At 28.6% G+C, this 144,179-nt stretch overlaps 1 protein-coding gene across 4 annotated transcripts; it reads right to left on the reverse strand.

Annotated features, from left to right (window-relative positions):
* Positions 1–1,280: 1,280 nt before the first annotated feature.
* LOC132931711 (motor neuron and pancreas homeobox protein 1-like) lies at positions 1,281–88,891 on the reverse strand. Of its 4 annotated transcripts, none has more exons than XM_060997661.1 (7): positions 87,836–88,891; positions 66,512–66,565; positions 52,323–52,364; positions 42,611–42,707; positions 42,273–42,396; positions 6,402–6,576; positions 1,281–5,243 (listed from the first exon to the last, which is right to left on the reverse strand). In XM_060997661.1, exons 1-7 carry the CDS (start codon positions 88,305–88,307, stop codon positions 4,483–4,485), a joined length of 1,725 nt encoding a protein of 574 aa, XP_060853644.1. In that variant the 5' UTR covers positions 88,308–88,891; the 3' UTR covers positions 1,281–4,482. The 4 variants fall into 4 exon arrangements, with proteins under 4 accessions (XP_060853644.1, XP_060853643.1, XP_060853646.1 ...); XM_060997660.1 differs by having other exon boundaries at positions 42,605–42,707; positions 87,836–88,889; XM_060997663.1 differs by lacking the exon at positions 52,323–52,364 and having other exon boundaries at positions 87,836–88,889.
* Between the last annotated feature and the right edge of the window lie 55,288 nt (positions 88,892–144,179).

The raw sequence follows: 144,179 nt of genomic DNA on the forward strand, positions 1-144,179 counted from the left end.
AAGAGCACATCATGTCACATGCTCGTTGTAGAGAAGATGTGTATATTCGTGTACGCTTTTATGATTCTTTGCATTTTTAGCATACATGATAAACAGTATCTATTTTAAGCAATGCTTAATAATATAGGTAATTCTTGATACAGACATTGTTATTATTTATAAGATAAAATTGATAATACAATATATATATTAGCCATTTGAATAATACCTATAGCTGTTCCGTTCATATCTCGTTTTTACGTGTTTCGTGAAATGGACAATGTTTGCGTTCATCTAACACAACAGAACAGCAATTACTTATTACGTCACTACACACAATATGGAATACGATGGATGGCATTTCGCGAAATGTATGTATCTTTAAACTATATAGGTATTTACATAACAGGAACTAACTTGACTTGAAATTTATAACCAGCTTATGCACAGCACTGTTAATTGATATTAAAATAAATTATCATACCAAGCAAATAGTGAATATTATACTCTCCAGACTATTCAGTCTTTCAGCGATTTAAGGCTAATATAAAATGTTATTATCGAGGAAATAATTTATAAAATTGTTTAAATAAATAATAATAATATTAATAATATACAATAATTAGAACGAGTTATTTTAATTTAAAATAGTAAAAATTTATAAAATATAATATGTTTTTACGTTTATTTTTTATTTGGCAATTATAATAAAATTATCAAATTAATAATAATGAATCGTCGAATAAATTAAATTGTGAAAAACAAAATTCGTTTTTATTTTCTAGATTGCAACGTTTATGTTTAATGTTGCGAAATATAATATATAAAAAATAAATGACACCAAATGAAGTATAATGTTTAAGTATACATTTCGCGAAATATTATCCATATTATCGTATAATTACGCGATGAGTAGAAACCGCGGTTCTATTTCGTTTTCGTGAAATTAATGTAAACGTTGTCCATTTTACAAAACTATTTATAATGTGACATAATATTATGGGTGTGATGTATAATAGGTATTGTAACAGCAGTGCTTAAATATAATATTATATTACAGCAGCTCCCCCGAAATATTAAGAAAATTTACAAAATCATTTTAATTTTTAATGGTCTATGAAAATCACAACAAACATTGATCGGATCCCATCATCCCGGAGAAAAATTCTGGCTACACCACTGTTATATTATATTATAGAAGTGTAGGATTTACAACGCACTCGCGCACGTCGTGTATAAGTTGTAGGTATGAGTGTACAATAGTTTATTTATGTAAATAATATGTATAATTAGTATACTCGTTTTCACCAAACAAATTATATTTCAAATTAATGATTATGAATGATAAAAACATTAGTATCCGTAATTTTTATGTCAGTAGCATCAATATAATATAAATCTAAAATGTAGTATTATAGCTTTAAACATAAAATGTCCTATTCAGAATATATTAAACATATTACAATTTTTTTTCACCGTAAAACATTCTCCTATAATAGACGGCACTAAAAATGAATATGAAAGTACACATGAGATCAAAAAAAAAAAAAAGGACAAAAATCAAAACGAAATAGAAAATTACAATAATATTATGCTATTGCAGTTAGTATTCACTATGGGTATATGAGAAAAAGGATGAACGGGGTTGGGTGTTTTATTAACAAGCATAATTAAGATAATATTCTTACTGTCTAAAATGCGCAATAAAATGTAGTTTTTCGAGCTAAGAAAAATTGATTTATACAAGAAATTGTAAAAAAAAAAAAACAAAAATTACGAATTATTGCACGTACGTATGGGTATAATAAATATAAATTTTAAATAACAACACACGATAAATTATCTTTACAAATGTATACAAATATTATAGACTGCGCGTATGTACATGAGTTATCGCTACACAATTTAGATCAATATTATAATTAAATATTATACCTAGTAATATAATAGATATAAACAAAAAATAATCGTATTATTCAATATTTTTAAATAATAATGACAATATTAGCGAACAAACACGTCGATGAATACTATTTTATTATTATATATTTACATGGTTTTAACTAATATAAACCGATAGTCATCGGGTAATCGTAAAAAATTAATAATTTTCAAAACCTGAAATAAATTTGACGACCATTTTAACTAATAATATTGTTATAATATGTAAGAATCCATAGTTCGACCAGGCAAAGGCGTATTTTGGGATCCTTTCTTTGGAAAAGACGAGATAGCCATCATATTATGATATAAACCATTCCTTACAACACATTCGTGCACACGTCATCGGTATAGTAGTTTGTAAGTATAGTAAAACGTTTCAACTCTCGTTTATTAAATTTACTTTTTAAATCTGAATTATTGATTCAAAATAAATAATTATATTTACATATTTGTTGTCTTACTGTTTATTGCCCACAATCGACCTATCAATTTTCTCACGTCATCGTAAAATATTAAATGACGATAGTGTATTGCAATTGATTTGGGAGAGAGTATTCGTTTTTATAATATATTGTATCATCCGTGAATAAATATTTTGTTGCGATGATCGTACCCAGAATTTCCAAAAGCTCAAAACAGGTAGTGTAATATAGAAAAAAGTCATTATTTATTACTTTTGTTGCTATATAAGCCCATCGTTCCCGAACCCCACCACCAATCGCATCTCACTAAATGTATATAAACACGCCGCCTCTGGACGACGAGAGTGTAGGTAACTGAAATGTCAACGGATAGAAAAGAATAATAAATAACAAAAATAATCATCGGATCACACAATTTATACGTGCACGACGTGCATAAGGTTACTAAACGTATTATAACAACTACAGTGGCGTACACATCGCGACACAACAATCGTTATCGGAGCACAATGCGATGAGCACGCGGCACTGCGGCAGAGGATAATAACGGTATTGACGTGTGTGTGTGTGTGTGTGTCGATTCTGTAAGGGACACTCGGGGACGACGACAGCGATGTATACACGATTTCGCAACAATATATTTATTTAGAGAACCGATACTGTGAAGGCATTTGATTTTTTTTTTTACCTCGAAACAAAACAGCAGATTAATTAATGTAAAATAATGGACGATTTCGCATTTTATTCTTGTTTTGTTGTTTTGAGATAAAAATTAAAATTAAACTAAATGTTTTAAAAAATATTACTACGCTATAATGTGGACGAGTATGCCGAAAAACGAAGTGAACAAGTTCCTGAAGATATGATACGGCAAGACTTCATTGACTGCGTTGGCGCCGACAATATTATGTGGGAGCTTTCGGTAACTGTTGGTCTGTAAGTGTTTGGGGAAGGTTGTGTGTGTGTGTGTGGGGGGTATTTAAGCTGAAAACGTCGCGTGTGGTTACGGTAAGCGTTTAATATGCAACGGCTACCCTCAGTTCATATTATTTTCGAGTGTGTGTGCCACCAATTCGAAACGAATTCGCTGCAATTACTACGTCGCCGATGGTCAATCGAAATATATTATTGGATAGTTGGCCAGAGGATCGAATTAGGAATTATTTAAAAATATAAACAAAAATGGTGGCCAACGTCCTGATCATGCGATCGTGACGATGATCACACTGATCATAAATATCGTTATTGTATACGAGAGGTAGTATGGCCGATACCCAAATTTATTGTAAAATATTTTTCTAGCTTATAACCTATACGGCATTCGTTTAGCAGTTGACCTATCAATATTCTTTAAGGTTTAATAGTAGTTACCCGAACCGATTTTTTTTTTTTATTATTAATATTACGCGATCCACCGGGTTTTGTTCAATTTTAGGTATGAATAACTGATAAAAGTATCGATGAGTCGTTATACAGTATAAATATTATTATGCATAAACTTATCATCATCGGCCGCAACGCAACGCTGTCATAATAATATTATTAAATGTCTGTTGCGATTAGTGGTATGCTAAAAATGAAAATATCGCGAAAAATGCATAAACACGGTACAACTCCAGACCATTAGGTCACTAACAAAACAACGGTTTTTTATCATTTCTATCAGACATCGAAATAGTTTAACCTACCTATATAATGTATACGTGATGAAGTACTCCCAAGAATACGATGATATGATCAATCGTAAATTATTAACCTCGTAAACCATAAACCAAGGACGAAAGGATGACACGTTTTATAAATATTTTTGATCGTATAAAATCATGAATATATTTTTTTTACGCGCGATTACTTGTACGCGTTTTGAAAATTCTGTGTATAGGTATCATCGTTATAAGGTATCCGGTATGCACCAGACGTCCGGTATACAGAGGTAGGCCACCCGATAAACGAATGCCCTGCAACCTACAAATCGTTATGCAGCGCTTTGACGTATCTGCGCGGAACGCGACTACTCTAAATTATAATATTTATTTGATAATAATATTATATAATGATATTTACACAATAATAATAATAATAATATGATACATTTATAATACGTTTTGCAGTAAACACGCGATGAGACGATTGGCGATTAGAACAGCGACGACGACGTGTCGGAAGACGTGACCATTATGTCGGAGCCGACCGCCTGTTGCTGATGGTGGTTCACGCCTCGCACGTTGTTGGCGTTCGCGTCGCAGTCGGCCAGCACTTGGCCACCGCCTGACACCATGGCCACGTCGGCGGCCGCCGCAGCTGCCGCGGCCACGGCCACCGCGGTGGCGGCGTTCCGGCTCCGGAACCCACCGCCGTTGTTGTTGACCAACATGAGCGCGTCCGCCGACAGGCTGAGTATCTTGGCGCTGTGCTCCTGCGCCTTGGCCCTGAGGCACGCGATACTGTTGTTCCGGAACTCTTCCGAGTCTTGCGCCCGGTTGGCGGCCAGCTGCATGACGGCCGCGTGGTGTTGCTCCATCTGCGACTGTATCTCCTGCTGGATCCGCCGGTGAGCTTCAGCGTTGGCCGCGCACTGTTGTTGCTGCTGTTGTTGCTGCTGCTGCTGCTGCTGTTGTTGCTGTTGCTGCCGGTCCTGCGCCACTGCAGCGTCTTGTTGTTGCTGCTGCTGCTGCTGCTGCTGTTGCTGCTGTTGGTGCCGCTGCGGTGACATGTCCGTCGCCGTTTCCGGGCTGGTCCTGGCCGGCCTCTTGCAGGGGTGATTCTCTTCGTCGTCGTCTTCGTCGTCCTCGTCGTCCTCGTCGTCTTCCTCTTTGTCACTCTTCTGACTGGCACCGCTACACACGGTGTTGTCGTCTTTCAGCTGGTCCGCCGCCTCGATCGATTTGCGGTGCATGCCTACGACATTCGAGATAATATACATTAATTTAGTTTATAACCAGTAATAATTAAGTTATAAATTAGGGGATGGGGGTGGCGTAAACTATTAATTTTACTACGACGATAAATGTAAATATTATCCTATTGAAATTTGAACTTTAAAATAATGTATAGCGTTCTCCTTGACTCGTGCAGATTCGTCACGTGCTTATATTGTACATTTTTTACAGTACCTCAATTTAGGACGAATCACTTTTTATTGATATGTTACTAGCGGCTGGTGTGCCTCGATCCCGCGGGCGTTGTAGAACTACAATACTACTATTGTCGACTAAACTGATAGACTCAGTGATAGTGCACGGGTTAGTGGAATTAGGTAAAAAACGTTTTCCGCCTTGTTAAAAAATTATTTCCTAATAATTTTAAATAGGTACATACATAGGATACTTATTAAAACCGTAACCAAAATTCATTGTTTATTTTATAATAAGACGTATTAATTATATAGGTACCTATATGAGACATATTATTGAAATCTAAAGATTGAAATAATTGTATTCAATTCAATTTAATTGTTAAATATTTTATTTTTTTTCAATACTATAGAAATCAAAAGTATCAAAAAAACATTAAATATTCCTAATATCTATAATTGTAAAATAATAAGCTATCAGAGAATAAGCAATTAATTATTTCCTACATATTTCAATGTAACATTCAAATGCATCGTCGAGTTTTACGCCGTAACGAGACAACCATTTTTAAAGGGGGAAAAGATATCAATGCATAATGAATTCGTATTCTATATATATATATTATATTTTGGTATTTAGAGGTTTTTTTTTAAATTTGAACATTGGTAGAGATATAATAGAATTTGCATGTTTAATGGAGTGGTGAGATGTTGAGGAATTAATACAATAATATAATCGCACTTGTACTAAAAGGCGTGAATGTAAAGTACATGCTATGGAGTAGAATCCATCGGCCATTACGGTGGTAAAACAATGGCACTGTGATGGGAAACGAATCCTTAACAATGGACATTGTGCTAATTCACGAAGCTCATTTCAGTGTTTCCGTAGCAACCAATTTCCCGAACATTATAATGAGAATAATATAAAAGAGTGGGAGAAAAAGAGTGACGGAGACGTTATTACGGTAATAGGTACTTACCGAGCAACCAGGGCGCGACACATTCATTCTCCTTTGCACTTTTCAGGATAGTCTCCGGCAGCGGTAATGAATGTCTGACCATAGCACCATAAAGTCCATATTCAGCCATAATTGTGCTTCTTCCCCAACACTTTTCGGTCTTTCGCCACTTGGCTCGTCGGTTCTGGAACCAGACCTGCGCGAAACAAAAACATTGTGGTTTATTATATGTGTATATATAGGTTGAGTGTTGTCGTCCCACGAGTTAACAATAGGGCACTTGATAAAAATAAAGAAAATACAATGTAATAGGTATACTGTGAATATCTTGTCTCTGCACAATACGAATAACGTATATATTGTATTCCTGCAGGGAACCAGAGAAACTCGAACTTTCTTGTTATTATTATTAAAATAAAACGTACTTATTACTTATTACTGACAAATATTTTAGTCAATAAAAATGTGTATGTACATATCGTATTCGTATAAACGTACTGCGATTTTATCATATTAAAATTTAAAATATCCACGTTACAGTACATAAGCATAAGATATAGAATTAGGTAGGTATAGGTATCTCTAAAATTATTGGAAACTATTTTATCTATTTATATAAAAATAAATATTATAATATTTATATTTAAATTTATATATACGTCTTATTGTGATAAATAGAAATAGGTACAAAAAATATTTATTATTTGTAATTGATTAATTATAATGCCATGTGTAACATACCGTATTAGTTAATATATTTTAGATACCAATTTGATATATTGACGTTTAATAGCGTATTAATATTATATCGTTTGACTATTATCTAAATCACCTGTGAGTGATGAGTGACTATATAGTTTATAATTTATTACTAGTCATATATACGCTATACTATTACAGTATAATATTGTTCAAAATTCTAAGCACCCTGCATATAGTATAACATATACTCGAGGTGTATTGAAGGGTTTTTATTTTACTTTCAACAAACAATAACGTATCGACGAACATGCATCGTTTAATCGAAAAAAAAAACATTTTCAATTCTTTCTCCTATCGTTTTAATAAAAAAAAATAATTTTTACTTGATTATCACAATATTGCCATTTATCATTTAGTACAAAGTATATCGATTGATTAAAAATGATTTGACTCGGAATAACTATTTAGCATCATAGACAAATATAGACAGTGTAAGCATTATTATTATCGCTTGCAAGTTTCAACGATAAAAAATCGCTTTTAATTTATTTTTTATTTTTTTTATAGACAGCAAATGATGTGATCTACAGCATGGCTGTCGTATGCCAATATAGATACGGCAAAACCATGACAGTACTGGATTCTTTATTTAATAATTTCACTGTAACCGGTTAAAAACTAAAAACTAGTGTTATATTATTACCGCGAATTACGACGAATGTAAAAAGTTGCCACACTCGCCTACAGGGCTAATGAATAAGACGATAACGGTAACTTTAACAATAAGACAACAATATAATTTCCTACAACCCGATCGATAAACTTACAACCATAATGGGTCTACAAAAATTGAACCTCTCCTAAAATAATTGGCGGAAACGAATTAGTAAATAGGAGTCGTGTACACGTACGTATTATATTATATTATATTATCGACTTGTCGTCGTAGCTATATACATGCCGCGGAAGTTATTACATAGAATTATTGTTCGTCCCGTTACACTCAAAAATCGGAGCGAGTCGCAGTATCATATAATAAATATTATAATAATATATTATGCGCTCGCTATTATTTTATTAATATTAATAATATACGACGACAGTCACTGCCACCGTTGACATCGCGTATAGCTCAGTTAGCCGTGTCGCGGATTAAATCGGCCGGTCGTTATATATAATAAACGTCACTGCGTGAAACAGCAATAATTTCCACGAGTATCTACCCTCCCACCGTTTCCCCACTACAACCACCAGTGGCAAGTTATTAGAAATTCATTGGCGGCGGCGGAGCGATGGTTTTGATGGTTGGGGTTGTGGAAAAGGGGTGGAGGGATGCCGGAGAACTGCTGCTAATCGAAGCACACCCTGCGGAATTCGACTTTATATTATTATCGTCGTGTGTTTTTCACCAAAACCTCCCCGTCATCCTAAGCTTATAACACACACGCACACATTTTTACATATTTAATATATATCTATTATGCATGTGTGTGTGTGTGTGTGTCTGGGAGGGTGGGTGTGCGCGCGAGAGGGTATATATACGATAATGCGCCGGGGGTAATCCGATTATGACGTTTCGTCGTCGAGTTAATTGAATCGGCGTGAAACGTACACGCAGGATCGGTGGGGGTGTATTCCGTGAATGAACGGACTTTAGCGATGTGTTGAGTGGTGAGTAGAAGGGAGTTAATAATAAAGTGCAAATGGAAATATTTCAGAAAACTAATTATAATTTTTCGTCGCCAACGCGCATTCTTTTCCTTCTCCCCGAAACTTCGCTGCACCGGCGAGCTGCGAAGCGGTGACGTGCCAAAAATATAATATATTATTGCTTGGACAGTGCTGAACTTATTATTATACGTATATATATGCATTACGCGGGGCGTCAATAATGTTATTCTTTGCAGAAAGTGGTACAATTATAGTGTTATCGATTATACGAGTGGTTTGACGGTCGATTAAAATGTATAGGTACACATATTATATGTTACTGTCAATCAATTATGTGATAAATCAAATGCTTTGTCAATACATTTACTCGGGAATTATACCTTAATGTTTAATTTAAATTTGGTTATAAACTTAAAATTATGTTGCACAGTGTGACTGATAGATGATATATCATATTATTATATGTTCATATTGACTGACTATTAGATACGTATAGCTACTATACTATGTTATGTTATGCAAAGTGTGCGAATGTGTAATACAAATTAATTATTCTCTATTGTCATGTTTTATATTGTGTACCTACAATACAGACGCTTCGTATATCTGATAGGCTGCAACATCGGAATATTATCCAGAAACGCTACATTTATAGACACAAAAACCATAATACATTTAGGCACTATTTTTTCTGACGCTGTAACACATCTCGGCAAAGACACTACAGTCAGTAATGCATTCATATTATGTAGGTTTTTATAAACTGTAAGTTTATCACTTTTTTTTATGTATATCATATTTATGTAAGTTTATAAGTTAAAAATCAAAAATATTATGAACATGAATTAATACAAAAAAAGCTGTAAATCACTTCACGCTGACACGTCGCCTACAAACTTTAACGATGCAAATTAAAATCGTATGGCTATGAAACGGCACTTACTACGATAATTATAGTGGACCTCTATAAAGTGCGATATTGTGGACAATTTTTAAAATACATTCGTAGTTTACAATAATTTTATTTTAATTACCATAATTTTATTGATTACTATACATATTTTTAACTTATTTTATCATAAATATTATTATAGAATATAGTATAATATATTTAAATATACTATATGTCCATAATATATATGGCTCAAATACTTTTTTATAAAAGGTATTATACTTCTTTCATTTTAAAACTCAAATACTTCTATATTTTAAGGATATCGAGTGCCCAAACGTTTTATTTTAGAATATTGAACAGGTAAAAATTCCAATTGTGCTGCAACTGAACTCGATGAACGGTTATTTAAGATCTTTTATTTATTACAGTGAGATCAACCAAATATTACAGAACCCGAAAGTATAATATTATATATTATTGTTAGTACCGATTAGATTACTCGATTTTACACGGGGGGCCCATTTCTAATTTAACAAGTAAATTAAATAAACATATCTTTATCAATTATGGCCGAAAAAGGCCTGGTTGTCATTGCTTAGGAAACATTGCTAAGTACAATATATCATTGCCTGAAAATAATGGATATTAACGTTATTTCATAGTCAATATCGTACAAGTCTGATGTGATCGAGAATATCGTTATTGATTAGTCATTAACAATAATTCCTTAATTTACGTCTTCGATAGTAACATATATATGTATGTATTCGTTAGGTGCCATCACGCCGCAGGTAAAATACATAATATACATTTGATTGATATCTGATGGTATGTAATATGGCTGCAAAGGATAAATGAAAAAATGCATAACAATATTGTTGTTTTGTCATAATAATAGGTGTGATATTATCGAAACCGAAATAAAGGATAGTGAATACCTACTATAATACAAATCATAAACCGTGCATTATAGAGGTGTACAGACTGTGCGCGTGACTATAGGAGGGGCGTCACGAGTGATGGTCAAGGAAACCATTGCATATAGAACTGTAGAGGTGAAAAAAAAATATAATGACGACGACGACGATGATGATGGTGGCCACTGCCCATTATGATGGTGTAACGATAGTGAAAACGATCAATAAATACATTAATATAAACACTATATTTTTTGTCATTAATAATTTCGGGGCCATCAATATGTTGTGAAAAGACGAAGGAGACGTAGAATGAAAAGGTTTAAACACCCCCGCGGGTAATACCTGTATGTCCCATATAATAAAATATCATATTATACAAAACCTCTGCGTTAAAATATAATAAAGGAGCGCGCGTTCGTAAAAAATCGTATTAAATTTAAAATTTGGAAGGCATCTGTATTATTGGATAACGTGTACCTAACTACTGACAATGTGTAATGTGCATAATATTATGATACCTATATCCATTTAGGTTTGTCTATAAATTAAAATGAATCATCATTTTGAGCGTTTTGGACATCAGAAAGATTATTCACAATAGTTTTTTGTATTTGTAAATTTATATATTATTTATAAAATCGTTGTTATTTATTATTTTTTTTTTTTAGTTCGATGTTGTTACTATAGTTTTCGGATTTTAATGTAGTTAACAAAGCACGCAAGGGGTAAAATAATATTTGGCCATAGTCTACTTTCGTATTGTGTTTACCAACACGAGTTGTATATAACTCGGCCCACTTGAAACGGACGATACGGCAAATATAACCCGACTGGTGGAACCGAACAATAATAAAATATATTATACGGTCAAAAAGTCCTACAATGACCAAAACTTTTTTGTTACAAACTCTCCAACAATATCATATTGTTTACCACATTGGCGTATAAACCAGTGTAGTTCAAAATACACTTGATGCACCATATTGCGTTATACGCATATACCTCTTCTATACGTCTTGACTTTTACTGCGCGTCTAGAAAAACGTTCATATTTTATGATAAAATGGACATATACCATTACACATAATAATATATTGTATACGTACCATATAGTAGTTAAATGATTAATATTATTTATTATATATTATCAAACTAAAAAACAAATATTTATCTGTTTAATTAGTATTCATTTTTGCTACCATTAGACAATAGTTATCTAGAAAGATTTCAAGGAAATTTAACTTTGATTTTCTATTATAATTGTATTATCATTTTAGTTTTTATTTTGTATCAGAATAAACTTTATAAAAAAAAAATATATATACAGTAAATCTTATACTCGTATTTTAAATTTAATAGCCGGAAAAATAATTTGTTTTAAGAATTGTAATTATTACAATATTTTAAATGTAATAAAGTAATAGGTAATCAACTATTTATAAGTATTTTAAACCTATATATAAGTGGTATGGATTGATTGGACTGCATCAGGATAGAGTGGGAAAGCAATGGATTATTCTACACATCTATATAGTTGCTTTCAATATTTATAAATAATCAAATATTTTCCTCGTCATTTGATATTTATAAACTGTAGTTTAAAAAAAAACTGTGTTACCAAATATTATGAAATAAAAAATATTAGCTACCGTTTAAATACACACATGCGGTGTTTAAAAAGTTTGGAAAAGGCCATTAGACTAATTATTGGGATTGATAAATGATAATGTGATATAACTAATACAATTCAATATTTTTGTTTTTATAGATATTAAAATATCTAGGTATACAGTAATTAAAGTGTTTCCAAAACTTTTTGAACACATTTAATAATATTAAATTTATTATTGGCTTGTAATATTATTATTTTATTATTAAAAAAAAAAAAAAAAAATAACCTTTTAAGAGATTATCATTTTTTTTATTTCGCCGCAAGTGAGCTTATCTTTGCCGTGATTAAACAAAAGGACCCTCAACCCTCGACGTAGACAATGACTATCGTCTGATGAAGTGATTTCTGTTTCAGGTAAAATGTGAGCGTGTGTTTCCACCCTCGAGGAATTTATTTGAAAGGTTTTTTTTTGTTCAAAAAAAGGTTAAGAAATGCCAACGAAAGGTTTTATTTTTGTCTCTATCTTTTGGTAAACGCATAGAAGAATATAAATGGACATGCCTGAGCAACAAAATAATGACTAATACGATGAATGACGTTAGTTGGTTTTTATTATAATATAATATATAGTAAATTATGCTACCTACATATGTATTAATGCGTGTCCTGGGATCCAGTCAGTGATGGAATAATATTTATACCCAAATAAGTATTACTCCATTATTTTTAAGTATTATTAAATATAATTATTATAAACAAGATTGTAAAATTAAGATCTTGTATTGAATCTATAATAGCAAATCAGTTTTAATTTCATCAAGATTTTAGCTATTTTTATAATCTTCATTGCTGTATTATCTCATAAAAATGATGTATGTTATTATTACCATTTATATTAAAAAGTAATTCAGTTTTAGATATATTTAAAACGAGTGGTTTCTACTGTTTTCATAACCCTAATGTTTAATTTTCGCGTACAATTGAATTACGTATTTATAAGAAAACTTGAATAAATTATTAAAAATACAGTACTTAATAATAAATTTAAAACTCGATTTAAAAAAAAAATAAAGTCGTACTAAAGGTATTGATTTTAAGTGTTGATACTTGGTTAGATATAGTTGTAGTTGAATCAAGTGTTATAATCCAAAATCATGTTTATAAATTGCAATATTAAGTTCTTTAATAAATAGCATCTGCCGTCCCCCTATTTAAGGGCTTTAAATATCTCGATTATCTCTTCTATTATTTCCCCCTATCAGATTGGCGATTCGAATGTTAATAGAATATCACGAGTATTGGCTTACGCGCGTGTGTTTCAAAATCCTATTTATCGTCATTTTTGTTTTAAAATAATTTTAGTTCGATGACCTTCGTAGACCTTCTGGCGCTAATGTTCGATTGGACTCGCAATCCTTGTAAATATATTTGGACTATAGTTGTAGGTATAGGTACTGAACATTAATGAAACGCACTTGTTCGAGAAGCGACGCGTGCACTGTTAATTGCGATATTTGCACTATTTCAAAAATATGTACACACGTCGTCAGACCGCGTGCGGTAATTAGTTTTTTGAAAACTCCGGCGGTGACTTACCTAGACATAATGTAGGTATAGACGTACATCTTGGCAGCGGTGGCCGAGTGTCAAGTTGACCGTAGGGGTTGGTGGAAGTGTGTGGTGGCGATGATGGGGGGGGGGGGGAAACGGGGTCTTACACACACTAGCGTTCATATGGCGCACATTATATATACACACAGCAGTATGTACATATTATACATACAGATATAGATATACGTAAACGTTGGTGTATATATAGAAGAGGAATGCCAATACCGCGGCTCGCACATACCGTCCGACAGACCGGCCGTCTCTATAAGGGTCATTAATTTTGTTTGAGAACTCGGTAAGTGGAGGATTAACGAATTAGCGGGTGGCATTATGTGCGCCGGCACGGAAAAGGGCGTCCGCGAACGTAATTTATGGGCATCCGGGAAAAGTCAATTATCCGCTCGCCGAACACCGCGCGCGCACATTCTTGGGACGCCCGCCACTGCCCACACCGCGTCGCCGCGCCCCGACGATATTATGTTCCGCCCGCGTACAGACGGCGGCGCTCGCCTATCCGTCCGCAAAAGTAAAAGAAGAAAAAGGAGAAGGAAAAGGAGAAGGAGGACGACGGCGGCGGCGGCGACGACGACGACGACGACGTGTAGTGCAGTAGGAGTGAGTGAACGAGAGAGGTAGAGAGAGAGAGAGAGTGCGATAGAGAAATAGACGGAGAGAAAAGAGAGAGGAAGAGAGGAAAAGGCGCGTGCGCAAGGAAAAAAGAGAGAAAAATAGTTCTTTTCGGCGGTGGTGACTACGACAAAGACCGATTTAATAAAACCGTTCACGGACCGACCAGCAGCTTCACGTATATGTATTGTGTGTATATATATATAAATGCTGTAAGCTTTTTTTCACTCCGTGCCCACAGATTCCTTTTGTCGTCGCTGGCAGCATATGTTTTTCTTTTTTTTTCACGTCCGTAAATGTCGCCTAGTTTTTTTCTTTTGTCCAATACGTGCCCTCTTACCTTATTCAAAACCAGACCAACAGAGATCGATTTTCCTACTTAAATAATTTATATGAGTTGTCGTGAAATACTACGCAATACACGTTATATATAGGTACGTGCTGTAGGTACAGTTACAGTTACATATCATCATGATATACATTTCAATTTTTTTTTCACGCGTGTCCAGTTAACTCATAAATATATATTTGACGAGAAAAATATATATAGTAAATAATGTGGGAGAGGTCTATTTAATCTTTTTTTCCCGGGGGAGCTCGATTACGTAAATTCAGCTGTACTTTATGAAATATTAGATTAATTTAAACTTCGATGATGTAATAAAAAGTCGATAAACCACAGTTTTCATATAATAATATATAATATCACACAAGACACGAAATACGCAGATCCAAAGGGGATAGCTTCCATTACCCGCGTACAAATAAAATACGTATGCTTAATAATCGTAAACGATTGCACAGTAAAATATATTTACGAAAACTGCAAGTGTTAACATTGGATGAAGCAAATTAATGTGTAAGTATACGTGTACAATTTTCAGATATCCTTCAATGCATTAACGTTCCGGTGGCGACGTCTTTATCTTAACACCCTTCATTTATTTACGGTATAGCTGTCGAGGTCTATTGACGAGTGAATAACAAATGCAATCCAAGAGATAAATACGAATGGAATTAATGGTTTTCATTTTTGCGTGACAATAGCAACAAACAATAGTCGAATGAGAATAGTATAGGTATATATATACATAAAATCTGGCCACTTAAACAAGTATTCTATAGGGTTCCTGCATCATTTTTAGGCACTGGGAGTTCTAATTAAAAAAAAAAAAAATAAATAAAATGATGGAATTTTATACAGAAACCTTTTTTTTTTTATACAACTGAATAATATATTAAAATAGTCTTATGAGTGTTTGTAATTTGTGGTATATAAACCTATATATTTAATAAACAAAATAAAAATTAAACTATATATAATCTGCATGTGTGGTAAAAATAGTGTGTACATTATTGGTACAATACTCTCGATATTATATTGTTTATATTATATAGTTTATTGTGATATTATAATACAATATTATTATTATTATTATGTTTATTAGGTATTTAATTTTAATCACGTTTGTATTTTATTATTATTAGCACGACGGAAATCAATCGGTTTATTAGCGAGGGACGCGGTGTGGTGGTAATCGGGTTACTATATTATGTTATAGCAGGGTAGTATATCCAAGTATCTGCAATGACGAGCCGTAGTTGACCCGATTAGTTAACAATGTGCTTTGAACGGGGACATCCACTCTGCAGGGGCTATGGGATATGTCTGCGGATCAATCTTCAGCAGCCATTTTAGAGGATTAGCCCTTAGTGTGATTAATTTGGAATCGATCAAGGCGCCGAATAGCTCATGTTGTACCTACAGGTTTCACTAACTGTGGTTGCGTGAGGTATATGGACCGTCGGCATAAAATGATGCCAATTAAATGCGAAAATTAGCTGACCCCATTTGTGTTAGTTTAGACGTCCAGAGAGAAAACTCTACACATTAAGTATTTATGTTTTATCGTTTTAGCTATTAAGTCATTAATGAAAAAATGTTACAAATTGATTAATAATCCTCGTAAAAACTTAGCATTATAACTAGAACGCGAATCGTTCGAATATTAATATAGATACTATAATAGTATAATGTAAAATATATATTATTAGTTATTTATTACATATGTTTTTAATATTATATACCTTACTATAATTATCTTTTTATCTAAAAATAATTTGCATTATACTAATGCATATTATAGCAATTATTATTAAAAAAATTTAAAATGATTTAATTTTAATAGTGATCCGTACATTTAGTTGAATAATGGTTTTTTTTTTTTTAATATTGCAATAATTGTTGATTGTATAAAAAATTATTGTGATGAAATTAATTAACTTGGTTAAGTTAAGTATTTAGGCCACAACACCAATATATTTGTTTTCTCTGTCTATCTCCCACATGATATAGGAATAAATATATTCCGTATTTCCACGGTTACGATTCTTTAGTTCTGTTTAGGACAATGGTGCTTATTAAATACTTATAAAGAAGAATATTTTTCTGTGCATTGACCGGATAGAAGTTATAAATATTTATATTTTTTTTATAAATATAAGCATATTTTAATTTAAAATAATTTTGATTATTTTTAACCATTAATAACTTATTCAAAATTGTAAATATTATCTGTACAGAAAATATTATTCTTTATAAAATATATAATTGGTAATTTTACCCTAAACTGAACCAGATTGAACATTTTTTTTAATATTACAATTTGTTATATTTTATCATGACTGGAATTTCATTAGTTTGAAACATTTGAGTGTTAAAGTTTGAATTTAATATTTTTTAAATAGTTCAATATTACGCTTACAAATTTTTACTAATAAATTAATAATTGTATTTATTTGATTTCTTTTTTTATATAAATGTGTCGAGTATAGCGTATTATCTTTTTTTCCCCTCACAATTAGTGATTTTTATCACTGTGTACTTTTATAGTTCTGTTATTTCAAAGTATTTAATGCATGGAGATAGAAACGAATATTAATTCTAACAGACAATTCAGAGTTTTTCTCTTTAAATTATTTATTTGTTTTAATTTAATTTTATATTTAAATTTAAATTTATATTTTATATCTAATTGAGTTGCTCTTTGATTTTCCAATAGTGTTTTCAGAATATTTATCATTTTAAACATGTTAAAATGTGTATCATGTTAATTACTGTTGGTGGTTAAAATGTTCCTACAACTTGCGGTTGTTCTTTCCTTTATGAAAGTTGTTTTCATACTTAAGTCTATAGTTTTTTTTTTATAAATCAATATAATTATTTACATAGTACAATTTCATACCAATCCTAATAGTCTAGTTATATATACCGGGTAAGAAGCTACTACACAATGGGTGTGGTTTTATGTTGTCACCTTAGACAGCTGTCCTAGCTATACTAATATAATAATTAAACATTATCATGGCCCATGAGGCGTTTATTCTTTTAAAAGTATGGCTAGATGATTTGATTTCTATTTAATGACTATAATAATAATAATAATAATTTTTTATTCATAATATTAACTAAGTAGTATTTATCACGATTAATAATATTGGTGTAGTCGTACAAATAATCGAAACCGAGTGAATTAAATTAATTAGTGTCTATATTAATAATTATATTTTAATAACACTGTCATAGACTTAAGTAATAAAATTCATAGTCAATTTTTAAAATAATAATTACATGATAATTATCGCAAATCTTATTACTGCATTTATATTTGGAACATATTAAAAGTTGAACTTTGTTAGGAAGTCGTTTTTAACCCACATGTTTATCACTCTACCAACATATATTATAATATGTTTATTATAAAATATTTTATTTAAAACATTTTCTTGTTGTAACCTAACTTAACTTAACCAATCTTCAAATGTAGAATTTAAAATGTCACATTAACGGTCCTTTATAAAAAAAATGTTTCAATGAATAAGTTTTTACTATTGGTCATTAATAGAACATTACGATTATGAATTATACATATTATATTAATAGTTATATGTGATTTTCTTAGGTATATCATTAACAAAACAACTACCTACATACGCATAAACAATATTATATGATTTTTTTCCAAAAATATATTTATTTATAGCTTGGACAGTTCTTTGTGATTATTAGTCATAATATTATTACTTAGATGCTTTTATACCAATAGATCCTGAACGTATATATTAAAAAAATCTAGCAGTGCATTGTTAAAGAAATAATATATAAAAATTATACAAATAATTAAATTTCTTTCTGAATTTTTAAAATGTGTTGTCTATTGTAAATGATTGATACCAATATATTAAATTATACGCGATATTATATTATGTATAGGTGGATTGCAGCGGTAACACAGTTTTAATTATTAATGTTGAACACTTTCGTGGAAATTGATAAATTTTAGGTACCTATACGCGGACGTTATCGGGTGAACGCTACCGTTCGCAGTGCGAAACGAATGAGATAGAGAAACAAAAAAAAGCACTAAAAACGAAAAAAAAACATCTACCAACGACGATGGACGTGGAACAATGGAGAAAAATGAGAGTATCGGTGTGGAGGTAGTGGATAGTGGTTGTTTTTGAGCAGGGGGTGTGAACCCGAGTCGAAAGAGAAAAGGACTGCGTAATATATATAGTACATAATATATAAAAAGAAGAAAAAATAATAATAAATAAATAGTGGTGAAGAGGAGAGGGGCAGGAAAAAACGGGAGGAGGTTTATGGTATTAAACGTATAAACATGATAAACGGGTAGTTTAGATGCTCAGCGGTCCGTGGTTTGGCGTCTGTAATCGAATTATCTGTTGTCGAGGCGCATGTCCCGTCCGCCGCTGCCGCCGCCGTCGTCGCCCGAAACTTTGTTAAGTCGATATGTGTGTGCCACACAGCCATTGGGGCCGACAAATTATTGATATTTATCGTCCGCGTTACACCCACAAGCACGTCGTTATAATAATATAACGTAGAATATATACCGAACCGTCGGTCGTGCAGACCGTTGGCGAGGGTGTGTGTGGAGGCGAAGGTTGAGTGTATATACATGCAGACAGAATTAGAGAGAGAGAGAGAGAGTGAGTGAGAGTGAGTGAGCAGAGGTATGGAAAGAACGATAAACAAACGCGAATTTATTGCCCGTGCGGGTTTTGATTTAGCAATATAATATACATAATATTATTATTATTAAATTATTATACGTGTACACTGTACCACTACTACAATGCTGCAGTGTACAATTTCCACTCGCCCCGACGGCGTGACTTTAATTAAATCTCGTTCAAAATAAACTCCTCTTCCCCTTCACCCCACTGCGCGCGAATATACATGTAAACTGCTACTTGCTACTACATAATATTATACAATACGTATATAAATTCTGCTGTGATATTTCCATGGGCAACCCAATATCTACTATAACGTCATAATGTGGTAGGTATTATATTATATTATTAAACAATGTTACGACGTGTTCAGTATGATTCGTGCAAATATGATATTATAATACCACATTATACTCAATAATTATAACGTAAAAGTCTTAACAGCTAGCGGGCGTATCCTTTATGACTTTACTTAAAGGTTTTGGTTCATCAAAATAAATAATTAAGCCACCAGTACTAACAGTTATTTCGAGCTTAAATTTTTTAATACATAATACGAATGGTTAAATTTTAACGTTTTGCTATTATATATTATTATTTATTACACGGCATTTTTTTTTTCATGACAAAACTTGATTCATATAATGTTTATTCATTTGTGAACGTAATAAAGTATAATAATTATACATACTTATTATAAAACTGTATATTTGTATGATTAGGGGTTTAGATTTAAATCGTGCATAGGTAAATTGTATTTAATATTAATTTCATAAGAATAATCAACCGAAGAAAGTTTCACTTTTGAATACAGCAGGTAATTGTTAAAACAAAAGAGGAGAATTCGTAAGAATCGAAAAAACTTATGCAACAAATTACAAAATATCGATTTTGATTTCAGATTTGTTTTTTTTTAAACAAACTAAATAAGGGATTCGGTGAAGTTTTGGTCTCAAGGTTTTCCAAAGGTCCATTTTTTTGTACACTAATCGTACAAACTAAAAACAAAAATGTTAACTCAATGATACACAAGTTTAGATGATCATTTTAAATTACTGCAGACTTCGATAAATATCTATTACCTAAATCTCCTGTCCTATGGTGTAATAGATCAAATTTTGATTAAATTAAGTTCAATTTAAACGATTTTTTTGTCATATATTTATTATTTATTACATTCTACAGATAATATTTATATAAAATATATTATTGAAATATTTATAATTTATACAATTTTTTGTATCCATAATCCATATAAAGACTGACCTGTTGCGCTAAGTGGAAAATGGTTAAAAATTCTAACTAAAATATCCTTTTAAGCGATCCAATTACGTAGCAATAAAAATTCAAAATAACATTGCATAAGTCATCAAGTCGATTGTTTTTATTATTCTATACTTTGTATTTTATGTATAAAGTAAAGATTGATGTTTTATTGATCTTATTATGTCTGTATATATTATGCCTAGTGTCTTATTTAGCTTTTAAATGACCGATTAATACAGAACTTAAAATTTAAATGAAAACAGATGGATTATGGGTAGAGGATTTATTTCTAACCTTTCAATTTTTAGATTAAAAACACACTGTTAAGTGTTAAAAATAGTTGAAGAAATTAGGACAACGTCCAAAATTCAGTTATTTATCGTATACACAACATAATAATTTCACGTTAATAAATGAATGGGTCATTTAAATATTATCTCAGTGTTAAGTTCGCTATTTCTATATTTTAATTTAAATAAATCGCATATGCCCATAGATATCACGGATTTCTAACGATGGTTTGTATAAATAGCTAGATTATTAAAAAATCAAAACGAGATATATATTGATGTAATGTTATTTGCATGTAATTGAATCACAATTACTACAATTTTTCGATACAAATTGAATGAGTAAAAAAATGAACCTAATTATACCTTTACTTTATTTTTAATAATTTATTATAATACAATATTTGATGGCATTTAAATACCAGACGCATCAAGATAATATAAAACAATAACTACAGCGGTATACATTTCTGGTTGACTAACTAAAGTAACTTTGATTTTAAATCCACATTCGTCGTTGTATTATTTGTAAAATTATAACAAAGACAATCGGTTCTTCTACACGTAATATACCCCATTGTACTCCATGCAAAAAAGTTTGGTAATGGAACTATACTATATCATTGTGTTCACCGCACGTACAAACATTCAAACACGCAAACGCACACATTAGAGCACATCACGATATAATGTAACAGTACGAGAGCCTCGTGTCTTTGCTGGTTCCGTTGTTGGGGTGAGTGTTAACCCTTTTTGGCGAGGGCAATAATTTCGTTTCACCAGCTGTTTAATGTGTGTAAATGTGTTTGGTACGAGGGTGTTTGCAATTTGTTACGACGTCCATGTGCGTGTGTGTTTGCTACTAGTGAGTACCATATGTATACATATATATATGGACAGAGACAGAGATAGGGTTTCCGGGCGAGAGTATATATATATATTATGTATGTATATGTCTAAACAAAAAGACATATATTTTAAGACGGCGCACTGCTCTGCTATATAAATACCTGAACGCATTCTCGGTCTTAGGTCGGTCCAACAGTCACCGTTTTATAAGCTTTGATGTGAATTTATATCGTCTAAACGACAACGGCTATAAAAGCGCCACGTCAGATGATAATAAAGCGTCAGTGAGCGGTAAAAACGTATTCTTATACTATTATATTGCAATTTTCAGGCGTATACATGGTATGATATAATTGCGCATTATAATACAACGTGAATTCGGCACTGTTAGTTGTAGCAATAGTTTTATTGTAGACATATATTTATAAAATTAAACACACGTCATAATACCTACTACTTACAGATTAATGATTATTAATTATTGTGATATAGATATGCACATTGTGAGGGATACAGATTTACAATAATATCGTAAAATTACTTCGGTAGTGAACAACTTGTGAAATGATCATAATCGCTTTAAAATAGTAATATCACACGCCAATAAATAGTTATTATCTAGTGGCAAAAATATATATTTTAACACTTATTATAATGGCAGCATCGATGGCCAACACGTGTAGTAATAATATTCGCATTATAGTCCATATTATTTGTTCAATGGTCCCCTGAGTCGTATTCACAATAATGGAAAACGATATTATTACGTTACTGCTGTAGAATTATATACACACACACCATCCCTTAGCCACCATCAACCGTATATGTAATAATATATTATATAACATGCTCTATATCTATACATTTATATATATATATATATATATATAAATTAACTGAATATAGTGTGTTATCCCGACGGGTCAACGCCGATGCCCCTATCAGCAGTAATACATTTTTTTAACGATCGCCAGAGGGTTGAATAATTGTTAATTTTATTAACTTTTCCTCTCCCGTGTACACCGTTTCCATTTGTTACGAACGATTTGTCTCAGTTGAATTAATTTTAGAACAAAAACACACATCGGAAACGCATCAGTGTAATGCTGCTGCAGTTGGGGTGCGCGCTCACTCGCGTTTAGAACAACAATTGCATTAGATCGCGGCTACATCATGTCGGTCGTGTAAAACTTAAAACAGAAAAATAAATTGTTTGTTTTAAGTGCTTCATAGTATAGTATCCGGAAATATATTTTGTTATTAATTTTATATTATGAATTATGTTACGAACAAAATAACTATATATTTGTGTAAATAACTATATAATATAGTCTTTCGGCGCCAGTCACTGAATAGTAATTTAATTGTTTTATTTAAATCTGATATAGATAATTATAACATTATGATGTTAATTATAACTTAAGTTTTGTCATAGTATTTGATAAATAAATATTAATTGATATTACACTATTTTTAATTTTGTTAAACCAAAACTTATAAAACTATTCAAGTTTCAAAAATATAAAAATATATTATTGTAATAAGTATAATAAATAAATATGTCGTGTTTTCAAGATAAAAAGATCAACATTATTATTTTTTTGATTAGTTATAATTTAAAATTTGATAATCAAATATGCATAATAATGATTTAACTTTAAATAATTTTTCGTTAATTTTATAATACTATCAATCGTAGAAACATGAAACACTTCTTTGGCCTTTCAAAACTATTTTTCTTAAATTTTAACCTATTTGAAAATTTTGTTTATTTTTTTTCTATATATTTAAATATAAATTGATATTCTCATTCAATATGTTTAAGAAATGAATACAAGATTCTTCTAAGTATAGAGATTTAATTTTTTTTAAATATGCCTCATACAATTATAAAATGTTCAATAACCATGAAGATTTATAAATTATTTTGTTATTAAAATTTCTCAAAATTTGAATAACTGAAGCTTAAAAATGACCTTAATATATTAGGAAACAGATTTTCATAGGTCGTTCTTAAAGTAATCAACAATTCTTAAAAATACTATAATGCACACATTTGTATAAACATTTTAAGTTCAATTTAAAATCAAATATATTTTAGATTAATTTCTAGTTATTTAAATTGCACAATTGTATTAAGTTATAGGTTAATAACAGCTAGTCTGCTATTAATATAATAAACTAAATCATAGTATAATAATTATTATATTATAATATAATATTATATACACGATTTGCTTTTAAATAATTATAATAATAATAAAAATAATATTCAACCTGCGTACAGAAAAAAAGTAAGAATATAAATGATAAATTATTTATAGCAATATAAAATAATACTATGTAATAAAATATCCCAAGTAATATAGGTTGATGTCTATCAGACTATATTGTCTATATTTCAGATTTCTATTTGAATTAATCCTATATTATACATAAAAAATGTACCGATCGAAAATAGACTAAAATATATTCGTTTACATTACCTTCCTATGCAGACAACGTAGTTAATACGTCATGTGGAAATGAAAAAAAAAATTATGAAAATTGAAAGAACGTTCCGAAAATATACATCAAAGCATACGTGGGTATACCGCTCGTTAATTTGTACTACCCTAATACTCCAAATAATTGCGCCTATAAGCGTGATAATAGCGTATAATATAATACTATACTATACAACTGGCAGTTGTCTATACCAAAGCATAGTGTCTTTAAATGCGATTATCGCCTGCTGTTTTTCCCGAGTCCCAACCATTGGATTTAATGACGTCGGGAGAAAAAAAATTATCGCTGCATTTTATGCTATTATAATTTTACACGAGTGAAACACAAAATATATAATTTTATTGAATAAATATAATATTATAATTAAATATTATGCATATAGGTACTTATAATATCACCTACTACAAACTACCACTGTGCAATCGCGTAAACAAAATTTGCTGGGAATATAATATAATATTTTATGTTCAACTGTACAATATACATATACTTCGAAGAAAAAGGGATAAGCCCTCCCAATTGGTGTAACACCTAATGCGCGAGTGTGTTTTGTTTTAATAATTATTTTTTGTTTTTATCGCGCGATCATCGCATAATCTTGTCGTCGAGTGGGTAAAGTACAAGAGTAGAGTTGAGTGAGGAGATGAGAAGATTCGACTGATTATATAGTTTGTACAGGATTTTGGCCGTTTCAGAAATGCGCCGTTATTCGTATAATCGTGACGGTGTTTAACTAGGACAAAAACACACTACACGCACTGCAACAGCGCCGCGGCAGTATAATTATTATAGATGCACAGGTATTAATATAATACCATATTATTACTTTATTAAATTTAAATTATTTAAATGACGGTAACATAACATGTTACATCGCGTTTGGTCGCTGCTCGGGGGTGGCTGTCGGGATTTTCGGGGCGTTGGCCGTGGGTTTCGCGAAACCCACGAAAAGTATAATATGTACTCACGACCTTCAACCACCGATTGCCGGCGGTGGAAAGCGAGATCGCACGCTCGCACCGCGGTCGCCTTATTACTCGTGTCTCGTATAATAACATACGACGTGATAATAATATCGTGTTTCACATGACAAATGCACAATAATATAATATATTGTATTGTATGCCCGTAAACCGGTGGCGTTTGGCCATCGTTAGTGGCGGTGAAAAGAGCACACGGCGCGTACGGATATATAGTTATATACATATATATTATATTATAATAGGTATACGTTATTATTGCGATTATAACAACAGTGTGTGTGTGTGTGTGTGTGTGTATATTATATACTACGGGAGAATCACTGCACTACGGCGTCGCGCAGCGTATATACAACACATTATGAAACGTTTCGTTATTATTATACTACGTATATCCGCGTACCGCGCACGCGACAAATTACGCAAAATATATTATTTTTTTTTTACAATTTTTTTGTCTATCGTGTCTATATTATACAACGACGACGTAAGTCCCGAGGCGGGGCCGGGCGACCTGCTATAACGATAGCGCGATGATGCCCGCCCGTCGAGAATATAATATTTCGAGCGTCGCGCGCGCGTGCTATCCGCGCATAAACCCGCGCGTCGACTGACCGACCGTCGGACGGACGGACCGACCGATCGAGTCGTGTCGTTACACGGTACGGTGATTCGCGCGCAATAATTCGTAACAAACCCGCGTGCGGTATTTTATTCGCAATTATATCGGACCCCCGGCGCGCCGCCGTCGTCGGGGCGCGTGCGCGTCGTCGGCGGCGCCGTGAGAAAACCGTCGTTTCGGCGCGTTGTTATTACACGACGTAACAACAATGACGATGACAGTAATAATAATAATCACATGTAATAACGATACTGTTTTTTTTTTCTCCGCTCGTGTTATATTATAATATAATATTATTATAACGTTCGGCGCGTTCCGAAATTAACGAGCTGAAAAAATAGAAAACCGACGACCAGATGCGCGAACATCGTGTCACAAACTGCAACACGTGCTCCGCAATAACATTATATTTTTTATAATAATATAATATATATTTTTTGCATTGCCGGCGGATAATAATCTCGTGTCGCGATATATATAGTTACGATTTCTTATTATACGATATGAACGAATAAGCGAATGATGATAATAATAATAATAATACGACGGTGTGTATACTGTATAGGTACCTACCTACTGTACTGTTGTATGGTATTATGATGGTGCGCTTGTGAGACGTCGCTGAAACGATGTGTTATTATTGTTGTTACACCGTTGTGTGCGAGCACCGATATTATGGGCATTCGTGTGTATTACGACCAAATGGTGCAAAAATAGTATTATTATGATATGAAATACCGACTAATATGCATATTGTATTAATTGGAGTACCTATGCATAATTTATATAATTTTGATAACCTACCGGCGTGTACTGATGGTTCGTCAAACATTTACCACCTATCTGCTACTGCAGTGTACGCGCGCATGTGCGGTGTGTACGACGGGGATTTTGATGGGGAAGAGGGTCCCTCAATCTCGGGACTGGGCTTGGTTTATTCCTTTGAATATGTAAATATCAAAAAGTTACAATACCTATCAATAGTGATTACCAACAATAAATATTATAAAAGTTTTTACGTGTACCACCTTTAATAAAAATAAATAATCACGCTTAGATAAAGTAAGTAATAGTACCGCTAGTTCGGTTATTTGGTAAGAGGAATATAACAATTTTTTTTTATAATAATTAGTTGTGGTATATATAACTAAATACCCTTGAAATTTTGTTTAAGCCACTTAAGCCCGTATAATATGTCGAGTTATATTACACCACCGCCGAGGTCGGTATTGTTACTGTGTAATAATATTATTATAATTTATAATTATAAGTTGATACATATTTTACTTAACACGCGTGCCACAATCTACAACTATCAGATATAATAAACATGTACAACAAGCATTTATACAGTATACAATATATATATATATATATATACAGTATACAATATATATATATATATATATATAATATATTATGTTTCGTAATGAATTTATACTATTTGTATATTTTAACGGTTAAAACGACAACCAATAATTACTAAGACATTATTGCTTTCATTTGTTTGAAACTTAATATTATAATAAAACCCATAAATTACCACTATACTTTGATAATTGTATAGCGTTAGAATGTTAGATGCAGAATCATTATACGAAAACTCGGTTTTAATATTTAATGAGATAATAAAAATATAGTTTTTGAGCTTATTGCTTTTTTTATTATTATTATTAACGAAACGCAAACTCATAAATATAATAAAATTAAATAGGGTTTTTTTTCAATGATTTTGTTTTTTTATAGTTTTATAGTTTTATCGTTATTTATTTAATATTTATTATAAGTGTTTTAACGACAATAAAGCTATTGCAGGAATACGGATTTATTCATAATCATACAATCTCCAAGCGGTTGAAATAAAACGAATATTAAGGTACGTATTTATAGCTGCTACCGAGTCTATATAGTTATATATTTATTTAGTTTGTATTCTTGGTTAGTTATTCTGCGGCTTCGATAGTACTTAAACTTAATGAAAGCTCGTACGTTCTTTATGATATAATATATATATTAAAGCGAATCGCTATAATTTGTGTTAAACACCTTACACAAGTAAAGGTACGCGCCTATAAATTATATTATAATTTGTATAATTTACAATATTAAAATAACATACGTAGTAGAAGGTACATACCTACTTGAAAAATTTAAATGATTATTATTATGTAGTTATTATTGAATATAGAAATACGAGAACCACAAGAAATTGACAGTTAAAATAATTATTGAAACTATTTATTATTTTAAAAATATACATTTTAAACTTTAATATATGAATTACTTATTAATTTTTTGTTATGATATTTTATTTATATAAGATTAGTTTAACCAAAATTAAATTAATCTATAAACTACGTGGTTATTAGGCGGAGGTATAAATTTTTTATTCCGAATTTACCAATGGAATGTAATAGTTAAAGTATACGGAATGATTTCCAAAGATAGTGTATTTTATATAAGTTATGAAGAAATAAATGGTATATTATAGAAAACTTTGAGGATATTTATGCAAACTATAAAAAAAAAGTCTATGCAATTTTATTAGAATATTGAATATATTATAATTACTATACATACCATAGTAATAGTTGTAAACGCATATTTCCTAACGACATTACGTATACTCAATACTCATTATTTTTCATATTTAAAAAACTGTAATGCCGATTGTCTGAATAACAAAACGATAATTTTGTACTAACTATACTTAACGGATATTAACTTTGGTTAGAATAAATTACAAAAATATTTTAGGAGATAAAGCAATTTGCATTTTGATTAATAAAATAATCTTTAAAATAAAGTTAAATTAATTAACTCTGAATGTAACAGCTTTTATTATAAATACAGGTAATTTCATACATTTTCATTTCACAAAGTTCGTAAGACTAAAGACTTGGAGAATGGAGATATTTAAAACTGTATACATAGATGATTTATTTTCTTATAATATATTAAGTATTTTAATGTACCTACTAATTTAATGATCTATAGCAGATTATTTGTTAATTAAAACGCACGTTAAACATAGCAATTTTTATAATTGCACTGGTAAATTGCCGTATTTCGAATAAACTGTAATATTAATTGTAATTATAAAGGTACGTTACGTATATCATTTATGTACATAAAAATATAAATAAAATGTATAATACGTATAAATGTATTATTATATTGTTATGGAAACGGTCGGCTCAGTAACGCCCCGAGGGCACCGCATCTTGAAGCAATAATAACATTTCAGTACATTACTCCCGTCTCTCGCGTAGTTACCCAACCGTTTGCCATTCGATTATCGTACTTAGATCGTTTATCCGGTGGCATCGGAGTAAAAAGAGATAATAAAGTAAAATATAAATAAAATTACATTAGCGCTTAAAAAACAATGAGAGTATGATGTATATAGTATATACATAAAAAAAAAAACAGTAATAAATAGATATAACGACGACGGAGAAGAATAAGAATAAGAAAGAGGAGACAAGCAGGACGAGGGAAAGAGAGCTGGGCCAGTATAAGAGTATAAAAGGGTCGTAAACAGCCAAGTGTATAAGAGTTGAGACGTTGTTCGGGTTTTATGGTGTGGAAGCATCCGGCGACGCCGAGATCATTAATAACAATTATAAAATGATTAATTGTGCGCCTTTCGGGTGACCGGCTGCGGATGGAAAAGGGGGGGGGGGAGGGGGTGGTTTGGTGTATATACTGTGTATAATGTATGTATATATTATATATATATATGTTTATCAAAACGCTTAATTTCGCGAATTCTACCACTCCTCCCGCACAACCTCCCCACCTCTTAGACCACTCAAGTCAACACCCTTTTGCCATCTCTAACAACGACGTATAATGGTTTCGGCCGAGCGGGCGCCTATTTTGAATAATAATTGGATTACTGTCGCCCGATGTTTCCCAAAAATGCCTTGTCCCGTGTACGTGGGAAACGAGCGCGCGCGCGGGATAGAGGAGAGTAAAAATTGAACACACCGTTTGTTATGGGACTGGAAATATATGCGAAACGACAAGGGGCCCCGCAGACTACAGTAGTCGTATATTCGTATAATAAATTACATATTATACACTTATGTATTTGTGTACAAAATTAATAGAAAACGCGAAACATAATATATATATAGTTTTGAAATTGAAATTATTGTGTTTATCAATTTTATTTTCATGTAATCGTGTATAATATTAATATACCTATAATAATATATAGTGTACAGTGTTTCATGTTGGGCGTGTTATATAGAATATAATTAGGGAAGTGATGATCTATGATAATATTATACGGGGACATAATTACATTCTTACAAAGTATTATGTTTTATTATCGTTATAACGTATAAACAATTATTGTTGTAAGCTCATCACAAATATACGGTAGGTAGTTTAAAAAGAAAAATGTAAAAAGAGAGTGATTAATGAACGGAATATTTTTTTAATTTTCAAGAAAGCTGTAAGTACTTAAAATTGAGTAATTAAAATTAAATATAATTTAAACGTATAAATGGCATTAATACACCTACTGGAAAAAAAACCGATGCTTACGAAATGTTTTTTTAAGTCAAATATTTTTTAAAAGGCATAAGTGTATTGCTATCGTGCTGGTATATTATATTTTAAATTAATAAACATAAGGATTATAAATTATTTTAATGATCTAGATGATATAATATTATGATAAGACAATTATATTTTCTCATTAAACCTCATAACCTCGTTGTATAGATACTTAAAAGTCTAATTTTAATACGTGATAGTTATGCTTATAATATACTTATATTTATTTAATTTTGAATACAAATTGCTATATGTGAAATATAATGGATATAATGATAAATGTAATATGATATGATATTAATTGCATATTTTACTAAGCATATATAGTTTTTATTATATATCTTTTATATATATATATTCAGTTAATAAAAACAATTAATACAAAATCCTAGTTATTTATGAACAATATAATAATGAACAATCACTAAATTGTACACTTTAATTTAAATCAAACGTTGGGAAGGGGCACAATTATGTATAGGTATAAGAAAATTTAATTTCTTCATCGGGGAACGTAAAGGTATACCTAAATATTTACTCGATATTTATTATTTATCCTTAAAACGCTTTTGCATAATATAAAGGTGAGTATTACTGTTTATCTGTTACATATTATACTATTATTATTATAATATTATATAACTATAATTTAAACATGATTAAATATTAACACTCGTGATATTATTATTTAACGTATACCTACGTAATGTCTGATGTTGTATATAACAGTTGTTTTAACGCTAGGATATAATACATTGTAGTTAAAAGATTCTCGTTTGTTTATCCCTACAAAAAATAATATGAATACCGTTTTACACATTTTCTCGACGACGCGGCCATTTCTTCCATATTCCGTCTGCTACTTTTTCTTTTCTAACACTCCATCTTCACCCTATTATCCGTCACTTTTTTTTTACCTTGCTATCGTTATATTACCCTCCTCCTCGCTCAGCACGTATATTATATTTGTTATTTGTACAGCACGTTTCTACGCCATCGGTTTAATGAAGGTATCTTGTCGCTCCTAAATTGTATTCGACATTCGTATAGAATATATTATGTACATATTATGTCCTCGTCGTTTCGCGTTTCCGACTTCCAATGGATGTATAGATGACGTTCAGTATTGGTATAATATTAACTGCAGTCGAAAACCGAATCGGCAGAAAATTCATTACGTTAAGAGTCAACGATGATTTCAAAAGGCTATCGTGAAAGGGCCATTTTCCATTGAAAACCCAAGCGCGCAGAAAACTGTTATAAATGCCAAAGGCCGAGCTTCCGGTGCGGCTATATATATATGTATATATATAATAATATATATACGCATACGTATATTACATATAGATATAACTACGTGTTGTTAAGTTTATTTACCAAACGCATTAATCCTTGTTAAAGCGCGAGAGCCACTCCCGTGCGAATATGTACGCGTATGTATATAACATGGACGGTTACGTCGAATTACATCGATTCGCGTATTATTCAATTTGTCCGGACCCACAAAAGGCCGACCACTACACTATACACTGCCTATATAGTCAACCACCGCCATCGCCGACCGATCGATAGATAATAATATATTATAAATGTGTGTCTACGCGTATCGATACGAAAATTATTTGTGCAACACTGCAGTAACTGTATATACATAATACTCGTCTATAGTATATACCTATTTCCTATAATGTATGCATATAACGCACTAATGTCTAATGCTGCTGTAAATTACATCGCTCACAAAGTCACAAGCATTATTATGTCGCTTCGTCCCGAAGTCGGATTTGAAGAGGTATTTTAATATTTTATCATGACTGGCGTTGATCACGATTTTTTTGAAGACACCTACAATATTTGCAAATGGATAATCGGCTTTTATAATTATTAAAAAAAAACATTGTACTAAACAAATTATAGAATTCTGCAATTAAAATATTTTAAAATCATTGCATTCCACTTAAATGATAAATAAAATTATACTCAATTATATAACGCGGTGTCGTAATTTAGTTTAATATAATTCTATAAGTTTTACGTAATTTATGATTAGGTATGACTAGTACAATATGAGTCGATAGGTTAAAAATAATTTTGATTTCTGATTTGAGGAATTCCCTTCATGATCGCTGCTAAATTTCAATACACAGATAAAAATACCACAATAATAATATGTTTTTGATCCAACTTCTCAATATTCTTGACCTAGACATGTGCCCCGTGTTTTTTATAGTTAAAATAATGATAGTATAAGTGTCCACCGCATCACTCGTTATTTATTCATATAAATGGATGTATGTGGGTCAAATTTACAAAGACAATATTAGCTTTACCAAATTTTTACCATACTTAATAATAATATAAGACATTTATCTATGGTTTTGCATTTTTATTTTTTTGTTAACTTAAAGACAAAAATTAAATTTGAATTAAATTCGTAAAGATTCATTTTTTTTTTATTTTTTTTTATTTGTCTATTAAAAAAATATTGAGTATTGATTAAAAAATAAATATAAACACCATACCACTGATAAATTTCTCTTCTGTGTAGTGCGATAATTTAGTAAATATACTTTAAATACTCTTTAAGTATCATACCATTCATACCTATTCATAAGTTTGTTCCACGCCTAGCCGTTTTTCTTTGTATTCTTATTATTACGCGACAATCATTGTTGGTGCTGATATAGGATCACTTTTAAAATACTTTGTCACTTTAAATTAGCATTTAAAATAAATATTTGATTAAAAAATGTAATTCTTTTCAAAATTTCATTAAAATTGCATATATCAAACCCCTTAAATAGCGATTGTGTGGCGGTTAATGTACCTGATATTATAATGTATTATCTAACTATTTTTGATACCAGCGAGCTATATATTGTTATATAGCATTAAGTTAAAAGTTTCTTAGATGTATTTATCTATTATTAACAGCTTTACCAATGAAAATAAATCGTCGTATATCATACTCAGTTATTACTTATTATTAATATTTGTATAGAAATGTAATAGAATACAATAATAAATAATATACCTACTCGTATTACCTATAAATAGCTGACAGCAGTTGACTAATAAATTATTTTTTTTTACATTATTTCGTTATTGTATGTAACTATGCAAACGATTGAACTCATTTTCATAACCACTACCAGACCATAATATAATAGTGATGAATTTCACCTCATTCGGTTAAAATAATGTTATGAATTATGATATTCTTACTGCCGTCGCATCATTAGTTATTGTTGTTATTGTTTAAAAATAAATAAAAAAAACATTTGTTTAATAATAATATCATAGCCATGTTGGATAAATAACTCTATATACGAGTTATTATACATTTATTGACGTTTCATTATTTATGGACTTGTGGTTCGTTATTATTTATTTCACTCAATATGACATATTGTAATAATATATTATTTTAAGGTATTAAGTAGAGGCACTTGAATTCATATAAGAGTATACCTAACTATAATAATAAAATTATATTTTATTGTTTTTTAGAAAAATATCTATTTTCAGTTTCTAAAAACATTTTTACTTGCTAACAAGCTCTTATTAATAATCCGTTACAGAACCTAAACAATATTTTCATACCATTATCCGTATACATTGTTTTTTATAATGCATAGTTTTTAAAATTTAAATTTCAAGTAATAATTGAAAACGGGGTGCCAACAATAGGCGACTTCCCCTTCTCGTAATTTAAATATTATCTTACATTAAGTATTTCTTATTGTATAACGCGTAGATAAAAATTGTAAATATAATACTTTGTTTTAATAAAAAATAAATAATAATAATAATAATAATAATAAAGTGATAATTTATGAAAAATAAAACATAAACGTATAATATGAGTGAAAATATAATGATTAATGACTATAATCTTGAAAATGAAACCGTATTTTTTGATATTATACTTTGAAAAAGGTTATTAGTAGTAATTGATCATCTATTTATTTAAAAATAATTTTCCGATGTAGTAAAATATATAGTTTTGAATTTAAATATATTTATATTCATACCATTTGTAGGAACTGAAGATATTCGTTAATAATGGTTAGGTTATTACAGAAAAGCCGTATATTTTTTATTAATTACACGGAAATGTATGTAATAGATAATGAAAGAAAGGTAAAAATTTAATATATTATACTTTTAAACGCGAACAATAATAAATGATGATTTCAACTTTTATATACGAGTATAAAAAATAAAAACAAGTTTCACATTATACCTATTATATTTTGTTTTTTGTATAGATGCGATGATGATGATTATAATAAAAGTATATATTATATATATATATATATATATAAATAAAACGTAAGAAAAACACTGCGATCGAGGGCGGGCATAACATTATCCGTCGGAATTTAAAGGCAAAAACCGCGGGAACAACTAGTGGAGAAAAAAAGAAGAAAAAAATAATAATGTGTTGTCGGATGCGTTGACAGGTTACGACGGTTATTATTCAAAGCACACAACATAATATTATTATACCACGCTCGCGTCGAGGGACATGATTCAACACGAAAAGTGTTTTTTACGACAAGGCATAATACTTGCATTATTTCGCGGCCACATATAATGCGATATTGTTATTTGTAACCACAACAATAATATTATGATGGCAATCCATATACGCGCGCGTGAACAAACTATTATAATATTAAATTCGTTATACATATTTTTTTTCTGATAATAACATTACGCGTCCACCGGGCATATTATTATTTTAATACAGGTGAGCTGTACAATGCAAATAAAACCGTGTTATTTTTAAATCGTATTTCACTGTAACCGAATGGAGTTTTATTCATTCGAAACGCCGTTAGAAAAACACACGCAGTCGGACGTTTCGCACAATAAACCTATACCTAAATATTATTATTTTTTCGCATCCGCGCACACACGCGGCTCGCGGAATCAACAATGATAATTATTGTAATAAACGCAACGGCAACGGTTTCCGCAGCAATAGTAGTGGACCGAAAACTGTGAAGATAGTAATTATATTTTAACTAATAAAAAACGGTAATAACATATTATCATACGAAATTATAAAAAACTAGCATTTATTTATATTATGTGTTTATTTTTTTCACGCAGTCATTATAACTATTTACCACGATAATAATAATAATAATAATAATAATAATAATGATAATGATAATAATTGAGGGAACCGTCAACAATTACAAAACGTTATCGTGCGCGGAGAAAAGGTGTGAGAGAAAGAGGTATATATTATTTAGAGAGATGTGTATTTTTATTATTATTATTCCATCAAGTGGGCCTTGGACCGTAATGCGTTTTTTGTAAAATCATTATAATAGATGATTGCCAATTATTGGGATCCAGTTGTAACGAGACGGCATCCGGGCCGTACGTGGGTATAACGACCTCTCTATCAAACACCGAATACCCGAAGACTGACAGTTACGATGATAATAATAATAATAATCGTACGCGCGCACACGGCTATTATGCACGCGTGTATAATAATGTAAATACACATATATAAAATATAATTGTGATTCAGCGTTTTATAATTTCTGGGTTGACTTGTCTCCTCTAGTAATCAGCCCACACACAACAATGGTCCTGGCAATAATGACTGGGATATTTTTATATATATTTATTTTATATTTTTTTTAACTCCGGTCCTTGCACATGTAACTTTTTTTTTCTATCTCACCTTCGGACATAAATGCCTTGGTTTGTCTACATTGAAATTATCTCTGAGATACCTGTTTAATAATACTGTTAACAACAATGTAATATTAAAACCTAATTGTATATTATCTTATCGGGTAATAATATTACTGATTTACACGCTAATTATATAATGTAGACAATTTTTATTATTCAACGTCGATTTATTGCCGTACACGTATATATTTTATTTGGAATCATTTTGCACGGTTATTTTAAAACTATATTAATACGAGTACACTACGATGCTTTAGGTCACACAACCTTATACGCTATGTGATCACTTGTTTTGGGGACGTATTAAAGATAAATACTGCTGCAATATATCTGCACCACGAGTACCATAGTATAGTTAAAAAAAATCACCGGAGTCAATTATAATGGATATACCTACTGGAGTTAATATCGGATGAATATTTTAATGGAGATCAGATATAGTACCTATAGGTATCAAAAATTAAATGTCTAATGGTACTTATTAAAAATTTTAATTAATGTATGGATTATCATTATACACTTAAAATATTATGCAACCATTGCTTATCGGATCAAACTTATTGAATATTATGCCTGTATATAGATGGTATAGTATTATAAATTATCGTTACAATTTTGTTTATTCATGACGTTTGTATAAGATGCATAATTATTAATACACGATATTATCGCGATGCCATTTATAATTGTCTTCTTATAAATTGACATGTTCACGAGTAATTTAGATATGTTCAATTATTTTATTTTTAATCAAGATACATATTCAATTATGTTTAAAATAAAAGTGTACACGTGCATGCGTATGTGTGCAGTTTATGTGTGTATATTTCTATACAGCGAACATAATATTATGTATAGTATATATATATTCCGATTCAGATGTATACTGTGTGTCGTAAACAGTCAATCATTCGATTTCGGGGGCGTGTGATGGGAGAGAACTCGAGGACACTATGTTATTTTCACCGCTACTGGACGGGAGTCCTAGAGAGTGAAAGGGGATGAGGGATGGTGGGATAGAGGGATATTTAAACGGATGAAGAAAGGGGGGAAGTTATTTTCAAATCAACATCGCGGCGGGGCGCCACGGCACGGCTAGTCACAGTGCCCCTAAATGGTGGAAATCTCTGCAAAAACGTCGATAATGAAACCAAACGGACTTGATGACAAAAAAAAAAATTACAAGGGTCAGCCTGACACTTGGGCGTATCATTTTGAAATCCACATAACAGAATATAAATTCAAACACAATATATATATTATACATACGAACGCTATAAAATTTGAATGGAACTTAAATCCCTCTTAACACTGTTACAGAACATTTTATTTGTATAATATAATATAATATGCCATGCACATTATTTAATTTATTATTATGTACCAAATTCACTAATCATAAGTGTCGAAAGAGGAAATGGTATATGTTTTATCCTAATATCCTATACGACCATACCTATTGCTATGCTATGTGTATTTAATGTTTAAAAATCTTGCAAATCCGATGTACCTATCCCACAAAATAATAAGTTAATGATATAATCTTTAAACAGTTCATTGGAATATTATTTTCTAAATTTTACATACTATACTGAATAATTATCTTTTTAATTTTCTACCGTTTAAAGAATACACAAACTTTCAAATATAAAATATTATACAGGAAAGTAGGTATACTAGGTATACCTATAATAAGATAATTATACTTCTTTGAAATGTTATTTATATATGTATATTGTATATATATAAGTTATGTAGGTATTAAGAATTGATGATTATTTAGTAAATCGAATATTTGTAATATGATTAACGGATCAACTCTTTAAAATATATGTATAATGCGTATGTTATTATGTATAATTTTTTAACACGGTAACAATAATACTGTACATCGACCGAAAGAAGATTAACTCAGAGGGATTTTCATATATTTTCAACTTCGAGTTTGATTTTGTATAAATCGTACGTAGTTTTAATTATTTTTTTTAGTATTTGGTAACATTTGTTGTGACTTAGAGTACAAAAAGCATTACATTTTCAAAAAAAAGTATGTATATATTATACTCAGCGTCATCGTTCACTGTGTTTCTTGCAGCTTGCAGATTAAATTATTAAGTGCGCTTTGGCTCATAAAATAAATTAAGGGTAACTCCGACTTACGTCACACAAATCAAAGCACTGACTTAATTAAAACTGTACTACACCACAGTACCCTCAGACGTATCGTTCAAACTACGTTTATGCGGTTTTGATTAATTACACGACCGGATCGTACGAATGCAATGATAATAATATAATAATAATTTACCTTGTACGCACGTCATCGTAATCATAATTCATAATGGCCGCCATACTCTTTTCTCTTTGCGAGTTTGCAAATGAGCTCTGTCATGGGTTTCTTATAAAGTTATAGCTCATTCTTAGAGTCGTCTTTAGCATTTACAAGACGTAAAATTAAATAAATACGTAGACGGTGACAATTTATAGGTATAATGTTATATGAGCGTATAAAACGATTTTATTTGTACAAACACTGTTTCCTATGTTAATGCTCATTTTATTCTTCGTATGATGTGTCCTTTGCATTTTACTTGCATATTATAATAATGTAATATATTATTAATAATATTATAGCTGTGTAGGTATACGGTTGAATGGATGCAACGATAAATGTATTTGGAACCGAACTGTGTGTAGATCATAAATAGAATTCCGTTTCAATGATCGTATTGTATAATATGAGTATATAATATATTAATATACTAGTGCTGCAGCGATGTCTTTTGTGTATTGTGAGACAATCGTCTATGATTTGTTTATTATTATTTTTTTTATATCCATTACTAACATTATGTAAAAAAAAATATGTAGATATTTTTATATTTATGCGACGAGTGCAATCAGTTTTGATGTACCTATACCTAAACCTATTGATTACATGTGCATTACCATTTCATGAACTAATGAAAAAAATACGACGCTAATGCACAATGGGTAAGAATGGTATTTAGGTCACTAGAAATAATTTTTAACTTGCCGAAAGCTTAATTACGATTTAATTAACGAAGATAAAATTATTTATATTTTACTCTTATTATCGTTAATTTAATAAAATAATATAAACATTTTCTGATCAAGTTAAATCCCTAACACTCATTTTAAAATAAAATTGCTTAAATATAATTAAAATAGACAGCAACGATGATTTAGATGAATATAAAATCAAATATTTTTTTATCAATTACATTAAAAATTCAAATTTTATATTGAAATTAGTTAATATTGAAAAACAATATTTTTGATTGGCTAAATATCGCTTTATCCCATTATGTGACATCTCGCTATCGCACTATTAAACAATTTACTTTATTGTATAGGTACACAATAATTCAACAATCATGTTCACTTCTATTCTGTTCTTTAAGTTGCAATAATGAAGTTACAATTCTGATTTTTAATTTTAATAAATTTATTATAATTAAGGGGAAAAACAGGGTCGAACATGCTTAGTGAATAATCCTGTACATTTTTTTCACCTTAGAATTGCGTGTAACTACATATATTATATTTACACGATTTTCGAATGTAAAATAACTTTCTGTAGTTTTTTAATTGGTTGTATGCTGTATAATGTATACCCGTAATACAAGATATGAAAAAAAAATGTTTTGTCGACTTCCGACTGGTCGTAGCAGATTAGCAGGTACCATATATATATATATATATATATCATGCATAAAGTTGCAGCCATTGCAGGGGTGACTTATCCGATAAATTCAATAGTTTTTTCGTTTCAAACTTATATAATTTATATATATATATATTATATATGCATAGTTCAATAGTTCAATAGTTGTATATAATATTATGTATATACAACTACACCACTAGTTATTATACAAAGACCTCCCCTTTTAAAAAACTGCGGACGGTGGTGCGTGTTTGGAGTATAGACTGAAATATCGCAGAGTACAGTAGCGGTAATAGTGGTAATAGTGGTATATAACAGTAATATATAATTGCTAGGTGCACGTTTCTAAATTTACGCGTCGTTCGCCAGTTGTTTCGTGTTTCCCGTCTAATGGTTCGCGCCGCCCGTACGGCCACCGCTGCGTATAGACTCCGCCTCGGCCGCCCTGTACGTTAATTGGCCACTTGTCCAATGGCTGTGCTCCAAAACCATTCCCTCAGTTAAATAAATATTTTCAATTTCCTTCACACCCCGACCGTGCACCGTATATGTATACCATTATATAATTATTATTAAGTGCACACATATACCTAGCTGTATTCAGTATACACCTCAAACGGAAGTATATTCGATGCACTTAACTCGTCGCAATTACATTTCATACATATATATTTATATATATCACCACTTTTTATACGCACATTTTTATTATCATATAATATTATCACGATACCCATAATAATATAGTTATATATTACGATTATTATTTATATAAATATTACATATAACTGGTTTGAGTTAAATCTAAGTCTAAATAATATGTTTTAAAGACTGCAGAAAATAAATATAATAAACCCGAATAATTATGTAGTAATATTTATATATTTGTAACTTAATGTATCTTTTATGATGTAGGTATTATAGAAGAAATCTCGGTTATAGTGGATTTTAAATGGCTATAAGTATACGTACGTATTGTTAACCATAATTAAAACCTATTAAAATTTACAATAATATACAAACTATATATCCTAACATTTTTTTTTTTAAATAGGTATACAAAATGATAATTTTAAGCTCGTATTATTATCTATAGTTAAGGTCTAATAATTTTGTACCACACTACCACAGTACTACTAAAACTGCAGTATTCAGTATTCTATTATTTTGAAAGTACTTAGAAAATACAAGTTTAATGTACCTAATTCTCTTAATCTATTTAGTGGGTGTTTTGGGGTTCCGGTAAGGCCGTAAGAGTAACGTCAGGAATACGTATTGTATACAATACTGCATATAAAACTACAAATAATACAATTAATGAAGTATAATATTTAATCCAATAAGCAAATAAATTAAGTTTGTAGCGAAGAATAAGGCCGTTATGAAAATTGAGCTCATAAATATATCAACTTACATATTTTAGTCATAGAAAGGAGATTAAATTTTACTTTTTATATACATATTATATAATATCGGTGTTATTGGATAATGGATTTATCTTTGTTCATATGAAAAGCCATACAAAATTATCATTATACATATAATATTATACTAGATGTCTGTTTTCTTTAGTATACAGTATATCTATAATAAATCATATAGTTATTTTCGTTGTTAACCGATTGTTTAAACGAAGATTTAGAAATAATTTATTAGTTCGAATTATATAAATATATTATGGTATTTTTATCGATTAAAATTCAATATTTTTTTCAAAAAATAACATAGGTATATATACACTATATAGTGTATACAGTATACATAATATTTCGTAAAATATGCCTACTCGTGCGTAACAACCGTTGATCTAAATAATATTATAAATTGAGTGTAAATATTGTTAGTTACAATTCTATATAAATGCATATTTATAATTGTTTGCATACGGTGTATTGTATATTTATTAAAATAATCAAAGTAAATAAAAATCTTGTGAAATAGGACATTAATATCGATAATAATTTCCCAAACGTAATATAAAACCTTTAGTGTATTATTAATAAGTGCATACAACTTTGAACATATGTATGTATAATAATGTCTATATACAGTAACACAATAACAATATTTAAACTTTTTAAAAACGTAATTCATTATTATGTATGTAATAACATTTAACGTAGGTACTACTTATGTCTTTATATGAACGTAATGTGTATCATCAATTAATTAAACTCTATATTAAATACTTTGGAAAATGTAAATACTATTTTTAGTATATTTATTTTATTATATAGGTTATGATAAATGTATCACTTTTAGACAGATATGTTGATAAAATTATATCTAATAAATAATAACCATAATATTCCTACCTGTATTCGATCTTCGGGCAAGTCTGTTTTTAAGGATAACATTTCTCTTGCATAGACATCCGGGTAATGAGCGTCTTTGAAAGCCTTTTCTAATTCTTCTAATTGGTAACTGGTGAATATTGTCCTATATAAATATTAATAAAAGTTATAAATGTTTTTAATTAATACAGATTAATGTGGGATCTAAATAATGGTAAGCTATTATTTTTAATTTTTAATTGATGAAATACTTTAAATTATTTTTTTAAAGTGTAATGATATCGAATTCCTCATTTATAATTAATCATAGCTTTCTTTTTAAAAGTGTGGGGTTTTTTTATTTAAATGCTTGCCTGTGCCTTCTTTTTTTCTTCTTCTTGTTGGAACCAAATGATGTTGTCATTGCTTCATTACTGTAATCTTTGCCTGATTCTTGATGGTTTAAATGACTTAATCCTGAAAAAAATAATATTATTATTTAAAACAAAATTAAAAATCTTTCACGGTAAATTGAATAATGTTTACGGGGGCATTTTAAATAATATTGGCGAGCTTGTATTTAACAACATATCATATAAATATTGTTTACACCTTAAATGAAAACGTAAATGATTAAATTGTGCACATATTATATTATATAAACAATTGTAAAGATAAATAATGTATTATTATTATGTAATACATACATGTAATAATATTTTCTTGTTATTTAAAATAATTGTTTAACTTATACATATTTAAATTCAATAATAGTGTTTTATTATTATAGAATGTTTACTCATAAAGTCATAAGTAAGTATAGATGCGCTACATCGCTTTATTAAAAGCATAACACTTTTAAATATTCAAAATAAGAAAGTTTTAATATTATTTATGCAAATAAAAGTAAAGTAGAGGTAAAAACGGTCGACAAAAATATTTCATAAACGACAAATTATTTTGTCGTCCAAATAACCCTCTAATTTACATTTGTACAATATATATTTATTGTTACTTGTTTCGCAAAAATAAACAATATTACACAATCTTACACGTACTTTCATACTAATTGGGCACTGTTTTTTCAAGTGCCACTTCATAATATGCGCTTTATTGTTTACTTAAACAAATTATATTTTTGACATCCCATGGCTTACACAATAAACGTCTTGTATATATTTTTTCGTACCTCTACATTTATATACATTATACAATGTATAATGTAAGTAGTACGTAAGAGTAAGATTACATAAAATAATTAAATGAAATTAAATAATTTTATGAAAAAACTCTAAACAATAAAATTAAATACTACATTATAACATTTATAACTTATTTACTTAATTATAAATGAGATTATAATGATAGTCAAAATAATACAAACTATAATATATTATATAAATAATTTGATATTTTTTATTAAACTTAGGTTTTATTAAAACTACCTATATATCAATATATTATTATTTTTTGTTTTTAATCACTATAAAGTTTAAATCAAATTTGAGTTACATACATATAAAATTGTTTACATAGTTTGAGAAATGAAATATTTTCCTAAAAATGTAATGATAATTTTAAATATTCAAATTTATTGTAAAGACGATATCAAATAGTAGTATCTATGGGAAATTATAATTATTGTTCAATAAATTAGAAGTAATCGTTTAACTGAATAAAATTGCACGACTCAAGTAGACTTTTTTAATGAAAAATAGACTTGCGTCTCATATCTTATATTTATGTATACCCATACAGTATGAACAGTGCATATTTTTTTATGTATCGGTATACTATATATGGTGATATTAAACAGGAGTTGTACATTTTGATGGTAAGCTTACGGTATACGGCAAATAAATTAAAATACAGATGTATTAAAATAATCGTAATATTTTACAAATCTATAATCTTGAATATTTATGTTTAAAGACATTAATCGCGTACTGGTACATGGCTAATCGGCTAATCCATAATACACGAGTGGTGAGTAAAAAAGAATTTGAGATCGTCTGCTATACCCATAATCATATGCGTTGAGAAAATAGTTAAAAAGAAAGACAGAGTAAGAGAGACTAACATATAGGCAGATACACCTGTTATATCCCAAGAATCGAATACCATTATCATTATTATAATATAATATTATTATATTAGATATTTAGATAATAATAACATATATGAGTATATGATTAAATTTCTAAGTGAATGTTGTACAGTTAATAGTTATACACTGCTTTCACGCCGATCAAGTATAGGTAGGTACTGATGAATAAGAATAAGGTGTATATATTATAGTGGATGTTTAAAAAATAAATAATAAAAACAACTTTTTCGCTTTTCTTCATTGGGGAACAGCAATAAAAAAAAAAAGTAATAATAATAATAATAATAATAAAAAAATGGTGTATACACGTTCGCGAGCGGGTGTGTGTTTACTGCGTGACACGGTCGCGGTGTGTGTATACATACACATATACGCACACGCACTCGATGGCAAAAAGCTATGGTTCGTTTCTGGTAACCATGGTGACGGCAGTGCGACCTGCTGGTTTTATTATGTCGTACTCGCATTTATAAAGGCCATGGTGGTGTATGTGTGCTCGCGAGTGTGTGTGCGTGCGTGCGTGCGTACGTGTGTTTGTAAAAGGGAGGAGAACGTTTGTCGGATGAGAGACGGAATAACGAGAGAGTGAGAGCCGAGTAATAGCGGGGTGGCAATAGGATTTTGAAAGAGTGAGCGAGAGAGATTGATCGAACCGGGTAAATAGCGGTGGAAGGGGGTGGGGGGTGGCGAGAATAAGAGTCGGGGCACGGGGAAAGATTATATGCGATTGCGTCTTTTCCGTATAAAGGGCGGCGCCGCCGCCGCCGGTTGCCTTGCTAACTTTTGTGTGCAAACTGCCAAACTTACGATTACGGCACCAGAATAGACACCGCAAACGGTGTAAAACGTATACACATATATATATATAAATCTATTATTTGATTTAAGGGACACTAATTGGTGTGCGTCGTCGCTGCTGCCGCAACAGTAAATATATATTCCACCACTGCACCCACGTCGTATATATTATATCCTTCACGGTATACCTTCATATTATATTATGTATGTGTACTCTGCACGGTGCACATATATAGCTGTACAGCGAGTCGTGCGTTCTCTCGGTTCAGCATTTTGTGTATAATACTTATAATGATAATATTACATTATCGAAATATTATAATAATATTATGTGTATTACAGCCTTCAAGCAGTGGCGCAGTTCAACAATCGGTCTAATGAAGATTCCCGAAACTGCCGCGCCGCACCGTGTGCTCCGGCACGTAGCAGTACGACTTTTCCCGTTCATTATGAAATAATGTAATAATATTACATAGCGAGGCACAGTAACCGGTATATACTTCATAACACATATAAATATTATTAATTAGAATAATATTTATAAGTCTATAACAACATATATTTATTGGTTATAAAATCAATATATTATGCTCAAATATAGTTTGTATTTTAGTATTAGTTGTTTAGATAAAAATCAAGTCTACGACTTAACTATAACCCTGTAAACACAATATTTATTAGAACTCGGTTTCATTGTTTTTATAACATTGTTATTAAGTTATAACTTCCAATCTATTGTTTTCTGATCGATTTAAACGCCAGAATCGAGAACATTGATATGTCACAATAACTCCCAGTAAGAAAAAAAAAATTAATTTACTTTAAGCTTGTAAAAATAACGTATTTATTCTATTTAGTAATTCATTTGTATTCAAAACGTTTTAAACTTAATTTAGTATTGAATACTAAATAAATGTATTATTAAACTACGTGACGAATCAAAAACTTAGTTAAAATACTCTTGTTCACAAACTAGTTTGTATACACATTTCAGATTCTGATATATTATGTTTTATTATAATTTGTATTATGGATTTACGATACCATTCAGACGGTCTACTAGTTATAATATGGTTATTGGTTCTTTATAGACTTGGTATACTAGATATATAAAGATAAGATACTTGTTGTCAATAAATAAATCACTAAAACAAAAAACGAAGCGATATCAAGCGATATGTATTTAATAATATGTAATGTCCATTGAGAAGTCTCTTCAATCTATAATTTCTGTCTGTGTATAAATCATTGTATTATTTACGTTTTGTCAATATTTTGAATTCTTTAGTTTTAAAAAAGATGTTGTATAAAATTAAACAATTTATAAGCAAAACTGCATCAATAACTTGTTTATAATATTTTATTGTACACACATAAATGATTATTCAGATTTCAGTGGGTATGGAAACTTAATAATTTTCTTACTATTCGTGAAATTATGTTAATAATTATAAATTGTCACCACATATAAATATTTATTAAATACTAGTTAATACCAAAGAATAAGGAAAAATTGGTTTTAAAAAATTCTAGACCACTAGATTTGAGAAGTATGGTATGGACAAGTTCTACATGGAATTGTGTCGTTGTAGATAGGAGATACAAGATGGGATAATAATTTATATTTTAATTTTATATTTTATTGTAATTGATAATTTTTTTATTGTTTATTCCTATATGACTAATATTTATAAAGTATATGCTATTATATATTAATTAATAATGTGTGGAAATTGAATGAAATATAAATAATATATTATAAATTTAAACAATAGATAATTATTAAAATTAAACTGTAATATGGAACATAATAATAATTAAGGCATAGTAAATAGTATAATTTTAATTGTTGACACTATATATGCGAAATTATGGCAGATTGTTTTTGTTTAACAAAATTATGTGTTATTTTTTTATTTAATTATACTGCAATAACGGAATCATATTTTTGTGTAAAAAGAGCTAAAAATGTAAAATTACTAAACGATTTGAAATTGGACAAAGATGAATATAAAAAAAAAATAATGATATTGTAGAATATTTTCAGATTATGGCTCATTCAATAAACTTGACACGAGACATTTTTTGGAGATGAAGATTGGTTATTGATTTTAACTTTCAAGCACACCTATTAATACCTATATTGCATCGAATTATAGACGAGTGCCTAATATCACTGATTCCATCTTGTTTGTATTAAAATATTCAGTATAAAAATTGATTATTTTATGTATAAAAAATAAAAATAGAATTTAAATTTCTTAAGTTAAAGTTTAAGTTCAAGCGAATTTTGAGAACGATTTTAGTAAGTAAAATGTATGTTTATTATTTTTGTAACTAGAGATTTGGGGGCCTAGGTGTAGGTCAATTTTTATACCTATTAATATAATTTATAGTGTCGAAATGTTGGCGACCTCTTATCCAATATACCCTCAGCACCCCCGCTAACTTGTATACACAATATCTTGAATAAAGTCCTTTTCATATGATAAACTGTTTGTTGAAAAACAATGATATTAACAAAGCACACAGATTAATATCGATAAAATATATTATCATAATACACGATAACGTGGTCTTTCCTGTAGTTTGTAAAAAAAAAAATATCGACAAATGTGATATTTTAGCACTGCCTCGTCTTCGAGAAACAAACAATGAACTCACTTCATGTATTTTAAAACAGACATTATGTTTGAATACATTGTGGACGAATATAATTACTTTGGCCACGGTATTGAGTTGTATTGTTTGCGGGAGGCGTTGGGACTTCCGGTGAATATCTAAGCCGCCGCCATAGCTACGCAAGAATACAAGTTCGTTATATTTAAAGACTTATTATAATATTATCGTCCTTCCCCGACCATGTTCTTATTATAATAGGCGCGAGTATAATATTAAAGCGCATCGGTTGAACGTGAGTGAAATCGTTAAGACGTCGGATACTATAGATATATAAGGTGATGGACGAACGCGCGGGTTTATTCTTCAAACGATCGTCCTTCGCCGTGAAGAGAGGTGCACTATTATTTATTATGGGGTTCGCGAACGGATATCGCGCAGCGCGACACAAATAATTGGTGTTTTCGTAAAATCCGCTGGAAATCAATAGCCGACGTTTCGTATAATAATAATAATAATAATAATACTACGCGTGTTACCTACACATAAGTGTACATCCGCCGTGACGGCTTAAGGATGCGACGAGTGGTGAGAGGAAGGTAGCTATGTTTTTGTGTTTGTGTTGGGGTGGGGGTGTTAAATACCGATTTTCGAGTGTATTATAATATGAAGGTACACAATAATGTAATACGCGCGCCCATTATTATGTGTGTTGGCCGGTGAATAATCCTACGGAAAAGGTGTAACTTTAGCTAACCCCTTTTCAATTTTTGGCAGTATATAGTCATAGCATTGTCCGCCCGCCGTTGACAGGTCGCTAATCAAAATATTCCGCCCACCAGTGTTGGAACCAATAAAAGACGTTTTTGTCCCGCAAACGGTATGTATAATACCTGGTACACTCGCCGCGGTACACGTATAATAATAAATAAAATAAACGTTATTATGTTACCGCAGCAGTGCTTTTATTTTTCAAAATAATAATAATAATAAAAACGGTGGGCGTCGCGTGCAACCGGCGATTCATTGTTGCCAACATTTTGTCAGTTCCCTGTCACATTTCTTTATTCTTCCTCGCCTTCATATATATACACCTAACCCTTCACTTACGGCACACTCACACACACGTTGCAGATGTTCCCTTGTTCAAACATTATTTCCGTTATTGTTGGCCAAAATACGATCTGCTACTGTGTTCAGTGTGATAAAAATCACTTAATCGATGTACCGATATATATATATAATATATGTATTACTACCTAATAAATATATGTGCCCTCGTTGCCCACCTATAATAACCATATTATTATATATATATATAGGTACAGCCACAAGCGGTCGTTTACAATACTCCTCTCAAAAATACACCTCACTTAAGAGGACGTTGTACCCCATGTGATGTGATGTTTCCATCTTACTAACGCATAACATAATCGAACATTAATATCGTTTAGAGAAATCCGTTTTACTCTTTTACATTCAAAATGTATTTATTTTACAGTGGTGTAGTTTTATGTTTGTCGTGTTCGTGTACACGGCAAGTATAGTCGATAAAATGCTCTCCGATTTTTGAGAGCATATTTGAATAGAAAATTGGATTTTGTTTATACTTTAGAAGTAAAATTAAAAAATCTTAGTATAATTTTTATAATCAGAAAAAACAAAAGCTAAATAAAAACGAGAATATTTACAGGAATCAAATTTTTGACTAAATCGATTTTGTTTTTTTTTTACATAAGGTTATTTTAAAATTCTAACAACTGCTTTAAAATTAAAAACTTTACGTAAGTATTGCTATGATTTGTATTATGTGTACCTATTTGTAAGACTGAGACAACACGGCGAATAAACATACTGTTATTAACGTTGTGATCGAAGTTGTCATTACCAAATAATGTCCCTATATTACGCCGAATTCACGAAATTGCTGAAAACGTGAAATCGGCAATTTGGTTAACAACTTCGAGAAATCGGAAATATTTGTTTGCTGATTTCGTGAATTAGACGAACTTTTTTCTGCCGAATGCACAAATTATTCCCTGACGCTGCGATTCTGTTCGTGGTACTTGATAGACGCAGATTTAAAATTACTAAATAATAAAAAAAATATAAGTTAAGAAAATTATCACACCGAAATCATTACGCTAAGTAATGTTAATTATTAATCATTAATAATAAAATAATCTTTAGACTGCTTCACAGATTTTTTGATCCAAACTTATACAAATTATTTTATTAAAACAAATAAATTTTAAGATTCATCAAAGTATTTGTCATAATTTAGATTGTTATCCATTTTAATAACTCTAAAATAAGTACCACGAAACCTATGCCCACGCTATACTTCATAGTTTTTTTTTTACCTTTCTTATGAATGGATTTGAGGGTATATATGTGAAAAAAACACGACAATACACAGTTGAACACTAAAATTCTTCCTACGTATTGCACATGCTATAATTTGAAAGCATTTATTATGTTTTGTAAAAGAGAAAAAGTGAGAGACAGAGAAACAATTAAGGTCTCAGTAAATTCGATAAGGTCTACGTTACAATAGGCACGTTGACAACATGTTTTCTCTACTTCACACCTACACCCCTGCTTTATTGTTTCCCTCAAACCTACAACTCATAAGAATATGTCTGTGTGACGCGATTTTCCAAAAAAGTATTAATAATAATGATAATTATTGTTTTAACACGTCCACGATATTTTTCTCGTCAATGTTTATAACAAAACATGCCTAAAAAAATATTGAATAACACGTGTGGGATATTAGTAAATATAATATAGTGGTATGATGAATTATTGCTCTGCACCGCGGTGATAGTGACAACAGTATATAATTATACAGCGAGACTCGAATAAAATAAATCAAAAATCGCAATGCAGTTTGGAAAAAACGCTCGCGTTAGTGACGTTAGTTTAGGCACCCATATTATATCATACAGTATAATATATGATGAATTGACGACGAAACATGTGACATATTGTAACAAACGCGGGACACGTTGCAGCAAGTCTCCGGGGACGAAAACTACTATGTAAGAGGGCAAGCCTGAACTGTTTCTTAGTACACTGCACTGCCGTGGTACATAGTCAATCGACCACGGTGTAGTGGTGGTGATGGTGTTGAAATGTGTGCCAAAAGTTGGGAGAGGGTGAGAGAGAGAGGGAGAGCAATCAAAGGGATGTATAGGAGAGGAAATTTTGGAAATTCAATTACAAGTCCGTTGTCGTCCACCACTTATGTCGATGAGCCGAACACACACACATATAAACACACGCATACACACACAAACAAACACATACAGAGGATAGTGTATGTGTATAATGTTTCGATACACGGTGAAATCCGATGGAGTGTTAAACGTCTGGTCCATCGGGAATTGATACGAGTACAACGGCAACGGCAGCACATATAATATTGTACGCGAGCAACGCATGTGGCGAGGGAAATAGATTGGCCGTGTGAATGCCGTGCCGAACACAACAGATGCGGTGTAAATGGGTGGTTTGTAAAAAGGTCTCAACTATCTCTCCCTCTCCTCTCCCCGTCGCCGTGTCTGCTGTCTCTCGTGTCATCGATGATGAAATCCCATCCAGCTGCAAGTTCAGAGGTATCCTTATAGCTAATACCTTATGCCATGCACAATAATATGATATAAAAATGTTATGTAATACGCGTGTATTGTCATATATAGATGATAGCAGAACCGCCGAAGTTTACGCACGTTTAAATCATTAATGACCGTTCCGGTGATTGCAACTGTTTTTTTTTCTAATTTAAACACTAAAATATTAAGATAATTATAGTGTTATTTATTACACAATATCATAGTTTAGCACACCAAATTGTATTATAATATTATTATCAGATAAAGGATCCGGTGATTGACAAACATTACAAATATATTTAAAACGTCACGACTGAAGACTATTTTATTAATATTATTATATTCGTAAATATACGTATATAAGATTATATTAATACAAATATCAAAGATGTTTAATGTAGGTAGAAATGCAATAAATTATAATGATCTAGAGTTTGTTTTTCATGATATGCATTGAATAAACAGATACATTTGTATACCTAATTATAATAAATACGTTCATAAATCATAAAAAAGAATCTCTAGTGGAAAAAAAACATAAAATATGTGATTATGATACTTTATGAATTTATATATGATGTATCAACCTATACTATAAAGGTACACCTAAAATAAAGGAAGAATTATCTATATGAATTTCGGGGTAATTAACTGCGTACTCGATTAAATGAAAAAAAAATTAAATAAATAAAACGAAAACAATTACACTTAATCAGATAAAGAAATATTTTTTTTTTTAAATCACAATGCTTGAAACCATATATTTTATAGTTGAAAATATTCTCAAAAATCAACTAAAATATAAAAATGTGTACAATCAAAATTAAAACCTTTAAAAATTGTTCAATTTAAACCACATAATATTAAAGTTAACACATCATTAAAATTGTAAAATAATATTAATATAGGTGATGATATATGTATTATAAGATCATATAATAAAAAAAATACCCATCATTGTAAAACCAATGGCTTCCATGATCCACTCAGAATCTAGAATGAGAAAAAAAAATGTAAACGTTTTAATAGATATTTCATTAAACATTTTAAAAGTATAATTAATCCAATTTTAATGTTAAATTAAAATAAGAGTAATTTAAAATTTCATTGTTAATGGATTAATGAAATATAGTATTGCTTAAGTGTTTTTAAAAAAAAAAAATGATTAAGTACTTCAAAAATATAAAAATATATATACCTATTTATTTTATTTTCGATCGAATTTAAAACACTGTGCTTATGCGTTTCGATACAATATTATATTATTATTATAATATAATACAAAATTAATTTATAAATAACAATGCGACTTACATGGAAAGGGTGTAAATACGATTAATTTGTATATTATTTTTTCTAAATTGTGCCATAGGTATAGGTATTATATACTATAATAATCTATACACCAGTTGTATATTAGTATGACAAGATTTACATTCCTCAATGTTTTATATATATATATAATACATTTATATAATATATAAAAAGAATTAAGTTAGTAAAAAAAAAGTTTAAATTTAATGTTGTTGTTTTTTTATTTTTTTAAATATTATTTCTGCGTATAATGCACTCCAAAAGTTCAAGAAATGTTTTATTTGTGTTAACTAAATTATTAAATAAAGAAATATTGATTGATTTATTTTAATTTTAAATCAAAAGTGTATACAGTGTATATAACAAGTGATGTATTATGTATATTTCGCATAGCATGATAAAACAAAAACATTTTACGAAATTGTATTTTATAACTAATTTCACAACTTATTAACATTAACAAACACCGCGCGCGATCAAGATATATTTCAATTAAATAGAATGGTCACATAAACTAGTTACGTATTATCACGTTAAAAAAATATACAAAATTTTGGTGTTTTTAACCGTAGTTAATGCCCTGCATATTTTTATATAATAGTAAGGTGGTAATAGGATTATTGATGTTAACGATGAGGGGTGATGGAGGGAATAATGTTTATAAATATTATGGAAACAAACAGTTTACAATGACGATGATAACTTAATAATAATTATTGCTATATTGATTTCCGGTTGGAAAAACTCGGCAGCTACGAGTGATAGACTACCTAATGTCCTACTGTATATATATGGATATATCTATATATATATATATAGACATATAACGATGATCGTAGCGACGGAGCAAGCTGTAAGTATATAAAAGGGTGTTTGGGTGTTAAATTGAAAAATATTTGCCCGCCAATAACCCATTACGGGTGGCTTATCGAAATGCCTCGTAATTTACTCTCGGGGCCGACGTCGACGCACGCTTTCATCTCACCCCCGCCGTTGCATACCCGTCGCCGGAGGATACCAAAGTAACCGGCGGCGGCAGTGCAGTGGTGGTTATATGATTGCTAATAACGGACGGGTATTTTTTTTGCCGGGACGACCATTTGAAACGCGAGAATTTGGCTTACGCACGGCCCGCAGGGGATGTGTCCGCTGCAAGACACGACGTGCGAGGAGCGCAATAAACGGAAATACTTTAAATAGCTTCTGCGTGATCCAACATGGCGACAACGGTCGACGGCCTAATCCTCACGTTTTCCTCGGGCTGACAATCGCGAGCTTTTCGATCCAATCAACCGGAATTCCGGCGGCACCATCACCATCCGTTTGGATTCTCTGATTAATTCGTCTCGCGGTCGGTAACCCGGTGATTTTTTTTTTTTGACTATCACGTACTGCGAGATACATACATACATATATATATATAGTTTATATGTGACTGTTAGATAAGGTAATATACCAGTTATGTGGTTATTGAGTTATTATTAACACGTGTCGGAATGATTGGCGCCGAGTTGGGTTCATGTAATCACGCGTGGTCTATAGTGTTATTAGTATTACACGAAAAGCTATATAGGTTAGTAATGCTTCACAACGGTCCGCGTGTCGGGAAAAAATATCAATTTTTGCAGTTGGTACAATGCAATTATCTGCAGGTAGGTTAAAAAAACCATAAGTTGTCAACGGTTAAAATGGGATTAGGAGAGTTAACGAAAGCGATCTCATATTGGTGGGCCCCGCCGCCTTGGCAATGGATTATGATAGGTATGATGGTTTGTGTTTGTCAATACGGTCTTATAGGTCGGTCACTAAAAAAACGATGACGATTTAATAATCGATAACCTCACGCTATACAATTATGTTATAAACCCGTTCACGTAAAATTGTGGTAACGATATCTCGTCGATACCACTATTAATTAGGTATTATACGGATTATAATATGACAAGTAATACACACTATCGCGGTCGTCTACGTATTGAAATCATTTCGTATTATCATAACAATATTATTGATAATTTAACTTTTGCGTTTCTTCATTACATTTATATTTATTAATATTTTGACCAAAACGACCGTGCAGGGCGAGTCTATCACGCACAACACGATATTCCGTGCATAACTTATACTATATAGCGTACAATAATACATTTAGGTTTATAATTTGTTAATAACCACATCCCGAGCAGGACGTCTAAATACAGTGAAATCCGAATCGACCACAGACACCTGTGTAAAACGGGTACTTTTCTTAACGGACAAAATTATAAAGCCCCGGAAAATAGTTATCTTTGGTATATTTCATGCAATGCATTTCGACCAGTCTATGACGGTCTCTTTTTATAACGGACAACAAAAATCTTAGTTCAAGTCGGGGGTTATCACTTATCACCGTAACGATAACTTAGTCGATTGTGCATATTTATGACTATCGCGTATGTATAACAGTACGTATAATCAATTATAGAGATACGTGTACACCTATTATGTTCAATATTATATTATTATTATTAATACTTACTATGGACTTATTATTTTTATAAAAATACACTTTTATCAATTAATATAGATACGCGTGTGCGATTTTGACTGAAATAACAGTGAAGCCCATCCATCTACAGTGGACACTTTACGATGGTCTCGCGTTACTGTCCGATGACCGTTATGTACGGGTTTCACTGCAGCAGCGATGTACACGTCATAATAATACACACTGCAGTCGCATACACCGGCCGCACTGAGCACGACAGCAGTCGCTCGCATTACGATGTACATGACGATGTTATAATATAATATTATATAGCCCCGCGGAGAAATTAATTCCGCGGTGACCACTCGACACACACACACTCTGCAGGGACGCTGCACCTAATCGACCGTATACGATTGCACGCGTGTAATATGTACATGTATAATATTATACAAACGCGTACAAATAAGTATTATACGTCATGTGCGCCACTTTATATATATTATACTTGTGTATGTGTGTGTGTGTGTGTGTGTGTGTGTGTGTTCGATGTGATACGCGTACGGGCCGATTCCGTCGGGAATACAGGCGGCGCGGCGGGCAAAACTCGATACGGGCGACGGCGCGGTCGGGCGAGGAGGGTTGCGTCGGCGTCGGGATAATGCATGTGCGCGCGGCGACTTTCCGGTCGGGCGATCGGACGGGCAAAACACCGTGAAATCTCTAAATGGAGCTACTGTATACGGTACCTGATATACATATACACACACATAATATATATATATATATTATAATGCAAGGTTCGACGAGGCTACAAGCTCTCTGACGGCACTGGGCAATCGGCCGGATTGAGTTCATCAACTTAATGTAAGTCCCTTACGCCATATATATATTTTAAACATGTATGTTGTGTGTCGACCGACCGGGCGCAAAGTATTCTTCTATAATATAATAGTATTGAGAGTATATTATATAGATAACTCCATGAACGCGCATGCCAACACCTTTCGACAGTCACGCATAAAAGGTATATAATCATATTATATTGTTCTGCGTGATGGTACTATATAGTATATTGTACCGTGCCGTTTGGCATATTCGCATATGGTAACATTTATTGAAGTAGGATAATAGTATACAATATTATTAAACAATTATACAACTAATATATTTTTATGATGGTAAAATATCAACTCTACGTATGAGATGTATAAATTATGTAATAAACGTAAGGTTAGAAAATTTCACGAATCTTCTTGAAATATTTTATTTGTGTGAAAAGAATGAATTACATCTTAGATAGTTGATTTTATTATTTGCTAATTAACATAATTGTATATTTTTTTCAAATTACAGTAGTGTTATTAGTTATACTATTTATTACAAATATAAATACTATTTTTGGCCCCCAAACAGCATAATGATTCATGTGATAAATATCTACTTATATTGATAGGGTAATTTATGAATTAAGGCTATCAATATTAATAAATAATTTCTCATAAATTTTTGTCGAAATATAATCACTTCTTTATTAGGTACTCATCATATCTACGAGTATATCAGGATTTGTGCCTATATCTAAAAATATATATTTTTTATAATTTAATATTTTAGGAAAAGTGAAATTTTCTATTAAAAAATTTGAAGTAAGATATCAAAATTGAAAATATTATGTAGTATAAATTATTCTACCTACTGTATTATTCTATAATAATAATTTTATTTTTTATTGCATTTTATTTATTTTTAATTAATGATATTAATACTGCCGCTTCGAAATAGTGTTTACATTGATTCAGGTATATATTTTGTTATTTTGTCGATCAATATAATTTGTCGAAAACAGTTCAGAAAATATCTATGTCTGTATTATATGGCTGTTTCTCGTTGATCAGTCATATTTGCGATCTCTTTTGAAATATGCTTTCGTGTTTCGTACATTTCTTAAATATAAAAACTATTATTTTCATTCTATAAAATGTTGTTTGATGTAAATCATCAATAAGGAAATAACCGAACAATATATAAAAATAAGTATGTGACTTCGTTTGTTAAAAGCCGGAGTTAGACTTTAAAATACATTTAATGTTAAACCATAAGCTCGTTGATCATTTTTGGAATTTTCTTGCTGAAAATAAGACAATGTCCGCAGAGAATAATTGTATTTTCGTCGTAATATCTATATTCTATACCGTTTTTAAAGAGTATTAACATATTATTTATGGGATTTTTGAATCAGCGGTTTAATGAAAATGATAAATAACTTTTTATTGATTCTAAAAGATTATGTAATTAAATGGTATATTTCATCTGACTTGTTATACATATTATATAATTAGGTTATACATATTATTTGTGTTGTATACAAATATGCAAATTGTAAAAGTAACAACAGGGTAACATAAAATATTCATTAAGATTTTTTTATTTCTATTAATTTGTTTTATTTTGTAACGTGTATTGCTATTATTGTCTAGATGAATTTATATAAAAGGTATAATTAATATACATCAATAATTATCATCAAAAAACAATCTATAACAAAGATTTAAACCGAACACCTGAGGTAAATACGAATATCTTCGTAGATGTACCAATTTATTTTAATAATGCTAATATTATATATAGGTATAAACGGCGTAGGTATAGTGTTTTCGCATGGTGGCAATTTGTTTCGTTGTATTATTATACGACGTAGCCTAACATAGGTAAGAGCATTTATACATAATATATTTATTATAATATTATATACGTATTCGACGTTGATCAAAACGCTTCATTGGAGTGAATTAGATTTATTTCAGCATATACCCCGGTGGCGAATGACGATATTTATAGCTACTAAAGCGCACCGTTTTATTGGCCGCCCGTTAATGTAAGCCGGTTATGATGCATTTAAAAGCTAAATAATCCTCTACTCGGTTTCCGGAATCTGGGTCTCTTGAACCGTCCGGAAAGACGCAATTTTCCGGTCTCAGTTAACATAATAACATAATCGGATTGATTACGCTGCAAGCTGCGTATGACTATATAGGACGCAGAATTTTTTTTCCTTCTTCAAAACGCTACCTGCTCTGCCGTAATAAATGGTTTTGTTAGGTCGACCAATGGCAGTGTGCACATTATGTATTGGACACATAATATAAAGGACATGAAATCTAATTCAGCAGTATTATGCAGAAAAGGCAACTAATACTATACAGCGCCTACCTATATATAGTATATGCGTATTATAAATTTGGTTTAACAAGAAGTTGTCTGATATTTGTGTTAAAATAAAAAAATAAAAATTCAATTATTGGCTGAAAGTAAAAAGTAAAATAATACTAAGTTATTATACTACTATTACTACTAATTAGTAGTACTATATTATAATACCTATAATAATTAAATATACGTCATGTACTCATGTGATGATTATATGTTTTCAATAAGCTGTAGGTATACGTATATATTGTATACGATTTATTAAATTTAATATTCTTAAAAGTCAGATGTTGTACATGTACTTACGTATAGTAGTAGGGTAAGTATCTACTCTTGAACTTTCACTAGATATATATTATATATTATTAATTAAATTTTTTATTCCTACTTTTCATCAATGAAAAATATTGCACCCTATAGAGTAATAATTAATTTATTGGGGTTCCTACTCACTTAAAATATATGTACAGAGTTTATTTTAATGTCATAACATTTTTAGTCTCTACCGTGAGTTCCATGCATCACTCGTGATGCTTTAATAATATCAATAAACAATATTCAATTATTGGTTAAAATCAAATGTTATCCATTGTTAATATACAATATAGAACATCCAATTTATCAAGCTTTACGATAAAGCAAAATATATCATCTTAATCACATCGATATGTCGAACAAAATTGAGGTAGCAATAAACAGGCTTTTCACAAATATCCCATAGCTTTCTAATGAACAAAGAAGATCCACCTATTATTTGTCCTTCATGCTGAGTTCACCAAAAATCAAATATGAATGTCTTACACACGAATAGTTTAGGGAAAAAGCCAATTTTTCATATGCTATAAATCTTGATATACTTAGTATGAGTGATTAAAAAATGGATTATCAGATTTTAACAAAATGCATAATATTATATAACATTTGATAGCTTCAAAAGTAGAAAATATTTTACAAAAGTTGTGCATTATTTTTTTCTATTTACTGGTAAAAACTATCCATTTTGATCACGAAAATGTCGATGTGCACGTTTGAAATAAAATAAAAACTGGCCAAACGACAGGCGTTAGAACGTACGCCTTACATACTCGATGTGTACCGTAGATATACCTATCCATCATGTACGTATATTATTATTATTACGTAGGTAGTGTTTTAACGAATGCCTACTACCGATGAACGATGAGCTGCAAGGTTCGCGAACGGTGTGCACAACTGCAGTAATGGCTGCCAATTAAACCGCTTCAAAGGAACCACTCGTGAAGCCGGCCCCCCACCCCAATATGGCCTACCTTTCAACTCCATGCACGTTTGCACACAAGCACGCAAATACGTATATGTATATTTTTAATGTTTACATGGGATATACCTGACAACCATACAACTTAACTTTTCGAAAACACCTTTTTACAATACTATATATGTAATAATATTCAATTCTCATTCAAAAAACGTTACAGACAGAAATTAAAAGTTTAAATTTGTATGCGGCGCACTTTAGTGATTGTCGGAGAAAATTTATTGTTCTTTACAAATGTTGTAAGTATACGAAATGAGTTTGTAAAACTCTAACAACAGTGTATAATACACGTGGCAATTAGTGTATATATCAATAAGATATTTCACAGGCATTGTGGCGTAAAAATAAAAACACAACAGCATGATATGTAAGATAAAATATTATATTAAACGTCCGTGTGGCTGTGTATAAAATGTAATACTAAAATAAATTATTCAATATTCAAAAATAATTATTATTCGAAAAATTCGTTAATATAATATTTGCACAATTGCACAAAAAAATTAAGGTAATATATTTTATAACAATACAATTTAAAACTTACAATTTTATAGATTAGGTAGGTAGTAGGTACTACAATTTAATAAGAAAAATGAGTTCATTTTTTATTTTCATACCTAATATTCACAATGTATTGTTGTTTGATTGGATTACTTGATCAGAATGAGTAATAATTAAAATTCGTTGTGTTCATATCATGAATTATTTTGAATTTATAAACGGCTTATAAATATTATTGATTATAACATAAAAATGATTAACTATAATTAATAGTGTTAATAAAACATTCGTTTCTGTTTGAAAAAAAATTATCACATATGTATTGTTGTTTGATATATCATTATAAGTTATAGCTTTTATTTATACTTCTCTTGATTTTTGAAAATATATTTCTAAACATATAAAAAAGAAACATGTGCTCTTATTTCTTGCCAGTGGCAAAGTATGAAAGTACTCGAGAACTCTCAAGTCACATAAAACGAAAACAAAATACTACCCTTGTTTTCAAAATAGTTTTAATGTTAATTCGAGTCAGTACCTCAAGTATGGTAGTTTGGGATGGATATAAAGAAAAAGGACCTCATTTTATCAAGCCCACAAACACGCTTTATGTCGAGAGTAGACATAAGACGTCCACTAATGAGCTTTACGATGAGAGTTAATATAGTGTTGAAAAATAAAAAGGAGAAAAGTAGCAAACCATAATATTATAAAATTATACTACCAGTATAATATTTTTATACTGATATTGTCTGCCAAATAATAATAATTATCAAGATCATCAGTTAATTGTAATTGTATGTAGATGAGTAAAAAAAAAAAAAAAATTAAATGACTCATTTGTTTATTTTAAATAAAGTGAATTATTTGAATGCAATATATACGTAAGTCTATATACATACTGGCTGAGTAATATTTTTAACAGTAAGCTTTTTTTAAACGTATAAGTACTTATTCTCTCAAAAACTATTTATGTTTTTGAAAAAAATCCATCCCTTGATAGTTATTATTTTATATTTTATTACCATAATTTTATTGTATTAAAATTTACTACTTTTGTTGAATACACTTAATTTTATATTCCAAAGCAGAATATTTTCTTAAAAGTTTGTTACATAAAAATAAATTTTCAAACGAGTGGTTAATTATAAATTTATTACTTAAATCTTTAGAGTATTATTTGTTTAGATGAACGAAGTATATATAGTATATAGATCAGCATTTTACGAGGTACTCTATATAGCGCGCACCATTCTGCTTATTCTTCAAAAAATATTTTGCTTTGGAAAATAAAATTAAAAATGTTGTTATTAAAAAAAAAATATATAACACTTGAACAATGATAATGATAAAGGTAATAAAAATATAAAGTTTTTTTCAAATATATCGGTCTGTTATGATTAAATGATGTAAAGAAATATTTTTAACAACCCTAATATTTTTCGGGATAATGAGCTTCAACAGAATTACTCTGTAGTTTGTTTACAACTATAAAATAAATGTTTAGTAAATTTACTATAGGTACTATTTTAAAATTAATAAACTAAATAATAAATGCGAAAACTGTGTTATGGAAAATATAACTTTTAAAAATAATTGAGAATAAAAACCTTTATATATATACATTCTGTTATTCTGTTACAATATTCAATTTAAACTTCGTCTTTGTTTATTATGGTGACTATGTTTTATATTAAAAATAAATCTTAATGTTAACACTAAATAATTATAATTTAAACAACTTATTGTACAATTTAACCATTAAATTATTGCTTTGCTCTAGATTCGCGTGTTGTTTTATTTACATATAGCACTAAATATTTAGATATACGAATATAGAACGATAAGTTATTACGTAACGATATTGTATTTATTTAATACAATATTTTCTATTATCTAATTATTATTTATATTGCTATTGCATCGAATGCAGTCTGTTTGGTATTGATACCGATATTGTGTTTATTGAAAATATTATTATTATTTTTTTTTTTAAATTAAAAATTATTATACTATTTTAGTATAATAGTAAAACGTTGTAACACAATACCTTGGCAACTATAATACAATACGTTTTAATTTATGAATATTGATCAATGTAAAATTTCATCGCAGAGATTCGTCAGGTGATTCTATGTAATCAGAGTGTAGTATCTCTACATATTATCTTGGTAGTAAGTCGTATATTGCACATGAGATTTAAAGCATACACATAGGTTAGCAATCGACACGCCCGCTTCAATGTATGTAATATTGTAATAGGTATATTGAGTAATATTATAATATATATTAATATACTGTTCGATGCGCATTATGACGTATATATTATGACTCAACTATTCGTCCAAAAAGAGTGGCGATCTATCGAGCGTTGTGTACGTTTCGCTTTCGGTTTATATGTTATAGCGTCCTCTTAAGATGATATTAATAATAATTAACTATTACAACGACGACGATGATGATAATGTGTAGTAATTACGCGACGTAAATCGAATAATATATGGGTACATATTATTTAATATTATTGTTTATACGCACGCAACGACGATAATCATCCCCCTGGCAAACGATGAAGGTCATCGCGACCTAGACGCATATCATACTATGATATATATATAATATCGTCGCCACGGTCGCATTATATATATATATATAATAGGTATATGATATATAGTATGGGCAATAAATTATTACAACAACAATAATAATCGTAGTCGTAATAACATATATAATAATATACAACAATGATGACCGTAATGATATGAATGGGCGCGCTCGCTCGCGTGTGCGCGTGTGTGTGTGTGTACGAGACGAGTGTGAACAGTGTGATGATAATAATAATAACGATGATAATAGACGACGTGATTCGGTTAGGTTAGCGGTTGTGCGGGATTGACATATTGCAGACGCGACACGAACGTATATTATTGTTGTACGACCGCCGCCGACGCTCCGCCGAGGTGCAGGAGACGCGCGAGCGCCGAGACATGAGAACATCCTGTGATCGCCGCGTGAGAGCCGTTCTCCTTCGTCCCGACTGCATAATGTAATGTCGTGTAAACCTGCCGATTCCAATGTTCGACTGTGCGCGTGTGTGTGTGTGTGTTTTTGAATATTACAAGGCGTCGTACGTGATATGCGTGTGTGGAGACGACGGAAAAACGTGAAGTAGCCGAATGGGAAAGGCGGCGGCGGCGGCGCGAGGAGAGCAGAGCATAAGTGTATATATACGCAATGTAGAAAAAGGAGATGCACCGATGCTACACACCGCTACAACTGGTGTAATACATAATAATATTATATACCTATTATACATATATATATATATTATACACGTATGCGGTGTTGAGGTCAACAGGTGACGGTGGCGCCATACGACGAATGCCGCCCACGATTTCAGTCTCTGGTACGGTCCTTTTCTCCTTCTGTCTACACGTATATTATGTACACACACACACACACACACAAATTATACGACGACACGTCTCGTCCGTGACATATGGCTGCTGTTTGAGTGATTTCGTTATGTTTATTATTATTATTATTATTATTATTATTATGTTGTGTTGCCCTTCGGTTTTGTTTTTGTTTTCCTTTCGTCGTCGCCGCTGTCTGAATTCTCTGTATCTACTTCAATAGCTGCTGCTGCGGACCAAGTAAACGACGACGACGACGACGAATAATAATAATAACAATATCGTCACGGTGACAACATGCTACTGTTGCCACTTGTGCTGCAGCTACTGCACGCCGCTACATCATCCACTGCCAAAACGACCTTCGAAACACGTTACGTATACCTCCTGCAGGTTAGGTTCCGGGACGACGTCTTCACGATTTCACGTATACTTCCTCTTCGACCTTTTTTGTATCTTTTATTCTAACCTTAGCCACGTGATTACATTGTATTACGTTACAACAATAATAATATTATTGCAGCAGTCAAATGATGCTGTAACCGTACACAGCAACGAGTGAACAGACGATTATTATTAATTCGGAGTGATATTCGAGCAATTATGATTATCGTTTCGATGCATATTATTGTTTTGTTGTATTTGAAAACGTATTTCACGATTTTGTCATCATTTCGAAATGAAATTATTATCAAATTGTTATTCAAATTGTATATAATTGAGAAAGTAACAGAACTATATTATCCCGTTAATGTATGCATATATATAAGTAACTCCATAGTTTTATCATACTTGAGATTAAAATTACTAAATAACCTTAAAAACCATCTGCTCAAATCAGAGTCTTCTGTTATGTATAACAATATAATAATATAATACCCCCAGTGGACCAATCAAGAATATTTCTTATAGAATTACCATTTCATTAGTACAAAGTTTGAAATTATCGATAATATTATTAAATATGTTTTTCAAATAAAACTTATACACAGACATTAAAGTATAAATGAATATATAATAGCAATTTATAAAAACACAATAATTTTAATATTAAAAAAATTATTATATAAGAATATTATTTTTTAAAAACATTTAAAGATTTTAAACTAGTATTGAGTAATAGTTTAAAAATATGTTTCTACTTAAAATTAAAATTATGGTAATGTAATACATTAATACGCGCCGTATACTTGTCTAAAATATAATATCTGAAATATTAAAATTAAAATTTACCTAAATATTTAACTACAATATTAAATATAACTTAAAGGAAAATAATCAAATTAAAGTAAGACACTATAATACTGGAATATATGTTGGATTTAATATTTCATTATTAGAAAATATGATAGTAAATTTAAGTAAATACAAATATACTCATATGTCAAAGACCTTGCGGTATTCTTTTCGACACTAAACTATTATTCTTTTCTCGTATTATTTCTATTAAAAATAAAGCACTCTCTAAGTGTTTGGTCTTATTATGCGTAATTATTCTTCCTTCAATGACCCTTTCACCAAAATGTATATTTACTTCTAACTATAGTTAGGTCTCGTATCTATAATATGCTGCAATTATTTGGGATTTCAATACTATATTGGTATTTCCAATTACATAGAAGCTATACTTTTTCAAAATAGTCTTTTTCATTTTATTATTTTTACATTTAATAATGAAAGGCCTCCTTAAATTGATACATTAATAACTTTTTAAATATTAAATCCTTGCCAGACCGAAGAAGATAATTTTATGTGACTAATATATTCTTCTCATATTAGAAATATATATAAAATACTATATAATATATGATTGACATCTATCAAGTCTTGCTAACATCAAAATGAATTAACATAATATTAGAGATCTCTGTTTATTTTATAAGTATGGCTCCCTTAAGTATAATGTTGTTCTTCCCGTAAAGCATCATAAAAGCTCAAAACACCAACACGGTTTGATAAATGTAACAAAATTAAAAAGATGTTCTGAACGCTGTTGGACAGTAGTAGCTTATTTAATACAAAATAGAAAAATCGTGGGGAAATTTGTATGGACAAGGACGAAAATGCACTTCAGTCATTTTAATATTAAGATTCAGAAGAATATATTGTTATTATTATTGATCAAACCTAGTCCGGTGGCGCCAACAACGACACGTCTTGGGTTATCCATCATGTTGCAGTATGTACATACACGCGTTTTATTTTATTAGATGTATATTTTTTAAGAGCGCACGTTCATATTATCATTTTATTTGAATTAATCTATTAATGTGCTTGTCAGTACACGGCAGAGTTCTACAATCGAATTAAATAATTTTAATAATATATTATAGGAACATATAGGTGTATAATGTATATGTATATCTTAATCTAAAGAGCGACATGCTATTGAAATGGTATCTCAATAGACGACAAGCGCGGTTGAAGAGCTATTGAAGACAAACCGGTATTTTTCAATGAACGTTCCCTATTGCTCGTGACAAGAGGTTAACACCACAATCGTGTTATTTCATCACACGCTGCAGAATAATCGTATAATATATAGCGTATTCTTCGAACATTCAGACGTGAGTTTTGGCGTAAAATAAATTATTCTAACCTAATTATCTGCACGCAGACAATTAAATATTTTGTGTTAATTCACGTCTAACATCGCCCGGGTTATATTTCTTACATTCTCTATTTACCAGCTCGTTTTAATTGTATTTTTATTATGTTACGTAATCAATGATATACAAATGCATAATAAAGTATTCGTATGTAAAAATAAAAATAAAAACAATTGACAACCGATAGATGGACGTGCTATCTCAATGACCATTTAAAATTCTTATTACAAAAAAAAATTACCAATAGTCCTAAAATAAAATTACACATATAATATTATACATAGAAAAATTTAGGTACCAATAAATTAGAATTATATTTACGTTACCTGACATGCAGCTATTGGGACTGAACGCTGGATTCTTTTGTAGTTGTGAAAATCCTAAAAAATCAATAACGAATTATGTAATAACAGTGTAGTTTAAATTTATGTTATGTATAATATAATATTTACTATGCCTTATGTATAGGTATACCATGGATTAACACAAATATCAATTTGTATGTTGAAGAATTAAGATATCATCATTTTACTATTATTGTTTACAGATATAGTTTTGTATCCCGATGTCTTTACTATGATGGTGAATAACGGTTATTGATCATATAACTTCAATAATTCGCAGTGATATAATACTATATAACTACTCGTATGTATACCAATATACTCGAACCATGTACCATTATATTGATCAAACGGCGCGAAGAGTGTGTATGTAATAGTATAGCTCTATATAATATAGGTAGGTAGGTAAAGGTACGGATAATATAATATTGGCATAAAAATCTTTTTGACTTATTATCTTTGAATTTCCCATGGTATCTTTACTCGATCGATCGCGTAAAAAAATCGTCTTTATATTATTTCTTTTATATTCATAAATCTAGTGAATTTGTGTGCAAACTGCACGCACCCGTATCGAATTACGACAGTAGGTACCTATATGTGTTTTGATTCGCAAAGGTCTCCGCGGTAATCCGACCTGACAGTTATCGTATTTCTTTGGTTCGTGTATAATTATATATATACACACACATACTGTCTATTATTAAACTTAAATCGCTTTCCACGATACACTCAATATCCTATATCCGGAGGTATTATAAAACGTTCAATAAAAGATTCGTTTTTTTAGGGTACAAATAGGCGTTTTGTTTTCAAAGACTTATACGATAACATTATCGAAGAGAACAAAATATTCAATACACGGTGGTTAAACATTAATTTAAGAAGTGCAACGAATTATTTGAAACCAGCCGCTTATATTTCTTATTTCTTTTGAAATAATAAATTGGGAAAAAAAAAACGATTCGTATTAGTTTGTGTGATACAACGGGATATTAAATTGTTTGGGTTTCATTCAGATATCGTTGAAATTATAAATAAATTATTTTAATCGATAATGCTCGTCATACTTTAAAAACGTTATTTTAGTTATTTTATTATATACTAGGAAAGTTTAATTGATAATTGACATTTAACATCAAAGATTATTTTAGTTTGTAATTATAGTAAAGAATAACATACGTAACTATAACTAAATATACTTCAGAAACGTTATACTAGGTATATAAATATTTATTCTATATTCTATTACATTTATTTATCATTTATTTTCTCTAATATTACACATAATAAATTATTTATAATAACTACCTATTACTTCTGCAGTAGTACGATAGGTGTTTCAATAATTTAACTTATTCATTTATATTCATTTAAAAAAAAAAAAATCTTAACATAAAATATTATGATAAATACTAATAAAGTAATAAAACTGAAAAGTGCCTACTAAAGAGCACCTAATTACTGTATTATTCACTTATAAAATTAAAAAATTTAAAGATAAAATGTCGCCACTAATACATTTCTTTGTATTATGCCTGTTCATATTTGTATAATAATTATTATTCACCACATAATTACATATACCTATTATAAAACAATATTTACAGATTGAATATTTTTAAAAAAAGGTTAAAAAAATTATTTATAATATAAAATCAAAACTAACTTAATTTCATAAAATAAATACCTCAGTCAAAACTTTGAAACTATTTTTGTATATAATAATATTATAGGTACAAAAATGTATAAACGTGGGAGTTATAAATTAATTAAAAATATACAAGTTTAAATTATATGCCTTTACACATTTGTATGTAAGCAAAAGTAGCAAAAAAAAAAAAAAACATACGCTTTGTAAAAGGTTTTTTTTTTACTTTATGTGCACAGCGGAATTTTGTACAACAATTTTTTTTTTTTTAAATAGCTGAGCTAGGCAGGTTCTTACATATTATATAGTATGGTTCAATGCAGTGCCGGAACACATAATGTAAAATTAACGAACATGTGAATAAATTGAATAAGTTTTAAACATGGAATTAGAATTCATCGTGGCCATTTCACCCTATTTATAAGGTGCTAAGGTGGCCGACCATGAATACCTATTTGTATGTAAAAATAATTAATGTGGTTGGTGGGTCGTCGATGCGAAGGAGTAAAACTGAAATTAAAATACGTGTGTCAATGGTATAAAACAGTTTGCGTTGTTGCCGCTGGTTCAATATTAATTAATAAGCGATTACAAAATTACGCACACAAACTAAAAAAAATTCTATAGGTTTAATATAATATTGATTATATTACTATAATAAACAACTATTTTATAACTTTATTTTAGTAAATATAAAATTAAGTATTATCTATAAAGTAATGCATGTTTATTCAGAAACAAAAAATGTCACTTGGAAATTGTTATGTAACACATTGTTATTATTTGTACACGTCATACAAATCAAAACGATTCTGATGGAGGTATATCCTGTATTTTGGACGGTTTCCAAATGTTTACATTTGTCATTGGGTAGTATTACAAATTATAGTTTAATTTATATTAATTACAGGCTAATAATATTATTAGTTTACCTACACAAATAATATTATAAAAAAACAGTAGGCAATAAACTAATAAATTTAACCAAATTAAAACAATTATATTATATGATCTTTTATGGATAGATATAAAATATAATACTTATGACTTATGAGTATTGTCTTAGACAATTAAGACATATTAAATTTATTATGATTACTAAATTATATTAGTATCTGAAAAGCTAAAATAATTAGCAAAACGCGACACGCGTTGAAAGTAGAATTTATATATAAAATAATGTATAAATAAATTTAATTCATGTTTAGCATAATATATGTGTATCTACTTGTATTCTACTTTAATTTAATAATTAAAAATAGTCAACTAAAAAAAAATTATTACACTAATATTTTTCAAACTTATTTTATAATACATGAATAGCGAATAAAATTGTTTATTTGGTTTTCTATAATTTTAATCTAGATTTAGCTATTACAAAATAAAATAAACTGCTTGTAATGAATGTTAAAAAGCTATACTGTTGAAACCTATAACGTGTAACCATGTTTAGTCACGAAAATAAAATTGGTTTATGTTTATAACATGATAAATAAATATTTTAAAAGTTACTGTCAAATGTGTCTATACTGTCTACGCACAAGACACGGAATAATGTTTAAATTTTATGTTTCAAATATATAAATATGTCTTTAATTAAATAGTAAAAAGAGATTAAATTAATCTATTGTGAATATATTTGCCTTTAAATTTGTTAGATATTAATTTTTAAATTATTAGGTATAAATTGAATAAATAAATAAAAATCAAATCAAAACAAACATGTTATGTAGTGTAAGTGTAATGTGTACTATATATTATGTTATATTGCTTAAATTATATATAGTTTATACAAGAAATGCTGTCCATAGCCTTACAGTTTTTAAAATTAAAATAATATAATATAATATGTTTAAAGAATTATCCTTTTTTACAATATTGCAGTTTGTCAATAAGGCAATAATGATCTGAGCGGAGTTATATTAAATAATTATTTTAGTAATAGTATTAAAATTTTGTATAAATACAAATTTTGATTATTTTAAACATTACTGAGAATTTTCAATTTTGTCTTTCTAAAATTACTAGCTATATATTGTTCTAGAGCATTTCTTTCTACTAAAAAAATGTCACGAGATACAATAAAAAAACAACAACATACATTGCTGTAAAATCAATACATTCGCTCCACTCAAAATCTAAAATATATGTAAATAGTATACAGTAATAAAATATAAATTGTTTAGTTAAATTATTTAGCCAATGACTAAACTTTTCAGTTTAATGTATTATTTTTAAATTAACCTGTCACGACACGCAGTGATTATTCGTATCTATTATAATTTTTAGTTTTGGTGCTCTGTTGTGGGAGGATGTTTGTTTGGAGATGTTTTATGACCACTAAGAAAATTGTACATGGATGTAGTAATTTAAATATTTGTGCACCATTAATAACAAACATATTTTGGGTGTGAACGAGGGAGTTTGAGCTAGTAACCCTCCCACTGAATAAAAATATATAACCCTATAGACTATAGTGAACCGACCAAAAAAAAAAAATCAAAACTATTAAATTACCGAACGTTAATCACTGAAAAATGTATATTATGATATTAACTTTTAGGACTAATTGTTTAATAAATAGTACAGTAATAAAAGAAATAGAATGTTTTAGAAAGAATCACAAAAATGAAATTCCCGTTGTTTATAGGCACAGTCAATCGAAGCTTTCTTGGCTACGAATCCATATTCCATCCTAATAATTTCTATTTTTATATAAACCCATTCACAATGATGTAATACAAAAAATAAAATGGTAGGGAATATTATATTTATACAATATGCATATATATATATTGAGCTATCAAATTAATGAGAATCTCCTTGATCTTTAATGATGGACCAATAATAGAGGGGTCTGAAAAATCGACAAAAATAAAACAACCAAAAAAAAAAGATTATCTATACATTTTTGTTTGACATACAATTAAAGACTATTCTATTTTCATTATTAGTTGATGTTTAAATGTTTTAAGAAAAAATTAAAGTATAAATTAATTGTTGTATACTACAGAAGTGCTTTTAGAATTTAATGCTGTGGTTGTATTTTCAGTGTGCTAACTGTAAATATTAAGTATTTTTAGTTATACCTGTGCATAAAGATGAAAATTAAATATACTAATAAATTCTCTTATTATGTATAAATAAGTATAATCAATATTCAATACAAACTATACCAAGTTGATCACCGTAACACAAGTTAATTAACTGTATATAATAATTATTATATATACTGGAGTATGCTTATGTATATTATATATAGTGCATGTATAGGTAGGTACTTAACTATAGCATTCACCTAATTATTTAAATGTGAAATAAAAATAATTTAATATATTTTTTTAAAATATGATTTAAATGGACACTGTTGTTACAATATAAATAATATACATGTGATCAATAAACGTATACTGTACCCATTTATCTACAAATAATATAGTAATTTATTAACACTCCGCATTTTATGTTTTTGTGGCATACAACTTGAATGAATCTGTAATATTTAGTAAATTCATTGACTTTGTATAAAGTATTTTGATTTATTTTCGTTTTTAAAATCGAATTTACCCGCACCATATCGCCGTTCTACCCACTGTACCTATACCCCATTCAGGCACTAATGCGAGACGACAAAATTACAAAACGACGGCGGCGACAGCCACGCCCAACAATTAGCAACGTCACGTGTCTCCGTGCATTTCCAGGATTGCGTGTGACAGCCTCACACTATTCTTCTTCGCCTCTCGTTATAATCAGTAAATAACTGGTTCCAGACCACCCTAATTCGTTTCCGACGACGGCGACGACGACGACAACGACGACCTGTTAGTGACAAACCCCGTGAACGACTAATAATAATATTGAGCGAGAACGAATAATCGTAAACTTTTCCGGGTATACGCCCACATTGTATTATTGTGTTATAATATAGGTAGCTATGCGTTATTATAATAATTATAATAGTACGCCAACACCCAATAATCATGGACTGTGTATAATATGATTATTACAACTATTATTGCAGCATTTGATATTTTGACTACTGAAACACTTAATTTGATTCATTCTGTATTTTTTTTTTCAATTAATCATTATCGTTAAAAGTTGTTTACCATACATAATACTATTAACGTAACAATCTATAAATGATGTGACAAATCGTTTGTATTGTTTTGAGAAAACGCTGTGTAGATATTCGTTAATCGTTTGTTTAACAGGTAATGATTATATACTTTATTATATCCGTACGATCTTATGATTATCTATGATGGATGATATAGCTACGTCATTATAATATATACAGATCATAATAGAAACATTTATTATATATAATAAAATAACTGCGTAAAATTTTTTGTTCAACTCAGCTTATGTATATATTAAACAACATATTATACAACATACAGAGGGATTCATCAAAAATGTCATCGCGCATCTTTTAATAATGCATTCATTCAAATACTAATTTTTGTAATTTTCAATTATAGTTAAGAACCATGTTTTTAATTATTTAGATTTTTTCACAATTTAAAAATATATTGGCGATGCAAATATATTTTTTTTTTTATCAGAACCAACCTTTTTACTGTAAATTGATAAACAGATGACATTTTTTCAAAATGTTGATTTATATATCAAAATTTGAACATATAGTTTTTTAAATTATTGAAATCTATAAGTAGCTGACTAAGAAAAATAGTCGTTAAAAATAGTTTTTTTTATGATAGATGCAATAAGAAATCTAGCATTTTTTATACTTCTGATTAACTATTTACTAAACAAAGATCCTCATATTTCTCATTTAAAAAAAAGTGGTATTGCTACTGGACATTCTATTAAATTGTATGAAAAATCTAAGTATTTAAAAATATGTTTTTTAAATATACTTGAACATTTTTAGTGCCTATTCAAATTTAAATGAATTTGTTATTAATTGAAAATTAAATTTTTCCCCGTAAATTTCTCTGTATAATGGATTTATATATAGACTAAGGTTTCGTTACAACAATTTTATTTTTAAGTGGTTTAAGCGAATAAATAAATTACAATCATATATTTCTTATTATAGTTTAATAGTAAATAACATCATTCCTGTTTCAAAGGAAAAAAAAATATAATATTAGGTATAACTATATAAAGTATTTTTTCAATAACTATTCTAAATTCGGTTGTTGTGAATTATCGTTAGAAATAAATATAAAAAAAAATCGTTATGTATCACTATAATGAATATATAAAATGTAAGCGAAACTAAAAAAAGAAGGTATAAATGGTCGTAATAATACCAATGATGATTAACAACAAATGAACGCGATGGAAGTATTTAACAAATAATATAGGTATATAATATTTATATTATTGCCGAAGTTTGGATAATCCGATAAACGTACAACTGTCTTCGTTAATTTCGACCATTAGCTCTGCCGCCGTCGCCAGTATAATGGCTTTATTATATACGTACACAATATAATATTAATGATAATAATAATAATATATATATTATAAAAGGGGGGCCGTTGCACACTAATAAACGACCCCGTCGTCGGTTAACCAATTTTGGTCAAATCGATATGTACGGCGGCCGGCGGCGCGTGGCGGGCCGACAATACAACAGTCGTGTCAAGGATGGAAATTCGATAGGACGGAAAATGTAAGTACGCGGGTGGCGGGTACGCCTAAAAAAACACTCCCCTCGCGCTCATCCCGGTTAATAATAATAATGATAATAATGATAATAATGATAATGATAATAATTTCGTCTTAAAGTATACGGCGTTCATAATGAATTTAATGAATAATAATAGTAATTATTAGTATTATGATGTTATAATATGGCCCGTGCCCAGTACAGCAAGCGCCGCCGCAGTCGACGGACGTCCGACACTAATACACGCACAGCACCATTAACAAAAACATAATGAAATAATCGATAGACGGCATCACCGTCGTGATAGATATAATATATAATAATAATATGTGTGTGCAACACTTTCGGCGTACCTAAATATTTGAATGTACACGGTGCAGAAATAGAGGTACGACCATACGATATAACAATACGATCGAAAGCGAACGGGCTTAGGCGTGTCTGCTCGCGCTGCAAAAATTGCCGTGTTCGGTTTTTACACGCTTTCATATTATTATATTATTATTAGTTGTGTTGTGGCGAAAATCCGACACCTTCGCCGTATACCTTTTATACTGTATACACCTACGCATTGTGGGTATATATACACACGTGAATATTATATATATATATATATATTATGGACGATGCCGCCGCCGAGAGCCGTCGCCGTGTTATAATAAACGCCAAGTGCTGTAGTGGTGGTATGTTACTGTTGCGGGTGCGCGCGCTATTATATATTATCATCACACACCGTCGTGTGTGCAGTAGTCGTAGGTAGTCGTAAACGGGGTATATATCTATATAATATTATTATATTATTATAATGCGAGTTCGCGGCGGTTCGGACAATGGTCGTCACACGGCCACTTAAAACGTCCGCTCGTAATCCGATTTATATTCGTAACGCGATTATATTATTATTTTGATTGTTATATCGTCCCGATATTTCTTCGGCATTTTCGTTTCCAATAAAACGCCCTCTACTTATATACTTTATACATATTTTTATTATTATTATTATTATTGTTACTGCGAATAGCCACGTAGTATATATATATATATATATATATATATATAGGTATATCGATCGACCTTTTCAACGCGAGAAGCACGTGTAAGTATACCTAAGTATATGAATGTACGATAATATAAATGTTGGTAGGCACATATAATACAATATGTATTATTATCCTCTTCGTATATACTAATATTGGATATATATATATAGGTGCTTCGTCGTTTTGTGCGTTTTTAATTGAAATGATAATTACCACAAAAATAAAAATTGTGTATAAAAATGTTTTACGATGAACGCACGAGTATACATATCTACTACGTCCTGTACATATTATATGTATATAATATAAACGATCTGTAAGCAAACCGTATGTATTACACTTCACCCACAAAACTGCACCTATAGAACAAATAATGGCCCGAGAGGCGCGTAAATAATGTACGTGCATAATATGTGTATGTTTTTTAAGTGGCGTTATGTTAAAACAACAACGGCCGAATCTAAAATGGATTCCGACTAATTGGAACTCGAGATGGCTGTTTAAAAATGTAAATAGCAACAATAACAAAAAAAAAAAAATAACTTATATACACGCGCAGTCACTACAAGTGTGAGTTCGCTGTGCTCCTCTGTGCTGCACACTTAATGTTATATATTAATAATATGTAGGTACGTTTCTCCTATTATAATAAAAATGTCTCAAATGCAAAATTACCTATTATGTAGGTATAATACGGAAACTGTTATGGGCACACTTTTAGTTTTTAATTTTTTTATACTACGTTTTAGCAATTCAGAAATTTGCGACTCAATTCAATAATCGTATGTATTAATAAAAATTGTTTTTTGATTTTTTACAAATTATTATTCATTGCGATAAGACTAAATTATATTTTATATTAAACGCGGATTTAGTAGGTGTTTTAAAAGTTTTTGCGTTTTTCAAAAAAACGAATTTTTTTTTAACAAACGCGTTTACCGAAAACGCAACGAATAAAATTATTCAATATACATACTCACTGAAGGTTGAGTATATTAAAAATATATATACTAGGTAATAATCGTTTCGAGGACGCGAAAGAATGACTTATACGAGGCTAATTTGCATGTTCGTCGCTCTCGAAAAACCGAATGAAGTTTGTCTTTTCCCCGTTTAATTAGCATTTTCGTATCAAGTACAATACAATGTACGTACATAACACATTTTTGTGTCACACCCCGCGCTGTATTCCCGCCAGATTCCCTTTCATGTACGACCTTAATAATTAGTACGCTACACCGGTGGGTTTCTATGTATATATGTATAAACTATATATATATATATATATATATATATATATATATATATATATATACTTATCTAGACACACACACACACACAGGCGCGGGCATACACACACACACACACACATACATAAACACGCGCGTATATACACACACGCGCATGTACGCGTAGTGGAGGTTTTTGAAGTGCAAAACAACACAACAACGGATTATTACTAGAGTGCCTGGGACCGATGACGTGGGGTTCGGTCGGGGTGGTGGTGTGTTTTAAAATAAAAGGCCAGACTTTTTGTGAAGCCTGGTTTATTCTGTCGAGGCGACGGCCAGGAAGAATCAATAATTTGCGGATGCAAAGTAGTCCCGGAAACCTTCCCCCCAACAACCATCCCATCACAAAAACCCACCTACCCCGAATACGCTTTCACACGTGTAATATATATACACGTACAACGTGCGCGCATATATAGTTATATTACACTTATAACTACACCCTTTTTTCCATTTACCCCCTCCAATGCGCTCATAAAGCAAAGCAAACACCTCGCCTGACACGTAATTAGGTCGACATGAATTCTACTTCCGCGTGTCCTTATAGTCAAAACCCGCGATGACGCGACACCGATCAATTATTTGTAAAAAATGTTCAGAACACGCGTATAGCTTACTATCATTATCTGTTTAATTTCTTCTGAACAGTTCGGTTAAAATAATAATATATTCATTAATGCAAATACGTACTATTAAATAATCATCACCCTTTCACATGAAGTATTTGTAAAATGTTCATTCAACAGTAAGAATTTGTCAATTATTTTATAATCTTTGACGAAAAATTTATCAATTTTAATAATATTTCAAAAATAACTTATATTTTAAGATTCGCGGAGATCAAGGTAAGGTATGATTGACTGTTTTTACATCTGCAGTATAGAAAATGCCTAATTTTTAATTAAATTTTTTCCCAGTTTGTAACGTCGACGCGTGGAACTATAGTTTTATATTGCTTATAATATCTGCATTCATTGGTGTAGTATACCTATAGTTATTATTATTGTTAGGCACATCTTATACACGATTTTTTAATCAAACTATTTTGTTATTAATTTGATGAGCCGTTATAGTGAAATGGTTAGGTCATATGATTATTTTGCACTAATTTAAAATTATAATTTTATATTTCATTAGGCTTTTAGATATTTTAATTGCTTAAACGCTACGCTTTATTGTTAAAAGTATATAGATGAAATTAAATTGTATCCTACCTGCTGAGTAATAATTAAGGTTGTTCTGGAGTTAACAAAATTAATCAATTCGTTAGACAGAGCCCAGAGGTGCCGAGGATTAAGGAATTGAGTTGTGGGGTGGGAGGGGGACGACAAAGAAAATTACGCGCTCACAATAGCTCCCGGAGTGGCGAAAATAAGTTATATAATTAATGAAATTGTTGGAAGACGGCGGCGCTTTCCCCAGGCGACGTAATTACTTGTCAACGGCAAAACCGCCGCGCTAAAACGTTCCTGAAACTCTTCACCCTATCTAGTGTGACTACTGGTATTAAAAGAAAAGAAATGCACGAGGGTGAAAGAAAAACAAACAAAAATTAAGCCATTTTCTTGACGGGGAAAAATTATTTTAATTGGGATCAAATTTATTCGAACCGATGACGGTGAAAATAAATAAATACACGAATAATAACGCTTTTATACTTTTCGACAATGTTACATAATACGCGATAATCATAATATATATATATATATTCTTTAGTTTGTTAATTTTTTCACGATGATCATCGCAGCACAACCGAGGGAATACGTAGCAGTTTATTATTTAACAGCCTATTATAATATATTGCACTTATATAATAATAACATAGGTAGCTAAAATTAAATACCGTTTGACATCGTTTATTCTATTACGATGACTTTTTGTAGTCTATTCCAGCGCGTTTTCGCGATACAAATTTAATGGACGAGAACAAAATAGTGTTTTTTTTTTTTAAATATTCCTTCGCTCACTGACGTGGAAATGTTTTCTTTAATTGCACGTTAAAACATATTTTAAAATGTAATTCATTCTATAAAGCTATGGTGATGGGCTTGAATTTTTACGTATACAAAAAAGAGGAATGAATAGCGACCGAGATTTGATTGCGGTCTTGGCTACAGAAAAAAAAAAAAAACATTACTCAAGGGCGAGAATCCTTGTAATTAAATTACACCCGTTCGTGCAAATCGGAACTCCGATAATTAACACTGGGATTTAATTACGACTCGGGGGGGGAGAGTAAAAAGCCAACGAAAAACCCCTTTTTCGTGGTACAATATATTATTTTGACTTTATTAAAATCTTCTTAAAACTGCCGTGTAAACGAATACCCGAGATGCGTTTATAAAAACGAGGTTTTTTTTTTGTCCACGTGTTATTCACCATTTCAGGTTTTGTCTCATTTAAACGCGTGGTGCGTTATTCTGTAAAATAATACGGTACCTATACCTATACACACGGAAAACGCACATATTTTAATATAATGTGATATAATATAGTATTTACGACGACGACGATGAATACGAGTTAGGACTTAAACTATATAGTCACTAGAGTTTTTTATGATCGTCGTCGAAATTAATGGTTTGGTTGAGCGGAATATTGTAATATTCTCGTCGCCGATAAAAAGGCACCAAGCTCAAAAATAAATTGTTTATTATCCTATGCTCACACATTATATGAATACGATACGCGGATACGTTGTAATAATTCACACGCGCAGCAGTAGCAGCAGTGGATTGTCGTTTTAAGTTCTGGCTAACGGTTGTGCGGTTTGAATCAACGGCGAGATGGAAAAAAATTATAACGTACGGGCATAAAAAATAAATAAAATAATAATAAAAATGTTTTGTTGTTTTTAAACATTCTTGTTAAGTATATATATTTAACATTTAATAAAGGTATATGATTATAGAATGCTGAATAATCGTTGGAGATTACAAAAAAAAAAAAAAAAAAATCGAGTCTATTCTTATACCATAACTCGTCTTACAATATACCTACCTACTACACATATTATTATAAACGGTTTTTTTAGGGTAAAAAAACACCAATCACGACTTGAAGAATTTCTGACATCGACCCTATTTTGACCTTTTCTTGCGCACATGACGAACATATTGATGATAATATTATGACTCGTTTTCAACATATCTCTTACTCCATCTGTAGTGTTATCATTTTATCAACCAAATATTTTCAATTGTATATGCGTACAACTCGTATAGTAATGTGTCTACCGTTTATGTGTTGAATTTCGGAATAGGAGAAACCTCGTATTTTCACGTATGAAGGGAATCACAGTGGTAAAACATTTATGCGTAAAATGTTAATGCGCCACTACATTTTTTTTTAAATATTATGTTTGCATTATTTATGAGCCAGTCAGTTAGCGTTTCTAACATCATAATAATATTATGTGTGTGTTGTTAAAATGTATCTAAATACGCTTGTTATTCAATAACGCCAATTATAAACATTAACTATAATATAATAATATGGCGATATGTAAATTTGTCACTGTTCATTAGCTGCTGTTTACGGATATTCAGTAATACAATTTTGCAGCCGGCGCATGTACACTGTAGACATAATATTATGTGTAATATTTGTTAAAAACATTCACACTATAATTTCGGACGATATAAAATGAAAACAGTATACCTATTACCTATTACCTATTACCTATTATATACTAACTGTCTTAATTTGGCATTATTTTAGATTTGTCTTTGACTCGGTAATACGATTCGTATGAGTCAATAGTACACGACAGTAGGTATAATGTAAAAAACGATCTAATTATTAATATAAAAATGTTTATAATCACCACTGTATAGATTTTATTTATTATTATAGTTATTCTTGTTTTTATTTTTATTTATTATTCCCTGTATTGTTATTGTTATTTTCAAGTGATTGCAATCGTTCTAAAATTCATTAACCGCGAAATGCGTGCAACTAAAAAAATAATAGATACTATAAAGATATAAATGAATAGGTATCAGCTGCAGTAAACTCGTGTACATTGTACAATAATAACGTGTAGCGGCTACAATAATATTGTTAAAAGAAACAGTTTATTTAAAGTTACGAACTTTAATTTTTAATTTATTTTACAATGCATCGGCTAAAATCTTCGTTGTAATAATAAAATACAATTAATATGATTGTATATTACTGTATTCTATAGGCACATTTAAAATGCAAATGCTTTTTCTATGTTTAAGAAATACAATTACTTTTTCAGTGAAACAATGTTAAATGTAAATTAAGTTTCACATAATATGTTATTATGTTAATGAATACTTTAGATTCGAAAAACAATAATGTATAGGTGCATATTGGAACTTTTGTACGATATTAATTTTGTTTATGCAACTACGAATTTTAAGTAGGTATACTACAATATATTTATATATATAAATATCAATGGGACAATGGATCATGTGATATTATAATATTTTATTATAATACAAAGGTACTAGGTAATAAAATCAGTTGGATTTTTTTTCAACGTTGTATAATCGTTTTATAACAATATAATAATAATATGAAGTGGATAGAAAAAAAAATAATATAAATTAATTTCATCATTCCATAACTATGCTGACCTCGAACAACCATTGAAAATAATATAAATTGTTGTCTTCTCTGACGATTTTATAGATTATTGATTGTGTTAACTGACTATATTACTATTAATTTTGTTCAAACAAACATCTTATACATTGATACAATTATTGTATAGAAATACAAACTTGATTTACACTAGTATAGGTAAGTATAACAAGAGCAATTAAATAAATTTAGAATTAATTAAGTACTTACACGTTTTAAATTTTATATTAATTACTAATGTAAAGTAAGTTTTCAATAACGTAACATACTTTTTGTTCAATAACTCTTAAGCAAACACAGATTTAATATGTTACATAAAATATACGGTTGCAACATGAAATACAGGTGAAATAATTTACAGGCGTTTGTTGTGAAGTGTATTCACCCAACACAAGAGGTACTTAACAATGTTATTGTAATTAGAACATTTTTATTTTTATGGACCTTAGGTCGGGTATAACTATTATTAAATTTAAAACAAAGTTTGTGTCAGTATTTTTAAATTGTATCGATATGCAAATAATATGTTAGCTTCAAAATAATAAAATATTTACGAATACCGATAATCCAAGCTCAAATCATCTCTATATTAAGCATAGCACACATTAATAAGTTTTGTACATAAATAGAAAGATTTATGGAGACACTGTGCATGTATATCACATGTAAATTAACTATACGCTATAATAATAATATAACGGTCTACCAACTACAGCACAAATCTGATAATATTTGTACCTATGTTGGTTTTGAAAATATGGGATCGGGTATAAAAAAATGTGTGGTGTTTTGTTTTTAATTCCATGTGCAAGTATGCGTGTGTGCGTGTTTAATATGAAAAGGAACGGAATGAAGGAGCTAAAAAAAAAAATCGTGTTAAACTCAATTGCGAAATTAGCTGTGGACGTGTTCGTTGTTTACACCAGGCAACTGGTCTTTAACAAATTAGGGGAAATATGTTTTTTCTACTTTTGTTTTTTTGTTTTCTTGTTTTTTTTTTTTTTTTTTTGTTTCACGTTTAAAAGAAATCTGAAATGCAATACGGGGTATGCGAGACAATAGACGTGTTCCAACACTTGCATGATCTTGAACTGTCAGATTTTAAGCTATAGGTATTAGGTATGTATATACACTAGTGGCTGAGACGTGGAGAGGATTAGACGATCAAATCTAAAAATCCTAAATTAATACAACACAAAACACTTGGCTATTTAATAAACGTAGCTGAAATTACTCGAGTTTGACGTAATTATGTCGAAATCATTATTTTGAGTATTATTTTTAAAAATGAAATAAAAATTAATAGCAATAATAAATATGCTCATGTTTTGATGGCTTACCCAATTTTATTTTTAAACCAGTTATAATTTCTAATTTATAAACAAAAAACCAAAATTATATTCACCACTCCGACGATATTAATCCCCTTGTTTTAGCTGATCACATTTGATTAGTATTATAATACTCGTATGTTGGTACCACATATGTATAATATTATGGTGTGGATATGTATTTAATGTATTTGCACAATAAGCTGATCAAATTGCCAACATTATTACATTATCATAAAAGTAAATATAATATTAAATATAAAATTAATTTCAAAAACCTTTTTGTATACCTATTTTAAATTATTTTGTTCTCGTTATTATTTGAACAGTTTATAAAATTTGAAATCTCGACACCGGGCACTTATTACTTTATATGTGGACCGAAGGGAGTAACAATGGGGCCGTGGATATAATAATGTGAAATATTTGCCTTGTTCCCGCTCGGTCCCTCATTCTTTCTTATAAACGTTTACACTCCTCTCGCTGTATACCACTACCAGAGCCGTATGCGCATATAAAATAATATAAGACAAGCAATATACCCACCTACAATAAGGACTCGTTATATAGACACGTGAATTTTAATCAAGGAAAACTGTATGTGTGTGATTGTGTGAATTTATATATATATATTGTGTAGTATAATAATATTAATTATTTAAACTTGTTATTAGTGTACATTTTTTGTATACATAAGCTATATGTTACCACTTATACCAGCTATTGTTTTATTTAATAAAAACATGATTTAATTTTTATTCCAATATAGGTTTAGGTATCTATATTTATTGCACGTGAATACAGCAACGTAACATATTTAAAAGTATGCTTGAGTTATTCTTATGAAACAAATAGATATATAAGTAATATAGTAATATAATATTATGCACTGTACGCATGCGCCTTATGTCTATAGCCAAACTACATATATACATTATACTTATATAGTGTTTTCTATATAGGTATAATTTATATAATGTGCAATCCCTCGCGAGTGGTTTCCAAAATATCTTATGAATTATTAACGACAAACTTATTTTAAGCGCAGTATTGCATTTATTTTATATTTTAAATTATCAGAGTCTGTACCGAACAAAATAACTATATAGGTTAACTATGTGTATTATATAAATATTTTTTATAATTAGGAATAATTTTTTTTAGGGTCAAAAGAAAAAGATCAAATGCTTACAACCAGTATTTCTATTGAATGTGATGTACTAATACTTAGAAAAACTTGTTATCTTATAAAAGTTATTTCGTTACGATCGGCTCCATATTACATCTAAAGTAAAGTAGTTGCGGTTTATATGTATTTGTATTTATAATATGAATACATAATAGGCAATTACTGACCATACACGTCTGCTGCACATATAATTTATTAAACGGTTTTGGTTTAACATATTCGACGATTGTTTGATACTTTTAATGCCCCTTTACAAAGTACAAATTAACTTGTCTTTGTTTAGATATATATATATATATATATAATAATAATAATAAATCAATCTAACACGATGTGTTTACCGGTAATGGTCCACAAAAACAATGGTGTGATAAAGGCGCCTCTCGTTCTCGACCTGTTTTAATTTATTTTATACTTGTCACTATTGATGAAAATTATTTTTTATTGCTAATTTAGTTTTACATAGGTATTTCAATCTCAATTTACTGCTTGCACGTTGTACTTATTTCAACACTATAAATTATGATAACTGTCGCGTTATTGTCGTAAATAATTGGTACGTTACTATAACGAATATGCACTACCATAGTTGACGAATATCAGCTATAAGTATCTACCCCATCGTTGCATATTAAACACTATGAGAGGTATAAGAGAGTCAATTATACACCTAAAAATAGCCTGGATTCAATACAATAGTAGGATACATCATAGTTGTCAACTTATACAATTGTACTGATGTTATAAATCTAATATTTCATTTAATTAACACAATATGTAAATAAATATACATATTATAAGGATTATGAAGTATTGAAAATTAAACATTAGGTTTTGGGATACTTTAGTAAAAGCATAGTAAATAATATTTTTTTTTTTTGCTTCAAAAAATCAAATCAAATTTGATTTTAGGTACTTAACAAACTTAGAAATTTATATTTATTCAATGTTATCTTCAAAATGAAATATAATAAGATCAATAATTTAAAAGATGAGTAATATTTTAAGTATTAAGTTCCATAATAGAAACTTGGATGTACTAAAGCTACGCTTATAATTTTATAGTTCCATTGTGTACTGTGTACCTATGTTGTGGATTAATTTACGACTGTTAAAAAATATACTGTACTTTAATTATTAAAGTTAATATGGTTAAGTATCTAACCATTATACGAACATTTAAGATATTTGAAATTATATTCTCTATAATATATAAATGTGTTTACTAATATAGTATAAAGTATGAACAAAAAATAAATTTAAATTAAAAAAATGTTTTTAATTCAAGACAAATTAATTTTTAAAATATATTTCTATATAGCACTGTCGTGATTCTAAAGGGTTCAACGTAATGATGTTAAAAGTATGTTCTGAAAGTGTGGTCTTTTTTATTCAGATTTGTAGAAAAAAAAATGTATATCTACGTATAAGTTTGAATTACAATATTTTGTTACTTATAAATACTGAATAATTAAATGTACGATTAGTTGGCAGCATTTGTTTTTTTAGGATTTACAAGTAGGAAAGTACTTTTTACAATAAATAAGTAACTATCAACAAAATTTTATGTGAAAGTGTGATGCAACTTTTAATTGTTGAAAATAATTATGTGCCACGAAGAAAGTATATTTGGGAACCACTGACAGTGTAGATAATAGGTCAACATTTATTTGTCATTAGTCATTATATATTAGGTATGTTTTTAGAATTTTTTTAAATTGTTTTTATGTTCACAAGTTATAGTTATTATATAAATAAAATATATGCTAAAAATGCATATACTATGTTTGCATGTTTACTTTTATATTATGTTAGGTTATGTCTAATCAAAAAAAATGTAATTTATTTCTAGGCGGTAATAGTTATAGGATTATCATGATCGCTTAATATTGAATAACTATAATATGCTCCTTAATATTTACGACACAAAATTATATACGTGTAAGTGTGTGTGTGTAATTTAATTATGTGTTTTTAAATGCATTATAATACGTATATTATGTAATGTGAAGTACTTTTTTTAATGCACTTAATAATTTGTATATTCTATAATAAGTTTTCCATCATATTGTTTGAAAAATATACCTACTTATGAATTCAATAATTCAGTGAATATATTATTGTGCTTGAAACCGACTGGCAACGCATAATCAGGGGCAGATAAAATAATAAAACTCATCAAGCATTTTTTTTAAATTTGCATACACATACTGAATAAGGTCCGATTCATCGAATATTTTTCAATATATAAATTGTATGGTCACAGAATTATGGTTGTGTTTTAATACGTATAATAATCGTATACTATCTTATAATATTGATTAGACAATTTTAAATGATTGTGATCAAGTGACTAGCATATTTATCGTTTTTTTTTTTTTTTTAATTTCCTTGTTACACGTAAATTATTAAATTAAGTCAATTTACGGTTTATGACAAATCTACCGACCGGGGAATTGCATTTGGAAACATTTTGATTTCACATAAAAATTATATACATGAAAAGGGAGCCCTACCCCACTTTAGTATAAATTCAATTTTGACCGATGAGTTGCTAGGTGGGAAAAATCGAGAAAGCCTTCCTATAAAATTGGTTGGTAATTCCAATTCGGAAGTGCTTGGGATTTGCTACAAGTTGCATTAAAACCAGTAGAGTGCTTTCGGCTGGAAGACTAGAATTAAATTGACATAAATATAAATAATATTATGCTAAACGTCTAAAACTGATAAGGATTAATCTCGCGGTTAACCGAACAATATTTTAAAAAAATTACGGTTAAATAATGAATATTATATTACATTGTGTTAAAATGTACCTACATGGATAAAACTCAAGGTATAAAATAATATTAATATCTCTAAATTTATTTAGATTACATTGAAAATCTATAAGTATATTGTACTTATTTTAATATATTATGGTAAAATATGTAAAGTGTATTCGTGCAGTGATATAATTATTTTTGTAATATATATTTTTATCTTAGTTATTGACATTTTCAAAATTATTAATTATGAGTGTGAAAATTAAATGCATAATATTATATTTTAATTAATCATTGAATAAATATTTGTACATTAGTAATGTTTTATTTTATACATGTTCTCATTTCTATAGTTTTTATTTTTTTAAATTGTTTATTATAATGTATAAACATATTTTGAGTTAAAATAAAATAAGGTACTTCAGAATATTAATTTAAATTTAATTTTAATACATCATTATTATGATATTAAAATACTCTGGTTAAATGCCATTAAAAATTATATTACTATTCATGAATACTTTTTCAATTAATTAGTTAACTATGTCGCTGAATAAAATTGTGTTATAATCCTAACCTTAAGTTAATATACATACTAATTTAAAATACTTTTATGATTTCAATTAAATTATATTAATTTGTTTACCAATTTAATAATTAAGTTTTTAATCATGTATGGTGAACTAGGGCGTCGATACCTGGTTAATATGAGTAATTATATTTTTCAGTATGTATATGTAAATGCATTTACAATATTTACATGCTATCTAAAATATATGGCAGAATATTTTAATCGAATATGTACCTACCATAACCTCGCATAATGTGTTTAATTATAGTTATACTATACTATTACAGTAATAGAATAATGATTATAACTGACCCCCAAATGTTCAAATTTAATGTAAACCGAATTGTGTGTTTCATAGATAAAATAAATTATAACCTCTGAAATAATTTAATAAATGCATACATAACCAATACGGCAATACCTAACTTACTTAAGGGTAGATAATCAAAAATCACATTTATTATATTTGTATTTTATATTACATTAATTGTCAACTATGGTGAACTATCTACTTAAATGTTATTGTCTATTGGGGTTAAGACATATTTTGACCTATAATACCTATATACCTATTTTGAGATTTATGATGCAAAATCCCTCTAATGACTATATAATATAGTTATTCTCCATTAATTCGATCACCGATGTAGTATATAATATCGTATTGGTATTATAATCATACAATGACCTAACCTAACCTATCGGATAGTTGACGAATTACTTTTTTTTCTATTCAGGAATTGTGAACGGAAAGAACTTCTATGGTTAGGTATATAATGATATCGCATCAGTAATTTAGCGTAGAAATCAGTGGTCCTTAGGTCCGAACATGAGGCAGAGGCCCTTTTAAACACAGATATTAAATTATTAAATAGTGATACTAGAAAGTGTCTAATACTAGAAGCACAATGTATACTTAAAAATCAGCCTTTGAGCCTTATTTGATTATAAAAAAATAATTGAACGTGGTTTTTTGACACGATAATCAATGTACTGAGACCATCGATTCGAACGTACCGGCGAGTAGAGACGGGCCTACACATCATATCTTCACTGAGCGTCTAATCTTTCAAGTTTTTAAGTTTTTAACTCTCGTTCAACATAATATTGTAACCCGTTTGTATATTATATATACGACGGATAAGTTGTACGACGTGCGAACGCGGTTAATAATAATTATATATAATTTACAAGACGACTTACCGGCTGCGGCGGCTGCTGCAGCGGCGGCGGCGGCGGCCGAGTGGTTGGAGGTGAGCGAGAGCGGCGCTCCGCCGTTGTTGTTGGCGGCCGCGGCGGCGGTCATGCCCACGGCGGCGGCCAGTGAGTTCATGTTGTGCGGCAGGAACGCGGCGGCCACGGCGGCCTGGGCGTTGAAGTACGCGAACCGGCTGGCCACCATCTGGCTGTGGTGGCTGTGGTGGTGATGGCCGTGGTGGTGGCCGTGATGGTGGCCGTGATGGTGCATCCGACCGGCGTCTCGGTCGGCGGCAAAGCACGAAGACGGTCCAGCCGGCCCGGGCGCCGACGGCGGCACCGGCGGTTGCGGGTACTGCGGCGTGACGGCCGACACGGCGGCCGCGGGGCTCCTGTTGCTGTCGGTGAGGCCCAAAAGCTCTTGTATGGCGAACGGCGACCGCTGCGGCATCGTCTTGTCTTTGGCGGCCGCGCTCATCGCGCGCTGCACATCTGCACCCGCCGCGGCCGTCGTCGTCGTTGTCGTCGCCGTCGTCGTAGTCGTCGTAGTCGTCGCCGCAGCTACGCGTGTACGCGCGAATTAATGTGTCGCGATTTACACCACCGCAGTAGATCGTGTTTCACCAGAATTGTATTATACACTTTCGCGCGTATACAATATACCGATATGATATTATTATAACGATAAAAATAATATTATTACGATTATTATACGTGTGATGGCGCGGCGACCGTCGTATCACTTTATCATTATCAATATTGTCATATATAACTATATAATATAATGTGTGTGTGTGTGTATATTTCGTCGTGTCGTGCCCGGCACGTGCGCTCCGGTAAGCGTTTGCGGACGGTATATCGCTGGTCGGACGAAAACTGCAGCGCGACGGACGGCGTGCGCGCGATCGCGAGTATGTGCGCGCGTGTGTGTGTGTGTGTGAGTGTGTGTGTTTGCGTATAAGTGTGTGCCGGCGAAACGCACCGCGTCCACAGGGATCCAGTGCCGGTGTGCGCGTCGCATCGGACGCGCGCGGTCGGACCGGCGGCGTCCCGGCGGCGGCGAAGCGGGCGTGTCCGCGGCCGTCCCGCTATTGGCCGGCCGGGCGTGCCCGAACGGAGCGCCGCAGCGATGGGGACCGCGCGCGCCGTACCGCACCGGCGGCCGCGTAACACCCACTTAGGATTTTTCCGAGAGGAGGGGGAAAAAAATACGGTACACGCGCCCGAATAATATACCCTCTCACTCGCTCCTTCCGCGCCGCCCGTTTTTATAAGGCTCCGTTCTTCTCTTTCTCCGGCGCATTGGTGCGACGACGGTCTCTTCCCCTCCCTACCTCGCTCACTCCGTCAAAAGACCGCGGGTCGTCGTCGCCGTCTTCCCCCTACCGCTCCTGCCGCCGCTTTTCGTCCTTTCTTCTCGATTTCCTTACCGCCGAGGACTCGCGAGTCGCGGTACCGCACACGCGTGTCATCTATATATATATATATATATATATATATACACGGTTAGGTTATATTTTGTCATATTATCATACTATATATATACAGGACCGCAATAAAATAACAACATAATATAATAATAATATTGTACAGGTATCGTGTGATTTGTGATATTATAATAATTATTGTTGTTATTACGAGTTACGAATAATAAAATAATAAAATTATATGTTTGGTATTTCCTCTGCGGAGTGCTTTATCCGCGACTACAATGATGTACAATGTGTATATCGGAACGATAATACGCAGCGTATACAATGGTCATATTATAAATCGTCGTCGACCGATATTTTGATGTAATATCGTAAGTGCATTTTGACTATTTTATTTTCGTATGTCTTGATCGTTTTATTCTTGTTTATAAAGCATACCGCAGTCTGGAGTTTGGCAGTCATTCGCGTCCTCGTCTTCCGCGGCTACAGGTGCAAAAACACCCGTTGTAGCACGACGCGCACATCATAAGGATGTTCCCCGCATATATTACAGACATTATATCGAATGGACTGCATATTATTATAATGATTTTTTTTTAGGATTTACTCCAAGTTCATCAAAATACAAAATTAAATTTCGGTTTTTGGGGTGTGTTATAATTAATTAATATTTCCAGCCTGTTTAACATCTCAGATATTGCTGATTTTTCATTTTGGTTAGATTAATTGAATTTACTATAATGAGTGTGTTTCATTACCAATTCAGATTGAAATCATATTTATAATAATAACTGTTATTTAACACTAATTTTATACCGAAAAGTAATCAAAGTAAAGAAAAAAAATGTGTACCAAAAATTAAAAAAACCTGTAAATAATTCAAATTATAATATTATAGTTCCGTATCATTTAAAAAATGTTTCTATTCTAATATAAGGTCTTTTAGTTTCAGTTTCAATCATCAAGACTATTTATCTAAATGTTAATATATAATATATATCAATTGGGAACTACTGATATATTATTTATTAAATTAATAATAACTATATGCTAAGACTATACTGACGCGCGATGATACGCGGGTAAATCGGACGACTGGCTGCAGCAGTGCAATATGATATATAATTATGCTGAACTGAACCACGTACTTGTAGAAATTGCATACAGCTGCTGCAGTACGTCATGCAGAGCGTTCATATCTCTATGGCTCTATAGGTACTTATATATAATATTATAATTTATGATGATTAATAATAATCATTTTATCACCTCCTGAAATGTATACTCGTAACTCGTATACCTATTATATTATGTATGTATGCATATAATTATATATATACTAAATAGTTGAAACCTATAATATAATGAGAATATATCTCATGTTCCTCGAGTGCCTTGACTTGATATAGGAAAATATAAGTAACCTACATATACGTATTTATGTCGGGTACAAAAATATCCCGTATTAATGGTTGCCTTTTATTGGTTGTATATAAGTTATATATATATATATAATATGTACTCAATAAGTATTGCTACGGCAATAAAGTTTTGCAGCAGCTAGGTCGTTATGAAGTTGTGAAATATATTTACTACATATTTCTGAAGTAGGTACAAACGTTTTTGTGTTTAAATCTTTAAATCAAAAATATAATTTTAGCAAAACTAACAATAGCAGTTATACCGAATAGTCTTACTCTACTAATTGATCGGATCTATTTTAAATGTATAGAATAAATTTACGTTTATTATTGAATAAGCTTAAAAAATAAAATCTTTAAGTATACATTTATTGTAGGTAATATATATATATATTTATCTGTATTTTCTTATCTAAATAATTTAGTTGGTTGAATATTATAGTGAAAATTACTTATTTCTTACTGAAGAACTTAGTTTCATATTGCTGTATGTATTTAATTTTCAATATTTTTTTATACTTGACATATATTACTTTTTTATTAAGCCATACATCATGACGGTATATTCCTATGCCATAGTCTGTGCTATACTCACACCAGCTGTCAATGTATACTATATGCCAGTTAATCTACAATATCTATATTGTAATATTTACTTATTTGTTATAATGTCAACAATGAAAACGCATTTAGGAAATTAACAAATGATTTGACTTGTATAATAAATGTAGCTAGGTAATACCCTATTACAACAATTATCGTATTCAATATCATTATTATAATATACTATTGGTATTTCAATAATTACACATTATCGTTTTGTATAATAGGTAACCTTCAATAAAAATTAGAATATATCTAAAACTAGTAACTGTTGATTTATTAAAAAAAAAATTAATAATGTCTCAATAGCAAATTATGCAAACAATTAAGTCAAATAGAAAATATATTAAGGTAACATATTACCTATTTAATTTAACCTAGAATTGTAATGAATTGTTTGCTTGAAACAATTAGATAGAGAAATACTCAGTCAAATACTCTACGAATTTATAAAATTATATTATGTCATTTAAAGTATGTCTGTAATAAATTAGAAAATTGATAATTATTAGTGGATAATAATACTTTGAAATACTCGTTTATGTATAAGTAGTATTTACACGTTTCCAAATTTACTATAAGACCCACGGATTGTACGTCGTATCGACGAATTAAACTGTACATTGAATATAATATAATCATTCATTTGGATTTGTTGCTATAATACTTATGATTTATGAATCTATAGCCGTGTAAAATATGTATTTTTATTAATACGAATTTGGTATTTCTAATGTTGCAGCGTATAGATACTAATAATTATCTTATATAGTTAATACGACTCTTTAAAACGTTTGTATAGTTGTATACCTATATGCATACTTAAAATTATACAAACATTAAATATTCATAACCATAAAGATATAACGAGTCAAAAAAATCATTTTTAGATTCTCAGTGAAGTGTATTTTATATTCATGGTTTGATCTTTGATGTTTTTTTTAAAATATTTTTCTCTAGGTGCTTATACATCATTTTGAGCAGATAATATTAGAGAATTTTTGAAGAATTCTTTATCATAATATTAGCCAGTTGAGTCATTTTTCATTATCCTATAAAAATATATATTTTTTTATTTAGATTGTTTTTTAAATTTATTATTTGAAAATATATTAATGAGTGCAAAAAATATATTTATTTGTTTTAAATAATCTATGTTTAAATGTAAAGTTAGAAATGTTAGTTTATGTTGTTTGTATCGTTTTTTTTTTTTATGTATAATTCGTTTAATCCCCGTGGTATTGTAATATATACATATATTTAAGTATTTTGGTCATGTGTTTTATATATTGGGATATTAGAAGCGGCAAACTAATTTTCTTAAAGCTTTTAGATTTTATTCCTACTATTTTATCTGTCATACAATATAATAGAAATAGGAAGATCCATATAATAGCATAATGTATCAATTAATTGTTCTATAACTGATTATAGTTATAATAATACTGAACAGTCACGTATTGGTATCATAATTAATTTCTTTATTATTATTGTAATTTATAGTAAAATATTGTTTGATTGATGAATAATTAATTAGAGTAGGCGCACCCAATAAATATTGGTCGAATCTGCTAAAATTGGAATTCCGTGCTACAACTAACTCAATCTACTCTATCTCACTGCCGCCATAAAATATATTGTTGCTACCAATTTACTCAACACACTTTAATATCCTCTCAATATTGCTTGAACGTTGTAATGAGTATTTGTTAACTGTGTATCCAATTATGTGTAATTTATATTTGTTTAAATATACATAATATGTTAATTTCTCCCGGTGACCTGTACTGCCGAGAATTTATAATTGTTAAAAAGAAAAATGAAAAATTAGAATGCTAAAATATAAAATACCATAATATGAAAAATACTAGAATAATATTAAGTTATAAATAATTTATAGGAAGATCGTACGTGTGGCAATGAATACATCTCTTGATTGGTAATATTATATTATATTACAGATTCGCGTTGGGCGTATAATATACAGCTATCGAGTTTTGTTTTATTTTAATATGTTTTCTGGTTACATTCCTTACTAAAAGTTTATTGCGATGACGAATGATATAGAAGGTCTTGATTAAATAATCTATGGTCATAACCAGCAAATATTCAAAGGCCTCCAAAATAAATTCTGGAATTGAGTAATGTAATATATATAAAAGCTTTAATAATATAGTGGACATAGAGTGTATATTATAACAAAGTTTAGTTAAGTTGTATCTTTATTTTTCTTTACCCATTTTTATGTTATTTTATAAGTACTAATAAGTAGCGCGTGGAATATAACTTGATAATTAAATGCCGTTATCTTTATATTATGTAGAAAAATTGCATAAGGATTTCCCAGTCGTAAATTGTATATTCTATAACATTAGTTATTCTAGTTACCTACATGAACACCGTGTCATACATTTGTTCGATACAATTTATTTATATTTTTATAATATCTAGAAGATATACTCTGCAGTAATGGGATAATAAATGATCACGCAAATAAATAAATAAATAAATAAATAATGTTTTTATTGTTGTTTTGTGAATGAGATGTATTTTAATGTTTAATATTATACTTATTTATTCATACAATATAAGTACAACGCCATATAATAATATAATTACTAAGTTCCAAAAGAGCTCTGACGCTTAATAGTATTCAAGTTTCGTATTTTATATACGATCGTATCACATAGAATAGTTTTAATATAATGAACGTAAGTACATTATTAATATTATGATGTATTTTATATAGTCATATAGATATAATAATAATATGACGTTTTATAATTTATTTCAGATAATATATTATGAGTATAATATAATTTTTCATCATACTCTTTTCATAATACGGTAGCTTTTATAAATTTAGTGAATGAATTTATAGTTTTTTACTTTGATACAATTATTATATACAGTTTATAATAGAATAAAAGAATACTCTATACACATGTGTAATATGTACAATATGTATAGGTATTATACAATGTGTTCGTGCGAATTAAGAAAAATTATGCATAATACGTTTTGTACTCGTGTGCATTTAAAACAAATGCATCTCGGAATAAGAAACCACCGTAATTTACAATCCATTTATTATAATTTTTTTTTTTATAATAAACCACTAAGGATAATAGCAATAAACAAGCAAATGGACATTTTTTTTTTTTTTAGATTTGATGTCATACGTCTATTCTTATTATTTTTATTATTTATTTATATATATATATATATATACGGCGAGTATAAAGCCTTCACATAAATATATAAGTACAAAGAACGCTGAGTGTTTGGTAGTTAGACATATCAGATAATATAATATAATATTATATGTTATGCACTTATAGACACCATGTGGGTCCCAATAATTATAGATTTGTGAATAATGTTAAAATAATTGTACAAATTATAATAGGTGCCTGATATTATTATAATATTATGCTATATAGCGCTATATCTAAAAATACTCGTCATAATAGTAGAATAACATTTTTATAATTGTTATTGGCAATGAATACTGTTGTCTGAGAAATAAAAATATAATACTAAAATAATACTCGTATTTAGGTATAACGTTTAAAAAAAAACCACTTGCGAGCCTATGGCCCCGAAGACTTTGGACAGGGTGGTAAGTATAAACACAGATGACACGCTTCATAAACCTAATACAAACCTATTACGTTCATTTGTTATTTATTTAAAAAAAAAAAAATACTTGGCATATTGGTCGAAACACACCGTAACGACATAATAATATTTCATTACAGTTTACGGGCGAGTGTAAACAACCGAATGTTTGCCCAGTCATTTATCAATCATTAGTGTGCGAACGGTAAATCAAATAACGACAAAAATTGATGCTATATAGCGCGTTGACGTGGCACTGCGACAATGGAGAGGCGTCCTGTCAATTATATTATTCGGTTTTACATGCGCCAGCCGCCGCTGGTGTATAGGTAGTCGATTATATTATTATTATAATTTATTGGCCGGCTACAAACTTTCTACGCCATACCCACCCTACACGTGCATATACACATATTATATATACATCCGTTTTACCGTACCCGGATCCATTATCGATGTATAAATATCATACCTTTGTGTAACGCGTGCTATTATGTATTATATATTATTGTATATGATTAGAAAAATTACGTCGTAAGTATTTACGCTTTAATAAATAATTACACTTTTCGTGGTTGATATTTCGGTCGAAAAATAATAATTTGAATACTATAATAAATCCGCCGTGTATAATAATGTATTTATCTCGGTGCCGCACTCGTGTGTGCCGCACTGGATTTCTCACACGAGCTGTTCGTCTTCGCTATAGAACCGCTCACCTAACTATTTAAAATATATACTCATTAGGATTGATTAAGCATTTTGATTCAAAATGTGTACGTGAGTAATTGACTGTATACTACATTTGAATATCTCAGATCGTATAAAGAAAGACAGACCAAAACGATTTTTTTTTTTTTTTAAATACAATAAATCAACAGTTACTACCTATATCAGTTATAATATATTTCGACGTGTCTTGACTCTGTGACTCTGTGAACTGTAATGATACATTATTGATGTTCCAAAATTATATATATCATACAGAAAATAACGAGGCTTAAACTTTTTTGCAGGATGCCTGTCGTCTACCTACTATTAATTGTGTATACCTATTGTAAATATTATATTAGGCCCGTGTAGATTTCAGGCTTTTTTAAAGATATCTTTAAAAATTCATTTATCCATTTTGATGTCAGATATTTTTATGTAAATAAAATAACCACTTTTAATGTTAATACCGTATATCTCTCTGTCATTTATTAACTGGTTGAGTCATAATATGTGACTTTTTCCCAACACTTTTTATAATGATACAAAATAATATCAGTAGAATTTTTCTGGTCAAGAGGATCCCACACTATTCATAACTTATCCATGAAAATGGTTTCGCGTGGGACGAATTTACGGGAACAATATAAAACAGTATCTTAAACAAATATTTATCAAACACAATTATAATGCAGTAGAAATATATTATGTTTGTCGGTCTGTCGTAGCATTTTAATTTTTTCATTTAATCAAATAAATATCAATTTTCATTAAATATTTTTTTTAAATAATAATCCAAATAATTCATCTTTATAGATCCAATTTTTGTATTTATCCTTAGCTTATACAAAAATTACTGAGTATTGATGTCTAAAAAAAAAATTAATTAAAATAAAATATAAACGATATGGCACACATATAACATGTTTTCCATGTACTGTGAAAATTTTAGTAAATGTTCTGTGAATAATTTTCTCTTATATATTATGTTTGTCCGATGCGAAACTGTTATACTGTATAATATTATACTCTCACTATTCCACAACAAATATTGTCGGTACTGACATGAGGCCATTTTTAAAATACTATGAATTAGTATTTAATATTTAAATATATTAAAGATTAAACATCTCGATTCTCTGAAAATATCATTAAAATTGCCTATTTTAAACCCCTTAAATAACGGGTGTGTACTGTTATTCAAATTAAATTCATAAGCACACATATTATTTCATAATATCTTATTTTAGGAACATATATATATATATATATATATATATAAATTAAATAATATATTTTATTTATATACATCGTGTTTTATATTTCATATAAACAATACCATATAATAATTAATTATAAACTAGTTAAATATGTAATATATATAATTGTATGCATATTATGGTTCAATATAGTTTAATGTTATGTAGGTATAGTTGTCAGTTTATTATACTTTTGTTCCCATGAATAATTTTGTAAATACAAAAATATTTTTTATTTATTATTGAAAAATCATCTATTTTGAGCTTTGTGTTGTGCGAGGTTGTTTATTATTTGAGGCGGTTGTACCTGTGCAATGGTAAATATTATTTACAAAACAATGAGAATCAGATTGTGGAATGACCAGATGGCGACTACTCTTTCTTCGTAAAACAAGAAAATATCACTGTTAGCCACTCACTGAGAGTTCAGTTGACATGTAGTCGAGTTACATGCCAGTCGGACTGCGTGTGCTTAAAACCTCATTGGATTTTACAAATAAATGTTTCAGTGTCAACGACTCAACGTCTATGAATTTTATAATGTGTTTTTTTAACTCCATACCTAGTCCTCCGTATACCGGTGACCGTAGAGTAAGCTGCGAAAAAACGACAGTAATCTATATTATTGCAAGATAATATATAGTATATAATATTCAAATTTTGCGTGACGACTACAAGGGACGTTATCGTAACTATTGACTCATGGGTGTTGGTCTGCAGGTGCGCCATGGCGCAGAAGAGGAAAAATTATTAAATATTAATTTTCTGGTTTTATTCTTATAATGCGTATAGCATAATAAAATTTGGGTTTTTACTCATAATTATAACATTTATTTTCTGTTGTTTGATGTAAATATAATATCTTATAACAGCATAGATATTGTAAATAAATAAGCATATTTTTATGTTTTAAATAGATTGGGAGCCACCAAAATGTTCAAAAAGATAAAAGCTGTTAGACAAAAATTAAGATTGATGTAGACATACAATGTAGGTACTCGCCACCGACACCAGCTAATACTCAGCTGTTTTTAATCAGTTAGTCATCGTGTCTTACGAAAATCAAAACGGTCGATGATGCTATTCGTTTTTTTCACGTTTGTCTCATCACACGAGCACATGTAAGTGTAAGATAATATTATAGTGTTATGCAGTACGACAAAATACTGGCTAGCTGCGTGTAATGAAATTTCGCCAAAAGGATACACTTAGTCTTCATGTTATTCACCTCTTTTCCCTGGATTACGGGTCGGGTGGCTTGTAAAATAAGAATGCACATCAGTTACCCACATATTATGTACGTATTATTCACATATGTTCCTTAAAAAGAAATAGCGATAAAGTTATACGTCCCTATGACATTATACTCACTTTTAACGTATTTGTTTTATAGCTTTTTGAAAACCCACGTAAAACCTTAGTAAAATAGTCGTACGTTGAATACATTTTAAGAACTGTTGTGCTTTATATCGTTGCTTCGTATTATTCACAGATCTGCAGCGTTATTATTGTAGCCAAAAACAGATTATTGGGTATAGGGGTGCATTTGCAGGGCAGGGTGAGAGATTAAATCACCCCAAATAAGACGTTTTAGTATTTGGATAACGGCGCGTATATACCACACTTATAATTTGCATTGTACAAATTATATATTACTTTATTTAATATAGTGCTGCACCGTCGAGCGTAGGTTTTTTAAGTGTATATTATTTATGATAATAGATGATTCGGCGTTAGTATGTCTAACTAAAAATAAACACATTGTGCAATAATAACTATAGATAATAAACCAATGTAACAAATATATTACATCATTATAAATTAACGATTTTATAAAAACTATACATAATAGTATGTAAATAGTTTGTTCAAACAGGTCGAAATATTTTAGTCTGATTTTTTCCAACTCATATAAAAAAGGGTTTGTCTATTTTTTTCATATTAATTTGCTAAATTGCTGTTAAACGTAATCATTATTATGTCAATACTTTTTTATTATTCTCATTACACCTATATAACATATTAAATCGCCCAACACAATATTTGTTATTTAATACTTTGAACTTTGAAAATAACATTGATATACCTATTATAGATATGCGTACCAATAATTATGATTGTTTAAAATTAAGTAATTATAACTGTTAAAAATAATTCAAAAATGTCCATACAAGATTGTAGTTTTGTACTGATATATTGCGCGATGTGAAAGTATATGACGCGTAATCATAAAATAATTACAATATACAATATAACTATATATTGACAGTTTTAATATAACATCTTGTTAAAAATGTATGTTAATTCGCTAGGACACTTAAATTGTGTTTATTTTTTTTTTTAACAAACAATTAATTAGTATATTGACGATTGACCATCATTGAAATGAATGAGCATGTAAGATAGTAATATATACAAAAATAACCAAAATTAAGTTTACTTAATTTGAATATAAACTAAATTAAATACATTTCTTTCTAAAACATAACAAATTTTAGAACAAAAAAAATATATATATTTATAATAATATTTGTATAAAATTTATATTTTAGTCATTTTAATTTTAATAATTTTTATTAATAAGTTATAACTTATAACTTATGAAATGAAAACACAAAAATAAAAATAATAATAATTATAAAATTTTCAATTATTGCCATGGTGTTATGGTTTTTAAAATGTGAACTATATAAAACTTTAACTAAATATTATGAGCATGTTAATTATATTGTTTAATGAGTATATGCATATACCCGTATATAAACCTTTAAATACCTTTATGGGAAATGTTTTAAATTTTGATATATATATATATAATTAATAAAATAATAATTGAAAAATACAAATATTTGAGGATAATATTAATGTAAAATATATGGGTTTTGCCTTCACTATAACTTAAATGCAATACAAATGCCGAAATGCTGTTATGATGCCTATTTTGATCACACGAGTCAAATTACCACGTAAATTGTTTGAAACGAAATGAATTATTAATACGCAACAGAAAATTCAGATTTTCAAATGTTTTATATTATACATATTATTCGGGATCTAAATGAAATTTTAACTTTATTTGGAACACGAGGAACATTTATCACAATTAAACAATCCCCCCGCTGTTTCTAATGGAATATTATTTCGTCCAATGTTTCAGGCCACTTCTAATGTGAATACGTAGGTGTATGCCTATAACAAAATAATATCGGATTACCTTTCATTTGAATAATACAATTTTAAAAACACAAACGCATTCAGACCGATTCGTATTGTTCGGGAAACACACGTGAAACGCAATGGCGACAATGTGATTGTTGTTGAGCGTGTCTACGTGGTAGGGGGAACGTTTCGTGGAAATTAGCATAACAGCTAGTGAATTACAGAACAATGGAATAGGCCCGGTGGGGGATAAAAATAGTGTAGTGGACATTTTGATATCGGTGAAAAGGAAAAAAAAAATTCTAAGTCTTAACGCCCCTCCCTCCCGTTTCGCAAACCAATGGTTCGAACGCAGCGAATATACGCGCGTCCCGCGGAGCACTCGGCACACGTATATACATACCCTATTCCTTGGCAACATACACTTGAAAATATTGCGCATTCGTTTAAAGGCCATTAGCAAAGACTCGTATTTATGAAATTAATGTGGGTGGTGCACGCCGCTTTGAAATGAAAATTAAATTTTTACACATTTCACTATAAATAATAATAATAATCATATATATATATATATGCCTATAATTACACAGGTAGGTTACGTATATAGAGGTATACTGTAAATTATATTTATCAATATAATATGTATACAAGTGTGTTTGAAGTTAAGCTTAAGCTCTGATTCGCGATTTCGCCGCAAGGTATATATTATATTATTATATTTTAATATCATTTATATCGTGTGACGCGTATGCGGTATATGTGTATATATTAGTGTTGGCCAACGATATAATTTTCAATATCGATATCGTATTTTTTCCCCCGATATCGTATTGCGATATCGGAAAAATACCGATATCGATATCGAAGCATATTAAAAATTTAAAACATTAAAAGTGTAGAATGCATATTATATTACGAGTGTATTGAAAGTATATTAAAAGTATAGAATACATATTGTTTTAATATTATATTATGAGTGTAAATTAATTATTAATTAACAATTATATATTATTTTTTAAATTTCTTCTTCGAGCAGTTTTTCCATCAATGTTTCAGAACTTGGGTTCGATTTGAAACATGAATTCAAAAATAACAGTTGATTGAGTCGTTCAGGAGATAATCTATTTCTTTTCTTGGAAATGATTGTTCCAGCTTCGCTAAATAACCGTTCACAGGGAACACTAGTGGCCACTATACTTAAGTACTTTTTGGCTAGTAATGATACAGCTGAATATTTAGATTCGTTTTCTTTCCACCAATTTAAAGGATCTTGATCGTAGGGAACTTTGATTTTCAAATTTTTATACTCTTCAAGTTGGTTTCATCGTAGGAATAATCTACGTTTTTATCTTTATTATATCTGTCAGATCTGTCCATCCGTAAAACCGCAAAATTCCGAGCCCCGATTAATCACACCGATATTGTGATATTTTCGATAATTATTATTAGATATCGATATCGAAATTATTGAAAAAATACCCACGATATCGATATCGTATCGAATTATCGATATCGTTGGCCAACACTAGTATATATATTATAAATTTAGCTGGCAGGCTGCAGTCGAACAGAATATTGGAATTTGAGCGTTAATAAATGCTGTGCGTATTATATATACATATATATAGTGTATCGGTGTACGCCGCATTTTACATTTTATGCCGCCAATAAAATTATAATACCTTTCATATAATATCTTTATATACATTGTATAATATACGCGGCAGCCATTCTATATTGCCCGCGTAATTATTTTTAATAACCCTTTTTGCATTTTACGTTTATTGTGCATTTATTATAATTATCTATACCCTCGTGATTTTTATTTGACACGCATAATCGAATTAATATATTCACGCATATAAAACAATTAAATTACATAATTTGTTTGCCCTGTTACATATTCATGACGGTGCGCGCATATCATAGCGACGGCGTATTAAATAGTTGAGATATATTATATAATATATACACCATACTGATAATTATATTTTAGACATGGAAATCTCATTCTCATTACCATACCTCCGTTTGAATGCCGATTGATTCGATTAAAATATTATATACTGTGAAGTCCTGTCCGCCGTGAGATAATTTCATTACGTACCTATAGTTTTTTTTTTTTTATACATTTCTGTAATTCAACGTGAACATTAATTCAAAATGTTATTTGACGATAAAAGTGATTATAATTGTGAACCATAAAATAAATGATTTAGACAATTATTCTAGTTTAATTTACATATTGAAGTTTTACTAAAAACATAATGCAAATACTGAAATTCAAAATATACAATTGCAATTAATATAAATTCCATTAAAGTATTAGGTATACAAAATAAATGTATCGTGTAAAAGTAATTTATAGCCGCTAATTTTCAACGTTAAAAACGTTGGCCGTTATTATCTATCACTTAGTGCTTCGACAATCGAAAAAAATCATTAAACTTCAGAATCGATATTAAACAATGTTATAATTGTTGACTATTTATCAAATAAATCAATTTGTATTCATTAGATTTGTGTTGGAGTTTTTTTAAACTATTAGATAATCGTCAGTAGTATAATATTGCACTTAGATTAGTTTATTGTCATAATATTATAATTTATAATACAATTAAAAGCTAGGTATTGATGTATATGAACGGATGAGAAAGAAAATATAATTTTTACATTTATATTTAAATAATAAATATATATATATTATGGGTATTTAATTGCAGTCATCACGTCCTGCTGTATTCGGGCGACAATACTATATTATTTAAAATGTACGTGATATTATTCCAAAAATCTTTGCTTAGGTATATATATAGACATATATTTTTATTGTTGATATTTTTCACACGACACGTCTACATTACATCAGTGTTCCCTGCATCGCCGCGAGTGCCGGTCCGTCTGGGACCTACGTTTTTATAATCTTATTATTATTATTATTATCCGTTTTCTTGTTCAAACATTGTTGGAGGAATTTTGACGCCATCTATATGTACGTAGAACCATAATGCCGAGGAACAATGTAGTGCAGTCACATACACACAATTTGAATTTGACGAGTCACGACGATCGGCCGGTCTGCTAGCGATTCTCACAGTGTCTTTGGCACCACACGCGCTGCCGTTAAAACGTATATAATATTTTTATTATATAGTAACGTAATAATCACGCACACACTCACACACGCACATACATATAGGTACCTACCGCACTCGGATCGGTGTAGTTAACGCGGGTCGTTTCTTCCTATTGTCGAAAACACATCGACGTCAACTTCTAAATCGCGAGTAACTGTCCGCCGTCGCCCACTCGAACCCATCGTCATATAATCATACTTTCGAGTACTTAATAATATATACAATATTAAACAAATACAACACACACACACACACACACACACATTGAACTGTACGCGCGGGATGTTCATCGGACGCAATGCACATCCACTGGAGGTCTCGGGATCGCTATATAGCAGGACAGACCGCACTCGTTCTTCGACGCGGGTGGTGCAGTAGACGATGTTCGGGGTGGTGAGGGTGGGGGTTTGCCAACGTTCGTTGTAACATCGTATTGTTATTGTTTACGAAAAATCACCGGTTTTAATTGACGAAATAAGCACACGGAGAGGTCCATATATAGATATTATACTTTTTATTGTGATAGACTTCGAATTATTATCTCACAGGTGCCTGCAGGGGCACTATAAGATAAGATCAGAAATACTTCAAAAGTTTTTTTTCGTTTTTTTTTTTTTTTCATAATTTGTAATAAAAATAATAATTAACGATCCAAATTGTAGAGGAATATTATTATTATGTAGGTACGCGCGCAATGCGGACAATAATATAATATACGCCGAATTGTGATGGTATCTATACACTATATATAATACAGTCACTGTGTACCTACTACCTACCCATCGTACATCTTGGAATGTCGGAAATAATTTACATTCAATATACAGACAGAATATTATAATATTAGAGGGTTCTCCCTCCTCCAGAAAACGGAAAGCTCTATTTGACTTCATTCATCATTGCATTATTCGGTGTTCCCGCGGAGGTGTAATATTATAACTATATAAGCAGTAAAGAATAGGCACCTGCCCGCTGAAAAACTACTACTGCAGAGCTGCTGCATTGATCTAACCAAGCCACCGCAGCCGTCATTTATTAGTCGTAGGTATATTACTGCACAACGATTAGATAATAATATATTTATCGATTTTATATGATATAATTACGTATCCCCCCCCCCCCCCCATACACTTCGTTAGGTGCATCCGTGTTAAATTTAGTTGCCCTTGTCTGATGTTAACATTTAACGTGATGAACGCGTGTGGATAAATATTGTTTTTGGTTTTCTGATTTGCTGTATATATGATATTTCTGACACGTCACCTTTATAGCTATCACGCTCGGCGTTGCTTTTTTTGACCATTCCTCAACGGAGATTTTTTTAAATATATATATTTTTTTTTTTTGAACGACCCAAATTTGATTTCATTTTCATTTTGGACCAAAAACAAACAATATTCATAAGGTTTCAATAATGTGAACTAAAACAACGAAAAAATGTTGTTCTATTATACTACACCAACTATTCACTCTAAATTATAATACTTACTGATTGCTAATAATAACTTTTAATTGATAACACGAACGAAAAACAAAAATAAGTGCGTATTTTCCGATTATTTAAAATTTAATAACTCAATTTTTCATTAATTTATAAAATCAGAATAAGTTTAAAATCTGCTCCGCGATGTACAATTTTGCTTAAAAAGAAAATCAAGATAATCGGATGAGTAGTTTCTGAAAACACGCGTGACAAAGATTTCCATATCATTTTCACATTTATATTTTATGGATATAGATAATAATCATAATTTATAATAATAATATAATTGATTCGAAATGATATGTTGTAACAATAAATATTATCGTATCCACATACAGAGATTTATAGCTGTATGCCTGTATATTTGTACACCCTGTGTATACATTTATGTTAAAATATAATATCTTTACATTGTATTTCGTCAATAACAATAAAAATAATAATATACAATCGACTTTCGGTAAGTCGAATTTCACGGGGGTCAAAAGCAATTTGAGTTATCAAAATCTTAAAAAAATATTAATTTATTTTTAAAAATATGTATGTAGTTTACATTAAAGAAATAAAAAAAAAAACTAAACATATTTTTGGACATTTACAATGCTACTTTCACCACAAATTTGTTTAATAACCACTTTATTTCTAGTTTTATAATTTGTTAACCATCGCTTGCTGGTTTTAAAATGCCAATGCTCTAATTCGTCAGTTTTTTCTCGTAAAATTTATTGGCATTTTTTGTGTCATGACACCGATGAAAACATTTCAATAAACAAAATTCTATATCAGAGTATTATCCCAGGTTCATTTTTTTGTGAGTTGCCGAGTTTTCATTCAATGTATTTAAAATTACAACTTATTGTTTTCAATATTGTAGACAACATACTCGCTGGAAAATTCCAAATTCCTAAATAACTTCCAAATTGTTGATATACCAGCTGTATATTTTTTATTTTACCAACCTATAGTGTTATTATTACTAGTCGTGTAGTAGGTATTTAATTTTATTCGAATATAGATGTTGTTGTTTTTTTTTTTAAACACAATTTTTAATATTATACGCCATAACATTTCTTACTAAACTTGTAATTTTGAATATTTCTAATAAAATAACTTTACTTGATTATATCTTAATACCATTGAATAATATGTAATAATTTAATCATATTATACATATATATAATATTGGACAGAATAATATAATTACAATATAAAATTTGTAATGATATAGTTATATTGTTATTTGTTAATCATAGAAATAAGAATAATATTCCTAATTCTATATTCACAAAACATTTTATATTATAAATCCATGGTTTCGAATTAAAAACAAAAACAATAAATTGTTGCTATAGGGACAATACTTTAATGGGGGTCTTATTTACTAGAATTATAGCGATTTACAAATCAATAATTGGTAGGGAGTTTTTAACAAGGCACGCGATAGTAGTCATTTTATTGAATACTCCAGACGATGATTTCACTATTAAAACAATTACTTTTTTAAAATGTCAACATTTCAACATTTTTTCTTCTAAAATGTGATACCTAATACAATTTTGAAAAAAATATAACGTACTTTCACTTTTATTTTATTAAAAATAAAAATGATTTAAAATTTTGATTTAAAAGGATAATTTGATAGCCAATTACTTTTTAAAATTATAAAATGTATGCAAAATTATGCAAATCAGTTTTCGTTTTAAGATTCATAATCAGTAGGATTAAATAGATTTTGTGCTTACCTAACATAAAATGCAATATATTAGAAAAAATATGCAAATGCATAAAAATTAATGCATCAGAAGAGATACTTGAGTTATAATTGTTTATTAGTACTAATTTTTCAAGAACGGCCCTCTTATAATAGCCAATGGGTGTATACTGTAAATAATTTTAGTTCATAAAACTATAATAAAATCTTTCATTAGTAGGTAAGTTTAGATATAAATATATAATATTGTATAAAATTACCTAAGTATGATTGTATTATTTTAAATATATTTAGTTTTAATAGTTATATTTTAAGTCTATTGGGTTTTAGTGATATAATAGGTTATTACAAGAATGAACATTATTATTTTTATTAACATTTTTACAAAACTTTTGTACACTAGTACACTTCTGTTTTATTATTTCTATAATTTGTAAAATTTTTTTTTTTAATTTTTAGAATTTTCCAATTGTAACCACTAATTATTATAAAACATGGTGGATTATCACGAAGACAATTTAATCAAAGTAATCAGAGAGGAAAACATTTTGGATTATTATATTTTCATAATTTTAATGAATTTGTGATTCGAGGGCACTTTTATTTTAGTGTTAATTACACACATATGTAATTTAAAAACAAAAATAATAGCTTAAAAACCAAAATAACTAAATTAATTTATTTTCATAGTTATCTAATATGAAAATAATATCTAAACAACAATTTTAATCTTATAATATGTTTCTATTTAATTTAAAAAAATATATAAAACATGGTTAAAAACACTTAGAATATTTTATTATGAGTTTAATTGTTAATTTTACATACGATTAAATGAATAGATTTTCACAAAAATAATTGCCATGCTTAGATGATAAGTTTTTGTTTTTAGTGTATTATGTAAGAAAATATAAAATACAAAATTGTAAAAGAAAATAATAATTTATTTACAAAATAGATAGGTATTAATCCTTTTAATTATTTTATTAATACAATAAATGATTAAAAATAAATTGACGTTTCTTTTATTAGTTTAATCTTTAAGTGTTCTATTATCAAGTTTAAGAAACGTGTAATTTCAAACAAAACTTACTTTAGGTTACAAGGAATACATACAAGACATTATAATAATTTGTACTAACATGATAACTGTACTTAAAACTTACATAAATAAAACATAAAAGGTAGTATTCGGATACTTTATCGAAATAAATTTAAACCGACGTTACCGATGTATATTGTTATATGAACCAATATAAGTCACAAGTGTTAAATAATTTTAAACTAATAGAAGAGTATTAACTTTTATCCAATAAAATCAGAACATGAAACATTTATTGATAAATACAATTTTCATTTGCTAATTTATTTTAAGAAAAAAACACAATGACTAAATATTATACTTTGATTTATGGTTAGGTATATAATATATAAGTAATATTGTTTGAACGTAATATGGCAAAACCAATTTCTAGAATACTAAATTATTAGCAATAGACCCACCAAACTGTATGATTGAAAGTTAGCTTAATTTTTATTAATTTTTTTTAAAATTCATTATATATTTATAATTTTATTTTAATTTATCCCTAAAAAATTCGAATTCATCCATCGTAATTGTGTTGGTTAAATATTTTAATGTAGGTATGTAGATATGTTTTAAATATGTATTCTTAATTTATGTATAGCTTTATTTAGATCCAAAAATATGATGTTGAATCATATTTTTGTATAATAAATTAATAGAAAAATATTTATTATACAAAAATAATGTATTAAATAATTACGACTTATTTCATTTCAATTCGGCAATATTAAATTCGGACGGCGTGGGATTATTTTTGAGTGTTTCTTTTAATCGGCCCATGGACCATGGCTGGATTAAGAAAAGAGGATAATAAGAATTGAAATACGAGTTTAAAATTGTTTAAATACCATGCGATTGTGAGTAAATTATCATATGTCCGCGTGGTCATACTGAAGCAATCGTCGTAGTTATTCCTGAGATTACATTATTAAAACCCTGTTTACGCCCGATCGCACGAAATGTAATTACGAGCATAATTTATTTTCTTGGTGGAGACTTCAAAAGAAACTTGTGGATAACTTGTATTAAATTTGAATATTAATACTCGGGACTGCATAATAATTTTGGATTTCTTGGACGGTAGCCGAGATTACGTTAAGTATACTCGCGGAGCGCGTCCTTTTGACTTGAAAGTGAGCAATTTGAAAGTTCGGGCAAAACGCACTAGTCAGCGCGCCCGTGGATTATTATTTAATCTGATCAAAGGGTCCCAAAGTTTTCCGATTCTCTCTCTCTCTCTCTCTCTGCCTCTGTGTCGCCCACTCTCTCTTCTTGTATTCATGTCAGAAACTGGGATACAACTTCTTTCGCGAACGCTGGGCTGAGTGGAGTTAGAATAAGCGGTTCGTGGAATTATATTAATTTTTTTTTTTCGCGATATCGTCTCATTTCACGTCAAAGGGAATAAGGATTTCTTTCTTTTGACGGTTTATTTAGGTCTGGATGAAGTGCGTCAAAGCGGAATTATTATTATAATAAGAATGTAATATATCTATATGACAGCAACTGCAGAGACAGAAAGGTATACAGATAGAGCGAGCGAGAGAGAGAGAGAGAGAGAGAGAGAGTAAAGGAGAGAGAAATAAATATGTGGGGTAGTTTATTATTATTTTTTACATGGTCTCGTGGAATATCGGGTGGCAAGCACGTATTCTGAGTAGTATTATAATTTGCATGCGAACTCTCAGCGTACACTCTCTTGTCTTTACTTGGCTATGATTATACGAATACAATATATACTATATATACAATATACATTATACATATATCATATAAGTATGTTTATATTATGTATGTATGTATGTATGTATGTATGAATGTATATTAGTGAGCATGTTAATGCATATTATAATATACATTCGTGATAGAATGGAGAGGGAGGGGGTTGTTACTTGTTCTTTGGCACCTCCCCGTGCGCAAATCGATGTCTTCACAAATTTATTCCTCTACAACTACACACACGCTCTCCGTTTCTCTTCACACTTTACAATTTTCAAATCAAATATAGTAGGTATGTCGCTCTGGTGTACTATTCCAATTAAAATGGTAAAATATTTTTCAGGAATACTACAATACAAGTGCTGAACGTTTTTAATTGGTTTTTCAATATTAATACACCTAAAACTACGATATATCGATAGGTACCTACCGTAAAAGTATAAATAGGAAATTAATTAAAATAAGCCACACTAATAATATTTCATCAATTAATTACTTTTACGCAAATCAATAATGAACAGCCATTGTAAGAATATAATAACACGAAATAGTGCTCTATACGCGGTTGATATTAAAATTAAATAAGTTACATCCCATAATTTTGTTTTATCTCAATTAATTTTATTAGTTAACAATAAATGTATTTTTAATGCATTATTATTATAGTTAATTGTTGATGATTTTAAATCAAGAATGTATTTAATTGAGTTATATGAAGTAGCAACGTATTTAGGCGAAAGAATTACCTGTGACCTATTATTTAGCCATATAAAACAATATTATACTTACACGCTTATTATTCTTGGATGTTTATTACTACTTTAAACTATAATTTATGTTAATACTGTAGTTTTCTTATTATAATACAATATACTAATATATAATAATAAATAGACAAAATTTACTAAATGTTTAATTTAATTTCTTTGTTATTTTAATATAATATATAATACTTATTTAGAATATGTACTTCATCACTACAATGACTACATAATAGTATTGGAATTATTTTATTTATTAAAAAAAACATTTTATACTACCAATATCATATTATAATGTTTATTTAAAAATCTTAACTTATGATTAATATATTTAATTTGTTAAGTATAGATAATTTGAAACATAATAATTAGTATTTTCCAGTACGTTATGTGATTAAAATAAAATGGTATTTTTCAAAAAATCAAATATTTATTTTCACATTATATATTTGAATATTCGAATACCTAAATATTTTTTGTAAATTATAGTATCTGAACATTTATATTTAAAAATATTAAAGGAATATGTGTGAATTTAAATTAAAAATATTGTAAGTTAAGAAAACTCCTGCACCTCCACACGTGTTTTTCTCAGCGAAGTCCAGTAATTGATTTAAAAATTAAATATATAAAAAAATAAAAATCTTGTGGTTAATATTTTTTCCTCAAAAATTACAGTTTACAATACCTAAACAATTACACTTTGTAATAGTTTATGTTTCAAACCAGGCGCGCACTTAGGATTTTTATTCAGGGAGGGGGTCTGTATTTAACCATTGTAATATATTTGTGACACAGCAATGTATTATAATAATATATTAACAAATAAAAAAATACTTTTTTGGGCGCTTAAACTATCTTATTTCTTTCTTGAGTACGCCACTGTTTCATTCTGTGAAGTATTAATAAGGTAACTATAATAAATATTATATGTACGCTATTATTTACTAATGATTAATTACATCTCAATAGCTTGTAAGTTAATAATTTATTTTTAGAATAATAACTATAATTTGCGGTAAATTTATTGTAGTTTTAAAACTTGACAAATAAAATAAATAATTATAATAATGCATACTACGTAAATTATGACCAAATCATATTTTTCGTTTCTATGTTTGTTTGTTAATTATCGTTTAATTATCTTTTTACTATAGTATGATGAAATATAATTTATATTCATTTTTAACATTAGTTTTATAATTAATTAATTAATATTTTAATAAAGAGTTCTATTGATCATAAACTCAGGTGTCTCTGGTGGATTACTATGTACCTATTAATTATATTAGTATTTTAATTGGTTATAGGCGTTTTTATGATAAACTGTAATTAATCAATTATTAAACTGATAAAATAGAATTATACTTGCTGTTATTATTCCATCAAATAATGATAATCGGACATTCAGTTGAAGTGGATTTGAATAATATTAAATGTGTGCATGCAGTTTTTTACAAACGCAAAAGTACCCATTTTTTTTCGTTAACACTGTGTATATCGAGATTTTATCTTTGAATGAAAACATTAAACATGAATCGAAAACTCACTTTGTGATTTGAATAACAACAATATACTTGACAAATCGTAAAAATACACTGAAGTAGGTATGTAGGAGGAAAAAAAACTGAGACGGTGTTATATTACCTTTACGAAAAGGCAGCCTCCGAAATACTGTGGTTATTCATTCGCCAGACAGTCAATATCCGTTTATTTTACTGTTTGTCCCTTTATTATCACAAACCAATATATCGACAACTTCGATCCCTATTGGGCGTTGCCATTACACAAGCTAAGGTTTCTCTATTGTTTTCGTTCATTGTTTTTTTTACCATCACCAGTTCAATGCAATTCCCCTTTTTTCAACTTCAATTTAAAATTTTGGCAGTCATCGAATTGCCATTCTATTGTAGTTATAGAATTTTACACGAAATCGCATAATATAACTACACGTTTTCATACTGCATTGTAAAATGATTATATCAATCGTATCAGATGGCGGCGAAGACGCGAATAATTGATTTAAAATATTATACCAATCTTCTTCAATGTACTTACTTACCTACAGAATTAAAAAAATAAGACGTTTAATATAATATCACATATAATACTATTTTATATTGTAAACAAAATAATATACATAACGGAGAAATAAAATAAATATTATGAACTATAAGAATCATAGTCATGTTATAATTTAACATATTTTAGATGCAAATTCTCAAATCACAATCTATTATATAAATCGTAAATTTTCATCTGGAAATCTTGATATATATATAGTGAGAAAAGTATGAATTTAAAGGTTAAATAATTATGATAATGTACGAGTGTATTTTTTATATATATGTAACGGTAAATTACGTTTTAAACATAATATAACAATGTTATTGTTCAAATACATGAGTAATTATCGTTTTAAACAATATGAACTGGAAATTCACGTCATGCGTGAAGTCATTAGTCCTCTCTATGATTAATTAATTTAAAAGTTATGTTGTACTGCGGAAATGAATTATAAAATGTGTAAAAAAGCTCTACTGACCCAAACGGATTCTAAAAAAACTGAATAGTGTTTTAATAATGTCCAATAATAAAAGAGATAAAAATTTGCACTCAAGAAAAAATTCACAACCATATTGTAATGTTAGAATAAAGTTCTGCCGATGAAAATTACGAGTAAGTCAAATAAACACCGGTACATTATTGAATTTTAATTTAATGCGTGGCCAATAATTATACTCCAACATCATAACTTTTTGGTTGTTTATTCGGGCGATACCCGTTTCCACCAAAAGTGTATCTTCCCTTTTCCACCAATATCCGTTTTTGCCAAATGAGATCCACCTAACTTAACAACGTTTTTACCAAAAACAATTTGTATACTACGCTTATATTAAAACCTTATGATATATTATGATTTATGGTCTATGGAATAAATACTTTAACTATTATGTATATATTACTTATATTTATATATATATATATATATATATACAGGCGGTGATTCAAATTTTATGTTACAGTCATTTTAACACATCGATATTCAAAATAGAGAACAATTTATAATACGAAAGTTTTTAGAAACATCTAAAATGATTTGTACATTTTATAATTTTTTTTTAAATATTTTAGAGAGGTTTTGAGAGGCTAACTTCAGATATTTAAATGGGAACCTATTATTTTTTAACAGACACAATATAATGGCTGTAACATAAATTTTGAATCATTCTGTATATATAATTGGATGATATATTTTTTTTAATTGTAAAATATACTTTTTGTGAGTTTTCGGATTGATGTAAAATGTATAGATACACATATAAACAATGTACTTATATCGTATATTGTTCGTATTTGATTGTATATTAAACCGTTGTCGTAATTATTACCTTTTATGTTGATTAATCAAGATAATATATAAGAGGGGACAATATTTTATGAACACGTGAAAAAGTTGCACAGTTTAAATTATGCATTACAACTTTGGGTATTAAATTAAAATGTGTTATAGCTTTTAATATAACTATATAAGAGTAGTATACAATTTTTTTTTGGCGGAAACGGATATTGATGGAAAAGGGAAATGTCTACTTTTGGTGGAAACGTGTTACGCCCATTTATTCGTAATGTATTTTAATTAATTGTTTAACCTGAAACTTTTCAGTCATAGACAAACAATATGATCATAATATCCATAAATATCTCGTATTTCATTATTATCAACATTTCATACGGTTATTAATATGATTTACTAAAAAAACAATGTAACTCTCATATTTTTAACGGAAATGACCGGTGAATAACGTTATAGTCCGGTAATATATATTATATTAACACACTTTTATGATATATTTATCCTGTTGTTTGACTTTTTCTAGTTTTTTTTTTTTTATAATAGAAATTAAAAAAATACCAAAAGTACATAGTTATATTATATGTTTAAGCAATTGTGGATAAAGTTTATTGACTATAAACTCTTCAAAATCATGAACGTTTTTTATTTTTGTAATTTGACTTACATAATATACATTTTATATTTTTTACCTACTAAATAATAAGCTTTGAAATCTAATACAATTATTTTGTAAAGTTGTTCAAATAGCAATAAAATGTATATATTATAGGTAATAAAAGCGTTATAGATATATAACATGAAAATCGTTTTACAAGCGTTTACATTTTGACAAAGTTTGATACTCGAACAAAAAATCTTGAAATATAGTGTTTAATTATTAAACAATTTAATGAATCATAATGTTTTTAAAAGTGAAACACATATTTAACCCATTTTAATAAGTTATTGATTTAAATTTCAAATTCATTAAATCTTATCTCAATTTTGTTTTTTATTGACTTAGTGTCAAACACGTAATTTTGGAGGGAGAAGGTAGTGGTGTTAATGTTGAAAATTACAAGTAAAATAACTGAAAATGGGAGCTATTAATATATATAGCTAATATATTTCCTGGGTGAGAGTTACAAACTTTTTAAGTAATTCTTACAACTTTGAGAAATAAAAAATATATTTTATAATATAAATTACTGAGAAAAACACTTAATGTTTAATGCAGTTTTATAATTTTTAAAATGTATTACAATTGTACATATTATTATTGTATTGTTTATTATCGTTGTTGGTGCTATAGAAACAGTAATATATAGTTACTTAAACAGCGTGATGAATTTCCTCGGTTGACTCCCAGTCTAAAATATTTTCTTGAAAATAATAATTTTTCCTTTAAAACGATTTTAGTTTTGTTGTAGTAGTATTTAAAAATAATAAATATTACAATTAATGCTTTGAATTTCAATTAATGTTTTTATATTTTAAGACTTATTAAATTTAATTTGACGTAGTTATTACAACAATTATATTAAAAATACTAATGTTGTACGTATACCTACTATATAATGTATACACTATATAGATACATTTATAATTCATCATAAAATAAATATATAAATATTACACAATTATAAATTATCGTTACTGCTATATAGATGTATAACAATTAATATAGGACTTGTACAGTTTATATCGCGTTTGACTATTTAGATAAAAAAAAAAAAAAAATGTTTTGTTTACCCAAATGGCCTGAATTTCCAATCAGGTACTTGTAGTTTGTATCTATTTGTTCTTTGTTACTGTTCTAAATAAATAAATAATGAATGCATAATACAAAAACAAAAAAATTATATTACTAGGAAAATAAATTTTTTTGAAAATTCATGCCTAACATGAATTATGTTCATATTTTATATAATTATTACGTTACCTATCTATTTTTTTTATTTTTTTAATATTCCCAATACAAATTAAGTACACTAATAATTGTGTTAATTGATATTATATAATTAATATCTTTTATCTTAGCAAAAAAATAAAAAATAAAATAACTTATTAAAAGATGAAATGGTAACCACTAAGTAATTTTTTTGTTTTTTTATATATCTCATTTAATGTAAACATATTCTTTTAGCTCAATGTTAATTGTAAAGAATATATAAAATGTATTGTATGTTTTAAAAAATTATAATTTTAATAAACATTATTACTAACATTCTAAATGTCAGTATCTAACTTAAAACCTTGTATATATTTTTATTTTTCATGAAAATCAACATTTTCAAAATATTATATGTACCTATTATAATTGCATGATATTATATTACAACATAAATAATAACTATTAAATTGTTAAATTATACGCGTTGTTATTTAAATATTCATCATACTTTACCTTTTGAGCTTTACATTTTTGATGCTAACTTACTCTATTTCATGTGAAAATAATATATAATTATTAATTATTAACTAGTAATTATCTCAAAAAGATGAAAATACAAACATCTAGATTGAAGTGCTATTTCAGTCATTGTAACCGAGATCCAATCAAAATTATTTAGTAATTGAATTATTATTCTTTTCAAATTAATATTGCTGAATAATTATAGATTAATAATAAACTTGTTTTACGTACTATCGCACTATGTGCGTTGAAGAAGCGAAGAGCGAAGGGCGGCTCAACACACGATCTGTTTCTGCATATTTTTTTATTATTTGTTAACTTGCATATCCATTAGCGCCATCTATGACTACCCAACGGTAACAAGCCATGAATATATTTGTATATTACGTTGTAATTCAAAATAAAATATTAAATAATTAATACATTTTACGTGTTAGGTAGTTTATTTTTATAAACGGGATTTCTTATTATAATTAATATTAATTCTATAATTTCCTAAATTTACTTACCGAGTGGACACACATTTTTAACTTACTAAAATATAGTTTTCACATAATATCAATATAATTCAATTATTATTGAACATTACCTGTTAAACAGACGATAATGATACGACATAGGTAATTAGGTAATGGATAGATGCTATTAGATGATGTAATAAAGTAAAACCCACAATGCATAATGTATAATATATAAATGCACACCTAACAAATATCTGAAATATTAATTCGTAAATATATTTTATTCTTCAATGGGTATACATAATAATATACCTAACATTGATAGAAAAACATTATTAAAAAAATAAATATTGACAGAGAGTGTGTTTGCATTAAAAGATGTACAAATACTACAAACTATTACATATTATTTATTATTTAGTATTGATAAAATGTATAACAATAGCCATTTGATAATGAGTTCTCCATAATGTATAAGTATAACAAAGAAATATTATCTATGCAATTTTATTATAAATTGGCATGCCATTGAAGTAATGTTATCTTATATGGGTTGAACAAATATAAATTTACAATTTATTAGATTAATAAAAATAAATTAGAACCAATTATGTAGATCGACTTTCAAGCAATTTACGAACGACCGGTAGATCGCGTTCAACCGTGATTCAACGGGTGACCAAATCCTATTTAGTATTTTATTGGTTGTAGTGGTTGTACATTTGTATGAAATATGAATTCAAAAATAAATAAAATTTAATTTATTAATAAATAATAAAATAATGTATCTATTATTTTGCATGACATTCGTGTAGTATAATATTATAAACAAAAAATATAATTTTACACGTCGTAAACACATGCTACACATTTATTTATTTATTTTATTATTCGTATTCGTTGGTTGTATGGGCCAATGGGTGAACATTATCATACTGAAAATTGTTTTTATAAATTTAAGTAAACAACAAGAAAATAATGCATCGAAAAAAAATATCTGTTTTTAAATGTGGTTTTGCTGCTGGGCGGTGATTATAGACTTTCTAAAGATATTGAAATTGATTTAAAATGGTTGTTCAGTACTTTAGCAGACGAATCGAGACTATTTAAATTCGTTCTGGTGTTTTGATTTAGGTTTGGCATTTAGTTATTATTATTGATGTGTGCACTCTTTTTTCGGTACATATCTCCGGGATTTTCTATAGTCTTCAAATAACCGTGCACGAGAGAGCTTTGTGTGACCGATCTAAGATGAATTCGAATGCGCTCAAATATTCATTTCATTTTAAAGATGGTATTTAAAAAGAGAACGTCCAATTGATGATATTATGTTGGGTTTAGTAGAATGATATAATATAATCCATTTGGGTATTGGCGACTTATTGGTAGGTATTAATTTTTTATAAGAGTATGGATATCTCTCCGATGGAGTTGATTTAGGTTAGTAATGAACAAGGATATATACGAGAATCACACATTAGTTATGTGTATATGTTGTTAATTGTTATGTGTATGAGTTATGTCCAAAGAGCATCAATGAAATTGTTTAGATTAAAGGAATACCTAATCGAAATGGAAAAAACTTTAAATGACGGTAAAACAAACACACGTTAGTCTGTGAAATAAAAAAAAACGAGAAACCTACACAACAAGATAACACGACTGCCACAAAATGCATTAATTTAATGAAATGTTTTTAAATATACATACACACACACATATATATATCATGTTACTTTTTAATATGTATGTATTAGGTAATAGGTATATATTAAAACGTCGGTTGTTGTCAATATTTCCGGTCTTCGCGTTTGACAATCAAATCTATATAACTACAGCAGCTATATATAACTACAATATTATTACCGCGAGTATATACAGAATAATCGTATATTATTATACATAATACCGTCGTACATACGGTAACGATTAACGGGTATGTGCAATATGATAGTGTAGCCGCCAGAATTTACATAGAATAACGAAGGAATAAACATATGTTAATATATCCCATGTCGTGAATCCATAGGTATACCTCGCGATTCTGTTGAAAAATAATTTTTAAAATAACACGAACAGGTAAAATATAAAAAATTATATTTTACTTTCTGCCTTAATTTGTCCAAAAATTATTCACCAGGTATGTTGTTCGTTATTTTACACTCCATTTTGGGCCTTAAACCACGTGGTCATCGCAGGAAATTAAATTTGTAACTTTCAACACATTATTTTTGCTTTTGATTGACCAGGGATTGGAATTGAACCAACAAAAAAAATCGGAATTAGAATAGCATAGTTGATTTTTTTTATATATATAATTTAGTCACAAGTCCTTCTTAGTGAAGCTTAGTGAAGACCAACAAACGGAAAATTATTTTAATACGTATTTTGTACACAGCTCCCACGCACATGGTTGTTGAAACTTAAATGTTATGCGTCTACCTATTATTATTATACTACATTCTAGATCAGAGGTTTTCCACCTTTTTTTTGACTCGTGGCACCCTAAGGTAAAAATCCCGACGCATCCTATAGTAGTATAATATCGTGTGGGTATTTATATTTATATTTTATAACTTTGGTTTTCATTAGGTAATAGATAGGTATAGTCAAAAGTCAAACATATTATACATTATATTTTTATATTTTATAAAAAAAAAAAATGATTAATCCATTAAGACACAAACACTAAATATTTTTTAATAAATCCATTTTTTTAAATTTTTAAAAACATGTAAGATCGCTTTATAATTTCACGGCGTCTCGAATTCAAGTTTCTTGGTTGGGGACTTTGGATGTAGACGCTGTACAATATAGTGAGCGGAAATGTATTTATAATTTGGGCACTGCGCTTAGTCGTGTAGATGACAACGATATCACGACATCTTGGGGCGCGCGCGTGTGACAGCTGGCTATAAGAAATAATATATTATTATAAATAAAATTAATTATCGTATTATTATCATTATTATTGAGTCGTATATTACATTGTACAGTATACAACGGCGGCAACACGGTTTCAGTTGGCTCGTTAAACTGCACTCGAAATTACGGCGCCCGAAGCGTTTATATACAGCTCAGCACCCTTCGTGTATGTATGTGTGTGTGTGTGTGTGTGTGTGTGTATGTGCGCTGTAGGCAGACTTATGTTCGGCGGCTGGATGTCTGGCGAACCGCCGTGTACGATGATGGCGAGAAGGCAGAGGAGGAGGACTTGCTGGTGGCGGCGCGGCACGCTTAGGGGGCAGGACACCAATTATTATTATTATAACGGGGACAGGGTTATACGGGTTTTGTCACGAACTGACGCGGACGGGGCCATTTTCCGATCCAATTATCGGTCACGCCACCGTTTGCCTATGCACCTACGCGACGGGCGTTCATATTATTACAATGTTATTAATTATTATTATATTGCAATATTATTGCGTACGATGTCGCGAGTTATATACTCATCATTGCGTTTTTATAAAACATGTGACTTCGCGCGTTCGATCATAAGTGCATATGATTTGTCCCGTTCGTCATCTAAAATGTGTAGTATTTTTCGGATATTATTATAAAGAACGATTAAAAGCAGTTCAAACTTCAATAATTTATAAAAAAAAAAAAACCAACCAACAATCTTACATTATTATATAATTAATTATATTAATATTGAATATTTGTGTTGTAGGTATATGTAATATTTTATACTATTTAGTTGGGGTAATCGCTCCTGCTTGTAGTTGAATAATATAGATTTTAAGTACCAACCTAGTTAAAAATAAAACTATATAATATACTTTATTAATTCACACTTAAACATTCTAATTTTTTTAAGCTGAACTTAACATTAATTTACGACAAAAATAATCCAGCTTTATTATTAAACGAGTCATCAAATAAATATAATATCGATAAAATAATTAAATTAAAATAGTTTTACATAGAAAGCTAAATGCTCAAAGTTAATGAATAAATTTAATTTTAAGGTATGCAATCATGACGTTAATTTATCATTTGGAGTATTTTAGCTCTTTAGTATCAAACGGCATTGTGTCTGTATTATTTTCAATAAAACCAAAATCCTATAATCGGATTATATGTTTTCTATTAAACGATTGCCTATACCTATTGTACTCGTATATTATGATAAACGATAAACTAAAATTTTTATTTAAATGATAACTAATTATAATCAAAAACTTTTATAATTTAGAAACAAAATAAGGAATAAAAAAATAAAATAAAAAATAGTATTATTTTTACTTAAAAATAATCGTGATTGACAGTAATAATACATTGTTAAATTATAATTACATTGGAAGTGTTAAAAACTGACGGTGTAAAACTTAATGGATAAGTGGTAAATACGTTTGTGATAAGCGAAGGATGAGAAATTGTATTGCAACCCTTTTCAAAAACTATATAATTGAACGCTGTTGAAAAGTAATTGGAAAGACAGGTCCGACAATAGCAACATTGGCAATTTATGTAGTAGCACCCTAACAAAACGTTTTGCTAATGACAGCTTGTTTGATGTACAACGAGTGAGTTCATCGCGGGGACGCTTATTTAATAAATAATAATAATTATACACTGACATTATTGTCGTGTCCACTTAAACAGTTTATATAAATAGGTATACGAATACCGTGTGGAATATAAATACTCACCCATGTATAGTAATTTACTACCAAATATTATATTATACAATTTACATATTATATAATATATTTTGAATCAAAAATTACGATAAAATAGCTGAAAATATAGATTCTGTGACAACTATTTTGTTGCATATCGATGATTATAGATTATCTTCATTGAATAAAAGTCACACATATTTGGATTACCAAACTCTTGCAATACCTAGAAGTTACGAGCTTATGAAAAAAAAAATTATAATTTAAAGGTTTGGGTAAAAAATTTCCATGCTTGTAATATAATTTTATGTATATTTTATCTTTTTTAAATAAGTTTTATTTTTATAAACATTTGTTATTCCATTAATTATAAATATATGATTTACCAAAAGTTTTTAATGAATTGTATATGATTCAAGCTACAACTTATGGACTATTTATTATGATTATTAATTAATAAAAATAGTTATCATCAATACTTGTATAAAAAAAAATTCAACGTTTTTGTGAAATATTTCACCCTATATCTATAGCGAAATATTTTAGATTTCAAAAACTAGTTTTACAAATTGTTGTATTATTTTATTGTTATGGTTGATACTATGGAAACATAATAACCTAGTTACGTATTTTTAGCACCGCATCACGAAAAAAATCTCGTGGATTGTCTTAGTTACCAGCCCCTAAACTTTAACCATGGTTTAATCATTTATCATAACAATATTTGTTTCTGTGAAAAAAAATTAACTGGTTGATTAAATATTTAATAAGTTTAAATTACACACTGTGGCTACAGTAGCAATGAATACATATTTTTTCTATTTTAATGAATATAATTTTGGCGTGTATAATTGAGGATATAAGTACTTATTTTTTATTTATTTTATGATTTTTCTACTGAGGCTTCATTTTTGATTAAAATAAGAAATTAGGGATTAAATTCATCATTAAACTATTGAAGTAACAAAAAGAAAAAACCGATAAATCTTTCATTTGATTGTTTAGTCAAAAATTATTTATTCAATGAAATTTTTTGGGATTTTGACACCGGACATAATGTTATATAATTCCGGCGTCTAAAATTCATAAAGTTCGTATACATAAATACATTAAGTAGTATTATAGTACTTGGAAGGACGATTATTCTTATGTTGTTTTTATTAGTATATTAGTTTAAAATCGAATAAAATAAATGTAATAAATGTATAAATCCCATACTCGAAAAATAAAAAAAATATATACATTCTTAATCCCCATTTACTGACTGAGATTAAATGTTTTGAAAATTCAAACTTTGTACAGATCAACTTGTAGGTATACTTTTTAATAGGTACAGTAGATTCTTGGTAATGCGACTGATGTCAGATCAGATGATTGCCGGATTAACGAAAACAGCAGACTAATAGAGCTTCACATAAAACTCATTTTTTCTTATTGAAACACCTTAATCTAATTTATTAAAATAATACATATAAATATATATATATATATATTAATTTATTATGTGTTGAATTAATCCTTAGATTTTGGATATGTCTAAAAATTTAATTTAATTTCTCAATTTTTTTTTGTTTGAAATGATACTTTTAAGACTGTTTTGTAGTTGTTTAATAAAAATTTAGTAAAAATAAAATATAGTCGGATTAATTGACGTACAGGGTTATCGGGCGGCCGGATTACCGAGAGTCTACTGTATAATGTTAAATAATTAGGTATTATGATTATTAATAAATTATATAGCCATTTAAAATTTATCTACCTAATAAGGGGAATAAAATGTAAAACAATTTTAATTTTAAATTAAAAAGATAACATAAAATATATAACATTTAATAATATACTAATAAATTCTTTTAAAATTAATAACTAGAGAAATTAGATATATTCAGTATTTGTTATTTAAATGTAAATATTGTTCATTGACCTATACATTATCATGACTTATTTTTACAGTTTGTAAAATCATGTATTGAAAATGATTGGATATGATTACAACTATGCTTCAAAAATGTTAAAAAATCCATTTAAATATGAAGTTAAAAACAATTTAGTTAAATAATAAATACTTTATGTATAATAAAAATTCAGAAATATGAATTTATATATACTTATATATATATATTTAAATCTATAAACAGTATAAACATAACTTAATTTTATTCTAATATTTTTGATTTATACATGAATAAATAAATACATTTTTTGTTCATGTGTTCGTGATCGTTTTAATTGCCGTTTCAGGTCTAGCATTATTTATAATCATATTAATTATTTACGTCAATAAGTATTACCTATTGATTAATATTTTTAAATTTTATAAATTGTATTTTTTGCCTAGTTTTTAATATTATTTTTTAATAATTATGTATGTTCATTATTGATAAAAATGAATAATATTTGTACACAATCAAGCTTTTAAAAACTTAACTAGATTTGTTTATACGATCTAGGAGTTGTATAATATACGATTTTAATTTATAATAAACTTATAATTTAATTATTACAGTAAATGTAGCCCACTCTTTATAATAATATAATAACAAAATAAAAAATAAACTGTATATAATAATTGTATAGAATATTTTCTTTGTATGTATACAACATTTTTACTCTGAATCGAAAAGTATAAATAAAAAAAATAACAATTGTGTTAATTATAAATAAAAATTAAATAGAATGCAGTATAATTTATTACTCACTATTGTGTACTACAATTATTGGAATTTCTTTGTATGTTAAATTGGTTATTAAAACTTAGAAATCTCCTGTGAGTTTTAAATTAAAATAGTAAACATTTGAGATAAACTTTAAACATTTTATATAAATAAAATGTATAATTCAAATTTTAAGAGCTATAGATAAAACAAAAGAAGATTATTCTAAAATACAACAATAAATTAAGTAATTTATTTTAAGACACCAATCATTATTTTCATAATCCCGACAAACTTCCGTGTAAAATATAATTTGAGTGCCTCTGATAACTATTTTTTTGAACAGCATACCGTACTACTGGATTTAGTAATATTGCAATAATGATGGCACTCATAATACACCTATAGACTGTGATAGTTTTGGCACTTTATAGGTCAATTTCTTAATGTATAAGTCATTATACAGTGCGCATAATTCATGAACTGTATAAGCAATAAACGCACTAATAAACAGCAGTGATGACACAACACGTGTTTTTAGGCTTCATATAAATACATTTAGGTAAATAATGTTCATTAATGAGTGTTTGTTTGAGACTATTATCATATTGCCGTCACATAATATATTAAGTATATGAATAATTGAATTATATTGATTCAAAATTTGTATTTAATTCATAAGGATTTAAAACTATGCTTTACATACATAATTTTATGTACAATGTATACGTGTTTCGTCATTAAATCATGTTTTATAATAAATTTACACGATTATAATTATTATAATACAACTATATTGGTACAAACATAGTATGGAGGCGTATATACATATATATGTCTATTCTTCGCTTCCATATAGTCATACTACAACGGTTTTCCACTCATATCATCCGCGTAGATGAGTATTACACCACTGTGTGTATGACGTATGTATAATTTAACTATATAAAATAAATTGCATGCAATTAATTCAAAAATATATATATAGTCGTATAAATCTACCACAGTATGTGTTGTTTATAGATCGCTGAACAACTAGGCGTAATTTACATTAGTAAATAATTATATACGTCTTACATAATTATTTTGAATAGTTACAGCATCTGAATATTCGTGATGAATTAAATAACTCGTTTAATTAAAGGCCAACGAATTGGGTAATGAATGCGTAAAATATATAAAATCGATAATTCTATTCTTCCGATAACATTGAATAATTACTTCGAAAATAATTGAAATAAAGGTAATTAAAATTTACCTACGTATGTAAAATATACAAACGCTGCAAATACATCCAAACATGAACTAAAATGATTTGAATGTACGAATAATATCAACTCACAGCAACATTTTTACTTTAAATATTTAAATTGATAGAAGATTTATTCAATTTTAAATATTTTGAAAAGTGCATTTATGTAGAAATGATGACAGATTTCAAAAAACTTTTCTTCGAAAAATTCTTACCAGAATGTTATTAGTATTAAATAAATAAAATAATCTAATAACGAGCTTACCAAAAATTTGATTTCATCTATTTCAATAAAACCCAAAGGTCTTATTGATTTAAGTTTATTGTATTGTATACTTGTAAATAACTGAATCGTGTTAAATACCGTAAATAGGTACCCAACCTATAGTGACGATAAACCATATAGATAAGCCGTACGATAAGCTATTTATAATATTTATCGACATATTGTCATAATATTGGGTTTTACCATTTATTGCCGCCCCTACAGGTGAGGTGAGATGTTACACGAATTTGTGCGCGTACAAAAAATAACAAAATACCTATAAATTGATCGATGATAATTTATTCTTCAAAAAAGCAGATTTGACAACGCCTATGAACATTTCTCAGATACGATGATTTCTGTCACCCTCGTAAATATAATAATGCCGACCGATATATGTAGCAGATATTGAAGGTGATTCAATACACATTGCCTGCGGGGGCAGGGCGAATTTATGTTATCGTAAGCGTGTGTTATTTTTATGTTAAGAAAACGAACAAAGGTGTTTTTAGGCAGTCACTTGAAATAATATATATCTACACGGATGTGTGCGAGTGTGTTTTGTCGTGCATGGGGGTTGTATAATAAATAAAATGAATTATTTTCGTTGTATGGACCCCGTTCAAAGGACGATAGGATATCCCAAATCCCATATTCACACCGTGCACGACCTGTCAAAACAAACTAAAATACATCCACCGTGTCATTTTCTACGTTCATGAATACTTTTGGTACACAACAACATCCTCTGCCATGAGAATGAAACGAGAATTTAGTGTTCTGAACAATCGGCAGTGCGCACAACAAATCAGCCTACAAAAATATAATACAATTAATGAAAACATTATCCAAACAAGAAAAAAACAGAGGAAATTTCTCGAAACGAACATACGAGATGATACGAGAGATACGACTACACGAGTGTATCTCGTTATCGACTAGAAGAATGTGATAGTTGTGATGAACTTTAATTAGATATTCAGCCTTTACATCCACCAATTATTTATATATTTTTCAATACGATCAGGTAGATATATTACTATTAGCATTATGTGTTAAACTAAATTTTTCCAAAAATATCGCATACCTAATAATACCTATATGTTAGATTAAAATAATAATACCTATATGTTAGATTAAAATAATTATAATAAAAGTAAATTGGTGTTATTAACTAATAAATTAATACCATTCCCATAAAATGGCGTGAATAGGTTTTTTGTATAAATAGATTACAATATTGGTTCAATATTTTGAAAATGTGAAAAGTTTCAAGCTTCATTTTAATGTATGTATGATAAAAGGATAAAGAAAATCCTAAAGTAAACTACATTACATAATTAAAATTGGTATTTTTGTTTGATTGGATAATATTTTGTCAATATTAAAACTTTGAATTAAATCAAATTGTACCTGTTTATTTTCGATACTTTTTAAATGCTGTGATACTAAATTATGAAGTAATATATGAAATTATGAATTACTCAATTTTAAATTCATAGTCATTAAAATAGAAAATTGTATGAATATTTAACTGAATGATTTGAGAACTCTTGCGATTAGGATAAATTTTGACTGTACTTGAACTTAAAACCTTGATACAAATAAATTTATAGATTAATCTAAGGTTTATGTTAAAAGAAATCTTGCATCAATTTTTCAAGTCATTGACATAAATTAAACAATTTCAAAAAAACATAAATATACATATTATATAATAAAAATAAAAATAAATATAAAAAATTGCATATGCATATTAATAACTTATAAAAATACTAAAAAATATTTTAAAAACCTATAAATAAATATTTTCTGATCTGCAATAAAAGCATTAGAATTGTTTAATTAAAAAATGTCGAAGACAAGACGATATCGTTATTTTACGTGAATTATATCAAAATTCTTATAAAAAATGTAAGTGGCTTTAACCATAGTAAGAACAACTTATGAAAAACCTCTGAGTTAAATATAATAATATTATATATAAAAATTAAAATTTTTATAAATTTTCAACAACAAAATACTTTTACAATTTTCGTGATCATGACAACAATTTTATAAATTTCAAATGTTTGTAAAAAAAAAAAAGAATTACGAGTACATAGAATTTTTATATTTTTATGTTTGATCAGAAAACTCATTATACACCTTGTATTAAATTTCCAAATGTGCTGACCAGCAAATACAAATATCGTTATAAGAAATTGAAAAAAATTGTTTATAAATAGCACAAATTACTTAAATATTTTTTATAATTAAATAATAATGTCAATAAAATGTTAGATTTGTTTAAGAATTTATAATAATATGCATATAAAATATAATATATATATTATTATATTATATTATATAATAAATATATATATATGTATAATATTATATACGTAGTAGTGAAAAATTAAAAGTAATAATATCTATAATTATTGATTTTTGAAATAAAACAAAATTATTTTTTCAAAAACTTATTTTCAGCATATATTTAATTTTTTTTTAGTTGAATCACCTATATATATCAACTATCAGTAAAAAATCATCAATCTCTAACTTCAATGGTGGTTTTTGATAGAAAATTAGATATAGGTCAAAATTAAAAATTATTTTAAAAAAAATACTTCAGGAAAAACTAAAACTAAAAAAAAAATTTAAATTTACGCTGAAAGATTGATGCTTTTTTACTGATAGTTGATACATATAGGTGAAGTCAACCACACATAAAAAACACATTATAGTTAAACTAACATTTAGAATAATTTAAAAGTTTTTATAATTTTGGAAAACAAATATAAATAAAACAATATAATTTTAAATGTAGGTATTTAGGTCAAAACATTTAAGTTATATAGTCTACAGAAATTATACAGAAATAACACTAATACGTTTTTAATTTTGAAAACTATATTTCACATTATTGTGATAATATATTTTACATTTTAATTAATTTGCTTAAAACCATAGTTACATTTTTTACTTTTTTTTATTAGGTTGTATTACCAAATCCTAAGAACTCTATGATTTTTATTTACTTTAACATTGGTATAAAATATGTGTATTATACTATTATATTAGTCCTACCATGATACCCAGTTAATAATCTAATTCATAATATCTCATATTATAATAATCAGTATAATATAGTTTTAAAAGATATCGGTTATCCGTATTTGAAAATGGTGTATAATATTAAATTTTATTTTACGAGTATTATAGAAATATTTTATTATATAATTTGCATTTTATTGACTATATAATAGCTACTTTAGCAATGAAAAATATTATTTAAGTGTATGGTGTATCTATACAATAAATATTCTACTCTCTGTAATCAATTAAGAATTATTTTGTATTGAAGATTTTTATGCTTAATATTTCTGATTTCATATTTATGTAATTCAATTTTCAAATATTACTTTAAAACTAAATAAATTAAAAATTTGAGTTGTACTTTTGTAGTCATGCCCAACTTTAGAATATCAAAATTATAAAATAACTAATATAAATCATGTATAATACTTCCCAAATAAACTAAGTTAATTTTTAAATTTAAAATATGTTTACATAACAAAAATAAAAAATTAGTTTCAAATAAGTTTTTCAAAATACCTAAGTATTTAAATTAGTGCTTTCACTATTTTGCTCATCTAAACCTCAAAATATACTTATCAGTAGAGCTAGGATTTTTACGCAGTAATAAATTGTAAAATATGCATTTTATTTTTTACATTTTACAAAAATAATATGCAAAAACAAATGTTTAAATATTCATTTATAATGTTTATATTATTATTTATTATACAAATATTAGTTTATATTATTGCTTATTAGTTATTGTTATTGCGTGTTATTATTAAAGGTTTTTTTAAATTTTCAAATGCGAACGACCGGCGATTAGATTGAAGAATAGATTTAAATTGTCTGAAACTCCTTTCCACATCAAACGATGTTGTTGGAGAATATTTAAACGACACGATTTGTTTCAGATTTAAAGTAATATTAACATATTTTTCTTCCATTTCATATTCACAGATTATAATACTACAAATATTTAGAATTGTTTTGAATCCCTTATTCTTATTTAGTTCTTCTTTAGTATCAAGTCCATTTTAGTTTAAATAGATAGTATATGTCAATCGACAAATAACCCAATAACTATATACGTCATTAAATAAATACTATTTAAAACTAATAAGATTCTCAAAAATGTATATATATATATATATATATATGTATATAAATGCAATTAGGTATATATATATTATGTTCAAAATATGCAAAAATAGGCAAAAAAATGTTTTCCTATTTAATTGAGAATTGACTTAAGGGAAAAAACATGCAAATGCATAAAAATCCTAGCCCTAGTACTTCTTAGAAATTATTTGTTCAAAATTAAAACATGACAGGTAGAAGTTACTATAAAAATATTCTATTTTGTAGTAGGATATTGAAACGTATTAGTCAAAATTTAAAAAAATGATGACAATACAAAATCGTTGTGACTGACTTGGTCACTGTTCTATTAATTAAAACAATAAATAAGTAGATTTAAGCATTTCATATGTAAATTAAAAATATATTATTTATAAAAATATCAATACAAGTCTACAACGAATACATAACATATAAATATAATATATAATATACGTATAGTACTTAATTAAGTTAGATATTTCAAATAATATTAGGAATGGTATCAACAATTTGCATAGTAAACTTACATCGAATTTTCATACACAAAATAAATTATACGGAACTATAAATATAAATACATTTTTTTTTAAATTTATTACATAAATAAACACCGAAGATCAATATAATAAATTGTATTTAATCTACTTTTTAAACTAAAAATAATTATTAGTATTCTATTATAATAATTTAATATCATATATAATTGATTGTACAGCATATTATACTAAAAAATATATGCATTTGATAAATTATTTCAAACTTTATTCTATATAATATGCATAAATATAAAAAAAAAATTGTATGCTTTTAATCAATATTTTGTAAAAATATGAAATAGCTCCTTTTTCATACGCAATACAAAATAATACTTATTTTAATGGTTTATACGAGATTCTTTTTAATTATTTGATGTATTCTTTATTTATTAATGAAATATCCAGTATGCTGGTTCTCATTTAATCCGAGGCAAATATGAAAGGACATATTTTCACATTTGCATAGCACAATCCATCCTGTGAAGGTAGAGTACAATAATCATCATTCGTCTGCTTTCCTTTTTTTTTAATGATTCTTCCGTGGCTCCGTTTATTTATTATTATATGTTTAGTATAATTTTTTTTTTTTCATATAATTTCTAGACCGACGGCTATGTACAAAAGCACTCGGAACAGTATATACTTTACATAAAAACCCGCAATACACTATTATAAAATATACGTAGGTATATATAATTATTTATTCCTGTACCGCCATTTGCCTAAGCATGCAAAAAAACAAAAAAAAAAAAAAAAAAAATGGAAAAACGCCTCCATTTCCTCCTCAGCTTGTTTATTATTATTTTACACAACAAAGCGGTTTCCCCACCCTATTTCTGGGCCGACAGAATAAAAAAAAAACCCTTTAAATACGAATAATGAATATATTATAATCGTTTTTGCTTTCTCTATAGTCTAACTGAAGCTGCATTGAAAAAAAGGTAGAATACATAATGACGACGAGCTACCATTGGCGTAGGGCCCTCTTTTTATAATAATATCATAAGCGAATCTTGACGACGTTTTATATTCACAAAATGTGGGATGGGCAAAAAAACTTAAACTTTAAGGTCTAAACATGCTGTAAAAATCCAGTAAGGGTATTTTATAATGTGGTCATAATTGGATTGTGTCGGTATTCATGGACCAAGTGGATGAGTAATTGTGCAGAAAATATGAGTCGCTACGGGATTCCGTCGTTTATGCATTAATTTATTGCTCAGTGTTCTTAACGAGTTCAGAACTTGGGAATTCAAAGTTTACTGAATTACATTAACTAGTGAAATTTTAATTAGACATTGTAAACTTATAGACGGCTACTGCCTAGTAATTTATTGCAAACTGTCAGAAGTAAATAATATAATTTTCAATCATAAACTTAAATTGAATATTTCACATACACAATTATTTATGAAGTTGTCTGCTTCATAGATATAAAAACTTTATAAGTAGTAAGTATATAATAATAATAACAACAAGCTAATTCTAAAACCAATTTATTTGAATTATAACATCAAATCATCAATATTATTATGAGCAATCCTTATTTTAAAATCAATATTATGCGTTTTAATTTAAGTAATACCTATACTTATTAAATACTATTTTGTAGGTAATTTAAAATAAAGATATTTATTTATTAGAACATTTTTTTCACTAACACAATATCTAAAAGTAAAGTTTAAAACAATAACAACATCTATACAATGTATTTACTTAGGTATTATTAATAATAAAACTAATATGGTGTAGGTAGGTACCTAATTAATAGTAAATAGTACTCATTAATTAAATAATATATACTTATAGTATAACTAAATTATTATAACTATAGTAAAGTATTTTGTGTCGAAATAGTATATACAAAATGTTGTAAAATGTAATATGTACGAGTAATACTGTATACACAAATAAATAAATAAATAAATAACTAAACATGTATTAAATAATAAAGTAAATTAACAAAATTGTTAAAAACATTAATAATAATAATTTATTAGTAACGCTATTCAATTACAATGTTTTTAGATGACATAACGTGTTAAAATATATCGTAAAAAGAAGATCACAAAATACTTAGATAAATATAAAAGCTGAATGTTATTCGCAAGTTTAATATACTGAATGCTACTACTAGTACTACTTCTTTATAAAAAAAAATATCAAGAGTAGATGATGTCTTATTAATAGGTAGGAATAGTTTAATTAAAAGTGGTAAATATTTCTAAATTCAACTAAAAAGTTTTTATTAAAAAATTGTGAATAGTTAAAATTGATTGAAAATTTAATGATAACTCATTCATTTCTTTATCAAAAAACCTAAAAAAACTATAGTAGCAATAATTTTTTTATAAGCATTTAAACTTAGAATTTGACAACATTTATCAAAATCTCAAAAATTGCAAATTATTCTTTAGTTAGAAAGTCATAAAAAATTTTCTGGTTATACTTAAGATTTAAAAAAATAGGTAGGTTCTTGATAAGTTTTTCAACTTATACAAAAAAGTTCTACCTGAAAATAAAATAAATTTGTTATAACGTTTGACTTTAATTTTTTACAACACCGGGTTTTCCCTCAAATAGTAACTATTTTTTCCCAAATGATTTTTGTTTTCACTTAAAAATAAATAACCGTAGATACTTGAAAATTTCACAAAATATTGATATTATCATCTAATATAATTTCAATGTAAATTTAATAAAATTTTCAATTTTTTTAGTTTTCTTTTTAAAAATGTTGATTAAAAATTATTAACTGCGTTAAAATTATTGAAAGTTAAATACAACATTCCATATAAGTTATTTTTGTATTTGTATACACATTTAAAAAAAAATAGAAGCACGATATTATTTTATACGTATTTTGACAAGATTTGTAATCATAAAATTTGCAAACTATTCTTTAGTTATAAATTTATTTCATTTTATACCTAAGTTTTGAAAATTTAATATAAGATTTCTCATAAGCAGTTTATACTGGAACCATAAAATCTAAAAAATATATACAGTCAATAATTTTTTATATACATTTTAAGTTCAAATTTACGTATTTAAACGAAAAATATCATTATACGAGTACATCATATCCGTGGGAATTTACAACTTTAACGTACATTATATTACTATAAATTAATTTTACCATACAAATGACATTTTAGGATATTATTTATTTTTAGACTATGAAATTATTTTTACTGTTAACGGTATTTAATGAAAGACGTTATTTAATTTCAAGTTATACCTATTACCTATAAATATATATAATATTTTATTAATATATATATTATTATAATAATCAAAGACTAATAATATAATAAATTCAATATTTTTGGAAAAAAATGTATCAGCCTACCTTAATATAAAAACTAAAATACATGACTTTAACAGCTATTATATATTATATATATATATATAAAAAGTGAAATATACTTGGTAATATAATTTGATAGACCGCTTCTGCTCAGTATCGTTTTTTGTATATAATAATATATCATTGAATTCAAATTTAACACACCCATAGTAGTGACCCATACTTGAAACTTAAAGTACAGTAGAGCAATACTCACTAACCCTTTTTAATATGATGTATTAACGTCCATAAAGAATATTATCTTTTGAATATTAGATATCTAATTTCAGTATTACATACAATATTATTAGTTTATAATCAATATAGTTTTTTTACTTTTAATTTTGGTAAGTACTTTAGTACAATAAATCTAATAAGATAATATTTATAAAGACTTTAATATTAATACTAGTTACCATCTATAAGAACTCTAAACTATTATCAACGCATCACAATTGATTTTACCAAAATTTAACCAACACAATATCCAACTAAAAAATCGTAATAGTGATTTTTTAAATGACGGGCATTATTGTGAACAAATTATTAAAACAATTGTAATCGATCACTTGTATGTAAATAATACAGTAACTGATAAAGATATTATACCTGCTTGATGTATCTAATTTCTATAGCATATAATGATAGTAACAATTAAATGTGTAAGTACATTGTAAGTACAATGTTAACTTAGTTAAAACGTATAACGTCTCATGACGTTATATAAATTCAATTCACTGCAGTATAAAAATTAATAAAATAACTAGAGCAGCGGTTGACAACTTTTTCAAGCTACCATAACTGGTAAAATCTGTTAAAACGTCTTGTGATTCGGGCGGCAAATACATAAAATATAAAATATAACTATTATTTTGTTTGTAAAATACAACTGCATTTATTAATTTATAAAATTTCAAAACATTATTTCGTAACTAATAGAATAATTTAAAATTTAAGTAAATAATATTATTAAAATTTGATAAAATATATTCCGTGTTACTACTGTTACTATAATTGGATATTTTTTATCTTATATCTATTAAAATATTAAATTATTCTATTGTTTAAAAAAAAAAAATATTTTGGGATGTCACAATTTTGGTTGCATCCAAAAACCTCATAATTTTGATTTTGACCCTAAAAGGTCGATAGATAAAAACCGCACAGCTTATTGGTCATTTTATAACAAATCACCGCACATTTAGAGTGGGTTAAATTTAGTTGAGGACATATGGTGCATTTTGCTCTAGGTAGTTTGGAGGATTTGGTATAAAAAAAAAGGTACTTTTAAGGTCAACTGGTACACGCCCCTATTTTTATTTAAAACAGTGAAAAGTAAAGGTTATAAGATAAGTACTTTACAATAATCAAGTATTTAGTTGCCATGACGGAGATCGTATAAAGTTTTTAATTAACGTCGGCAATCGGTTTCAACCAATCAAACTTTGAAAGTTTTAAATTTTTTTTAAATTAATATTTTAAATTTTTGAATACATAATGTTTTTTGATGAAAAATGAGAATAAATAATTGATTATACATATGCGTTTTTATTATTGACTTTTTTGGGGTCGAAATCATAATTGTGCGGCTTTAAACTACCAAAATTGTGTGATTTTGTCTTGTATTTTATCAAAAGTGTGCAGTTTTTGGAGTCAACCACAATTTCGACATCGAAATAGCAGCCGTCATATGAACGTGATCGAGCTATTGATCCGTTATACCTGATAAGTATAGTTTTTTATTTACTACAAGAATTCATCTATCAATTAACGTAGGTACTCTTTATTTTATGACTCTATCTTATCGATACATTTAACAATAATACAATAAAAATATTAGAACTTAGAGTCTCAGCCCTCAGTGTACAGCTATAGTGGTAAATCTATCATGGCAGGTAAAATAAATATAGACTTATGATATTTGTTAAAAGTGCGAGGAATTTTTATAGATTTTCAAAATCAATTAAATTTTTTTTCAGCGAGCTTTATAAAATAGAGATACGTTTGCTGTATATGGCCTATACACTTCTCGTTTTCGAACATTGGAACAGAGTGTGGGAAATATTATGCTTTACATAGTTTTTAAAAGTAAATAACTTAATTTTATATTTTATATGATCAATAAAATAATAGCGATAGACTAAAATGTTAAATAATATTTTATAAATAATTAAAATAACGAGATTAATTAATCTAGCTCAATAGACATGTAATTTATATACCTATTGAATATAATTATTGAATAATAATCCAATAATCATCACTTTAAATTTATAATCTATTTTATGTAGGATTACAATATGATCACTTATTAGTCGTAGAATTCCAATCTAAAATTATTATGCTTGCTGGGAAAATATATTATTCGCATGTATTAAACACATATATACCAAATGTAATGACATCATCATTTATAAATAAATGTATTTGACAAATAATTCAGACATAAACTTCAACAAAACTGTACGACCAATGTAAAGATTACATTTTCAAATATCACTGGGAATAAACGGGTTCTGGGGTCCCTTAATTTGCATCTGAATATTAAAACGTGGTTTGTAGGGGAGATTTTTTTGCCAATCCAAATCCGAATTTCAAAACCCGTAACTGTGCATTAGTTTTTTTCGTCCACGGGGTCCCGAGGGTGTTTAAAAAAGATTGGAAATCGAATTCTATTACGTTCTCTCGTATACATTAGAAAAAATACATAAATTAATCTATGATTGGTATTTGAGCCATTTGCTCATGACATGAAAATATAATTTAAAATTGTATAATAATTCTCTGTTTGTATTTTACTAAAACATATATATTATATATTATTTGAATGTATTAAATATAGCTTATTATATATATAATATATTTAAAATAACACTGCAATCATATTGTTTTCAAAATAATTTAAAAATATTGAATTTTAACGTTGAATTCGTGTTTGTTTTAATAATTTATTGCATTCATAATTATAATAGTAGCATATACAATTTATTATTAATTAGTATTATTTTAATGATATTTAAAAAGATACTTTAAATCTGCAATATTTCCCATTTTTCCAAACATTCTATGAACAATATGTATTATATAATTACAATACAATAATAATAATATATAATTGACCATTTTAAAACAAATGTTTAACAATTTGTCTTAATAGTCTATATTAATCGTTTTAATCTGTCTTAATAAAGTATTATTGAAATTCGAAATAATACATTTCAGTTTAATGATGGAACTTGATTTACCTACCTTTTCATTATATTATTTGAATAAAGTTTACCGAAGTAGATCAAATTGATTAAAATATTTCACATTTTCACACTAACCTCAAAACCTTTGAGGCAGCACAGTTCTATAACATAGGAACCAAAACAAAAAACTGGTGATTAAAACTGCGACTTCCGCGAGATCTATTCTTATTAGACAACAATGAAAACGAAGAATAAAATCTAACAACAAATCACGATTAAAGCTTCTATATAATAACTAATCATTTATCATATTATTGTATATTTGTAATCTGTAATTCAACTTGTAAGAACATTATATATTCTGAAATATTTAAAATTAAAAAAAAAAAAATAATATATTTCAATAATGATGATGAAATATACACAAAAAATAATCAACTGCATATCAACTAATGTCTGAGTATATATCTTAAAAAGTAGTTAGAAATGGTAAATACATTTTTTTTCTAGTTTCAAGAAAATATGTTTATTACGAGCCTCACTGAAAGCGTTCGCTAGCTTTACGAGCACGCAGACGACATGTTTGATACAATGATAGCACTATCGTATCAAATATTCACAGTTTTTTAAAAATAAGAAAAATTGTTAAAAATTAGGAGATTAATGAAATTAATTTATGAAATTTATACTCAAGAGACACTGTATATTATCCAGTGAACTATAGTATCCAATGGTTAGGACGTTGAAATACATAGATGGTTGTATTTTTCAAGATTATAGTGTGTAATAAATAACTACGTACCATATACCTAAATATATTCATAAAAACTAAGTAATTTATATTATTCAACGACTTAAAAAATAAAGATAAAATCTCTGAAATATTCGAGTTTACTCATTTTCTTATCAACACAGTGTTATTTTAGTTTGGTTATTTTAAATGAAAAATGTAAAATTTGGCCAAATTTTTTAAATGTGTAAAATAGAATACATACAATAATATGAATTTTATATCGGTTTATTATCGGTTAATGGTCTGAATATGGATGAAATGACAAAAATAATGCAACAAATTAATGCAAAAAATATTTTTCATAAGAACTCTTAATACATAATAATTATTTTATACATTTATTATAATATTTTATTTATTTATATTTTTATCTTTTACAGCGTAACTTTATTCATAGTTGTTTTATTTTATAATGACATTATGCAATAAAATTCAAATTAATGATATATGTAAATAAATAATAATTTTCCATTTTTTTCTCCTTTGATACGATAGAACTTTGATGATTTCAATTTTTCCTGTATCCCATTCTGAGATTTCGAGATTTTCTATGTATATATTATTTTTGTAATATTAATAATATTATATTATAAGGTATTGCACATGGTCAACTACAAGTATGTTACGCTTAGATTTAATTAGCTCATGAATTGATTGTTCCAGACGCTGGAGTGGACCCTCTGAATAGATTAAAGTTAAATTACTTATGAGGTAACGTCAGAGATGACGAGTCACGTGTTTACAAAACATAATGTCTATTGCATACATTGTTTGTGAAATAAATTAATTTTATATTAAATAAAAATACTTATTTATTTATTTAAAAAATATAAATATTCTAAATTGTTATATTATATTGTTTGAATATAAGTATAATAACGCATTAAATATTTAAAATTTTCTTATATTTCCATTAAATGAAATGTAAATTATAATTTGCATCAAGTTAAATTCAATAATATGCTGAAGTGAAAACTAGAAATTATTGTACAACTTTGATTGTGATCTTAATGTTTACAGTTAATGTTATAGTGGAGGTATTATACTCTTGTATAGTGGCTACAAGTATATATTTGTAGCTTAATTCTATTTACAATTTTGAGATAAGTTTTTGATAGAAAATTTGAACTTTTTTATAGTTTAAGGAAGCCATGATCAGGAAAATCCTGAAGAGGAAAAATTAACAAAAAATACCTGGAATATTTACCCAATACTAGTTTTTACCAAAATTGATTTTGTTTTTTTTATTAGCATTTCCTAGACATGATACAATATTTTTTTTTTAATATTTTGGTTCTTTTATCTTATTTTAAAATTTTGAAAAAAAAACTGCTGACAAAATTAAATATTCATAATATATAAAATTAAGGATTAAAATATTTTCAAATAATAATTATTAATTCAAAAAACAGAAAGTCAAAAACACTTTCATTGTATGAATGTGTATGTGTATGTATATTTATATTATTATATTCATATGTACAATGGAATTTCAAAAAAATTTAAACTAATTATTTATAAGCTGTTTATACTACGAATATTGTATTTTTACCGTTCTATAGTACATTGGTACTGTCTTAGTAAATAAATAAATAAACTTAGTATAAAAATGTACCATTTTATACAAACATTTTCAAATTTTAAATTGTATATATTACTTGTATGATTCAAAAATGCAATCATAAATGCACACGATATCTACCTTATATCATAAAATAAAAAATAATGAACGAATACGGTCAAGCAAGGTTGTCGAAATCCTCTGTATATATAGTGTTTAAGTCATAATCGCTATAAATTGACTACAAGTTACAACTGAACAAAATATTGTTTGCTACAGTAATCGCCTATTTGCTGAAGTTATATTTATCAGACACACGCGTATAGTAAAGCATTCTGCATTAGAACGTAGAGTGAGCGATTTTGAAAACAAATACTATTCATCAAATTCAAAGACATATTATTTTTGGTATTTTCGATTGGCATCTGTGGTATTTTAGATAGGTATAATAATCTAAACTCGGTATTTTATGGTAAATTCAAAAACATTGAGTGAGATATCGGTAAGATTGTATGGTATTATCAGTTTTATTTTTTGCATAAATAAACAAATGAATGTGAAAGCTGTTAGGACAATATACTAACAATACGACGTGTTAAATTAACGTCATCGTTTTTACTCTGAGCACTAATTTCACGTAATGAATCTTTGAACTATTTAGGAGGAAATAATAAATTTTCTTTTAACTTCCTCTCACAAGGTGGCTTAGGGACAACGGACTTTATAACCTCCGTTGTTACGGGGATCCGGTAATAGACATTTTTTCTGGGCGCTGTGTCCAAATCCTTCGCAGGTTTTGATTTACTCTGTGCCGTCGAAGACAGTGATGGTGATGCTTTAGGAACCGGTGGTGGGGGTGGTGGAGAGAATAGTGTCGTTGGTACAAAATATGAATTCGGAGGTGTCGACACTGATTACTTATCACGAGTCGCCGTCGATGCAGCTCCGAATAATGTACATGGTGACTGTAACAGGGCGAGAAAATTTTAACGGACTCGAAGTCTTGACTTCTAGCCAATTTCAACGCCTAGTACGAATGGTCCAAAGCAATGATGCTTAAACTGTCCTTCGTCACATCTCCTGCACACATAAATATACAAAAATATGCGTAGCAAAAATAATACCGATTTCTCGTAAATATTATAAATAAGACGTATAATAGAAATGTATTACTTTCTAGGGTTTTATTCCAAGTCTTAAATGCTATACGTACCCGTCAATCGACTTTTCATTGTTACCTAAACGAACGAACATCGTGTAGCGTATTGCTCGCGTGTCTTTTTAATGTAAAAGTAACGTATACTAATAAATTGTCAAGTGTAAATTACTTTTTATAAAAATTAACTTTTTTTCAAGGTCATGAATCATTGCATTAACATATTATAACATTTATTTATATCGTTACAATATTGCACTCGAGTATCCTGAGTTTATCTTCAATTATTTCTGTTACCGAATGCTGGTCTTTAGACCATTTTTCAATATTTTTGTGTAAATATTGCACCGAAGACGCGTACAATTGGTCTGTGTGCGTGTGTGGTTGGGCCTTGGGCCAGGTTAGTTAACAAAGAATCTTCGTATTGACGCAACTGAAATCGAAATAAAAACAATTTATTACTCTGTTTATAATATGTCCGATCACCTTGCCGTAAAAAAATATTTTTATTTTGATAACTTATAAAAAATTTAGCGGACTGGAGTCCTTAAAAATATATTTGAAGGTGATTATTCAATTAGATAATTAAGATAATTAAAATGATTTCGTTTAATAGGTATTACTTGTAGATATCTCGACATTTACGAAATGTGTTTCTCTTCACCGTGCCTATGGCCATATCTATATAATATTAACCATATAAGATATTTGCATAATAACAATTAATATCGTCCATCATAATAATATATATAACAAATATAACCTGATAATTTTGTCAATCTTTTTTCCAATATTAAATTTTTCTCTTTCATTCTTTCGAATTCTTCTATTAATATGTTATTATCAATTTAACCCGATATAGTATTTTGCACTGGCGGTAAGTTAACTTGTACTTCTCTAGTCTTATATTTATTATTTATTTCACCTAACCATTTACCATTTTCAGGTATTTTTGTAAAATACAATAAGATAAGATACGAAGATATTTCCTTTTAAGTATCTCATATATGGCAACAACGCCAAGTAAAAGTTCAATAATTAAATAATGCATTTTTTTATCACTTTGAAAAAGTTTATAAAGTCAAAACTGAATAATCTGAAATTAACTATTAAATAAACAATAATGAAACACAATTGTTTATATAATACATACCTAATACCAATACCAATTTACCATAAAGATTAATTTACTTGCCTTAGTAGATTGAAATTTATATATTTAAAAAAAAGCGAAGAAAGTACGTAGATAACTGCTCTGCTGTCGAGTGTGCCTCACCATTGAGTAAATCACTATAGTGAATATATTAAATTTAAACTCGATGATAAATAACTCCACCTAAAAATAAATCAACGACAAAAATGTTTTTATCGAAATTAATAGGAATATCAATATAGGAATAATATTTTTAAGTATTACGGTTTATATATTTTACTTTCAATCTCAAAATGTTATGTTATTTTTAATAATATTTAATATTAAATTATTATAATGTTTATGAATATCCAAGACGTTTATTTAATGTATTAAGTCCATTCTGAAAGACTTGGATATCTTGACAGTTTTCGCCTTTGGGGAATCAATATTATTGTAATATCCATAATAATTTCCATAAATGGACATTGAACAATGTTCGCAATTTTTTTTTCTGAATCATTTTGTTTAATAGTTTTCAATAGATTAACAACATACTTAATAATATTTTAATTAAATGATCTATCGCCTTTGTGATATAATGCCAACATTCAATAACTATTAGAGAGAACCAACTTTTTTTTTAAAAAAACTAACACATTCATCATTTTAAGTTTTAATAAATTCTTAGACAAATCATCGATTATTATTAACTACATCGAGAATGTATATATTGATCCCATAAACTCATTGTTCATTACATATTTTTTTTTGAAAATAAAAAAATATACAATCTATACGAAAATTATTTATAATAATTAAATGAAAAAAAAATAGGGCAAAAATACGAAAATTCTTTTCGTGTATTGAGATTAAAATTAAAAGTAATAATATGGGAACTTGAAACGAAGTACTCACGTATTTTTTCAATAATTCTGTATTGTTTTATTTAAAAGGTAAGTAGTTATTATTTAATGTATCTATTTGTTAATGTACTATAAGCATAAAATTAATGGTACAATGCGTTATATAATTGTGTTTTCACTAACTGTGAGTATTAAAATTGAATGACAGTACTTGTAGAATATCACACATTTAACTGTCATATTATTGACGTTGAAGAAACTTTTACGCGTAAATACGTTTTCGGCGTTTGAGCTTGAATAACATAGTATGGAAATAAATTAAGTCATAACAGCCAAACTTTGAAAACATGACACGTTGCGTTTGTTTATGACGTACTGTCAAGACATATGTAAGTGCAATATTTCACTTGTACAATGTACTCACTAGTACTTATTATTTACTTAATATAAATATATACTAATTCATGAAGTGTTACGTTGTGCTTGTTTATTTACATTGAGTTAGAATAAAACGAATAAATTATTTCCACTAATCTGTGTCTATTAGCAGCTGCTTATACATCATTGAACGCAGATGGATTTATGTTTAAACTATGTCCATCAGAATAAAATATATATTTTGGTCACCGAATGGGAAGTACTAATATTTCCCTCCATTTCCTGGCCACCCGTCTCCCTGTCACTGGGCTTTTCAAAAATATAATTATCCGTTCATAAGTAACGGGGAGGTACGTCAGCCATTTGCATTTATAACCAACCCCTCAAATTCCGTTTAAGAATAATTCCCTTTGGCGATCCATTCATCCGGGCGAATAATACAAATATACACACAGGGGACAAAAGAAATTCACGCCAAGAGTAATATGGTTGCCAAGTTATGAACGCTGCGGGTGACAAAAAAGACGCCATTAAAATACTAAAAAAAAAAAAATTATGTATACTACAATGAATGAATAGAAGGGATGCAATTTTGGTTTCCCCCCATACTATCGAGAGATCGCTCCCTAATGTCACACGATTCGCTGACAGGTAAGTCTGTTGACAGTCTGTTTACTATGTAGGGTAAACAACACAGAAGGACTTCACTCTTACTCCAATGCGGTTATTACTTAGGTATTACTATTATTTTATTGTTCGTAAATATTCGCTATTATTGCAATATTTTAATATTCTTAGTGAAAGCACAAATCGAATTAAAATGTGTAATACAGCCAAATTACTGTCAATTGACCAATCATGATTTATTTAAAATATTTTAAACCATCTATCTATTATAACTTTTAAGAAATTAAAAATAATGATAACTTAGATTAAAATTAATTTATTGTTCACTATATTTACTAAAGAATAAACATATTTATAAAATATAAATATAGTGCATCTCACAAATAGAAACATTAATCAATAAATATATTGTTTAAAATAATTTAGAGAAGTATAAAATAAACATTCTTATAAACGATATTGTGTGGTTTACAAATTGTATCCAATACAATACATCTATAAAATGTGTAATTTGTTAATTTTCTATATACAAAATATACAATTACATACACACATAATAGTATATTAGTACACCTAGCTAGTAGAAGAATACCAGAATTCAAACAGTTTTAAGAAAATCGAAATTAATTTGAAACGAAAATAATATTATATAAACAATTTTTTACATAGCCATTCGAAATTAAAAACATAAATACTTAGGACTTAGATGTATGCTTTAAAATATGACATTTTTAATTAGTATGCAATATTTCTAAAATTTAAAAATTTAGATAGTATGTTATAATTGTTCAAGTGAATGCTAGACTGCTTTATTTAATGATGTAACTGTGTTGCATTATACATTATCAATGCAATATCCATAAATTACGATTGCGAATAATACCACTAAACACTAAATATTTATTTTGACATTTAATGTAAAAATACCATAATCTCAATGAAAGAACAGCAACAAATAAAAGATGCAATTTCTATACAATATTTATAGGAAAAATATATAAATTGTTTAATATCTACTAATTACATTATTCTAATAATGAATATTATGTTAGCTTAAACTGTTTTTCATAACATATTTAGTAATAAAATATTGTAAAAAATAAATACAAATAGGTACAACTATTTTCAGGCATATTTCTTAAATTACTAGTTAGTGGCTAGTGCCAGTTATACTATCACTATTATTATTATATATATACATTTAAAGGGTTCAATAAAAACCTTGGAATCAGCACATTAAAGTACCTCATTAAGTTTATTGTTTAATAAGGTGATTCTTGTATATAATACATAATTAATTTATACGAAAAAACACTTGCTAAAAACTGCTATAAACATCAAAATATAAGTAAATTTAAGGTAGGACTACCTACTAATTTTAAAATTTTAATACATTTATGTAACACACCTGTACAAAAAAATTGTTAAGTTCATAGAGTCCTCATTAATAAACATTCG

Source organism: Rhopalosiphum padi, chromosome 1 (genome assembly GCF_020882245.1).
Source record: "Rhopalosiphum padi isolate XX-2018 chromosome 1, ASM2088224v1, whole genome shotgun sequence".
Lineage (NCBI taxonomy): Eukaryota > Metazoa > Arthropoda > Insecta > Hemiptera > Aphididae > Rhopalosiphum > Rhopalosiphum padi.

Coding starts and splice junctions, on each gene's coding strand:
- LOC132931711 (XM_060997660.1), bottom strand. CDS start 88,307: ATGAGCGCGGCCGCCAAAGACAAGACGATGCCGCAGCGGTCGCCGTTC. Junction 66,566..87,835: donor TGCAGCAGCCGCCGCAGCCG/GTAAGTCGTCTT, acceptor TTGATTTTTTAG/GATTTTCACAACTACAAAAG. Junction 42,397..42,604: donor AAGAAAAAAAGAAGGCACAG/GCAAGCATTTAA, acceptor ATATTTATATAG/GACAATATTCACCAGTTACC.